General features: G+C 41.0%; 1 protein-coding gene, 2 long non-coding RNA genes and 1 other non-coding gene across 7 annotated transcripts; 2 read left to right on the top strand and 2 right to left on the bottom strand.

Annotated features, from left to right (window-relative positions):
• Window positions 1-54,465: 54,465 nt before the first annotated feature.
• LOC110597734 (uncharacterized) lies at window positions 54,466-93,956 on the bottom strand. The gene is made up of 6 exons (XR_013429918.1): window positions 93,652-93,956; window positions 84,610-84,696; window positions 70,566-70,842; window positions 68,306-68,409; window positions 57,486-61,298; window positions 54,466-55,460 (listed from the first exon to the last, which is right to left on the bottom strand). It is a non-coding gene; the product is annotated as an uncharacterized LOC110597734 (long non-coding RNA).
• Window positions 93,957-93,998: 42 nt separating this feature from the next.
• Znf658 (zinc finger protein 658) lies at window positions 93,999-108,643 on the top strand. 4 transcript variants are annotated; one of them, XM_021723443.3, is made up of 5 exons: window positions 93,999-94,089; window positions 96,124-96,180; window positions 100,165-100,291; window positions 100,574-100,669; window positions 104,275-108,643. In XM_021723443.3, exons 1-5 carry the CDS (start codon window positions 94,039-94,041, stop codon window positions 107,154-107,156), a joined length of 3,213 nt encoding a protein of 1,070 aa, XP_021579118.2. In that variant the 5' UTR covers window positions 93,999-94,038; the 3' UTR covers window positions 107,157-108,643. The 4 variants fall into 4 exon arrangements, with proteins under 4 accessions (XP_021579118.2, XP_077886711.1, XP_077886710.1 ...); XM_078030585.1 differs by having other exon boundaries at window positions 94,021-94,089; window positions 96,154-96,180; XM_078030584.1 differs by having other exon boundaries at window positions 94,021-94,137; window positions 96,154-96,180.
• On the bottom strand, window positions 96,414-96,475 carry LOC120886711 (U7 small nuclear RNA). Its single transcript, XR_005729793.2, has one exon. It is a non-coding gene; the product is annotated as a U7 small nuclear RNA (small nuclear RNA).
• A 6,918-nt stretch (window positions 108,644-115,561) lies between the features above and the next one.
• LOC144370013 (uncharacterized) lies at window positions 115,562-121,756 on the top strand. Its single transcript, XR_013429921.1, has 2 exons — window positions 115,562-115,683; window positions 117,172-121,756. It is a non-coding gene; the product is annotated as an uncharacterized LOC144370013 (long non-coding RNA).
• The last annotated feature ends 22,423 nt before the right edge of the window (window positions 121,757-144,179 follow it).

Here is a 144,179-nt window from a genome sequence, read left to right as displayed (position 1 = left end):
AGTGTCTGTTCAAGTCCTTGGCCCATTTGTTGATGGGATTATTTGTTATCTTATTGTCTAATTTTCTGAGTTCTTTATATACTCTGGATATTAGGGCTCTATCTGAAGTGTGAGGAGTAAAGATTTGTTCCCATGATGTAGGCTCCCTATTTACCTCTCTTATTGTTTCTTTTGCTGAGAAAAAACTTTTTAGTTTGAGTAAGTCCCATTTGTTGATTCTAGATGTTAACTCTTGTGCTATGGGTGTCCTATTGAGGAATTTGGAGCCCGACCCCACAGCATGTAGGTCGTAGCCAACTTTCTCTTCTATCAGATGCCGTGTCTCTGATTTGATATCAAGCTCCTTGATCCATTTTGAGTTAACTTTTGTGCATGGCGAGAGAAAGGGATTCAATTTCATTTTGTTGCATATGGATTTCCAATTTTCCCAGCACCATTTGTTGAAGATGCTATCCTTCCTCCATTGCATGCTTTTAGCCCCTTTATCAAATATAAGAAAGTTGTAGTTTTGTGGGTTGGTTTCTGTGTCCTCTATTCTGTACCATTGGTCCACCCGCCTGTTTTGGTACCAGTACCATGCTGTTTTTGTTACTATTGCTCTGTAGTATAGTTTGAAATCTGGAATCGTTATACCACCTGATTCACCTTTCCTGCTTAGTATTGTTTTTGCAATTCTGGGTCTTTTATTCTTCCATATGAATTTCATGATTGCTTTCTCCATTTCTATAAGAAATGCCGTTGGGATTTTGATTGGCATTGCATTAAACCTATAGAGAACTTTTGGTAATATCGCCATTTTGATGATGTTAGTTCTGCCTATCCATGAACAGGGTATATTTTTCCATCTTCTAAGGTCTTCTTCAATTTCTCTCTTTAGGGTTCTGTAGTTTTCATTGTATAAGTCTTTCACCTCTTTTGTTAGGTTGATTCCCAAGTATTTTATTCTTTTTGAGGATATTGTGAACGGGGTGGTTGTCCTCGTGTCCATTTCAGAGGATTTGTCGCTGATATACAGGAATGCCTTTGATTTATGCGTGTTGATTTTATAGCCTGCCACTTTGCTGAATTCATTTATTAGCTCTAACAGTTTCTTTGTAGACCATATTGGGTCTGCTAGGTATAGAATCATGTCATCTGCAAATAGTGATAACTTAAGTTCTTCTTTTCCTATTTTTATGCCTTTAATTTCTTTCGTCTGTCTAATTGCTCTGGCCAGTGTTTCGAGAACTATGTTGAACAGGAGTGGTGAGAGAGGGCATCCCTGTCTTGTTCCAGATTTTAGAGGGAATGCCTTCAATTTTTCTCCATTCAGAATGATGCTAGCCTGAGGCTTAGCATAAATTGCTTTTACAATGTTGAGGTATGTTCCTGTTATCCCTAGTTTTTCGAGAGTTTTGAACATAAACGGATGCTGTACTTTGTCGAATGCTTTTTCTGCATCTATCGAGATGATCATATGGTTCTTATTTTTAAGTCTATTGATGTGGTGAATAACATTTATTGATTTCCGTATATTGAACCAGCCTTGCATACCAGGGATGAATCCTACTTGATCATGGTGCACAATTTTTTTGATATGTTTTTGTATCCGATTTGCCAGAATTTTATTGAGGATTTTTGCATCTAGGTTCATTAGAGATATTGGTCTGTAGTTTTCTTTCTTTGAAGTGTCTTTGTCTGGTTTCGGAATCAGGGTGATGTTGGCCTCGTAGAATGAATTTGGAAGTTCTCCCTCTTTTTCTATTTCCTGGAATAGCTTGAAAAGTATTGGTATTAGTTCCTCTTTAAAGGATTTGTAAAACTCTGCTGTAAACCCATCAGGTCCTGGGCTTTTCTTAGATGGTAATCTTTTGATGGTTTCTTCTATTTCCTCAATTGATATTGGTCTGTTTAGGTTGTCTATATCCTCCTGACTCAATCTGGGCAGATTATATGACTTAAGAAATTCATCGATGCCTTCACTATCTTCTATTTTATTGGAGTATAAGGATTCAAAATAATTTCTGATTATCTTCTGTATTTCTGAAGTGTCTGTCGTGATCTTGCCTTTTTCATTCCTTATGCTAGTAATTTGAGTTCTCTCTCTTCTTCTCTTCACTAGCATGGCTAAGGGTCTGTCAATTTTATTTATCTTTTCGAAGAACCAACTTTTCGTTTTGTCAATTTTTTCAATTGTTTCTTTTGTTTCGATTTCATTAATTTCAGCTCTGATTTTAATTATTTCTTGCCTTCTACTTCTTTTGCTGTTGTTTTGCTCTTCTTTTTCTAGAATTTTGAGATGAAGTATGAGATCATTTATTTGTTGGTTTTTTCTTTTTTTAAGGAATGAACTCCAAGCAATGAATTTTCCTCTTAGAACTGCTTTCAATGTGTCCCATAGATTCCGATATGTTGTGTCTGTGTTTTCATTATACTCTAAGAATTTTTTAATTTCCTCCTTGATGTCTTCTAAAACCCATTGATCATTCAGTAACCTATTGTTCATTCTCCAAGTGATGCATGATTTTTCCTTGCTTCTTTTATGGTTGATTTTTAGTTTCATTCCATTATGATCAGATAAGATGCATGGTATTATCTCCGCTCCTTTATATTGTCTAAGAGTTGCCCTGTGACATAATATATGATCTATTTTTGAGAAGGATCCATGTGCTGCTGAGAAAAAAGTGTAGCTGCTTGATGTTGGGTGGTATATTCTATATATGTCAATTAAGTCTAGGTTGTTAATTGTGTTATTGAGTTCTATAGTTTCCTTATTCAACTTTTGTTTGGAAGATCTGTCCAGTGGTGAGAGAGGTGTGTTGAAGTCTCCCATGATTATTGTATGGTGGTCTATTAGACTCTTGAACTTGAGAAGAGTTTGCTTGATGAACGCAGCAGCACCGTTGTTTGGGGCATATATATTTATGATTGTTATGTCTTGTTGGTGTATGGTTCCCTTGAGCAGTATGTAGTGTCCTTCTTTATCCCTTTTGATTAACTTTGGTTTGAAATCTATTTTATTTGATATGAGTATGGACACTCCTGCTTGTTTCCGCAGTCCATATGAGTGATATGATTTTTCCCAACCTTTCACCTTCAGTCTATATATATCCTTTCCTATCAAATGCGTCTCCTGAAGGCAGCATATTGTTGGATCTTGTTTTGTGATCCATTCAACTAGCCTGTGTCTCTTAATTGGTGAGTTTAAGCCATTAACATTTAGAGTTATTATTGAGATATGGTTTGTTCTTCCAGCCATATTTGTTTATTAATGCTGTTAAACCTGTTTTGTTTTTCTCTTTGATTTTTCCCCCCCTTTACTGTCCTACCTCCCACTGTTGGTTTTCATTGTTGTTTTCCATTTCCTCTTCCTGTAGTGTTTTGCCAAGGATTTTTTGAAGAGATGGTTTTCTAGCTGCAAATTCTTTTAACTTTTGTTTATCATGGAATGTTTTAATTTCATCCTCCATCCTGAAGCTTAATTTTGCTGGATACACGATTCTTGGTTGGAACCCATTTTCTTTTAGCGTTTGAAATATGTTATTCCAGGATCTTCTAGCTTTTAGAGTCTGTGTTGAGAGATCAGCTGTTATCCTGATTGGTTTACCCCTAAATGTAATCTGCTTCCTTTCTCTTGTAGCTTTTAAAATTCTCTCCTTATTCTGTATGTTGGACATCTTCATTATAATGTGTCTAGGTGTGGATCTCTTATGATTTTGCACATTCGGCGTCCTGTAGGCTTCTAGGATTTGGGGTTCTGTCTCATTCTTCAAGTCTGGGAAGTTTTCTCGTATTATTTCACTGAATAAGTTGTCTATTCCTTTGGTTTGGAGCTCTGTGCCTTCCTGTATCCCAATGACTCTTAAGTTTGGTCTTTTGATATTATCCCATATTTCTTGGATGTTCTGCTCATGGTTTCTTAGCAGACTTGCTGAGCTGTCTATGCTCTTTTCAAGTTGAAATACTCTGTCTTCATTGTCTGATGTTCTATCTTCTAAGTGATCCACTCTGCTGGTAGTTTTCTCAATTGAGTTTTTAAGTTGGTTTATTGCTTCCTGCATTTCTAGGATTTGTATTTGTTTGTTTTTTATTTCCTCTATCTCCCTGTGAAATTGATCTTTTACTTCCTGGATTTGTTTATGAAGTTCCTTGTCAATGTGATCTTTCATTGTCTGATTTTGCTGTCTCATGTCTTCCTTGAGACTCCAGATCATCTGAAGCATGTATATCCTGACCTCTCTGTCTGACATTCCATCTGTTGCAGCTATTACCTCTTCTAGAGTTGAGTTGACCTGCATTGCCTGTGGTCCTTTCTTTCCTTGTCTTTTCATACTGCTGGCGTTTCTTTCTGCTTGGTGAAGCTGTTGTGTTTTTGAGATTTTCCCTCTATTTATTTATATTGCTCTTGTATAGTTGAAAAGTCTCCCTTGCAGGACAGATGGTGGCTGTGATCCTCCACCAATTGGTGCGATCTGTCTACCACGCTGGCGGGCCCTAGGTCTGCTCTGCTGGCCGGTCGAAGGTCCGCCTACCCAGCAGGCGCGAGGGGCACCTCTGTCTCTCCGTAGGTTGCTGGGCCTAACCTCCCGATGGGTCCCTGGTATGCCTACCTTGCAGGCACTGGGGGTGGCGCTGGCTCCGGCCGCAACAAGCCGCTGGGCCTGATCTGCCGCTGGTCGCAGTCCCGCCTATCTTGCAGGCACTGGGGGAGGGGACGGGCCTGCCCCACAGAAGGCCGCTGGTGGGTCGCAGGACCCTGTTCCCTGCAGGCGCGTGTGTCAGCTCTGTCTCTTCGCAGATTGCTGGGCCTGACCTGCCTGTGGGTCGCCGGTTCTCCTACTTTGCAGGCACTGGGGTGGGGCCGGCTCCGGTCCCCAACCAGCCGCTGGGCCTGATCTGCCGCTGGTCGCAGTCCCGCCTACCTTGCAGGCACTGGGGGAGGGGACTGTCCTGCCCCTCAGCAGGCCACTAAGGCTGATCTGCTAGAGGTGACAGTCCCGCCTACCTTGCAGGCTCTGGGGGAGGGGACGGGCCTGCCCCACAGAAGGCCGCTGGTGGGTCGCAGGACCCTGTTCCCTGCAGACGCGTGTGTCAGCTCTGTCTGTCCGCCGATTGCTGGGCCTGGCCTGCCTGTAGGTCGCCGGTTCTCCTACCTTGCAGGCACTGGGGGTGGGGCCGGCTCTGGCCCCAACCAGCCACTGGGCCTGCTCTGCTGGTGGTCACAGTCCCTCCTACCTTGCAGGCACTGGGGGAGGGGACGGGCCTGCCCCACAGAAGGCCGCTGGTGGGTCGCAGGACCCTGTTCCCTGCAGGCGCGTGTGTCAGCTCTGTCTCTTCGCAGATTGCTGGGCCTGACCTGCCTGTGGGTCGCCGGTTCTCCTACTTTGCAGGCACTGGGGGTGGGGCCGGCTCCGGCCCGCAACCAGCCGCTGGGCCTGATCTGCCGCTGGTCGCAGTCCCGCCTACCTTGCAGGCACTGGGGGAGGGGACTGTCCTGCCCCTCAGCAGGCCACTAAGCCTGATCTGCTAGAGGTGACAGTCCCGCCTACCTTGCAGGCTCTGGGGGAGGGGACGGGCCTGCCCCACAGAAGGCCGCTGGTGGGTCGCAGGACCCTGTTCCTTGCAGGCGCGTGTGTCAGCTCTGTCTGTCCGCAGATTGCTGGGTCTGGCCTGCCCGTAGGTCGCCGGTTCTCCTACCTTGCAGGCACTGGGGGTGGGGCCGGCTCCGGTCCCCAACCAGCCGCTGGGCCTGATCTGCCGCTGGTCGCAGTCCCGCCTACCTTGCAGGCACTGGGGGAGGGGACTGTCCTGCCCCTCAGCAGGCCACTAAGCCTGATCTGCTAGAGGTGACAGTCCCGCCTACCTTGCAGGCTCTGGGGGAGGGGACGGGCCTGCCCCACAGAAGGCCGCTGGTGGGTCGCAGGACCCTGTTCCTTGCAGGCGCGTGTGTCAGCTCTGTCTGTCCGCAGATTGCTGGGTCTGGCCTGCCCGTAGGTCGCCGGTTCTCCTACCTTGCAGGCACTGGGGGTGGGGCCGGCTCTGGCCCCAACCAGCCGCTGGGCCTGATCTGCCGCTGGTCGCAGTCCCGCCTACCTTGCAGGCACTGGGGGAGGGGACTGTCCTGCCCCTCAGCAGGCCACTAAGGCTGATCTGCTAGAGGTGACAGTCCCGCCTACCTTGCAGGCTCTGGGGGAGGGGACGGGCCTGCCCCACAGAAGGCCGCTGGTGGGTCGCAGGACCCTGTTCCCTGCAGACGCGTGTGTCAGCTCTGTCTGTCCGCCGATTGCTGGGCCTGGCCTGCCCGTAGGTCGCCGGTTCTCCTACCTTGCAGGCACTGGGGGTGGGGCCGGCTCTGGCCCCAACCAGCCACTGGGCCTGCTCTGCTGGTGGTCACAGTCCCTCCTACCTTGCAGGCACTGGGGGAGGGGACGGGCCTGCCCCACAGAAGGCCGCTGGTGGGTCGCAGGACCCTGTTCCCTGCAGGCGCGTGTGTCGGCTCTGTCTCTTCGCAGATTGCTGGGCCTGACCTGCCTGTGGGTCGCCGGTTCTCCTACTTTGCAGGCACTGGGGGTGGGGCCGGCTCCGGCCCGCAACCAGCCGCTGGGCCTGATCTGCCGCTGGTCGCAGTCCCGCCTACCTTGCAGGCACTGGGGGAGGGGGATGGGAGATGTATTTTAAGAGCTCTATGATGTAGGCACCTTCCAGAAGTTATCCAGACAGAAGATTCTGGAAGACCAGAGCACCATAGACATCTTGTGAGCCACGATCGAAGGCTCGCCTCTCACTGTCAAATGCCCACATTCTTTGTTCCATGGAATGCATTCTGCCCTCTTGTTACCATAGGGGGTTTGAGGAGGTCTCACCAGAGGCAGAAGAGACTTCTACTTGGATCTTCCAGGCTCTTGACATGTCACAGAAAAGAATTTAAGGACGTGTCAGATGTCATCCAAGAGGAGGAGCTTTCTCAGAAGGTGAAAGGTGGAAGTGTGCATCTAGAACAGGAGTGCTATCTTGAGGTCTGGGCTTTGGGGTCTGGGCTCTTCTTTGAAAGGAAATGTTGTAAGGAGTGGGCGTGGGAAGGTGTGCGGGGACAGCGTGAGCCTGGTGTCTAGCAAAGCTTGCAGCGAGATAAGAAGGATTCTAAAGAAAACGATAACAAAGGAAATGGTGACAGGGAGCTAGGAGTTCCTCCTAGCTCCAAGCCTTGGAAGAGGGCCTAAACTGAGTGGCCCTGGTTGCAAAGTGAAGAAATCACTCATAAAACATCTGAAGAACTCCACCTGCACGGTGGGCATGCGACCCATCCTCTACACTTCCCCTGCTTGTAGGCACCGTGTGGCTTTCTGTTGTACCCTGGCCTGCAGCCCCTCAGGAGTGAGTAAATGATACAATGCCTGACACCTCCCCATTCTGTCCTCCAAGTTGTTGCCTTGGGATTGGTAAAAAGTCTGCTTGGGTCTCTGCAACCCTGGAGTTGAACAGCTGGTGAACTCTGTTCTGGGAGGATCACAAGGCATCTGTGGTGGCCTGGTCTTCTTCCAGGACCTTCGAGTTGACACTGACTCCTCCTATCAAATAGATAATGTTTGGAATGTGCTGGCTTTACGGGATTCTTAATCTCCCTCTGTTTTATTTAATCTGAAAATACGTCGTATAGACTAATGGCACACATCAACCTTTATCAGAATGCGGCAGTTTTCACAGATGAGTGAGTTTACAGTAACTTTAAGACTTGTAGATTTTTCAGAAATTTGGGAGTGACAGGCCTGGAGGAAAAAATGGATCTGGGAATAAGTGTGATCATGGGGTTTAAATGAAAAAAAATTTTTTCTTTACAGTTAATAAAGGGAAGAAGTTTATTTTGCTACATGGTTGTAGAGGCTAGGAACTCCAAGCCTTGGTGCCAGTCTGCTCAGTTTCTGGCTTCATGGAGGAAGGGCAAGCAGATGGGTGAGGAAGAGAGAAAAGACAGCAGAGTGCTTGAGATGGTGGCCCCACTTGCCTGAGGAAAGCATTCATCTGCTCACGAGGGAGGGCTGTGCTCCCACGAGCCAGACACCTCCGGTGGACCCTCCTGCCCGCACGGCTGTGAAAGGAGCACGCTTCAACCACTGCAGACGTGTAGGTGCAATCATGGGTATTTTAGATCTATAGCTGCAATCTCTTTCTCCTTTCCTCTCGTCTCCTTTCTACTGTCTTTTTCTATTCTGCTTCGGTGGCAGAGGTAGTGTGGACACTGACATTCTGTGTTCCCACTGCAGATGGGACCAGAGTCCCCTAGGAAGCAGATGAGGGATTCATATTCAGTCTTACAGCGCATGCCTGCTGGGGCTCGGGACAACCACCCTCCAATAGGACTGTGACCGGATGCCAGGCCAAAATTCCCTTCATGGGCATGTTGATTAGTTTGAACTAGTTATTTTGAGAAACTGTGTATAGGAGTAGCAAAGTTATTCTTTTGTAAGAGAAATTTACATCTCTACAGGAAGCCTGTCTGTGAGGGTTTCTCCTTGTCTGCACCGAAAGAGAAGGATGAGGAGATGACGAGAAACTCCTGAGCCAGGAGAGTTGGCTTAAGTCTGCACAACAAACCTTTCTTTTCTTTAAGGTGCTTTTGCTGGCTTTCTCATCTTGGCCTTGACTTGACCTTTCTCCATGCTTTGATTTTTTTTTTTTAAAGAAAATACCATCTCTTATTTTTCCTACTCTCCATCCTCAACACCTTTAATCTCTTCTCTGCAAATCTGCCACCACTGAGATACGGTACTAGGACTTTGCTCTATTGTGATTTCTCATCCTGCATGCTCCGTGTCAATGGAAGGATGATTCTTCTTCGAGATAACTGGATTACATGGAATATAACTCTAATTTTATTTTCTATAAAAGATGTCATATAGAATTGGCATAAAATTAGAGAAATGCAAATCAAAACTACTCTAAGGTTTCATCCCACTCTAGTCAGAATGGCAGCTATTATGGAGACAAACAACAATAAGTGTTGGCGAGGATGTGGGGGAAAAGGCACACTCATACACTGCTGGTGGGACTGCAAATTGGTGCAGCCAATATGGAAAGCAGTGTGGAGATTCCTTGGAAAACTAAGAATGGAGCTACCATTTGACCCAGCTATTCCCTGTCCTTGATCTATACCAAAGGACTTAAAAACAGCATACTACAGGGACACAGCCACATCAATGTTCATAGCAGCACAATTCACAATAGGTAAACTGTGGAGCCAACCTAGATGCCCTTCAGTAGATGACTGGATAGGGAAACTTTGGTATATATACACAATAGAACATTACTCAGCACTAAAAGAGAATAAAATCATGGCAAAATTTGCAGGTAAATGGATGGCGTTGGAGAATATAATGCTAAGTGAAGCAAGCCAATCTCCAAAAACCAAAGGCTGAATGTTCTTTTTGATATGAGGATGATGACTCATAATGGCCATGCAGGGGGAGCATGGATTCGAGGAATGGAGGGACTTTAGATAGGGCAAAGGGGAGGGAGGGGAAGGGAGCGGGTAAGGGATGTAGGAATGAGGTGGAGTGAGTTAGACATCATTACCCTAAGTACGTGTATGAAGACACGAATGGTGTGAAAATACTTTGTGTACAATCAGTGACTTGAAAAATTGTGCTCTATATGTGTAATATGAAATAAATTGCATTCTGCCATCATGCATAACAAATTAGAATAAATAAATAATTTAACTAAAAAACATTTGAACAGTTCATCAGAGAAGATAACACACATGGCAAAGAAGTACATGAAGAGATCCTTAACATGATTAGTCATTAGGGGAATACAAATTCAAATCACAATGAGAAACTACTACACAGTTATTATAAGGCTAAGAATAAAAGACTGTGCTAATTTTGGTTGAGGATGTGGAAGAATTGGAATTCTCATACATACATACAAGGATGCTGGAAGGAATGTAAAATAATACAACCACCTTGGAAGAGTCTGGGCATTTTCTTTAAAAATTAAGTATGGTCCAGCCCTTTTGTGCCGGGTATTTGCCAAAAAGAAAAAAACTTGTACACATTTCTTCATGCAGCTTCATTTATAATAGCCAGCACTTGAAAACAGCCAAATGTCAATCAACAAGCGAATGGAGTAATGAATGGTAGTATGTCCATTCATTCAATGGAATGCTTCTCAGGAATAGAAAGGGATTAATTATTGATATGGGCAACATGGGTAAATCTCTAAAAATCTGAGTTGAGTAAGAAAAGCCAGATCCTCCAAAAAACAATGTACCTTACATAATTCCTTTTATGTAATGAAAATCTATAAAATGCAAATTGATCTATGGTATCAGAAAGAAGATCAGAGTTTGCAGGGGTGGGGGAGGGAAGGGGATAGGAGGAAAGATTACCAAAAGTCCAAGAGGAAATTTCTGGAGGTGATGGCTTCCTAAACTATCTTGATTGTGACCAGGATTTCCCAGGTTCTGTATGTGTCAAAAGAGAGGATCCATTTGAGCATGTTAAATATGTGTGGTATATTAAATGTCAGTTATACCTCAATAAAACTTTGTTTAAAGTACAAAAAAAAAGAATTGGTCTAAAAAGGTGCTATGGTTTTAGATATGAGGCGTCTCTCCAAAATGCATGTGTGAAACAATGCAAGAATTTTCAGAGGTAAAATGATTGCATTATAGGAGGTGTAATCTAATCAATGGATTAATCCACTGATATGGATTAGCTGGGTGGTAACTATAGGCAGGTGTAGTGTGACTGGAGGGAACTAAGTCACTGGGGGTGTGCCTTTGGCATTTATATTTTATCCATGGTGAACACAGTCTTTCCACCATTAATGTTCTGCCTCATCTTGGGCTCAGAGCTATGGATTCAGCCTACCATGGACTGAACCTCTGAAACCATGAACCCCAATTTTTCCTCCTTTAAGTTATTTGTCAGATCTTTTGGTCACAGTGATGCAAAAGCTGACTATAAGTGGAAGTCAAGAAAAGAGTTTTCTGGGGCTGGGGTTGTGGTTCAGTGGTAGAGAACTCACCTAGGACATGTGAGGCCCTGGTTTCGATCCTCAGCACCACATAAAACTAAATAAATAAAATAAAGATACTGTGCCCAACTACAATTAATAAATAAATATTAAAAAAATTAAAAAAAAGAGTTTTCTGAGGTTGACCTTTTTATAGGAACCTAGGAATTAATATCTGAAAAAATATTGTGTAGACTTTTAAATTAGTTTACATGAACGTCTCATTATGTTTCCTGATAAAAATGTCCATCTCCCTGCTGACACTGATTTTGAAAGAAGAATAATAACTTTCATATGTCTGGATATAAAATTCTAGAGATTTTCCTGAGATAGCATAATTCAGGTTTGGTACTTTGTGCCAGGAAAATTGTCCTGGGCTTTGCCAACTCAGACAATTGTAACTACCTGTTGACTCTGAATAAATGGCCTCAGGACACTTCTGTGCCAGGCTGGAACACACAGTTCAGATCTCCCAGGGGGCTGCTAATGACCCTTCCTGATAGCAGTGATGTAAGAGTATGTGTGGGAATAGTTTATGTAGATTAAAAATTTTACTGCCTTCTTTTGAGGGTGTTGGTAATTAGGTCAGAGGGTGGAGACCTCCTGAATGAGATTAGTACCTTAATGAGGCCAGAAGACCAGCTCACTCTCTTGACACCATGCGAGGGCACGGTGAACAGTCAGCAGCCTGCAACCCAGGAGAGGGCTTGCACAAGAATTGGACCATGCTGGTGCCTTGATCTTGGACCTCCGTCTCCAGAACTGTGAGAAGTAAATATATCTGGAGTTTTTAGATAGAGAAAATAAAGATCTGGAAACCACGAGGTTCTCATGAATTAACTATTGTCGAGAGCCATCTGTGGACTATGTGTGGCCTGAATCGGCATGGAAGACCACTGAATAGGAAAATCTGTATTTGGGAACTTCCAGGGCAATCCCGCTGATAAGATCGCCCAGAGATAGGTGAGTCCTATTCATCTCTGGCAGGGACCACACAGCACCAGAGATGGGGTGATCTGCTGTGGCCACGCAGCCTCTCTGAGATGGGTGTAGTCTGCCAAGATGCCAATCAACCTGTTGACTGCAAGATATCAGGAAGCAAGACTCCACCCCTGAAACCTTATTCCTGCCTTCGATGTACCCCCTTAAATAAACATTTTCTAATTGTTCAGCTCCAGTTCCTGTGTGGGCTGGACCCATCAGGTACTCTGCTTTTTTTTTTTTTTCTGACTTTGTCTTTTATTTCTTCAGTAATTATTTCAGAACTTTATTTCTTCAGGTGGCTTATCCCCTCTTGAACAAGAGAAATTACCCTTGCTAGGTGCTGGTAGCCTTGTGATAGAATATGGCACCCAGAAAGAATATGGCACCCACATGGACATGAGCCAGATCCTCAGGAAGTGGATGTTTTATCTTCAGATCTCCTTTGTGGTGCTCCCCCTGAGTGTGGATCTCAGAGAGCAAGTTTGAAGGAGTGATAGGGGCCACAGGTAGACTCAACTACTCATGAATCGGGCAGGAGGTGAGAAGCAGAGAACCATGATGTTTCTTATAAATGTTACTCATGGACCAAACAGAGTGCGCTGGACTCAGAATATAGCAATTTCTTCCCTGCATCTGTCAGCCTACACATCTTGTACAAGCCAGGTAAGACAAGAGTCTATGTTGAGGACTTAGAAAGCACACACACTACACATTTTAAACACGATTTTGGAATTTATAACAGATAATACTCAAGGTACTCCATATCTCTAATGTATTTTTGCATTATAGTCTCAAAGGGTAACAGCTTTTGGTTCAAAGCCAACTTGCTTTTAAATGATACTTTTCGTACCAACCTGATATTCAAACTTGACATCGCTCAATAGGATTTTAAGTAGATAATCATTTTCTGTTTATATACTTATGGGTAAATGGTATGACATATATTATATTAGAGATGGCATAATTAATTTCCCCTAAAAAATATCAAATAACTTTCTAATATCCAAGTATTTAAATATATAGTTGGTAGGTCAAAGTAATTTATCTTTGTTTCTTTGCAATCAGATTGATGTCATAGGTTGTTTAAGGCTTAATGATGATTAAGAATATTTAGTGCCTTCATGCACACCCTGGCAAATTGACTTAATATTTCAGCTGCTTATGTGCAAAGACCCATAAAGTTATCAATTTAAATAACTTATTCTAAGAGAGCTATTTTTCTTTTCACTGGTTATTGGTCAGTATACCAAATGCTTTAATAAAACACATATTTTAGGGCTGGGGATGTGGCTCAAGCAGTAGCGCGCTCTCCTGGCATGCGTGTGGCCCAGGTTCAATCCTCAGTACCACGTACAAACAAAGATGTTGTGTCCGCCAATAACTAAAAAATAAATATTAAAATTCTCTTTCTCTCTCTCAAGAAAAAACAAATATTTTATATACTTACATGTGAGATTTAGAGGATAGAGATATTTGGAGTAGATTTGTAAATTATTCTCAAAGATTTTGATATAAGCAGAAAAAATAAGATTTTTCTTAGTTATGATTGGTACTTCTAGTTACCATTCATCTTAGCTAAGGTAGCATTTATTTAATCTACATAACATTATATTTGTTAATATAGAATTAGTTAAAAAAAATAGTGACAATGTCATGAGGGATGTGTGCCAAGAACTACATGGCATCACATAACCATCCCATCAATGATAAAGCTATTTCTTAATCTTTTTAAAATTCATTTTCAAAATTTTTAATTTATTATACATGACAACAGAATGCACTACAATCCATATTACACATATAGAGCACAGTTTTTCACATCTTTGGTTGTACACAGTCACATCCTTTGTGTCTTCATACATGTACTTACATGTACCTATGTCCACTCCCTTCCTTCTCTCACCTTTTCCCCTTTGCCCTAGTTAGAGTTCATTTAATCCTCCCATCCCACCCCCATAGCATATTATGGATCAGCATCCTTAAATCAGAGAAATCATTCAGCATTTGGTTTTTTGGGATTGGCTTGCTTCATGTAGCATTATCTTCTCCAACTCCATCCATTTACCCGCAAATGCATGATTTTATTCTCTTTTAATGCTTAGAATGTTCCATTGTGTATATATACCAAAGTTTCCCTATCCAGTCATCTACTGAAGGGCATCTGGGTTGGTTCCACAATTTAGTTATTGTGAATTGTGCTGCTATAAACATTGATGTGGCTGTGTCCCTGTGGTATGCTGTTGTTAAGTCCTTTGGATATAGACCAAGGATTGGGATAGCAGGGTCAAATGGTGGTTCCATTCCCAGTTTTCCAAGGATTCTCCATACTGCTTTCCATATTGGCTGCACCAATTTGCCATCCCACCAGCGATGTAAGAGTGTGTCTTTCCCCCCACAACCTTGCCAACACTTATTGTTGCTTGTAGTCTTAATAGCTGCTATTCTGACTGGAGTGAGATGAAATCTTAGAGTAGTTTTTTTGATTTGCATTTCTCTAATTGCTAGAGATGTTGAACATTTTTTCATATATTTGTTGATTGATTGTATATCTTATTCTGAGAAGTGTCTGTTCAGTTCCTTGGCCCATTTATTGATTGGGTTATTTGGGTTATTTGGTTATTAAGATTTTTGAGTTCTTTATATATTCTAGAGATTAGTGCTCTATCAGATGTGTGTGTGTGGGGGGGTAAGAATTTGTTCCCAATTAGTAGGCTCTTTATTCACGTCACTGATTGTTTCTTTTGCTGAGGAGAAGCTTTTTAGTTTGAATCCATCCCATTTATTGATTCTTGATATTAACTCTTGTGCTATAAGAATCTTATTAAGGAAATTGGGGCCTAATCCAACATGATGGAGATTTGGGCCTAATTTTTCTTCTAATATATGCAGTGTCTCTGGTTTAATACCTAAATCCTTGATCCACTTTGAGTTGAATTTTGTGCATGGTGAGAGATAGGAGTTTAATTTCATTTTGTTGCATATGAATTTCCAATTTTTCAAGCACCATTTGTTGAAGAGGCTATCTTTTCTTCAATGTACATTTTTGCTGCCTTTGTCAAATATAAACTAACTATAATTATGTGGGTCAGTCTCTGTGTCCTCTATTCTGTACCAGAGAATTCTTTATTTCAAAAGTTGGGTGCCATGGCACACACCTGTAATTCCAGCAGCTTGGGAGGCTGAGGCAGGAGGATCATGAGTTCAAAGACAGCCTCAGCAAAAGTGAGTCACTAAGCAACTCAGCGAGACCCTGTCTCTAAAGAAAATATAAAATAGGGCTGGGGATGTGGCTCAGTGGTCGAGTGCCCCTGAGTTCAATCCCATGTACCCCTGACTCTGCAACAAAGTCAATGTGATTGTTATTGCTACGGATGTCACCATATTATCTGGCAGGTGATTTGTATTGCAATACCATAGGGGACAAGTATTATAACAACTTTCCACCATGATTAAAAAGCAAACAAACACACAGAAAATCATTTATAATACTAATCCTTGATTTAATTCTTTGCGAAGTATTTTCGGTGACTTAATTAAAGTACTATTAGATTAGAAACTATGGCTTTGCAACATTCAGAAGACTCTATTAAAGGAAACTATAAAATTGCTTTATATTGTGTTTATTATGTAGATATAATAAAATGATCGCCATAATCTACATGGCATAATAAATAATGATAGATTGTTTCTCAATGAATAACTTTCCCACAATATGGAAAACTTGCCAGTTGTTCTCTAATAAATAACTCTTGTCTTCAAAACCTCTCAAATTACTTACTAGTTTGTTGTTGTTTGTTTGTTTCTTACCGGGGATCAAACACATGAATGCTTGGCCACTGAGCCTCATCTCCCACACTTTTTATTTTTTATTTTGAGACAGGTTATTGCCTCACTGAGTTGCTGAGGCTGGTTTTGAATTTGTGATCCCACCAATTTGGGATTTAACAGGCGTGATTTAACTTGAGGTGCATTTTGGAGAGAACGTTCATGCTTATTTCATGTAACCTCGTTTAATTTTGGGTGAATTTAAAGTTCTACTATTAACCCCTTCTCCAAGCAAAGGGTAAAATGCCTTTGAGTCCTCTTATGGAGTCAGGTGCCTTGGAAATGATGTCCCTCTTGCAAACAAGATTAATTGGAGTTTTCAAAGCGATATGAGAGGATGGAGATTTATGTGACCTAGTTTCTCACTGAACAGTTGTGGGGCTTGTAATTACTCTGCTGAAGAGAACTCTAACAGTGAACAGGAGTGTCATTTGTTGCCCTGAGTCTATCTTAATATTCTGTGCAACCTTTTAAGAAACATTTAAAATTCTCCCTTGAAAAGCGATGAAATCTGCATTCCCTGAATCGATAAAATATGCTTCTTTCTGATCCTCTCGTGGTGTTATGGCTTAGATGAGGTGTCCCTCAAAAGCTCACGTGTGAGACGATGCAAGAAGGTTTGGAGGAGAAGTGATGGGGTTATAGCCTTCACCTAATCAGCGATCTAATCCCAGATGGGATTACCTGAGAGGTAACTAGAGGCAGTTGGGGTATAGCTGGAGGAGTAGCTGTTTGGGACATGGCTTTGGGGTATATAATTGTGTCTGGTGAGTGGTATCTCCCTCTGTTTCCTGATCACCCTTCGAGCTGCTTCCTTGGTCTGACACATTCTTCCGCCATGTTGTTCTGACTCACCTGGAGCCCTAAGGAATAAAGCCAGCTGTCTATGGACTACGACCTCTGAAACCATGAGACCCTGAATAAACCTTTCCTCCTTTACAGTTGTTCTGGTCAGGTCCTTTAGCAACAGCAGCGAAGAGCTGACTAAAAACACATGGTGAGGAAGGTGAGCCCCGAGTCCAGATCTAGTGGAGGAGCCCATGTTCTTTCAGGCCATGAAGAAAGAGCTGTCACTTTCCTCCTGGCCTTGGTATACCCCCTCCTCATAGATTGTATCAGAAACAGCCATTGAGACAACAAAGAAAATTGAAGTCGCTCTTCCACGGAATTTTAGTTTCAACCATTGCTTTAGGACTTTGCAAACACGGCTTGTTTTGTCTTACCTGCTGATGCAGATTTTTTTTTTCTTCCAAAAAAGATGTGAGTATGTAATTATGGTAATGACGTCACAGGGTGTGTGTGAGTCCCATTCTAAGAACTTTACAGGTATTGACTGACTTTATTCTGACAGTAACCCTGAGAGGTTGAAGTCACCCTGATTTTACAGGTGACTCCCGAGGCACAGAAAGGCCAAGTTCACAGAGAGGAAGCAGAGCTCTAATGTGGCAGAGCTGGGATTTGAACCAGCCCATCTGGTCCCACACTCCTTTACCGTGTCACTGGCCATCACCATATTTCACATCTAAATTCTAACCTCCATTTTGCATTACTGCAGAATGGGAAATGAAAAATAACACTGGGCAGTCCTACAGCCACCTTTTCATGGTGAACAGCCTTGGGTCTTGGCTGTTCTCAAGCACCTGGGAGGAAACTCTTAAGAAGTGACTTGTTATAATATGATGAAATCATCTCTGTCCTTGCTGATGAATCAGGAGTAATTAACATTGAGTCTGGTCTCACAGCTTTCTTTTTTTGAGTGACTTATTGAGTTTGTGTCCTTGTTTGCAGTTAACTTTTGGGCAAGATAATGTCATGGATAATGTCGTTCACAAATGTAGATGCAAATACTCTATGCTAGGTTAAAGCTTTTCTTAAAAACGTATTTTCATGTGTTCATCACTTTCTCTTAAGCAACATAGCACCTGAGATAATCAACTTAGAAAGAGAAAAGGTTTATTTTGGCTCAGAGTTTTAGAACTTTCAGTCCATTGTCTGTTGGCTTCGTTGCTATAGGGTCTGTGGCGAGTCAGAGTTTCCTGGCAGGAGTGTGTTCAGTCGGGTGAAAGGCAAAACTGTTCACCCCTTGCCTGGGACACAGTAGAAGTGGTGGTGGAGGAGAGGGGAACAGAGAGAGAAGGGGCTGCTGGGTGCCTAGGATCCCTTTGGGGGCACATTCCCAACAACCAGAAGATCCCTCGCTGGCTCCACCTGTTAGAGCTTCTACCACCTCCTCCTAGCACCCTTCTGGGGAATGAGCCTTTAGTGAACCTTCCACATCTAAATTATAGCATTTTAGAATCGATGTTTATTTCATTTCTGAATTTTCTGCTTTGCATTTACTTCCACTGAGATTGTTTTAGATTAAATTTAATGATTTTTATTGACTTGGGCTCCCATAAGACAAAATGATCATTAAAATATGCACACATCTAATCCACCTAATTGTAGGACTTTTGTTACCTCTGTATTAGTTTTTCCAGTATTATTAAATTCAGCTTGCATAATGCATGTATATATTTAAGTAAATATTTAAATAATATGATTATATATCAATATATATGGAAATAGAATTATATTTATAAACATAAATATATATATTTATAAATATATTTAAGTATATTTATATATTAATATATAAATATGTAACTATATTTATAATATATAAGTGTATAACATATTTATAAATATATTTATAACATATTTCAAACATTTATTTTAAAAAAATATATATATATACTTTTTTTTTTTCCAGTGCTGGGAATTAAACCCAGGGTCTTGTGCAGGCCAAGTAGATGCTCTACCACTGATCTAAACCTCCAGCCATGAATATAGTTTTAAGTAGGAAAATAGAAAAGTACTGTTCTATTTTTGTTCAGTTGTTGTTGTTGGTGTGTGTGTGTGTGTGTGTGTGTGTGTTGTTGTAGTTTTGTTTCATGGTGCTGGGAATTGAACCCAAGTCCTTGTGCATGCTAGGCAAACACTTTACCACAGAGTTTCAACCCCAGCCCAATAATATGTAATTAGTTATCTGCTTATTTAAGTAAAAAAGAAGCCAGATATAAAAAGCCAGATATAAAATTCTTTTATAAAGGAATTTGTTCTTTGGGGACTAAAAGTAAATCTCACTGTTTCCCTTAATGTCTGCTTTTTTAGCTCAGTTCAAAGAGAGGTGCTCACTGAGCACAAGGCCTAGCAGTGAATCGAGGGCCTCATACCTCATTTAGACATCACAAAGCAGTGGAAGGATTGATATCGTCTTCATTTTTATAAATAGCAACTGAGACTAAGAATGGCTGGTCAGGTTGCCCAAGTTCTCAAGACTAGGAGAATCTTGAGCCATTAATTTAAAATAGATCATCTGCAGGTGGAAGAGAGCTGGGATTGACCTCAAAGAAATGAATTCTGTCACTGTGCAGACCTGGAAGGAGCTCTAGGATGGGAACCGGCTTATTGAGCACTAAATGAAAAGCTGTTTTCTTAAAACACCTTTCACCATGGTTATCAACCTGTTTTTCAAGCAATTATCAGAGCTTTCCTGCCCTGACTGTCAATAAAGGGTGAGATGTGATTCTTTCCTTCCATAAGTTTATAGGTTGGAAGAGATGCTCTAATATTCATGACTCAATTTAAAAACTATTTAGAAATGATCTAAAATGGCAATAATTCTATGTGCAGGCAGAGAAGAAAAGATTTTTTTTTCATGGGAAAATTTAAGGTCATTCCTCACTGGGGGGAGCTTAAAGAAGCCCTCAGAGTGGAGGTGGAGAATCTGTTTCCAGTTGGTTTGTACGTGCACAGGCAAGGCCACGCTGGGCCTGATCCAACTGGGACAGTAATAATTATAAGGACAGAAATGACTGATCTTGTTTCCAAGGGACCTGGAAGGGCTATGGGAGTTTGTGACTAGAAAGATCCTTCGGAGACAATTTGGGGATGACTTGAATACAAAGAAATCCTGAATTTTCTCCAAAAGAAAATAGGGAATCTCTCAAGGATTTTTAGCGAGGCCGGGGACAGGATAGTGAAGAAAATCTTTTAGAGTGAAATGAGCGCTCGCCTCTCATTGTGCACTTGCTTTTGAGGGCCCCCCCTTCCCCACAGGCGTTCTTCCCCTGGCCTTCTCTGCCTCCTGGCAGATTCTCCTTGCAGCACTGGTCACTGTGGTCACTGGCTGACCCCCACGCCTCTTTTTCTCTTTTTTGCCAACCATTGAGTATCCCTGCTACTGAGCATCATAACTATAGATCCATTAAATTATGAAAAAGCCCAAGGACCTGAGACACCCTTTACTCTAGGATGCAAAGAACATCCTCAGATACCTGTAGCAGATGTCAGATTCATACAACAAGAAGAGATAGACTGGTGAAGAAAAGCTGGGACTAAAGAAATTAAGAAAAGGGAAAGTGTTAAAAAAAAGGATAGTTATCTTGTGCACTAGGTATGGAAATGGCAGTAAGGTTAGCCATCAGTGTTTTACACGGGCAGTGGGTGCTACATGTAACCAACAAGGACTGACCGGGTGGCTGCATCCCTGTTGGCCAAGGTTTGTACTCACCAGAAGTGATGTTCAGCTAATTAACAGAAGACAATGATCAGCTAAAAATCTACCCATACATATCTTCCCTTAAAAAATCTCTTTTATTTATTTATTTAGGCCAAATGCCTCTGACTTCAAGGATATAACCGAGGGAACTGGATATAGTTATTGCAACTACTACAATGAAACCAGTCTCCACGTTGTCCCAGGTCAGAGACTCCCAGGAGGGGCAGCTAGCTAATCAATGAGGTAGTAACTATCTATGAAACGACCTCTAAAAACTGTTTTCTTCAAGCTGCTTTGAATGGATCTCAAAGGGTAAAGGTAAACTCTATCGACATCTTAAGTTTCAGGAGGTGCCTATGTTTTCCACAACAGTTACTGAACTCTGAGAGGCAGCTGAGACTAGACTCGCTTTGGTGCTAAACTCAATGTGTTCACCTAACACTAAGAAAATAAAAATTAGGTGACCTCAGCAGTGATGGATCAAATCCAGATTTTTGATTAAAAAAACCCCAGTGTTGTCAGACAGACAGAAGGATGCAGCCATCTACTATAACTCTCGATGGTTACCTGTGGACACCTTGTGGGTCCTGTAAAACACTGTGGCTAACCCTATTTCTATTTTCATTAACTAAATCTCATTCCCCCTTTATTAATGTCTCCAGTCTCAGCTTTTCTCCGCCACGCCGTCTCATCGGCTTCTTGCATAAACCTGAAATCTACTGCAGTTACCTGAGGACACTATTGATTTTCAAGGGGGACATCCTGGAGTGTCCTAATACTTTAGCCTTAGCCCCGCAGCTGTGAAGCTGGTGATACTCAGTGACTGATCCATCAAGAGGCTCTGTGCTAAAAATGATTCGACCTACTGATGTTCCAAAAGTGTGTCATTAGAAGAAGATCTCTGATCTAGGTTCTCTGATGACTGAATATTTTTGTGTGTGACTTTTACTTATTTCATGAGATTTTTCTTTATGGACTTCTTTTCTCATTCTTTTTTGTTTCCATAATATACATGCCTAAAAAGTTTTCTTTTTAATGTTAGAATCCAGTGAAGTACAGGCTTTTGTTTATGACATAAATTTGAAGACATTCTTCCATTGTAATCTATAGATTTCATTATTGGTTCTGTTTATGGATAAGATATAAATATAATAAAAAATAAAAACAAGCTTTAGATGGAAAAATATTTTTTAAAAATTGATTCTTCTGGGCTAGAGTCGTGGTTCAGTGGTAGAGCACTTGCCTAGCATGTGTGAGTCCCTGGGTTTGATCCTCAGCACCCCATAAAAATGAATAAATAAAATAAAGATACTGTGTTCATCTACAACTAAAATATTTTAAAAATTGATTTTTTTCTCAATTTAAATATTTTACTCTTCCAAGGGGGAAAGAAAAAATGGAAGAAAATGGAAGTTATCATGGAGGAAAGAAATCAGTTGGAGATGGACTATTCCCCATAGAACTAATAATTAATTTTACTACTATGTGATCAGTTATAGCTTAACAAGGCTGCAGTTTTAAAAATTATAATGACAATTCCAAATGCATCTGTTTCTGGTATGTTGGAGTTGGAAGCTTCTGTGACGATTCCTTGTTCTAGCATTTCACAATCGTCAACTGCTCTGTTCTAAAACAGTGCACAGATTTTGGAAAGATGCACTAGTGGCTGTGGCACTTTGGGAGCAGACAGCTGTCAGCAACTACTGGACATGCAAGTAGTTGTTCTCTGATGTCCTGTGAGAATAGCACACATCGTTTCCTGTGCTCTGCGGTTCAGATGAGGAGCTCTGGTGGAGAAAGGCTGCTCTAGACCTTTGTGAAGAAGGTAAAAGACACCAGACTCTGTTCTTTTTATGGAAACTAGAAAGTGTCTCTCTGAGGAAGGGTTAATAACTGGTGTTGAAGGCCACCAGACAGTAGGCATGTGTGCCGGAGCAGTGGCTCATGCCTGAAATTCCAGCGGCTTGGGAGGCTGAAGCAGGAAGATCGCACGTTCAAAGCCAGCCTCAGCAATGGTGAGGCGCTAAGCAACTCAGTGAGACCCTGTCTCTAAATAAAATACAAAACAAGACTGAGGATGTGGCTTGGTGGTCCAGTGCTCCTGAGTTTAATCCCTGGTACCCTCGACCCCCAAAATAAACCAATCAGCCTAAAAAAGGAGGGGTAAGGTGTGCACGACGGTCCCCATCACGCCTGTCGGCTGGCCTGGGAGAAGCCAGGCCTGACACACTTCCCATCACTATGGCCACTCCAGGACCCAGCCTCAGCTACAGGTCCCCTGTGGAGGGAGAGTTCTCCTGCTGCTTTTCCAAATTTCAAGTAGGCTCAGTTTTCCCTTGGCTTTCATTGCCAGAAAAAGGAAGAGTTTGCTTTTGGACAGCTTGTACCAAAGCACCCTAGATGTTCTCTTTTCTTCAGAGGAAGCGGTATCTTAGGAGACGGGAGAGCCTGCTCCCGGCTCAGCTGTCACAGTGCCGGATCAGGACGCTTTCATCAGGTGGGCGTTTAAAACTCCTGCTTCAAAATTCTCTTTTTTATGCTTTCAATAAATAAGACACGTGTACTGATGGAATCTGGGAGGCAGACTTCAGAAAAAAATAAGAATGTCTCAAAATGAAAGTCTACTACTTTCTATAAAGAAGATATCATGGATAGCCATGCAAAGAACATTTTGAAAGAAACCTTTGTTTTTTTGGTTTGAATATGTATCATGTTCAATGAACGTATTGCAAAATCTAATCGTCATGAACACAAACATAAAACATTGTGAAGGTGACCATCTGGAGACCCGAGTTCTAGAAAGGACTCCACTTCAATTAGCTATGTGAAGCAGAGTGATCACATCACTCCTCAAGGACTCAGGACCCCTATTTCCAAAGTTAGGACTTTCTTTTTTTTTTTTTTTTGTACCAGGGATCGAACTCAGGGACGCTTAACCGCCAAGCCACATCCCCCACCCTTTTTTGTATTTAATTAGAGAAGGGTCTCGCTGAGTTGCTCAGGATCTTGCTAAGTTGCTGAGGCTGGGTTTGAACTCGCGATCCTCCTGCCTCAGCCTCCTGAGTCACTGGGATTACAGGTGTGCGACAAAGGTAGGACTTTGAACAAAATGAGCACTAAGCTTCACTAGTTATCGATGTGAATGTCACTGTGGTCCTGGGAAGGCTTCCTGCTACAGCATTGGATAAAGATTAACTCCATGATCTTTCTGTCTTGAACACTCAGGCTAAAAATGACAGTTTAATGAACACAAAATTCTTAGAAGAGATTGGAGGTTTTAGTCAACTCCAGGTGTGCAAAATCAGAATAGCATCTTGATTTTTCCATCTGATCTTTAAATGTTCATCAAAAGAAATTAAATTATAGTCACGCCTCATTATCAATGAACATACTTAACTGGGAAATTTTTCTAACACTAGCTGATTCCTCACCCATGACCGGGATGTCCCATCATGGATCCTATCATCTTTCTTCTCTTCCTTCAGCCACAGTGTCCCTTACCCAGACTAGATTCCGTAGTCATGCAATGTCATCATTTGGCTTCCTTGATCCGTGGCACCTTTGCTCCTTCTCATGTTCTGTCACTTGCTAGTCGAAACCACACCCTGGGTTAAACCAGATCTTCCCATTTTGCTCCTGCTTTGTGCAGCTAAATGTGAATGGAGATCACACAACAGCCTGTTTGGGGGTCTTACTTCGTATTCATGATGATGGATGTTACGGGTGCTCTTCATGCTGCTAAGCATCTTACAACCCTTTTTCCTCCCTTTTCTTTTCTAGATGACAATGATGGGGACCGTGAGGTGAAATAAAACTGCTTGCCTTATAGCCAGGAGCAAGGAGAGCAAGAGGAAGAAACCAGGGCTTCACAATCCCCTTTAAGGGCATGGCCCCCCTGACCTCTTAATGGGCCCCACTTCTTGCAGTTTCCACAGCTCCCAACAGCACCGTCCAAGGATCACACATTTAATACATGGGCCTTTGAAGGATGTTAAGATCCAAACTGTAGCAAGGGGTGCGGCCAGCAGCCTGCTATTTCAGTAGGGTCCAGGGGCGTGCTTCAGCCTGACCTCCTGGACACAGGCTCTGCAGCAGGACAGTTCGGGTGCTGTGGGAAAGGTGGTCCAGCAGGGGCAAGGGCATGAGAGAGACAGATAGCTGCATAGACTATGCAACGCAATGAATCCTGAAGGCCCTCTTATTCTATGGATTTTAAATATCCCTTTCAAGCATGGAAAAGACAAACTGGGGTCTTTATAACCAAGGAAGACAAGAATTATCTATTTTTAAAATGGAATTCCTGAAACTAGAACTCACATCTTAGCCATTTCCTGGCTCCACTCTATCCCCCCAACCTCAACCTGGGTGTAGAACTCAAAGTACAAGTCATCATAGATTCTATGCCTCTGTATAGGGATTCCATCTGATGATAAGTCCACTTAGTGTTATAAAAAAATCTCTCTTGGGGCTTTCCTTGACTTAGCTGTGTATCCATTGTATGGTGAATTGGAGGAATCAAGAGTTTAAAGACAATCATTCATTGTTAAAAAAACAAAAACAAAAACAAAAGTCCATTCCACTGCCTAAAATTCAAGTTGCTTACCCTGACCTGCAGAGTGCTGGATCATTTTATCCTTCCTGTCTTTCCAGACTTCTGCCAGTCTCTCTCCATGCCATCCTCATGGACAGGCTGGCCATTTGCAGCACAGGAGAGAACAGCTCATAACTGCCAGGGTCTGCCCTTGGTTGCTTTCCAAGTTCATATATTAATAAACATTTGCCCCTTTGAGTCCCAAATAAGTTGAAATAAATTGTGCCTTCTTACAAGATCACCAATAAAATTGGTGAGAATCTCTCCTCCCTGATCTAATGACTTTGGACAGAACAGTTAGTTGCCGCTGTGAGCCAGCAGGGACTTGACAAAACCCAAGGAAAATGCCCACCTTATACCTACCCAGGTGGCCAAGAAAACCATGACAGCTTTGATGACTCAGAATATGGGCGCCTTTGATGAACCTCAATGTCAGCAGGAGGTTCGAGGTAAACAAGGAATTGCAGTTGCCACTGCAATTAATTGAGAATAAAGGGAGGATAAAAGCAACTCAAATTCTTTTGAATAACCTTAGTCTCCTGGTTATTCTTGATCTCTTGAATAGTCTTTGAATGCTTTCAAAGTAAACCAAAGAAACCTCGCAAAGGGGAAAGACCTGTCATTTTAAAGACCTTAAAATACTTGATTTCTTTTAATGTGTGCATTTTACTCACTCTTTATGAGATAAAGTGCCAAGATTTCTCAGGAGTTGTGTAAAGAATGCATCCGATGTGCAGAGAAAAAGTCTGCAAGCACAGAAGATATTTTACTTTAGGGATTCAGTTTCTAGTTGTTATTTTCAATCCTTTCAACTCGATCCCCCTCTTTATCCCCATACACCAGCTCATTAAAGTAAGATGTTTGCTGCTCTTTATGGATAATATACAGCAAAAGCCAAATTGCTTGTCACAACTCGTGTATTTCTGGAATGATATGTACTCTTTTTAAGAATTGAAACATCTGCTCTTACTTTGTACCTAACCAAAGAGTAGAAAGTTCAATATTTCTGGTATGGTGGTACTTTTCATCAGTTCAAATGTGAATGAGAAAGTCTTGACATGCACTTTCTATGGAAATACAGGAAGACCAAACATAAAAACAGAGGTGATTTGGGAGTGGAAAAGCTTTAAAGCAATGAAATGGGTGGGCAAGGGAGGCCTCAAATTACGCTCTGAGTCCAGACAGTTGGCAAGGAGAGGTTGGAGCTCAGTTGACTGGAAGCAGAGCTTTCTTTTGTTGGTTCTGAACTGGGACCAGAGGCAAAATGTCATTAGCCAAATCCAGACTACTTTGGGCCCAGGATGTGGTTTGGCTTCTTGGATTGGTTTCTTCAAAGATGGTGGATCCAGAATTCTACAGTCCTATGACCTGACCATTGTTCATTTGAATTTTTATTCTCTCCATCCCACATTTTGGTTCTTCTCTCGCTTGAGATGAAAACTATATCAAGGAAAACTTTAGATCTAAATCTTCGCCATTTTTATTTTACCTAGTTGTCTCCAAGGTGAACTTTTTAGATCTTGGACATTATTCTTGTTATCTCGTTGTACCAATCATCCAATGAAATAATAGCTGAACGGGAGCATTTCAGACTCTGCATGGAACGCTGTGGGAGAGCATCGTGACAACTAGAACAAAACCAGGAATAATCACTAGTCTCTGTAAGATACTAACAAAGTAGGAATCCTAACTGTCCAACCCAAGAGAGGAAGAGACTGCAGATCTTGAGGATCAACCTTAGAAGAGCAATTATCTTTTCTCTATAAGGACATGTGACATGCAGAGCCTATTCTACCTTGCTCGTTTCATTGATTCAAATATAGCAAAAAAATATTCGCAGTGACAGAGACACTATCAAGACCAGCCAATGAGAAACCCAGAGTAATGCAACTGAATAAGATTAAAATAGATAATAAAATGGTCAGGCAATCAAGGCAGTCGGGATAATGGGCCCCAATTAAGGTCTTATTCAAAGGCAGAGACCACACCAGGAGGCTAACTGGTACAAATATTAATGGCACCATCAGGCCTTTTTCAAATATAAAAGACCATAGGAATATGCCAGCCAACTCTTTTTTTTTGAGAGCAATGGGAAAATGGAAGGTGGCGATGAATACAGATGGGAGTTTCAGGAAGGATTAAAACTCAAAGGCCAAAGAACACAGCCAATCACTTTGGTACTTTTCCAGTGCCCAGTTAACATAGATTTTGATCAGTGCTCGTATCCAAAATCCTCATATGACTGGTCACTGGAAAAACCAAAGCGTAATCCAAGGGCCAAGACTTTCAGCCCCAAGGTTGAGTTGGTCACCAACGGCCAGTGATTTATTCAGTCAAGCCTACATAATGAAGTCTTCACAAAAACTCAAAAGGTCTGGGTTCAGACATCTTCTTGAGAGTTGAACATCTGGAGGTTCCTGGAGGGTGACACATCTGAAGCTCCCTGCCCCTTCCCTCCTACCCTGGCCCATCTCTTTATCTGTTGTTCATTGGTACAGTTTGTAACATATTTGAGTTCTGGAGATTATCTGGCAAATTAATTGAATCCTCCAAGGGGGGCCGTGAGAACTGTGATTTGTAGCTGGTCAGCCAGAAGCACAGGGATTGTTATAGTAGAAGCAAATGTGACTCCATTTTGTTTTATGACTTCATCCTGTAAAACAACCATGCCAAGTAGAAGGGTCATGACTGGGGCAAGATGTTCTTTTCCTTTTGCTGTAGAAACCTTTAAGAACACAGAACTACCTAATGGGGTATTGTTTCTGTAACTAGGGTAACGGGGCTCTGTTTCTGTAACTGGGGTGACTGGGATAACTGTGATTGGTTAGGCTTCCCCCCGCTTGACTGCACTGTCCCGCTTCTGTAACCTGGCTTGCTTGCATTGGCTAGACCTCCTGAACATCCCTTTTGCGGTTTTCAGGCTTATAAGGAGTGCCCTTGCAATTGTTCGGGGCTGATCAGGGGAACAGCTTTATGTTCTGGTCACCCACCACCAGTGTGCTTCAATAAAGGCTTGATTCGATTGTACGTGAGTGGTCTGGAAGTCAGTTTATGAAATCCTGGGATGAAGCTTTAACTATAACAGTATAACAATGTGGGTCTTGTGATTGGCATGTGACATGGAGAATGGGGGTCTTAGGGTCTGAGCCCTCAATTTGTGGAATATAATGCTGTCTCCAGGCAAATTGATTTAGAATTACATTCAGTTTTGGTGTACTCAGTTGGTGTCTGCTGGAGGATCGTTTGCTTGGTGTATATGAGAGTATAGCAAGAAGAAAATGAGTTTTCTTTCTCCTATAGCCACTTGGATGGCACATGCAATTGTCAGTAAGACTGAGGGTGGTGGATGATGTTGGAGATCTTCATGGCATTAGATTGTGTTTTGACTTAAATACTATGATAAGCAGAAGAGAAAGGAGAAAGGGGACTATGTAAGTCTGGATGACAATTGGACTTCCACAGAAAATGACAAGGTTGTTTAAAGTCTGACAGAGAGAAACTAAACAGGAATCAGAGAGGGGTCTTGGCCCAATGTATTGAGTCCACCATCCCAGGTCATCTGCTTGTTCCAGGGGTCTTATCAGCTATCTACCTTGGAAGTCTAACTTCTTTCAGGGGCACTATGAGAATCTTCAGTTTGAGTTTCCTTATTAGAATAGTCTAATTGTTTAGAATTCCAAATTGCTTCTTTAATTGTAAACATGAATCCAAGGATTGTCTCCCTGGACTCTTATTGCTATGTTTGCTGTTAACAGTGCTGAATCTCCAACAAGATTCAAGAGCAGTTTTTCTCTCTTGTCTCTTCTAACTGACAAAATCTCCCAGCTAAAGACCATGAAAGGAATATTTAGCAAGATGTTGTGGTAAGTCAACCTAACCAAGTGGTGATAGGATTGGATCTATCACATGAGTCTCCTGCAATATTTTACTCTCTCTGCATGCTTTAGGGAAGGGGCCAGTATTGAAGATGAAACCCTAAATGCCTGTGCCTTCCCGTTACCACTTCTTAGAGGACGAATCAACATAAGGGAGGGAGCCACAGGGCCACAAGGGTTAGCAGGAGTACCTATGGCCCCGGGGAGCTCAAGTCTTGCTAATTTTAATTATCAACACAAAGGAGGAGCTCTAGTTTTTCATCAAGGAAATGTTTCTACCAACCTTTAAAATAGATACACAATAATTAAAATAATTAAAAACTAAGTAATTAAAAATTAAATTAATTCAAATCCCATGGAGGGTGAATGCTGAAAAAAATCCCATCTAAAAGTGATCAGAGGACCCTAAAGCCTGCTGTTATTTATTGTTAACAGGAATATAACCTGAAAATGACTTTGCATTTAATTTCTCACTTTAAAACTTCTAAAAATTATTTTTAACTAATGCATAAAACATAAGACTTATACATATGACATTGTAGAACCATGTAATGTCCAACACATGTATATATTGCATAATGTTTAAATCAAATTTAAACATATTTATTTCCTCTTCATGGCAAAACCTTTCAAAATGCTTTCCTGTTGCCTTTTTGTATAGTACATTATTATTATTATCTATATTGACTATAAAGATTATTATTATTATATTATTATTATTATCTATATTTCCCACCTATGTTGAGTGAAGATAATAACCCATTTTTCTGTCATTGAATTAGGTTCCTATGACTAGTAACAGAGTACAACAGACTGAGTAGTTTAAAAGAACAGGAATTGTAGTCTCACAGTTCTGGAGGTTACATGTCCTAAATCAAGGTGTTGGCAGACCCAGGTTTCCTCTACACCACAAGAGGAGACCCTCCTTGGCTTGCCCTACTTCCTGGTGTTTTGCTGGAAATCTGGTGTTCCTTGGCTTCTGGATGATCCTCCAATTCTCTGTCTGCATAAGGTACTCCCTGTGTCTCTGTCTTCTTGTGGCCATTTTCTTTGAGTACACGAATCATATTGGGTTGGGGGCCCATCCTAGTCACTGAATTCTTGCCTAATGTTATCTTAACTATATTAAATGACCCTTTTTCTAAAGGTCACATTATGGGTTTGGGGGATCAGTACTTCAACATATCTTTTTTGGTGTGGGGGGATATATAATACAACCAATAACAACCACAGTGACTGGTTTCAAGGGGAAATTTAGCAAATATCCTTTTTGACATCATCTGTTGCCAACAAATAGGCATCTAATGAGAACTGGAGGTTATTGCAAGTGAAGGGTTTGACCAAACTTTTTCCAGTTTTTCCTTACCAGGGTTGACACAGTTTATAACAGCCTCTTGGAATCTTTCCTAAGACTTCTACTTTAAATATTTTTATAAAGTAATAAGCTTGGTTGAGGCTACTCATTTGGAATAATGTTCTATTAGAACATTTCCGTTAGCTTCCATTCTCTCTCTCTCTCTCTCTCTCTCTCTCTCTCTCTCTCTCTTAGTATGGCCAATTCTCTGAAAATAGGAGTGCATCTAAAAGTTTCTCAATTTCTTGTCTATTTTCATGGAAGTTTCTCTAGAGACAACAAATTCCTTTTTGTGTACTCCCAAAGTGGATCTGCTGTATGTATATATGTTATGAATTGATCTTTGGCTGGTTGTCAAGCTCTAGTAAATGCAATAACTTCCTCCCTCTGATTGAATTTATGTAGAGGACTGTGTTCTACAGGAGAGCTTAAACTAGCAATAGCATATCCTAGTAGATAATCTGGAACATCAGTTTTGAGCTATGACCCAATCCATCTATAAAGAGTATTGGGCCAGGGTTCACAATGATAGTCTCTGGTAAGTCTGAGTGAGGTATAGAGAGTCCCCTAATTGAGGAATGACAATCATGAGGTTCCTTTTTCTGTTAGGGCTGAAAAAATGGTAGTATTCAAGATATTCCCCCAGTGAATAGTGAGGTGAGAGGGGAAGAGCAACAGAATCTTGTCAGAGTCAATCAGCTGGCCGACAAGTGTTGTGTGTGTTCTGTCAATAGCAATGCCTACGCCGCCTGAGGAGCCAGATGTCAAGAGGGGAGCCTTCAAATATTTCAAAAGAAGCGTCAACCACATTTGTAGTGAAAGCTATTGTTCTAAGACAAGGACTAAATGCCTTAGCAACTGGGCCAAGGGAAGGCTCTGTACAATAAGTAATGGATTCTTTTGATGTTTCCCATAAAATGGAGTTAAAAGAAAAAGGATTTGTTCATACCACTTGTACAAAATGACGTTTTGTAGCTCAGGGTACTTTTACCAGTATAATTCACAGTAGCAGAGATATGGAACCAGCCCAGGTGCCGTGCCTTTCAACAGATGAATGGATAAAGAAAATACAGTCTATAGACTCACAGGAGTTTTACTCAGTCATAAAGAAGAAGGAAATTAGGACTTTTGCTGATAAATGGATGGAATTGGAGACCATCATACTCAGTGAAATGTGCCAAATTTAGAAAGTCAAGCCTCAAACATTTTCTCACATATGCAGAAGCAAGAGCAAAATAAGGGGAAAAAAAACGGAAAGTGGGTACCCATGGAAATAAAAGGAGATTAGCAGAGTAGAGGTAGGGGCTTGAGGAGGAGGAAGGAGGAGCAGGAAAAGGAGGAATGAGGGAAAGAAACTGGCCAAGTTATGTTGTATACATATATGAATGTTCCACAGTGAATTCTACCTTCATATATATCTATAAGGTACCAATTAAAAAAATAATAAATAAATAGAAGGAAGACCAGTAGAATAGAGGAAGGGAACAGGGAGAGGCATGCGGTGAAGGAAAGAAAGAGGAAGTTCTGGGGACCGAATGGAGCAAACATATTCCATGCATGTAAAATTATGTCCAAATGAACACCACAGTGCACTGATAAAAACCATTAAACAAGAAATAGAGGCTATTCAAAAACCTTCTTTCGAGGGCTGGGGTTGTGGCTCAGTGGTAGAGCATGTGCGAGGCCCTGGGTTTGATCCTCAGCACCTCATAAAAATAAATAAATAAAATAAAATTGTGTCCAACTACAACTAAAAAATAAATATTAAAAAAAACCTTCTTGCAATTACAGAATTCATATTTGGGTTCCCAGAGAAAGAGAGGCTCTTACTGAAGATTTGGTCAATTCATAAAAACATATTGTGAGTTCAGAAAACTTTAATAACCATTGTCTACCTTTAATAACCATGGTCCAATTTAACCTAAAATCATCTCAATTGTCATTGTGAGAGGCATCTAGGCTGTTTTGCTGTGGTGTAGATGCCTGCTCTAAAACTCGGGTTAAAATTTAATTGCTATTGTAACAATGTTAAAAGATGGGGCCTTACAGAGTAATCAGGTCAGGAGAGTTCTGCCTCAAGGATGGATTGGAGCCATCATTGATGGAGTGCGTTGGTTATTGTGGGAGTGGGTTTCTGATTAAAAAAAAAAGATGAGTCTGGTCAGTTTTCCTCTGACTCCTGTATCCTCACATACCTTCCACCACGTGAAGTTGCAGGAAAAAGGTTGTCACCAACTATGGAGAGCGGAGATCAACTAGAAAAGAAGCCGGTGAAGGATTTACTAGGCAAAGGAGTGTAGCTTGCTACTGATTGTTGTTTTGTTTATTGGCCAAAGAATCCTCTATGAAAACTGTATTTGAATCAGAATTTCATTTGGAAACCTTGGTGCACCAATCAAAAACTGCTGCCTATGAGTCCAGAGAAATCTTACTCAGTTGCTTTCCTCAGGTGTCTTTCAAATGAAGGATTTTGTTCAAATCAAATGCTCTCCACAGTGAATAATGAAGACCCAAATCATCTGTGGTATGGGTGAGTACTAGGATCAAAAATAAGAAATGGTTTTCCCTGTGGGAGGGGAGGATTTAGACTTAGATAATCCTAAAAGAGGCACCAGGCAGTCAAAGTGATGTTTGTGCACTTCCTGCCTCAGGCTTCCAACTCTATAGATGGTGGCTCCAAATTCAGGTCGCCACTTATGCCCATCAGCAGGTAGAAAACCAGGAAGAAGTTTCTCTCTGGATCAAATCTGAGTTCTTGGGACAAAATATTGAGCTGGAGAAAGAATTGCATCCAATTTTATTGGTGAGATGGCAAAGATTGTCTGGATGCTGGTTGGATAAGAATTGTCAACTTACCAGTCTGCAAGGTTGGCTCAAACACCAAGCTTACTAGAATCTGTGCTTGTGTTCTGCAATGTGCTTATACTCCTGATGAAAGAGGACACGTTAGGCAATATATCATGAAATGAAAACACAAAATAGAGCAAAAAAGGGAAGAATAAGATGGTCTTATTCCAACAAGAATGCTAAACAAATGGGAATTGGTAGCAAAACCTGGGAATCAAGATGCAGTTCTTTATGGGAAAGCTCCAAGTAGTGGTTCCTACGTTATACGAGGTTAAAAAAAATACAACCCAACTCTGCTGTTCTAGCATCAACCATGACTTTAAGAATGATGGACATGACAGCTGTTTCCTTCTGTTATGGATCTTCTCAATGACCTTTCCCTTTGTGCTCTGTCCATGACTGAATGTCTTCCCTCATCTGCTCCTGTGGAAGCCACCCTCATCGCTCAGGGAATTCCAGCACCATCTGTTAGCCAGGAACACTTTCTGATGTCAGTGAAGATATTTATTGATTTGGGCCTCTTCTGGCCTTTCCACAGTGCTTTGGCCTTGAACGTCCTATTAATTATCTCAGAAGTGATTAAAGCACTCATCTTGAGAGTAGGAGCATTTTCTTTCTTTTCTTTTTAAAAAATTTATCTCAAAGCATTACACCGCTGGCTATGCTTAGGCATCAGATCAAAATTGTACACCTGATCCTACAATTCTCATACATAACCCTCCCATAAGCTAACCAAAAAGACTCACTGAAAGGACACCTCACACTTTCTCCTACCTTGGCTATTTTTTCTTGACCTGGAGGAAAGCATCCCTAAAACACTAAATGAGCTGCTATTTTTGTTAACCTGCTTAAGTTAGTTATACTATGCTTAAGTTAACTTGCTTAAGTTAGTTATACAATGTGTAAACTGTGTACAATGGAAAATAATTTTTTTAATTGTGTGGTTATACAGTGCACATTAAAACTTTTAGGATGCAACTGTAGCAATATTTAGAAAGGAAAATTATTTCTTCAAAACCTATTATTAGAAAAGATAAAGAACTGAAAATTAATAGACTGTCCAATTTAAGAAGCTAGAGAGAGAACAAAAATTAATGCAGAGAAGAAAAATAAAACAGATAATAAAGGTAAAACAAAAATGGAATAGAAACAAAATTGCTATACAAAGTGTTATCAAAATGAAGCATTGGTTCTTTTGAAACACTGAAAACAAGATTCCCGAATGTTTAATGAGCATGTGTAACTACATAGGCAACAGATAGAAGGAAATACAACTTTAAAAACACTTTGCACAGTACATTTGATAGTAAATTTAAAATTTGTAACAGTAAATTTGAAAGCTATATGAAATAGGTAAATTTAAAAAAATAAATTACTGATTATCAGTACCAAGAAGGGAAAATAGGACTATCTCATAGCCATTACAGAAATTGAAGCAGGATTTAAATATCTTACAACCGAACGTCACAACCTTATTTCTTTGGGGGCGGGGGAGAAGACTTTTAATGCCTCAAAATATTCCACTATATGGATATACCACCATTTAGCTCTTGATTTAGTATATTTGTGTTCCTTCTCAAGTGTGAATTCCACGTTTTGAATGTATTAGTCACATCTTCTCAACTAGACTATCAAGGCTATGCTGCCTCATGACTGTCCTGACAGTTGAAATATATTCTTGCTGACCTTAGGTGTTGCCTGCACACTTGACAGATTGAGATTAAGTGGGTATGCTTGTTAGTCTGCATCTTAGTGACTGGGGACAGCTGGGCTCAGAGCTTATATGACTCACCCAACATCAAGTGATCCTACGATTCTCATACATAACTGAGGGAAATTGAAGCTCATACCTTGGCCTCCGTGAGGCCCTGGGTTCCATTTCCAGCACAAGGGGAAAAAATTCTTCTATTTCATATACTGAGAAATCTTTATGACTAGTCTATAAAAGAGAAGGTGAATATTTTCTGTCGAGGGATAGAGGGTAAATACATTCAGCTATGACATCTGCGGGGTTCTTTGTCACAATTGCCCTGTCCTGCCTTTGTCTCATGAACACAGCTTGGGAGTTATGTAACTGAACAGAGATGGCAGGTTCCCATACAACTTGTTCACCTAATCAGGCAGGCCATGTTTTTGTGGTCTGTAACCCATACGATCATTTCCAAACTTCTCATTCTCACAGTGATAGAAATGTAAATTCATCCTGCACTGGACTCGGGTTTTCCTGTTAACGGAAATGTCCACTGATTTCTTCCCTGCCCTTCTCCAGGCTGTGCTGTCTTGGAGAACTGGTCTACCTCTAAAGCTTCAGCACTTCCCAACATTCCCTTTCATGCCTGCACATTCTTAGACATTTATGCCCCCATCTCAGTACCCTCTCCTGAGGCACCCACCCCTCCTGGCTTTCAGTCCATCTCCCCAGCCAAAGCTTTGATTCATTCCATAGGTATTTCCTTGCAATATGACTTTGGCTTCTATTTTATCCTTTATTCTGGTTCAGCTCTTTTTAGAATTTTTGGCAGTGTTGGGGATTGAACCCAGGGCCTCACACATGCTGGGCAAGTGCTTACCACTGAGCTACCCCTGCAGTCTTCAAAAGGTGAAATGACAGCTGTTCAGTACATCATTTGAAACAGTGTGATGCTGGCTGCAATATCTAGGTAATCCTGACTCGAAATCAGGTTCTTGCAATAACCTGGAATGCTGTTCCAACTTACTTGTGCCTCAGTAGCATGTCTCTGATCTGTGAGCCTGGAGAGTCCTCAGGCATTTCACGGGGAATAAGCCATCAATGTAGCCTCACAGGTGGACTTTGTTAAAGATCCAAGAGTTATGTGCACACTCCTTCTGGATGACTTCCTATAAATCCAATATTCTGCAGCCAGATGTACAGCAAAAATGATTGATGGATAAATACATTTTCATGGTTGAAAAAACAACGCTTGGGCAAAACATTAACATTTATCATAGACACTAGGCAGTTGTCAAACAATATTAATGTCATTAAATCAATAGAAGAGCACAGAACTACTGAAGCAAGGTCATGGATTAGCAGATGGCAATGTGACGGCGCCAATCTTTTATTGACTTTACCACTTTCCTCCTTTCCTAATGCTGCTTCCATCAGGATGAGCTCACTTTGGGGTGATGGAGATATAATTGAATCTCCTCCTTAACAGCTGCTGAGGAATGAGTGTTGGCAGTAATTATGCATATGATTTAAAATAAGACACTTCTCACAGATTCAGGTAGAATAACTCTATGGGAAATTGATAACACATAGCCAAACTCATGTAAATTTTAGCAAAAAATAGCTTTTAATCAGTAGTACAAACATTATGTCCAAAGGCTAAAAGCTGGATGGTCATAATTATAGAATGCCTAAATAAACAAGAGAAATTCAAGAGAAAATTAAATTGGAAGTAAGAATTGGCCACCATATAATTACCAACATGGGTTATTAATTAGTAAGGTAAAAGACTTCATGTTTATTTCAATCCAATTTTTTTATTTTGTATTCACAATGTTGAGTGAAAGGTTAAAACCATTTTTTCATTGTTTTAGTCCTCTTCATTCAAATGTGAATAATCAACTTTGACTCCCCTTGGTATTGCAAACACCTTTTATATACTTGAAGATAAAAGTATCACGTTATACTTACTAATGCTAAATTCATGTTTTCTTAGCTTTCATCAATGACTTGTTCTTAGAAAACATCATTGTTGGTATAACAAATGCTTCTAAAATTTCTTTAGAAGTTACTAACTTTTTGTAGAAATGTCACAAAATTAACGCATAATACATAAAGGGGAGGTAGAAAGGGAAGGTACCAGGAGTTTTTATTAGATGACCTGTTTTCTTGGAGCTACCCCCACCCCTTACTGAGTGTGTCTATGAATAAGTAGGCCAACTTTTAATGTTCAAAGGTTCATCATACAGTGTATTTATTTCTCATCTTTGTAAATTTTGTATGGAAGAGTGCTAATTATTTCCAATGAATTAAGCCCTATTTACTCTCAGTGAAGACAGAATGTAATTATTCCCTTTATTAAATTTAAAGGACCCAACTGAATGACTTAAGCAATATGCATGCTTAGGTGTGTCAATCAACTCTATTCTCACCAAAAGGACACTTTTCTCTAGATAATATACCCTGTGCATATTTCCCTGTGTGAATAATAAAAGCCAACTAAAATGAAATCTGAAATCTGTTTTTTTCTGTCCGTAGCTTATTGAAAATGAATTAAGAATTGCAAACAAATTACTATTCATTTTTATTTTGACAAAATTTGTGACAGGAAAATAAAGCAACTAACATAATGGACCAAATATTTTTACTCAACATTTAATGTAATCAATATTACAGTGTTTTTAGAAGGAAATTTTGTATCCTAAATTTTTAACAAAGGATATAAAGTACAAGTAATTTGGTACTCCATAGCCAAATTAATTGTGGACATACATAAATTGACCTTGAAGTTTTTAAAAATAAATGTATGATAAAAAAATTTGGCAGTGTACTTCTGAAAAGTTATTGGGTTCAGATGACCATCTCTTATACCTTTAAATGTAGAAATTATTTCATCATGGATCGCACACAAAACAAAAGAGTTCCAAATTTTAAAAAATACACTGTATGGCTCAATGATTTTAGAGATGTATAGGCTAGTTGGTGAGTATTAGGGCTGGGTGAAAACTTTTTTGAGTTACTGATACTTATTAATAAATTCATACAGAGACTGAAATGGTATTGTTAAGAAACAACATATTTTCCAACCTAAAAAATCTACAGGTTACTTTCAAAATCCTCTAAGTATTTCAACCAAAGGAGATCATTGCTCTATTCTAAAGAAAATTATAGCCCTTTAAAATCTGTGACATTCTGTAGACTACCCTCTGAAAGCTGGTGTTTACATTGGATCTGTGTAACATAATATTGCAATAAATACTTCTGTTATCAAATGACTTCAGAAAATGTAGGTTGGGGCAAGTAAATAGGCCTTTGCTCTCTGAATTCTTTGTGTTGATGTGTGTGTCAGTGTGTGTAGGGGGGGGTGTCTCCAGAATAAGGATATAGTATGCAACGTTAGATTTTTAAGCCTATATAATTGTTATACAACATTAGTTTTTAAGCCTTATATACTTGTTACTGAACCAGGCCCATTTTCCCCACTGTGTAGTATGCCAGTTACTGAAATCACAAGTTTTGCAAAAGATAGTTTATTCATGAGGTGGTCATGTATGGAGATGAGAGGTCAAGTCTGAAATCTGCCTCCCCGAGGATAGAGTTTAGGGATACTTATGGGATAAATAAGCAGGTGATCTAAGTGGGACACGGAGGAAAGTGGAGATAAGGAAGAAGGAAATTGTCTGTGGTCTGTACATGCATAACCAAACTTTACGGCTCTTCATGGCTCTTCAGAGAATGGTGGCCCAATATGTGCTAAGAGTGGAGTTTTAGCTCCCTAATGTCAAAATGTCAATCATCAGACTCTTGTAAGGGCCCAAGCAAAGGGCTGGTGGTTGTAAGCAGTTTGATCTACTTCCAAGCTTCTGAAAAACAACCTACCTGCTAGCATCACAACCCACATGTTAGAGCTGTTATCTTCAGCAAAGCTAGTGCTTAGCTATGTGTCTAAGATCAGTGTCAAAAGCAAGGAGGGTTCCTTCAGGGTTTCCCTCAGTGCCATAACCATGGGAACTTGGTAAAGCAGATAAACTTTTAAAATCACTACATTAGGTAATGGGATTAATAGATTGGTAATTGAACTTTAAAGAGGTTCCATTTGACTTTAGTGAGTGGGAGCTCTATCAGCATCTCCATTTCATCCTATTAGAAAAACCAAAAATGCATGCCTGCCATGACAGAGAAAGAGCAAACTGACCTGAATGTTTAGGTTCCAGATGAATTGTGTTACATTTCCTCAAAGCTTGCATTAGTGTAATTCATTTCTTTCATTGCACTAACATGTTCAATATCTGCCTATCAATCCACATGTTAGGTAATAAAAAAGTTTCAAACCCTGTATCTCACACAGACTAATCATAAGCAAATCACCACTTACTCCTGTCAGCATCGTGGTCGCAGTAATATGGAGGGTCGAGCCAATTCCTTCTAATCCATAAATACATTCCTGAACAGGAGGCCAATAACCTCCTTACTGACTGTATGCTTCATTGGTTCTTCTTGCCCACCCACTCTGTGCGGCTGCCCTGAAAGAGGAGCAAGAGAAAGGTGAGGCTAATTTGTCCCCCAATTTTTCACTCCCCCCAAACTTGGCTCCTTTTCTGCCCAGGTCATGGGGGCAAAGAAAGAAAGAGATAGCTTGAAGGTCACAGTCCAAACTCTGCAACAGGATGATGTTTCTTTCAGAATACTAACCTGATCTTCTCCTTCTCCTTCTCCTCCTTCTTTCTTTTAATGTATTTTTTTGTAGTTGTAGAGGGACAAAATACCTTTATTTTATTTATTTATAAACATGGTGCTAAGGATCTAACCCAGTACGTGCTAAGCAAGGTGTACTGAGTCACACCCCCCAACCCCTAACCAGGTCTTGTTTAATTAAAAAAGATTTATGTTAAAACGATTCACTATGTTCCTTTCATTAAAATATGAATCAAGAGTCCTTAACATGCTAATTAATTATATTAAATTAATTATCTTGAGCAGATCAGCTATGGGATTCCTTTTACACACTATTCAAAGATGTTTTCATAAAAATGAATAATGTATACACTGAAACTAAAATCTGAGATCACCAAGTGCTTATCTAAAAACCTAATGTCGTGTAGGGATATGATTTCTGATTTCTCTTGTTAAATTTATGAGATAAAATCTCTGGCTGCATATTACCAGAATGTGGTTCTCCTTCATTATATCTCAGGGCCCAGAACATCATACCCCAAAGTATGGCATGCTGAGTATTTTTGAGGTGAAGGGATTCAGAAGCACCTTGACCATCTCCTGCCCTCTTTTCTCCCAGCCCTGTTTCTCCCCCCAAGACAAGCAATAAAACCCAGAAAAGTCACTCCCTGACCTACATCCCCCGAGAAGAGGTCACAAGACCCCTATACTAGGTATCCTGCCCAGATGCAAGAGCGAAAAAGACAGGCAGAGAGGCCTAGGCGAATCTAAGCAAAGACCTTGCTGGGTTCCCCACTCCACTCAGAACTGTTAGATGGTACTCTTTTGGCCCAATTGTGTCTTTCCACAAGGGTCTGCTTTCTTCATCAGTCTCAGCACAAACACATTTCCTTGGATCTTTGGATCTTCATTTTGGAAGGTCCCCTTGTCAAACCTTTACTAGAGTCAATTTGTTATGCTTTTCTCTCATTAACTTGTCTTTTGTTTTAAGGGTGCCAGCTGTCAATCTTGCAATGTGCATGAAAAAGAATGAGTTTCCTTAAAAGTAGAGTGAAGGATGTGCTTGCTCCAGAGTTGCCCTTAGGCATAGCTTGACTTTAGCCAAAGGAGATGATGTTAATGCATCTCTCACCTGAATTTCTGAATTGCACCCTCAGCAATATAGTTTTTGACCCTGGTGCGCATCCAGCACAAGCAGACCGTCCCTGCTACCTCCTCAGTGCTGCCCACCATGAATGCCTCTTGAACTCCATGCAGTCATCCAACTGAAAAAGGAGGAGAAGGTGAATACAGGACAGAAAATCAAAACAAGAAGCAAATAAATAGAAGAGGCCTTAGGTCCATTGGCTCCTCTCAGATGCTTTCACTCTTTCTTCCCAATCTAACTCTCCTTCCTAGGTCCTTGCTGAATCTGGAACAAATCTCAGCTCCTCCCCACTTACAGCTGCTCCCGCTCATAGGCTCCCTGTTAGAGGAGACCTCTGATGACAGCCTCTGGGCTGATCAACACTGCATTCACCCCTACCTCACTGGCCCAGCAGGGAAAATAATAAAACAGTTCTGAGAACCCTGACACATGCACAAAGGCATCAGTGTTAAACCTTTTTTTGGGGGGAGGGGGAGGATACTTGGGATTAAACCTGGGGGTGCTCTACCACTGAGCTACATCCCCAGTACATTTTTAATTTTGACACAGGGTCTTGCTAAGTTGCCCAGGTTGACCTTGAACTTGCATCCTCCTGCCTCTGCTTCCTGAGTTGCTGGGATTCCAGGTGAAACATTATTTTTAAAATTATGATGAAATTTAGAACTAGGTGGTGGAAGATACTTAAAACAATTAATAGATTTTTTAAAAAATACCACTTTTCAATGTAATTATTTTGTCATATTTTTCAGAGATTGAAGAGCCATGTCTTCATTGTACCTCAATGCAAAATTGTCTGCTCACATCTAACTCTCTCATCTTCCCTGTAAAATAGGAAATCCATTTTTCAAGGTACCCAATGTTTTTGGATCCATTAAAAAGTTTTTAAATGTTCTAAAAAAGCCCTGGGGGGCCACAAGAAAAAGTTAAGAAAATTATGTGAAAAAAAATTAGACTCTGAAAAAGAGAAACAAGAAAGAAGAAAAATATCAGTGACTTGCTACATTCCTTTAGCTGCTAGCTCACAGATTCCCCCTTCCTCTCAAATCCAATTCTTACTGACTTTTGCAGGCACAAGGTCATCTTTCCCACATGCTGACGGCTCCACTTCTCAGCTTGTGAATATCTATTTTTGAACTTGCACTTTATATTGTACATTACTTTATTAACTACCCACAACCACGGCTTCATTTTAGAATGTCAGTTGTGCCAAGAGCACATTACTTCTTACCATGGAGACAATATTGCTTGATAGGTTCAGTGGCATATATTACTTTATTATATTTTTAAAAGGACAGATCTTTGGAGGTCAATATGAAAAAAAAAACCTGTCCTATTTGGGAAGTCTGAATATAAACTCATCACAGCTCTATGTAATGGAGCCAAATGTTACTCAATTCTACCCCGGTGCTGTAAAACATAACATTATTACTCTACCCTGTTTCCTCCTTGAGGTAGTAAGTCTATCTTAGATATTTATATACATTAACTTTGTTTAAAATAGTCTGCTTTGTTGTAGCAGCAAAGATTTGAGGAAGTAAGATAAGCAATGACCTGTTTTCTTAGAATGAGATTTTTCCCACTCATTAGTCTTTTCATTTCTTTCATCTCCCACAAATAAAATAAAAAAAAATATTGTCTATATTTTTTATCTTCATAGTCATGGCTTTTCTTATCTCTATATGCATCCATTTCTTTCATTGTCAACTTATTTTTAGAATATGCATTTTTAGATCACATGGTTCACATGGCATTGTAACTCTTCTTTCCACCCTGGTTTATTAATGTATATTAATTGTATATGTATATTAATGTATATTAATGGGGTTTGATGTGACATTTCCATACATGCACACCATGTAACTCTTACTGATGAAAAACACATTATCCAGTATCAGCAGCTCCAACAAAGGCTTTTGGGTCCATAATGGCTACTAGGATGTCAACCAACCAAACATTCCAATGTATTTCTATCATACTGATTGCCTTTAACTTGGAAAATAAATAAATAAAACAAAACTTGCTCAATTGCATGCCAGAGGAAAGCCTTCTTGGATCAGTTACCTTTTAAACGTAGACCTCAGGCCTTCCTAGAGCTTTTAAACTGCATTTGTGCAGCACTAGCTAGATATGCAAGAGGTCCAAGATTCAGAGTGTAACTGGAAGTTTCCATGTTTCTATTACACATGGGGTGCCAGGTCCCATAACTTCTGTAAAGTACACTTCCTAAAGTGGTCAGTTTACAGGGTATTTTCCAAATCAGAAAGGGAAGGGAACAGTCCTGGAGATTTTTTTTTTAAAGCTATTTCATTTACATGGGTGAGAAATCAAAACACTACATCAAGTCCCGAGTAGCTCCCGTCTCCCCGATCTCCATCACGGGAGTCCTGAGAGACTTGAGGGCTACCTTGGCACTAGAATTAGCAACCATTTGTGCAGGCACACAACAAACACCAACAACCTCCGGGCAAGGAAAGGAGAAGGCTGTCAACGTCCTGGGGAATCTCAGGCTCTCAGAAAGCAACTGGTAATATCGAGTAACTATGGCAATTATGAATTCATGAGAGAAGGGCTTCTGAGATCTCCTAGCTCACTTACTGATTACAGCAGGCTGGGAGTGTTCCTACAGAAATCTGAATTCAAAAGACTTTTCTTTTAATCATGTTCTCACTTTTTGTTACAGAAAATATCTAAGACATTTTTTTTTCCGCATGTAACCTACTTTGTATTCACCCTTAGGGTTTTTCTCTCGATGAATCAAATATAAAGGGAACCTTGAGAATATTGAGTCGGGCTTTGGAATTGATCAATCAAGTGCTATTTTGCTCATTTTTATCACAGCTTGGAGCACAGTGGAAAAAAATACCCCATGATGCCTAAATAGCAGACATAGGTAGGTGGTCAGTATAATAGATTTGCAATTACGTGTGGTTAACAGTTAATAATACAAAAAAAATTCAGTAAAGAGAAAGTTTTGAGATGACATTCATAAAACTTTTTCTTCAGAGTAGAATAGTAAGCTCTGGAAAATGTGTGTGTGTGTGTGTGTGTGTGTGTGTGTGTGTGTGTGTGTGTATGCAGAATCCCACTGAAATCATTGTCCTTTATAGTGATGTTAGTATTTGAAAAGCCCAGGAAAGGACACAGATATTATGTTTTATTTTCCTAATTGTTCATAACTGTTTGTTTTCAACAATTGTAAGAATATTGAAGATGGAAGGAAGAAATAGATCAAGAAATTCTAAGTACCTTGTAAATGGAAAAGTATATACTGTAGTTGATGTTCACTACCATTTGAATCATGAACTAGACCTGGAGAGATTAATTTTAAGAATGGCTAAAAGTCCCAACAGTTTCTATGATGTGTTTGAGTCATGAACCTCAGAACATGTCCTGCTCACTAGAGCTTACCTGGTCCGCTAGAAGGGTGACACATAATTGACCCTTCACCTCCCCTCTGAAGAGTATTCAAAGCATCAAGTAGTTCAGCAAGGTAAATTGGTTTAGCTTTATTACTTGATTTTATTTTTCAGTGTAAATAATAAAAACTACTATATCATATAAATATCATAGGTATATTATTATACATTTCAGTTCATTGGCCATATGATACCTATTTTGTAATGTTATGACTTTTATTAGACTTTAAAGTATTCCTGTAAAATAGCCGGAGTCAGATATATCTATTGATATGATTTCTAATAAAACAGAACAGGTGGTTATACGTAAAAAGAAAATAAGCTTGATTTTCCATTTAGATAAAACGACAACAACAAAAAACCCAAAACTACTCACAACAAAAACAACAAAACCAAACTGCTCATTCCCAAGTCCCTTGGAGGAAAAAAATAAAGATCCTGTCCAGAAAATACTGACACCACTATAATTGGTGAGTCCATCATTTGTGACTTGAAAATTAACCTCCAAGCAAGTGGAGGGGAAAAAAAAAATCCCCTTTCTCACAGAAGGCAAAAATAATTTCCATTTATGTCAAAGCATTATCTTTTAAGAAATGGGAACACTGAATCTGATATGAAAAGGGAATAAAGGTCGTAAGGAAATGGGGGGAAAAAACCACAGAGATGATCCATCCTGTCATTTTATCTCTAAATAAAAAAACGAGGGATGTCTTGGGCTCCTGTTTTAATGAGCCCAGGGGACTGACGGGACACGGGTGTGTGTTTCTAGACACACAAGGTTAAACCCTGTTTCTCCTGATCTGAGGACGTAGTGCCAGACAGATGTGTGAACTAGAGACACTTCCTCTGTGTCGCTGTTCTCACAGAGACAAGGTCCATATTTTACCCAGACCAGCCTTGTTGTGAGACGAGGAAAATGAATCCTAGAAAAATGATCATGACGGAGCTGATGAACTTTGCCTCCCACGCCTGGTTTTGACCTTGGCTAGCTGTCTGCTTTTGCCCCAGAGAACTCTCTAGGGTCCTTCACTTTGGTTTGTTTTAAGGATTTTGGAGACAGTGTCCCTTGGCAGGACTTCGCGCTTGCTGCTGCTCAGTTGGCTGTGAATTTTCTGAACATCCCCTGCAGTTCCAACATTCTTGGGTCGTGTGAAGCCTTGGTGTCTCCCAGATTCTTTCGCTTTTCCTCCATTCCCTCTCTGTCCTGGGACTCACTTAGTATTCCATTTTAGTCTGAATGTATAAAGACTTAAAATATTTCTAAAACCTTAAATAATTTCTTGACACCCTAGGGGAGAATTGTTTATTTATTCTAAATCTCTTTATCCTAAAGACCTGTGAGGGTGAAGGGGTGACAAATTTCTGTGAAAACTTAATTATCTAAAAGGGATTCTAAGATCACTTGCAAAAATAAAGGAAGTGATTTTTTTAATATAAAAGAAATTTATGACCACCATTTATATGTACGTATATGTAATCACTACATGTTATTCAAATGTGAACAAATCAATAGCTATATTTCTACTAGAGCTTCATATATATAAAATTATATATGTGTACATAATTTTTTTAGAATGTACAAATCACTAGAATTAAAGATTTGTACTTTATCTGAAATATTTGAAGAGATCAGATGTACTGAATGGCCTGTCCAGAAGAACTTTAAATCTCACTTACCATCCACTTCAAAGGAAAAAAAATTGCCTTAACAGCAAAATTAATAATTACACATGTAATTCTTCTATTCAGCAGTTAAGCTACACATCTTAATAAAGCTGCCAGCTAGGTAAATTTCTCTATAGTTCACTATGCTTGTGTACATAAACAGCAGATGTATGAATCTGAAAGGTTAATGGCATACCTGTCACATTTCAATGCCAAGTACCAGCCTCAGAGGGCCACTTCCATCTGCGTGTCACTGTGGCAAAGCTCCCTCTGTGCCTGCTCATAGAAAGCTGTAGGAAAATCTCCAGCAGAAGGAGAGGGAATGGAATGAACCTGCAGATAGTTTTAATTAAGCATCAAAAGATTTCCACTTCTGAATTATTAGAAGGAAAACTGAAGTTTTTTAATGAAAATGCATTTTTATTATCAAAAGAAAATGAAATTATGTAGTCAAAGTGAATATAGACGCTAAATGTTGTTAAATGATTGAGTATCTATAGGGCGAAGGGGACAGCACAAGTGTGTTTAAATGTGAAGGCCTGGACAGAGTCAAAGTGAGCTGCTATAGTCCACTTACACTCATTTTGCAATGTCTTGGTGCTATATTTTTTTTCTAATTAGGGGTTCTTTCTTTTAATTAGAAGACACAAGAATTTTGAAGCATAATGTAAAGGAGAGCAAACTTGTGGACATGAATCCTGTATATTATTGCTCGCACAAAGTTCTTCTCATACATGCATACTGTTGCAAGCACATAGGTTTTCTCAAAGTCATTGCAACTAGATTTCAACCCTAAACTCTGAAACTAAAGATTTGTATCTGCCTGGTAGTAGCATATAATAACCGAGCATCCGGAAGGCATTTGTTTAACCTCCCTAAATGATCAGTTATTATTCAAAAACACCATAAAGTATTTAACATTGTTCAGTAAATATCCCCTTCATTCACCTAAAAGCAATTTGCAAATGAAAGGTAGTTATTTCAGAAGGTAAAAATGATCATCAAATGAGCAGTTCCTTGACATAAAAACCATTTAAGGCTGGTTTAAAACAGAAAATTTGTGTAGTATGCTGCCAATAAAATTTCAAGATAATTATAATCCAGAACAAAAGAGAAAATATTTGCATAAATTATATCACCGTATTGTAATTTATTCTGAATCCTAATTGAATATTTTCATTCTTGCAAGTAAACATTTTACTGTGTTCCTGTGTGATGGATATTGTTCATCTTCTGAACAAGTTCAAAGGAAAGATGCAGCACAAAATTGGAGCAGCAGGAAGGGAAGGAAGACTTCAGGGGGAAACTCCACAGCTGATGGTCTCCCAGTGTTAGTGAGCCTTGAAGACCAGTCCTCTCTACATCAGCCAATTTTGGCATCACCCAGGCAGGACTTATAAATAGCTGGGAGGACAGATACAGTGAAATAAAGAAATCATCTCATAGAACCAGACAGAGTGTATTATGTCATGATTGGAAGTATGTTTTTACCTTGACAGAAGTATCTACATAATTTTGCTTCCCAAAGACTTACTAAAAAAAGTTTTCAAAGATTTAAGGAAAACCCATGGAGGGATATGGAAATCTATTTCCCTAATTTCAAGGAATAAGAAACTTAAAGAAATGTTTCTTTGCATAAAGTAAAGTTGTAAAAATAAATAAGTTTCTTGGTAGATTGGTCTAATTGCCCAGTGAAATTTGTTGTACAGGAAATTGTGCCAAATCAATCGTATTCCTATTATAAATTTTTATATAGGTGGAAATATGCACAGTGTGGGTAGATCTTCCATACTTTAGTACCCTTTATGTATATTTCTCTGTATAAATTTATACTTACATAAAAGGGAAAGAGTCTGGAGGGAAGCATGCAAATGAATAGCAATGGTTACAGTTTGTGAAGGGGGCTGGGATCTAACTGGGAACAAGAATGGAAGAATGATTTGGGGAGAATTTTGCTTTACATGCACTGCTTATATATCGAAAGGGTAACCTATGCCTTAATTATATAATTAGGACCCCCATTTTTTTTCTTTTGATGCTGGGGATTGAACCCAGGGTCTCATGCATGTGAGGCAAGTGTTCTACCTCTGAGCTATGCCTCCAGACCCCTGGGCTTTGCTTCTTAAGAACCTACACCCACCAAACAAAAAATAAGTTTCAGCCTATGATAACTTGCTGTGTCATTTGCCCGAGGTTCCATTGCTTTTAGTTTGAAAAAATGTCATCTCCTTTTGATTTATGTATTTGAAAACTATAATAGTATAATCCACCTATTAGATTAAATTGTGAGTCACAATTGAAATGCCATTTGTATTATCTTCTGTTGTGTTTTCACCCTCAGAATTTTCTGAAATTGTATTTTGGTTACAGTTAATGATCATGCTTTGGCATGAAAAGTTTATCAATCACAACATACAAGAGATGATGCTGAGAGTGATGGAGTGATATGTCTATGGACTGAGACCTCTGAAACCCTGTACCAAATACACTTTTCTTACTCTAAAATTTTTCTTCTCAGGTCTTTTGGTTGCAGTGGAAAAAAAAAGTTGACTAGAACAGACATTAGTACTAAGAAGTTGGGATGTTGCTTAGTACTAATTAATACTAAGAGTCTGGAGGGAAGCATACAAATGGCTAGCAATGGTTACAGTTTGTGAAGGAGTCTGGGATCTAATTGGGAGCAAGAATGGAAGAAGAATGATTTGGGGAGAATTTTGCTTTACATGAACTGCTTGTATATTGAAAGGGTAACCAACCTATGCATTAGTACACCCCCCATTATATAATTAGTACACCCCCCATTTTTTCTTTTGATGCTGGGGATTGAACTCAGGGTCTCATGCATGTGAGACAAGTGTCTAATCTGACCATGTGGTTTAGAAGCATTTGTAGCTCGTTTGCAGCAGGAGGAGGAATTTTCAAAGGTTTAAAGATGCAAGCTGGAAAAGCTTTAAAATATTGTAAGCAGAGCTTAATGGATGATTCTGGTGGGATCTCAAAAGACCAGAATGCAAATAGGACTGTGGACAGTAAAGACTTGTCTCATGAGCTTTCCAAGAAGAAGGGGGACTCTTTGTGATCGGACTAGAGGCCATTCCATTCATGTTACATTCTGACTGAGAAGTTGTCTTCATTTTGCCCATGCCTGAGACTTTCTGTGAGGCTGAATTTAAAGGTGATGGACTAATTAATGTGGTGGAGGAAATTTCAATGTAGAACAACATTGAGTTCATAGTATGAACATCGCTGGCAGCTTTTAGCCAAGTTTACTGTGATAATCAGGATCAGGAGCAGAAAGCAGAGCAAAAATATTTGAAAAGCATGAAGTTTGGCCAGGAAAGTGGGAGTAAAACTGAGGCTAAGGAACTTGTGGTTATTAAAGAGATTACCGCCACTAAAGAAAAGCTACTAAGTATCTTACAAAGAAAGAGTAGGAACGATAACTTGGGGGCATCTCAGAAATTGACAATACCACATCCATCTCAGGCTCAAGGGTATAAAAGTAAAAAAAAAATCATTTGAGACTCTGGGGGCACCTGGCTTTTATAGGGGGGCCTAGGAAGTTGTTTCATCATGCTCAGATGCCCAGGCACTCAGAGGCTGCTGCAGCCAGGGTTCCAAGAGGCGTGGCTCAAGATGCTGGCAGACTTTGGCATCAACCAGGTGGTACTGGTTCTGCAGGAAAACAGGATGCTGGAGTCAGGGGTTCATGGAGGCCTCCACTGATACTTCAAAGGAAGTCCTGGGAGGCCAGGAAAAAAATGCATCAGGATTGGAGTCCCTGTGGGCTGCCCCTGAGAAGGTGATGTGTGAAGCCAGCAGAAGGAAGCTAAAACTGCAGTGAGATCCCTCAAGATAAAGAGACACCATTGCTGTGGGACGTGTGCTGAGGAAAGTTGCAAGAATGGAGCAGAAACAAGCTGAGAGGCCATGTGGGCACAAACATCAAGGCCACAGGGGTGGGACCACACAGGAGAACATTGGAGAGAACATTGTGATGTCATGTGCCCCAGATGCTGGACATGGAGCTACAGGGTTGTTTGCTTAGCTGGATTTTTTGATCTTGCTTTGGTCCTATTCCTTCTTCCTGTGACCCTGTTTCTCCCTTTTGGAGCATAAATGTTTGCTCTGTGCCATTATTTTGGATACATGTAACTTGGTTTTGAATTCTATAGGGGCTTAGGCTGAGAGTTTGCTTTGAGTCTCAGAGGAGAATTTGGATAATTTTGAATAATGCTGGAACTGTTGAAAGACTAAGGGAACTCTTGAAAATGGAGTAAATGTATTTTGCATTGCAAGGTGGTCTTGAGATTTTGGAGGGCCAAGGGCAGAAATTTACATTTTAGAAATCAGGTGTCTCCTAAAAGCTCATGTGCTAGATAATGTAAGACCTTTTAAAGGTGGAATGATAAGATAACTAGAGCCTTAACCTAATCAGTGCATTAATCACTGATAGAGTTTAACTGGGTGGCAAATAACTGTAGGTAGGAAGGGGTAGCTGGAGGAGGTGGACCACTGGGAATGTGTCCTTAGAGTTTATATTTTGTTCCTGGTGAGTGGGAGCTCTCTCTCTGCTTCCTGGTGCCGTGCCCTGAGCTGCTTTCCTCTGCCACACCCTTCTGCCATTTTGCTCTGCCTCACCTTGGGCCCAAAGCAAAGGAGTTTGTTCTCTATGGACTGAGACTTCTGAAACCATGAGCCAAATAAACTTTTCTTCCTCTAACTGTTCTTTTCAGGCCTTTTGGTCACAGTGGTGAAAAATCTGATTTATACAGGTAGCTTTCTGGATTTCACTTAAACTGTTGGTTGTAAGGAAATGGGAATAAAAGTGAACCTTACAACACCTGTGAACTGCAGACAAGCAGTTCTACCCAACTAGAGTTTTCTCTTGGTTTTCTACAGGGGATTGCTTCCAGGACCCTCTTTGGTACGCAAGCCTGCAGATACTCAACTCCCTTAAAAAAGATATAGTTTTTTCATATAATCTACACATATCCTCTCATATATTTTAAAACCTCTCTAAATTATTTCCTAATACAATGTAAATGCTACATAAATAGTTGTTATACTGTGTTGTTTAGGGAATAACAATGATATACATCTTCAATGTAGATGCGATTTTTTCCTCAATATTTTTTAAGAGAGTGAGAGAGGAGAGAGAGAGAGAGAGAGAGAGAGAGAGAGAGAGAGAGAGAGAGAGAGAGAGAGAGAGAGAATTTTAATATTTATTTTTTTTAGTTCTCGGCGGACACAACATCTTTGTTGGTATGTGGTGCTGAGGATTGAACCCCGGCCGCACGCATGCCAGGCGAGCGTGCTACCGCTTGAGCCACATCCCCAGCCCTTTCCTCAATATTTTATGCCCAAAGTCAGTTGAATCCACAAATGTAGATTCCACAGCTACGAAGGGTCAATAGTGTTTGATAAGTTGTACATTGAAAATTAGAAAAATAAGAGGCAATATTGAAGAAACCTAACAGAGTGGAGGCTATGAACTAGCAGTGGCCCCAATTTGAATAAGCTTCTGGTGAAATTGGAAGCTGCTGATCCATGGACCACACTGGGAATAGATCAAGCATGAGTTCCGGGGCCAGAATCCACATGCTAAGATCTCATTCTGCCAACCTTGTATTGTGGGTTGAATTGTGGATCTATCCAAATTTATATAATGAATTCCCAAACATTGAGAACCTCAGCATCATTTGGAAATAGATTCTTTACAAGTGGGTTAAAGTGAAGTCATTAGGGTGGACCCTGATTCAATTTGACCGATGTCTTTATCAGAAGGGGAAATCCGGAGACAGACCCATATAAAGGGAAGATGATGTGGAGAGACATAGGAAAAAGGTGGTGATCTACCATTCAAGAACTTCTAAAAGTTAAAAGGGATATGTAAATAGAAAATTTGATGTAGCATGTATGAAATGCTGCTTTTTCTAAGTGATGGCTCTTGTGATAATATAACCATCCATGAGACAGGAATGTGACTAAAATATCATAGTATGGAAAGCAGCACTGGTTTGTCCAAGTCTGCCCAGTCATACCTGTGGGCCCAGCAGAATTTGGATAGCATTTCTTTCAAGGAGAGAGTGTCCCAGTTTGGATGAAAAATGCCTGATCACCCTGCTCATGATACAAGACTAACAAGTTGGCATTTATGTAACACCTTCCAATGGAATGTGATTGGCTTATTGACAATTGGAAACGTACAGCTGACACTTGTTAAGAGAGTCTCAGGCTGAGATATTTGTTGCCTTGGAGACATGATGCCTGAAGAATTAAATTAATAAGTGACTTCTTCTTAGGTAAAATATCTTTTTTAGATCATGTTTCTGCAAGGCATGGATTGAATTTTTTAATCAAGTTCAATGTGGCTTTGTCCTGCTGAATACTAATCAGGAAGGAACTCAATGGGCAGGGAGGGGGCTGAGTAAGGCAGGATATGTAGGTGCAGAGACGGATGCTATCTTATTTACATCTTGATATATTGCCCATGACGACTTAATTGCACAATTTTAATTTTTTAAAATTTTTAATTTTTTAAAAATGTTTTTTAGTTGTTGATAGACCTTTATTTTGTTTACTTTTTATGTGTGGCGCTGAGAATCGAACCCAGTGCCTCATATGTGCTAAGCAAGCACTCTACTGCGGAGCTACAACGCCAGCCCCCACAATTTTAATTTTATAGCACATTAAAAGATTATTTAGCTTGATCTCAAGTTGTGTAGTTCCCCATTAGATGGTGCTCGTAAGGGGAATGCCTTACTCACCTTACCCTACAACAGATTCAACGCAGGTAAACGTGGAATTGGATACAAAGAACAATGAAGATAGATGTGTTAGCCAGCTTTTGGTCACTGTGAACAAAATACCAGACGAGAACAACTTAGAGGAGGAAAAGTTTATTTTGCTTACAGTTTCAGAGGGGTCAGTCTAGGGTGGGCCAACTTCATAACTCCAGGTCTAAGGTGGAAGGGCTTGATGGAGGAAAGATGCTCAGCTCATGACCACCAGAAGGGGAGGAGAGGAGAGGGGAGGGGAGGGGAAAGAGAAGAGGGGAGGGGAGGGGAAGGGAGGGGAGAGCAGGCACCAGGGGGACACAGTATAACCCCCAAGGGAATGACCCCAGCAACCTGCTTCTTGCAGCCAGGCCTCACCCACTTAGTCCACTGGAATAGGATGCATGGAGTAGGTTAGAGGGCTCATTCGCTGATCTTTTGACCTCTGAACATTTCTGCAGCCTTTCACAGGAGTTTTTTGCAGATACCTCATACCCAGCCTGTAGCATTAATCTCTGATGTGGAAGCTTTCTTTCAAACTTCCCGAAGCCAAATTTGCCCCCTTTACCAAGATCCACACTGGAGAATCTGTAAATGGACATGGTGACTGTGAGGTCCCTGGACAAAGAGGTCATATCCAAACTTTGCATTGTAATAAATCTGCTGGGAACCAGAACCAGGTGTCTGCTGGGGGTGTGTCTTAAGTGTTTCTCCCTAAGGTTTTCCTTTATCTGACTTCAGCACATTGGTGTTTTTTGCCTAATATACTACTTTAGATTTTAAAATAGTCCATCTTCTTCCCTCCTGGGAAAAGTGTTGCTCTTACGTTGACATAACATGTCTAGTTTCATTCAGTGACTGAAATTATACTACAGGACTAAATTAGGTCTTGCAGCTGTTGGTGTTAAATTTAGAACATTCTAAATATATGTTAGTTGTGAAGAAGAAACTGCAAATTGCAAATACTTATCTCTATTTTTGCCTCTCAGGGCTTATAGCAAATCACCAGGAAAAGAGGAAACAAACTTGTCTATAACAGGATTAATCTTCAACTCTTTAACTTGACTTGTTTCTCATAGGAAACTATATCAACATGAGAATTATGTTTGGAATCCTAAAGGCACGGCATTCAAGGAGAGGAAACTGCACCCACGGTCTTTAAGGAACTTTTGAAAAATAGTTGTGCTGGTCACAAGTATTATTGAAAAGAGGCTGTGAAACTGGCCAGACCCCAGTGAGGGAGGTGGGAAGGTACGTGTATGTCAGCTCATCTGAACCACCCTCCTGTCGGCCAAATGACAAATGACAAGCCTATTTGTTCCCTTAAAGTTCTCAATAAAACCAGTAAATTCAAACAGATTGCGAATATGTGAACAGGAAAATTTAGAAATCACTGGGAACAGGATTCATGGACTCAAGTGTTTACAGAAACAATTTTTATAAAAGCAAAAAATTTTTAAAAAAGAAAGGAAAAAAAGAGAAAAACCCTAAAAATCACAAAATGGCTCTACTGTATAAATACAATTAAAATGTGGCATATGCATTCAGTGGAAAATTGGGGATGTTAGTTACATACAGTTGGCATGCCCAAATTTCCAAGGCCTAAGTTGAACAATGGCAGTTTAAAAAAAAATCACAGAATTAACATGTATATTTCAAATATATAAAGTATTTAAAAAGAGGCAAAGTAAAACACTATTTAATTTACCATGCATAGATGATAAATTTAAAAATAGATATAAAGGAATGATCAACACAAAACTTAAGATAGCATTTTCTTGGGGACAAAGAAATGTTGGTGATATTTGACTTCTTCCGGTAAGGGATGGAAACATGTACGTTCTTTCTAAGTGTATGATGTATGAGACAATAAACAGCAAATATAGATCAGGTGTAAAATCACTCAAAGCACTTATGACAGTCCCACTACACACGTATGTGTGTGTGTATACTATACATTGTATGTATAGTATATTATATAGTATGAATATTATATAACAGTATATGATACAGCATGATATATTTAGTATATTGTATATATATTACATACACACACAAACACACACAGACACATACAAAATGTTTGGAAATCATTTATTTTCAAATACCTGGACATTATTGAATCTGAGGCATAAAATATTAAAATATGAAAGATGATGCTGTTTTTACTATGGAGACTAGCAATTCTCTCCAATCTATTTCTTTCACAACACATAATAAATTACTTGGGAAATTCCTTCCAGACCCTCTTTAATGGTTTTAGAGCTTTTAATTTAAAAATTATAGCTGTTAGAGAATTGATTTCTGCATTAAGAATTTTTTCCCTACGAATTGTTGGAAATTTATCAAAAGTGGCCATGGTTTAAAAAAACAAGATGAACCGGAAATGTGAAAAATTTATAAAATGAGTGAAGGAAATGATGACCACTCTGGACTGCTGGCCTTATTCCGAGTCCTGGCGATGCACGCTGCAGGGAGGGAGGTGAGATGAAGTGGCCTGACTCGCGGTTTGCGAGCTCACTGTCTAACGTAGGCAGGACCTGGCTTCTGCTAGGTGGCCGGGAGGCTCAACGTGGCCCTTCACCTCCTGTTGGCCACAGCCCGTCACTTGACAGCCCATCCCCACCCTGTTAGGGATGTATCATCCTCCTACTTGGAAAACCCAGGCAATTGGGAACAGTAATAAAATTTGCCACACAAATCTTCAGAGATTGTCAGAGTCAAGAAGAGGGACTGTTCAGGAATATAGATTGACAAGAAGGCAAAAACGATATCACTTGATATTTTTAAAACGGTTATACTAATTATTTCTTAACAAGCCTTCTTGACCCTAAGATGGTGGTATTTATAGAACAGATAAAAAGTCAGACTGTTCACAGCCCGTGAGTCCAGAGGTCAACCAGTAGTCCAGTAGGGTACTTAAGACACTTGTGATACATTTTATATTTCAAGGGACTACCAAGTAGACCCCCCAAAGGATCACCAAAATAGACCACAAAATGAGAGCTATGATGAGAAACAGGACAGTCTGTCAGTGTTTCTTTCGGACTGTCACTCAGAACTTCTCTTGAAAGTCTATGGAAGGAAAAGATGGCCGAGTTAGCTCCATAACCCATGGACAGAGTCAATCTATTTCTAACATTTGCTGGCATTTTTACGGAATAACCTTCAAAAGTCATTCTGGAACTGTCTGACAGAAATATACATTCCCGAACCTAATTTTTAGCAGAAGCTATTTGCCCACATAGTGAATGACCTTGTATTTCAATAGAATTTGTCATTCAATTTTAAAAGCAAAGGGTCTGTCTTTGCATTTACCTTCTATAGCTCTAGGTCTTCAAGATGATAATTTTAATCCTTCAAATATGTGCAGCCTCCTCCTACTCTAGGTCTGAGGAGGGCAGTGTGTTCCTACTGCTGCTGAGAGGGGCAGTTGGAGTATGAATGGAAGGTTCCAGGTATTTTGACTTATGACGCTGTGAGACTACAGCTAACCCCCATCACTCTTCTTCCCAGCCTCTGAGACTGATGGTGAGGTGGCTTGGGCATGGATTTAGAATAAAAAAATCACCAAATATTATTGTGTTCAGTTCTTCACCACAATCCATTTTTTCCCCTTTTGAGATGGAATCTCACCACATTGCTCAGTGGTCTCAAACTCCTGGGCTCAAGTGAGCCTCCTGCCACAGCCTCCTGAGTAGCTGGGACTATGGATGCACAGCACCATGCCTGGATACCACAGCAAGATTTAGAATCTCACTTTACAGATGGAGATACCAAGGCTTAGAGTGGCCTTCCATCACTCAGGCAGAGAAGTGCAGGCCAGGTTAGGGTGGTCACACGTCCTTGGTCTCACCCTAAGCCATCCTCTGTGTTTCCTTGGGGGTGGGGTGATTCCTGTCCCCTCATTTCCTTCTTATGTGAACCCTGTAACCCAGCAGTGAAGGAGAGTGTTCATAACAGCCATGAGATGGGATGGAAGAAACAAGGACAGTTAGAGTGGAGACGAACAGGGAAGGGCCTCTCACTCTCCAGGACCCACATTAGGCTCCTTTTGAGTGCTATCCTGCTCTATTTGTTTTCCTGAATAAACCTCTGCTTATGCCTCTTTTGATGCATCCTGAAATTCCCTTCGGTGGTGTTAATCAAGAACCTGCCAGAGCTGAGTTGAGCTTCCTTTTTCTCTCCTCCAACCTCTTCCAATGACAGCCTTTGGCATCCACAATGGGGAGAGTGTGGGAAAATTGGGGGAGAAACTTCTCTTTCTTTTAGGGATTCTTTTTTTTCTAATTTATTTTTATTTACATATGGCAGCAGAATGCATTACAACTCTTATTACACATATAGAACACAATTTTCATATCTCTGGTTGTATACAAAGTACAGTCACACCAACTTGTGTCTTCAAACATGTACTTTGGATAATAATAACCATCACATTCCACCATCTCTTTTAGGGATTCTGACCATGGAAATGTACAGGGAACTGTTCCCCTGGTGCGCAAACTCCCGGGGGGTAACAGGCGCTCTGTTTCTTACCCTTAGAATGCCCTGCAATCTCCCCTAGCATTTAGTGAAATCACTGTATGTGCAATGTCTAGCTGGTATGGCAATGCCCTGCCTTGAGAAGCCTCTGTGTTCGAGCCTCATCAGCCTCGACCTTGATTGCAGGCACATGGCTCCTGGGAGTAAGGAACTTGCTTGCAGTGTTTCACCAAGCTCCCAGATCTGCTCTCCTGATAGTAACTTCAGACAATGGACTTTCTTGAGAGCTGCACAAAGCTCCTACCATTGCATATTGTAACTGTAGTATGTAACTGAGGAATAAGCTGCATAATGTTGCTAAGTCTGTAACCTGCCTAATGATACAAACACAATAAACAATATGTACTAATGATGCCAATGACCTAAAGTAACCTGTAGATATAAATAAAGCTGGCAGTGTGGCCATTCCGCAAATCTGCCACTTCTTTTCTTGCCTCTGCACCTCGTCTCTGTGTCTCCCTTTTTATTTTCCTTACATACTCTCTCTCTCTGTGTACCTTCTTTATCCATCAGCCACAATGATACCCAAAACACAGCAAAAAGATCATAACTCACCTCTTAGAAGTCTTGTCCCACAAACCACAGTTTAGTCCATTTTTAGAATTCATATCTTACTTGCCTTGCTGAATCTAGCCAAAGTAAATATTTCAAGAGAATCCAAAAAGATAGTTTGATAAGGTAGTTAAGATTATATTTGTTTACTAAAGATCCAGATGTTTACTATTTTACCTATGCCACCTCTTATACACTTAAATTCACCTTGATTTTCATTGTTATTACATTAGTTCTTTAAAAAGATTTAGTTTTAGTTGTATCTGGACACAATATCTTATTTTATTTATTTATTTTTATGTGGTGCAGAGGATCGAACCTAGGGCCTTGTGTGTGCTAGGCAAGTGCTCTACGCCTGAGCCACAACCCTAGTTCTATGACACTGATTTTTATTATTACTAATCATGCTAAAAATGTGATAGTGAAATAAATTATATTTGATATAATTTAATCTTGATGTTAAATATTATTTTAAAGATTTAAAAGTCACCAAAAAATGTTTGGTATTATCTTATACCTACAGGGTTATATCTTCAAGATTTTTGCCTACAGGTAATTATAAAAACAGCATTACTTTGATATTTAAAATTAAGCCATGATTGAAACTGCTTTGGGAGACATCACGATGACCTGCAGAGTAATGACATGCTTACTATAAAATTTATATTTTCAGCTGGTGATCACAGAAAGTCTGACAATCACTAAAATGGTGAGTCAGAGTGTCAGATTCATTTCCTTTTTCGGACAGGCATTGATATGAATTTGTCTCTCTGTTGGCATGTTATTAGTAGTCAGCACAGGGTTTCCTTAAAATTGAAAATTATTCATTAATTTTCTCCTCCCTATTAACTTTCAGCGGCATACACAGAATATTTAATTTTCTTTCGTATTTAGCTTCCAAATGCTTTTCTCTCAACCCCCTTCTCCTTCCCTCTCCTCTTTCCCTTTTCTTTGCCTATCCAGGACATACTTATATTACCTTCATGCTTTTGGTCTTAGATTACACAGAGAAAGCAATATAGTAACATGAATTAATTTTTCCATAGTGCACACCTGTAATCCAAGAGACTCAGAAGGCTGAGGCAGGAGGATCTGAAGTTTGAGGCCAGCCTGGGTAACTTAGTGAGGCCCTGTCTCAAAACAGAAATAAGAAGAACTGGGGGTGTAGTTCGGTGGTTAAGTGCCTCTGGGTCCAATCCCTAGTCCAATCCTCTTCCAAAAATTCAGCTATTTATTCAAGAACTAGGAGAACCAAAGCACCTCAGCCTGAACTCTGGGAACCAAAGCCATACCCCGGTGTCCGCATCAGCCTGATGCTGCTATCCCACTGTTCCTTTAGCCTCGCTTTTCCTTTCTGGGGCTGTGCTGTTTGTGGGAGACCACAAGACTGACTTTTCTTACCCATATGTTTCCCTGCAGATCTCATTTCTTGCATTCTTGCTGCGCCTTGGTTGGGAGAGATTCCGTTTGAGTTTTCCATCAAATAAGAACAAGGATGAAACTTGATGAAACATGTTGAAGTTTACTGGACAGAAGACATCCTCCTCTGCTGGAAGCCCACCACTGAGAATCATGGAAATGGGCAGGGAGCTGCTGGGGCTTGGAAAAGTCAGAGGGACTTTGAAGTGAGAGCAAGAAAACAGTGTTTTCCAACTATTTACACATGAGGGTGTGAGAAGGTGTTACTTCCATTTTACTAAGATCTCAAAGATTTTACAAAGAATTTTTTTATGGACCTATCAACTGGCATTTTTTCCAATTATATTTGTCTTCCAGTGGGTTTCTAAAAGACAAACCTTTCTCTGAGTCATTCATTTTCCTGTGCATAAAATTCTTTGTTCTCTGTCTTCTCTACTTTTCAGCATTAGCAAAGCAAGGTCATAATAATTGGATTTGACAGTGATTTGTTTATAGCATCCTCCTCTCTGATTGCCCGGACTACCTTCTCCTCTGAAGTGGACATGTCATAGGGTTCACTAACAGCAAGAACAGGAAGGCATGTTCTTTCCTGTTCTTCCCTTGGAGGACAATTAAAATGACTTCCTGGATGTCTTGATGGATGGAAAGCCTGGTGGTGTGCTTGACTGCAGCCCAGGAGGCAGACGGGATGGGCCTCTCAGGAGGACCTGACAGGTTGCAGTGCCATAGAGCAACTAATGACATAGAATCTACCATATTTGAGAGGTAATTTTCACACGACAATCAAGATCCAAATACCTGCTCTCGCCTGCAAATGATGAGTGCTGGTGCAAGGTGAAGTTGCTGTGGACAGTGAGGAGCCCCATGAGGACAGAGGCCTTGGTTCTGGCCATCCAGTGGGCTGCCCAGGATGAGGGCATCAGGGAAAGACCATGCAACATTGTCAAAAAATAAGGAAAAACAAACCTTCAGTTATTACAGGTGTAGAAATTGTGTTTTCATTTTGAGGCTTAGTGTTTCTTATAATAATGTCAAACTTTATACTTACCTACTACATACTTCCATCTCAATTATTAGGCATGATGGAGGCCTTGAGTAGCATGTCATTTTAACCTGGTTGCAATGCCTTCTAAACCGTTTATATTATCATCACTCATTTTGTTCAATCTCCACTGAAATGCTACCTTTGCTCATTATTAGTACCTACCTGTGCATTTTACAAGGAACTTTCCTTTGTCTTATGAAAATAGTAGCTATATAGTTAAATTAGTACTATGTAAAGAACACCAAATATATACAAATCGTCAAAACAAAAAACACGGTTACTTTTAAGTATAATGGAGACTCTTAAAATTGTTAAAAGACAACCCATCAAAAATATTTCCAAACTCTCCATTACCTGAGTTTTTAAAAGAGTTTTCCTTTGATTAATTCCAATGTGATGTGTGATTTCCATTTTTCTTCTCTGTGGAGTAAAATTCCATCTCTCTGGGGTTCGTTTTTAATGATTTGCATTGTTTTTTTTGCACATATAAAATTAAATCATTTAAGAAAATTTATAGAGGGCACCGTGGCGCTCCCCTGTAATCCCAGTGGCTCAGGAGGCTGAGCGGGAGGATCACAAGTTCAAGGCCAGCCTCATTAACTTCTGGAGGCCCTAAGCAACTTAGCAAGACCCTGTCTCAAAATAAAAAATGAAAAGGGCTAGGAATGTGGTTCAGTGGTTAAGCACCCCTGGGTTTAAAAAAAAACGAAAAGAAAGATATGTTCAAATGCACAACAGGTATTTGTGAAGATATTCAGCTGTTTAGCACCACTAATCATTGGAGAAGTGCAAATCAAACCCACAGGGAGCTATCACCTCCCACATGTCATGAAGGGTCTGTGTGTTGGAAAGTGTGTGGAAAAACTGAAGCCCTCTACTCTGTTGGTGGAAATATGAAATTGTCATTGTAAGGGTGTTGGAGGAGATCTCCGCAGAGGCAGGGGAGACCTCTCCTTGAGCTTCCAGGCTCTTGACATGTCACAGAAAAGAATTTAAGATGTGTCAGTTTTTAACAAAGAGAGGGAGAGCTTTATTAGAAACTACAAGGAGAAAGTGCACATTGAATGTGGGCTCTTTCTGGAATAAACCATGCCTGTCGAGTTTCAAGGTCTGAGCTCTTATTAGGGTACAACTAGGTGGAAGACGCGTGATCCACAGGGACCGGGCCTTTCTCGGATTGCACAGTGGTGAGCCAGGTGATGCCTCTCTGTGAGGGGGTTTGGTCAGCACACGGGTTTCCACTCACATTGATGCCTCTGGCAGTTGGGTGGTTCATGGCGACAGGCCAGAGGGTCATGGTCCAATCAAATGTTGGCCCCTGGCTTCATGAGGTCAAGGGTCTCTTTCCATGTCTGTATTCCAGAAAACGTGCAGGGGAATGCAGAGTTACAAGATAACACACCGACTGTTCAAGCACTCACACATCTTCCTTCCCTCTGTCCCCCAGGTTCTTTAGCTCGTGAGCTGTTCATGAGCCATCAGATCTACATTCCTCATTTCTCCTTCAGAAACTCAGTATTCCGTCTGTATTTATAAATTTCTATCTCTGAATGGTACCATAATCTACCATAGCCAAGATGTAGAGATGGGCTAAATATCCTTTGGTGTATGAATGGATAAAGAAATGTGGTCTATAGGTACAGTGCAATAGTGTCATATGGAAGGAAATCCTACCCTATATGACAAGATTTCCTGAGAACATTATGTAAAGTGAAATAAGCCAGGCATAGGAAGGCAAAGGAGAAAGGATTCCTCTTAAAAGTGGGACCTAAAATAGTCAGATTTGGGGGAAACAGAGAGTAGAATGGTGTCCATGAGGGACCAAGGAAGGGAGAATGGAGAGTGCTATTCAGCAGGCAGAGTTTCAGTTGTGTAAGATGGACAAGTGGACAGCATTATGCCTGTAGTTAAGAACACTGCATTGCGCACTTAAAATGTGCAAAGACTGTAGACCTCATGTTGTTTTCTTATCACAATTTTTAAAAGTTAGATCAAATGAAAAACAGAAGTCGTTTGCATATAGGCTTTCCCACCTACTCAAATTTCAAATCGCAACCAAATTGTTCTGGGATATGTTAATGTCTCTCCTGAACTACAATCTCCCTTCTCCCTCAGGAGGATCCTCTATGATCTGTATAACCTAGTTTTTCTGCTTCTCCCCTCATAAATTGCCCTGAAAAGTTTTGTTGATTTATATGTGTTTAAAATTCTCCACATGGTTTTAACATTTAAAGGAAATGGCAAGTGGGATTGGGATAGTTGGCTGCTGATTAAATATGTAGAATTTCTATCATCAAAACTCATCCCTTCAGTCAGGTCCTACAAAGTGAAAACCACCTAAAGTATAAGTATGATGCTCGCTAATATGTGAAAAACACGTGGAACTTTACTAATGCACATTTCAAGTATGAGGATAACCCTGGTTTTTTTATTATAAAGTAACACACACATGTACACACAAACACACAAACACCCACACTCAATACCACGCCAGTGAGAATTTCTTTTTGGTACCAGAGGTCAATATGTTAAGTTCCATTGTTATATTTTCCTAAAATTTTTATATAATGTGTCTGTCAATCACATGTCCTCTGAGTCACTCCTGGCTGCTTCTATCCTGCACATATCATTCTGAAACAAACAAATGCCCATTTCGTTAAACATAAATAATGACCAAAACACTTTGGTCAACATCCACTGTATATTTCAGTATAATTTTATGTAAATAGTAGTATTGAAATTTAAATGATATTCTTTAGCTAGTTGCAAAAAACAAATAAAACATGCAGCCCAGGATAAGAGATTTGCAACCTCTGACCAGAGTCAGAACCTCTACCTCTGTCTTTCTTTCTCTTCTCCCACATGTGTATGGGCACACAGACACACACACACAGACACACACACACTTTAGATTCTTGATTCTTAGATACTTTTGGTATCCAAACAGTTCATTTACTAAAAACACAATGAATACTCATCAAGTTAAATCTAAACAATACACTGGTTGAACAGTTTTTCCTGATACACAATTTAACCATTGGGCAAGATATAATTCTATGTCATATACAAATGATTTAAAAACTATTATTATTTGTAATGACCTAAGAAAACCTGGTGTAAGACTTTAAATGTTGTCACATTTGTAGCAATACAGTTGTCTCTGTGTTTATATGAGAATCCTAAAGTTTTAATTTAGATAAGGACTAAACTTTGCATAATTGAGCTAACAATAAAATGTTTGCTTTGAGAAATATTTACTCTTGGTTATTTTGATGTATTCTTTCTCCTTTTTCATCTTAACTAGCATTATTGTTGGACTATACTAGTGATATTTAACTTCCATGGCATGTAACTTTTTTGCCATTCAAATCTTCCAGATGAGGCACTGTGGCACAGACCTGTAATCTCAGCAACTCGGGAGGCTGAGGCCAAAGGATCATAAGTTCAAGGCCAGCCTCAGCAATTTAGTGAGGGCATGAGCAACTTAGTGAGATCCCATCTCAAAATAAAAAATAAAAGGGATGGGGATGTGGCTCCGTGGTTAAGTGCCTCTGGATTCAAACCCTAGTACCAGAAGCAAAAAACAAACAAATTTTCCAAAATGTTCTAAAGGGAAAATCTTAAGTAATTGAGACAAAACAGTCACCTTTAGACCATGCTTTGACTTCATCTCCTTTGTGACTTCAATCAATCATACATAGATTGAACCAGATGATGAGGTACTTAACACTAGCCCATCCTTCCATTCCTAGATTAAAAGCAGTTGATTATGAAGTTTTATTTGCAAACTTCAGATTCTGCTAATAAACTTTTTATATTTTTTTAGAATTTTGTGGCCACAGTTAATAGACATCGATATGCAATTTTACATATTTGTGTTTGATCTTTGAAAAAACAATTTGCCTTCAATGTTAAACTCAATTTCTGGAAAAAAATTAGGAAGTTTTCAATTCTCAGGAGCAGTTTAAAATGCACTGGGATTATTTGCTCTTTAAACAAGTGATATGATTGACACTAATGACCACCTAATATTTAGAGGAGCTGACATAGTTGTTTTTTGCACAGAAGTCAGGCAATTAAGGTGTTCTAGTTTTTCTGGGACTAGTTTTGCTATATTTTCCTTGAAAAGTTATATATTTTATTAAGATCATGAAACTAATTTGCATAAGTTGAGCTTAACTAGATTCTTATGATTCTTTCATTTCCTCCATTTCTGTAGCTATTTCCTCGTGAACTACTTGTTTGGTGTAGGTGCTCTTTCCAGGTGTATTTTATTCTCTACTTAAACTATTAACTTATCAATGTTGAAACATTTTCTAAATTCTTATCTCTCTTCCTTGAGCCTTTATTTCCTTCTTATGGGTTTTGGGTTGAAGTATCCCCCTGACCCCTCCAACAAATGATATGTTGGATCCCTAAGCTCCAGTGCTTGTGAATGTGACTTCATTTAAGAATGGACCTTATATTCAAGAACCCTTACAGTGGATTCTAGTCCAATACAATGGTATCCTTACAAGATGAGGAAAGTGCCACATGAGGTAGACAATGAGGGGAAAACATCACAAGGTGACAGAGGTAGCCATTGAGCTCAGCAGCTATAAGCCAAGGAAAGCCAAAGATCACCAGCAGACCAAGGAATCTGGAAAGAGGCAAGAATGGATCCACCTTGGTGACTTTCAGAGGGAGCATGGCTGTGCTCGCAGCTGGGGTTTAGATTTCCAGCTTACAGAACCGAGAGACAGGAAGTTGCATAGGTTCAAGCCATCTATTTGTGGCACTGTGTCCCACCAGCCCTAGGAAATTAATTCAACATGGCGGTCATTTATGGATGATCTATGTCCACAATGTCTTTCTTCTTCATCTCCTAATGACTGCTCTTTTTTTTTCCTTTTAGTACTTTTGTATTGATGCTGTCCCAGATCCTTAATTTTACTCCTTGTGGGAAAAAGTTGGATTTTTCTGACTAGTTTAAAAACAAACAAACAACAACAAAAACCAGGAGTTTTCTTCAGAGTCCATTTTCCTGGGTATTTTCAGAGACCATCATCTCTGAGCTTTATCATTATTTTTTCCTCACCTTTGTTGCACTTTTCCCCAGCAAAGCTTCTATTTGATCAAAATATGCCTTGACTTCCAGATGCCTCTGTGTTCCTTAGAAGTGGTATGGAATCTTACGGTAAGACTCTCAATCTATAGGAACTTTGTGTTGCTGTCTTCACTGGTCACTATTCTCTTTTTTTCCCCCCACACTTGCCAGAGCTACTTTGGAAAACTCACTTCTGTTGTTCTGTTTTATCTGAGGGCTTTCTGTCCATGCATTTTGTGAATCCCCGTAACCCCACCACCACCCTCCCTTTGTGTGGTATTAGGAGAGGAGGCAAATTCCTGTCTGGATCACCACATCCTCACCTGACATTGAATCCTTCCACTCTGCCCGCCTTTTCCTCTTCTTTTTCTCCTTCTTTCATTTATTGATGGCTTTTAGATTGGTAGATTTTTTAAAAAAATTCTTAGACCTTTCCTCTTCCATGGCTTATTTAGAAAGTCATTCTTTTATTTCCATTTTTACAGTGTTTTTTCCCTTCAACAGTTACAAACCTATCCAACTCTAAAAGATACCTGAAACACATCTTTACCTCCTCTGAGAACTGTAAAATCAATCCAGTGCATTAAATCTGATCAACCACCTGCATGTCCTCATTATCTTTTTTCTCAGCTTTCCTTTCTGACCCTTAAGCTCCTTGATTTGCTTGGGATCTGTGTATACCTCCCCCAATTTATGAGCCTCCTGTTTCTTTGACCCCTCCATCCATCCTCAGCAGTGCTCTGGATTTCTAGTATAGTCATTGCTCTTAGGAAACCCTAACTCCCTGTTTCCTGCTGCCCTGGTTTCAGTCTAACACTCTCTTGAGCAATGGCAGACGGAGCTTATAATTTCTAGATTGTGTACTCATGGATATATTTAATAGTTCCTTTGTTACAGTTTTCCCAGCATCTCAATACTTTGTGGCATGAGCTACTTCATGAAGCATTAGGCTCACTTATTATAAACACTCATTTTCCATTCCTGCTTAATAAATTGCTATAAACATGGACTGCTTAGAACAATATGTATTTATTATCTTACAGTATCTATAAGTCAGTTATCTGGCCACAATTTAGACTTTCTGAGGCGACGCAAGATTTCTGAATCATGCTCCTCATTTTGCATCTTCCCAGTGTCCAATTCCAATGCTACTTCCACTCTTGATACCAATGTTGGCATTGACTTTCTATTGCCACATAACAAATTCGCACAAAACCAGCAGCTTAAAGAGCTATTTATTGCATCATGATTTTGTAGGACAGAAGTGTGGAGTGGCCTGGTTGGGTTCTCTGTGCAGGATTTTGCAAGGCTGAAATCAAGGGATGGGGTGTGTTCTCATCTGGAGGACCAACTAAGGAAGAACCTCCCTCCTGCTCATTCAGCTGGTGGGGAGAGTGCAGATCCTTGTGGCTGTAGGACTGAGGTTCCTGTGTGCCTGCTTGCTGTCCGCTGCAGCTGCTCTCACACCCTAGAGGCCACCCATATTCCTTGTTATATGGCCATCTTCAAAATACCACTAGCACATCAAATCCCCCTGTTTATTTCCAATCTCTGACTTCCTCTTCTGCCATCAGTTGGAGATAACTTTCTGCTGTTAAGGGGCTCATATGCCTAGAAAAATCTCCTTATGGTTCATCCAGATAATCTCCCTGATTTATGGTCAATTGAATTGGAACTTTAATTATGTTTGCTAAATCTGCCTTTAGAGCTCTTTCCATGTTAATGTTGGATTGAAAAACTGGGGTACAGTATCTGTACACAGGGGAAGGGAATCTTGATTGTGGGCAGGAGAAAGTATATTACAATTCTGCCAAATATGTTGTTTCTAAAATTTTCTCTTGAGTTCATGCAATAATACCACATTATTTTATTTTGGGGGCCAAAAATGTGTTTAAAATAATACAGATATTTATTTACTCAATATAAATTTGGAGTGCCATTAATTGTTTCTCATGATACTAAAAGCTTAAAGCCCTGATACTAATTCCATCATATTCTATGATTTTGTAATAGCCTCAAGTGTTCTGTCAATTTCTATTCTAATTCATATATTTTAAAAAATTAATCCCTTAACATAAGGAGAATAACAGCCTTTATTAACAAGAGAATGGTATGAGACTTCAATAAGAGCTGTGTGTGTGTGTGTGTACACATGATCACAGAACCTTGATACATGTTAACAGGAACTACTTCAGAGAGGCTGAGGCCATAGCTCAGTGGTGGAGTACTACCCTAGCATAATCAAGGCCCTGAGTTGGATTCCTAGCACTGCATTAAAAAAGAGTTATGGAATATATTTTGGAGGAAAGTATAGAAATGAGAAGAAGATGTAAACAGAAACAAAAAGATGTAAATTCCTCACAAGTTTTGGAAATAGACTATGTTCCAAACAGAAGATAAAATCAAGCCAGAAATTAGAGAAAGAGAAAATAAATAAAACCATTTCCTGTCATGGTTTTAGTCTCTATTTCCCATATGCTTTAGGTGGGAGATTGTTTTCTTTACTGGGCAATGCAGAAGGGCTTGAGAAGGTTGCCATGGCAAACAGTCAGAGACTGGTAACACACAGAAACTGAAGTTTATTTGAAACTATATGCAAAGTTAGAAGGATGAAAAGTTAGAAGATAAAAATGTGCAAATTGTCTAACCCCACAGTAATGAGAATTTGACTTAACTCTGAGAGTTCCTCTTGGATAGGTGTTCTCCTGTTAAACACCTGAGCCTGATTCCCAGCATTAAAAAGGAAAAAGGTCCCTGATAATAAAGCACAGGAAGGACTGTGAACCAAATTTTCTTGGCTATGATTGATGTCAACTTTGACCATTCACTCTATTTTAGTTATTCATGAATTCTTGATCATGTTACCCAAAGGAATGAAGCTTGAACCTGACTTACAAGCAAAATAATCAGAAAGAACCAACACGGTGGGATAATTTAGTAAAAAGTAATCAAGCACAATGTGGTTGAGTACTTAAAATCTACATTATTGGGCTGGGTTTTAAGGAGTTGGAGAAGAGACAACAGTTTAGAAATCAACAGGAATAAGATTTCTATTTTTATGCAGTAACAAAAGGAAGCAGAGTGACTTAAAGAACACTGGAGTTAAAAGCAATTAAACAGTAGAATAGAACAGAGAAAGGGAGATAATTGCACATTTTAGCACCACAGTTTTAGGGAGCTTGAACAGGTGACTAGGAAGATTATGGTAACAAATGTGATGATTGCTGGTATCAATGCAATTTTCCGTTCAGCAGCATTTGAGGTGGGACTTACCATTTAATGTATAAAAGACACCATTCCATGGGCGGAGGTTGTAACTCAGTGGTAGAGCACTTGCCTCACATGCATGAAGCTCTGGGTTTGATCCCCAGCACCACCTAAGAATAAATAAATAAATATATTGTGTCCGTCTACAACTAAAAACATTTTTAAAAAGATGCCATTCCTGACTTATTTCTACTTGCAGCTATTGCAATGTGATGTAAAGCACTTCAACATTCTCACTTTCCTTGTGGGACCATTCGGATAATAAAGCTTTCATTTTCTGCAATATACCACACAAAGTGGAAGTTCAATCTGTAAGTTATTATATATGTTAGTGTTTTCAGGAACATATGAATTGTAATCAAATCACTTAACCTCGGAGATGCACTGCTCATGCATGAGTATAATACACTTCAAGTTGTTCGCCATTTGCTTGGTTTCCACAATTTGATCACAGATGAGATGTTTTCCTTTGTGATTTATTCTTCCATTTGACAAATGGTTTTTGCTCCGAGCTCTCTGCTAGGTACCGGTGTGACAGAAGCGAAGAAAATTCAACCCTTGGGGACCCTGATGTCTGACAGGGAAAAATGCATCAGGGATCACAAGGGAGTGCGGGGTTCTTAGAATCAAGAGACCCAATTTAGGCTCTCAGCAAAGTCATTTTTCAAGAAGTGACATTTAAGCTGGGGGTCTAAATGATGCCTGGCAGTTTGCCAAAGAAAGAAATTCAGAGAGAAAGAGGGGAAACCTTGAGTCAGGAGAGAACGTTTTACAAGAGCAAGGTCCAGGGACGACCTGGGCAGTGAAGGTGGACAGGCAGGGGACTAAGTCCCTGTGGGCTGGACACTGGGCAGAAGGTGAATGTTGTCTTTGGAGAAATGAAAAACCGTTCAAAAATTTTAAGCAGGGATGAGATAGAGTCAGATTTGCATTCTTTTAAAGTTCACGTTAGCATCTTTTAAAAGGTCATTTATAGAAATCCACTTAGGACTGCCCTGCACAGGCCACATTGATGGGTGGCAAGCGCCACTTGGGCCCCATTTGGCCACACATAAGATCACAGCTCAGGACTGTGTGCTAGGAAGGGCATCATGCAAGATGGCACAAGTGTGGGTGTGTGTAGAAGGACACTCGTCTTGAGGATGAGATCTCCCAGGAACTTCAGAAAGGAAGTGGTACCTTTACTGAGATCTGGAAATGAAGAAGAGCTAGGTGTCTGTTCTTCACAGACAGGCGGTGAAGAAAGGACAGGTGGGTTGAGAGAGGACACGACAGGGGTCTGGGGTGAGGTGTGCGGAGCAGCCCCTGGTACTAGAAAAAGGATGCATGGTCACAGAGCCGAAATGGACTCAGTGTGTCTGAGTAGCTGAATGTTCAACTCCTTGATCTGCTGCACAGGTGAAATACAGGCTGAGGATGAAGGAGGAAATGTAAGATGAGAATACAGCACAAAGAATTTGGAATTCAGTCCAAAGGCAATGAGTTCTTGCAATATCTTAAGGGTACCTTCAAGTAAAAAAGAGATCATTGTCTAGAGCCTCTGATGCTCATTTTAGGAAGATACCCCTGACTGCAGTGCGATGAGGGATTAGGACTTGAGGCAGGTGGCTAGGGTAGGATGCAGGAACGCATGCCAAGGTCTGTGGTACCCTAAGAAAGATGGCAGCCTTAGGATAAAGAAACCTAGAGGGTGCATTCAAAATATACTTTATTTAATTTATTTACTGGTACCAGGGATTGAATCCAGGGGTGCTTAACCACTGACTCACTTCTAAGTCCTTTTTAAAACTGAACACATGACCAGTGAAACTCCACATCACATACCATCACAAGAATGGGACGTTATATTCCATGTAGGTATGAGATGTCAAAATACATCCTACTGTCATGTATGACTAAAAAGAACAATATAAAAAATAAAATAAATGTGCACTGTTGGAACCCTTGAGTTATTTTATTGCTTGGAGAATGAGAAAGTACAGGGTGTCAGAGCAGAGATGCAGAGCCTTGGGAAGCCCTGCTACTCACTACACCAGGTGAGCTGTCAGTAAAGTCCCTTAACCTACATTTGCCTCAGTTTCCACATCTGTAAAATTACAGAAGCACCCAGACAGGATGTGAGGAGTGGCACCCTGCACGTAGTAAGTGTGGGTGTTTTACTATCATTATCATTATTATTATTTGTAGATACATGAATGCATCGCTGTAACAATTTCAAAAAATATCTAAGTACAGGTAGTAACGATGTAATTTCTTTCTTACCTACCTGCCCTCTCTTCTCTCCAGGATTAATTAGCTCATTGGATGTGCCTGGGATCCTTGAATTTCATATTTGTACATATTTTATATGGATCCCAACATCTCTGTGTTGTCTGACTGCACTTTAGCTTAAATGGAATCCTGATTGACGCATCCTGATTGACGCCCACTTCTCGCTTCCACCATTGATGTCTTGAGGATCCCTCCACGTTGGTGCACATGAAGGTCTCTCTCTTCTAACAGCTGCACCCGTATATACAAGGATTCGGAATGATTTACCTAGGCTTTATTGGTAAAGTTGAAGAGAGTTGTTACTATTCGCATCATCATTTTAAAGAATATTGCAGTCAACATTATACTATATATTGGGGGACAGTTTGTCCTTATATGAGTATTTCTGTAAGGAAAGTCCTGGCGACAGAGTTCTTAACCCTCAGGGTTGCCCTGTGCCTCTCTCCTGCCTGTGGGGCGTGGTGAGCGTCTGCTGAGGCAGTAATGGATCAGCAAGCACAGAGAGACTCTGGGCCGCAGAAGACCCTCAGGTTTAGGTAATGATGAGTTTCGCTTTTGGAATCCAATGATTTTTACAATAATTAAAAATATTTCCATCAGTTTTGGTATAACCCTAGTCAGGGGATATATTTTCAAATTTCTGTGAAGTGGTGTGAATCACGATCATCGCTGCAGTTGCTGCTAATGTTTGTTGGGCACCTTCCAAGTATTTGTTCTGCACTCTGCTTGGATGATGTCGTGTCATTGCCATGATGATGGCCACTGTCACTTAAATCTGGGTTAAGTCAATGTGGTTGGGTGAAATGCCAGGTATTTGGTGGATGTTCCCCAATTTAAAAACCAAACCGGCTCTCTTTACTCCTCTACTGGATTATTTCACAGCCTTAGATCTACAGTCTAGAGTCGATTCTTGTTTTCACTACTGTCATGTATAAGGAATTAGAACAAATTCTAAAATTAAAAGAAAAAATTAAAAAGAAAAAAGCGTCAATTCTTGTTTTCCTATGGAAGGGTTGGTCTTCTCATTGTACAATAAAACTTGGTGATAGAAATTTCAGCAATGAAGATTGCATTTAATTATACTCTTTACAAATAAACCCCACATTAAAACGTAAATGCCTTTTGCAGGGATTCTTATTGTTGGCTGCTGTTCCTCCATTGCTTCATTTCAACGTGTTCTTAGCCCTTAACACTGTGTCAGGCTGGTACTGGGCTCTGGAAGTGAGAGGGGAGGGTGGCTGACAGTAGCCCTGTCTCTGGGGCACTTACATTTTAGCTTTTTTAAATATCTGATTGAGAACAGCTGTCATGGAGTTAGTTTTTAAAATAAAGATCAGTAAGAAAGTGAGAAGGAAATGATAAAAATCTGATTTTGCCCACTTTGCTTTTTTTTTTTTTTTTTTTTTGGAATCTGGAACAGAATAATTATGCTGGAGAGAGGGGCCCATGGACTGAAGTACGGCTGTGTTTTCATGATTTACTTACTTTTTTTGTTAAAAAGGACATTCCAGGGGGAAACTTTGATCAAACACTTAAGGAAAGCAGTAAAAATTACCAGTGTGATAATATGGGTGCTTTGTCCATTTTTAATTACCCTCTTCACATCTCAGCTGTCACGCCTGATGTGCTGGGTTTGTCAGGAGTCAGCGACATGCAGGAATGTGTGTGATCTCTACTCTATTCCTGACTGGGACTATGTTTCTTAAAAATCGATGGCTCAACACTCATTTCTCAAAGATCCAGTTAAACAGCCAACATGCCCAGCTGCTTTGGCCCAGGGGTCCCCTTTCCTACCACCCACCTGCCTCCTGTCCTTGGGGTACACAGACCCTGGACAGCATGTTGTCTGTGGGTTCTGGCTTCAAAGTCGGACCAACAAGGAGAGCCCAGGTGGCCGAATGACCTGCTCCACATGGGTCTTCTTGTCATCGCCCACGTGTCCTGGAACTGTCCAGGGCAGTGGGATTCTCTGCTCTTCTCTGTTCCACAGCCACTGCCTCTTGCTTCCTCCCCAGTGGCAGGGTGCCCTGGGACTCCCTCCACTCACATGCCCAGCCCACACCGGGCTGCCACTTTGGAGGCAGAGAAGCGCGGCTCAGAGTCTCTCTGCCTACACTTGACCAATCTTAGCCGAGAGAGACAGTGTGGCATTCCACAGAGGAAAGAAAAAAAATCAAGGTTTTGCAGATTCCAATCAATGTGGGTTTTAGGTTTCATTTCACTAAGCTGATGAGCCACGGCAGGTCGCAGCGCCAGCTATTCAGCCGTGATGCACGCAGCTTAAATGCCAGTCTGCTCAAAGAGGATTATACGCATCCCTAAGCCCTTGGCAACTCTAAAGATTTGCCTGTTTACAGATTTCATCACAGGGAAAGCTCACGCTTAACTCTGCAGCCCCATAATGAATGTTTTGTGGTGAGTAAAAATTAGTTTGCAAGAAGTAAGGAGCAGCGTGTGACTGTAGGTGTCGCCCTTTGAGGTTAGGTTCAGGCGATCATTCCTAGTTTAGAGCCAGGGACACCCTTCATCGCAGCTGCCACGTGCTCTGCTCACACTGATCTGCTCCTTGGAAGATTTCACCTGATAGGCAAATCCTTGTCCCCAGAGGCAATCAGAGGGGTGCTGTGGGTGGGGTGGGTGGAGACTAGGAGGGGCAGCAGCTGATTTCTGTAGGTCAGAAATCAGGCCCAGGTCTATTATTATTATTATTATTATTGATTCTTTTAGTCATACAGTAGAACCCATTTTTGATGTAATTAAAAAGCATAAAATATATCTTATTCTAATTAGGACCCCAAATGCATCTCCTTCTCCTTCCCTTTCCTACCCTTGTTCCCTTCCCTCTATTGATCTTTCTGCCATTTGTCCATAGTTATTTTTTTCTTTAATTTTTTGGTGGTTGTACACGGACAGCATGACTTTATTTCATTTGTCTATTTTTATGTGGTGCTGAGTATCAAACCCAGTGCCCCACACATACAAGGCAAGTGCTCTGCCACTGAGCTGTGGCCCCAGCCCAGTTATTTTTATTTTTAAAATTAATTTCTTGTGGGTGTACATGATGGTGGGAGTCACTGTGGTGCATTCATACACGTCCATGGGAAAGCTAGGGCAGAGTCGTTCACTGTCTTTTCTTTTGCTATCCCTCCTCCCTTTCCTTCACTCCCCATTTGTTTAATTCACTGAATTTCTGCCCCCCATTCCCTTATTGTGATTTAGCTTCCACGTATCAGAGGAAACATTTGACCTTTGGTTTTTTGGGACTGACTTATTTCACCCGGCATGGTAGCCTCCAGATCCATCCATTTACCAGCACCTGTCATAAAGTAGTTCTTCTTTATGGCTGAGTAGTACTCCATTGTGCACACATACCACATTTTCTTCAGACCTGGGTTTTATTGGGCTCAAGTCAATGTGTCAGCCAGATCATGTTCCCTTTGGAGACTTTATGGGAGAACCCCTATCCTTGCCTTTTCTGGATTCTAAAAACTACCCACTCATGGCTGAAGGATATGGACATTAGACCCCAGGGAACTTCCCTTACCTACAGCTCTTTCCCTGCCTGCCCTCCTGCCCTGCCCTAAATGAGCCCACCACCAATATTCCTCCTCTGTCCTGGCTCTGCTGACCCTATAAGAACCAGACCTTTGTTGTAGCCCATCATCATTTTCCCTCTTGAAACTGTGCCCCTCCACACTGATCCATGGATCTGTCTCCCTCCCTCCCCCTTCCTTCCTTCCTTCCCTCCCTCCTTCTCTCTCTTCCTTCCTTCCTTCCTTCCTTCCTTCCTTCCTTCCTTCCTTCCTTCCTTCCTTCCTTCCTTCCTTCCTTCCTTCCTTTCTTTCTTTCATTTGCTTTCAATGGCCAATCTCCATTTTCAAAGCAATCATATCACTTTGACCTCTGCTTCTAACCTCACGTATCTATCTTTCTTCTCTCCTCCTCCTCCTCCTCCTCCTCCTCCTCCTCCTCCTCCTCCTCCCCTTTTTCCTCCTCCTCTCCTCCTTCCCTTGTCCCCTCCTCCTCCCCTCCTCCTCTCCTCCCTTCCTCCACCTCTTCCTCCTCCTTTAGACAGGGTCTCATTGTTACCCGGCTTGCTTCAAACTCTCAGACTCAAGTGATCTTCCTGCCCCAGCCTTCTAAAAGCCTGAATTTCACATGCCATCATGCGTGGCTTCTCTTCTACTTTTAAGAGCTCTTGTAATTACCGTGGGCCCACCAGAATAATTCTGGATAATCAGCCTCATGTAAAGTCACTTGATTAACCACATAAATTCTATCTGTACCCTTCATTTCCTTTTGCCATTTGGGGTGACATATTCACAGTTTCTGGGGATTAGGACATGGACATCTTTGTGACAGGGGTGAGGGGCACTGTTCTGTCTACCACACCAGGCTCTGTGGCTTTGACAGAGCATGCTGAGATTTGCTTTCTGTGAAGATGATCTGGATAGAGTATGGAAGGTGTTCTAGAATAGGCAAGGGTGCTAGCAGGAGGACAAGACAGGTTTTACTTTAAAAAAAAAACAGCAAAGGAACAAGTGTCCACAGGATCACTCTGTTTTGTATCTTGTATATGAGATGAAGATAGTTAATAAATAAAAACTGAATGGCCAAGAGAGTCCAATGCATTGAGAATCAGAGACTAATAATTCTCTCAAGATACTGAAGCTGCAAATTATTTTATCTCCTGGTACAAAACAAAGAGTCCTCAAACCCCAAACACACACACACACACACACACACACACACACACACACACACACCCCTTTTCTAAATAGCTATAATTAAATAAAAGCTGTGATGAATCTGTAGTAATAGTTTTCACATGTGTGAAGGGTTTAGATAACACACGTTGACAGACCAGACTCACCCAGGACTCACTGCAAACCAAACAAGAGAGTCCCAGAGAGCTAGACTCCGTCTCTGAGCCCTCTCAGAACAGATTCCTCAAGACCTGCTGCTTGCAGAGGTCCTCCTTCCATTGCCCTGAGGTCAGAGTGTGTTGGGCTGTCCCTGGTTCCTCTGGAGCAAACTGTCCACTTGAGCAAGTCTCCTGCAGAGGATCTGGGCACAGGGGCCTGAGAGGCTGCCCTCACAACTCACTTCCAGTGGATGCTACAGAGAGCTTCTAAGGACCGTTGTGTTTATTTTACTTTGTTTTGTGGTGCTGGAGATTGAACCCAGTGCCTTGTGCATGGTAGGCAAACGCTCTGCCACTGAGCTACGCCCCCACCCCTGATGGCTGGGTTTGGAATACCAAACCAAGCAGGGGTGATTCCCTTTAGGAAGGACATGAAGTGGCGTCCAAAGCTCAGCATGAAGTATGTACTTGGGATCACTGGCAGTGTGTAGATGATCCTAAGGAAAGTCTTACAGGATGTACTTTGGATGACTGATGAGGAAACAGAAGAAAGGAAGACTCTGGGGCTGGGAAGCTGCAGAGCCAAGTGACAGAGCTGCAGAGCAGAAATTATTCTATGATGAACCCTAATAAGGGCATGAGCTTTCTAAGCTTCAATTCTTTTTTTTTTTTTTGTGTGTGTGTGTGTGGCATGGGAGAAGTCTGCTTGGCGGTATTTACCAATATTGTGCAATGTTGCACATGGTCTTTCTCTAAGCACCACCCAGAGTAACACACACCATTTACTGGTAGGAGAAAGCTGAGCTTTTATAGAACCATTGCCGATTATAAAAACGCTAGTTAATGGACCACACTCCATCTCAAGGGCACCTCATGGTCATTTTGATAATTCTGCCTACTCCAGTTTCCACTAAGGCTCAGATTCATCCCATAAGATAAAAATTCCTGGAGGTTTCTTAGTCACGACGCAGAAGGTAGCCTTTCTGAATACTCATAAGGTATCCACTGTCTCTTCCAAACTAACACCCCATTTTCCTATCAAGTGATAGAAAACCAACTGGTTACCCATCTTATCCAGAAACGTGTCAGGAGGATTTTTAATTCTAATTCGTTTTCCTTGACTTTTGAGAGCACAGTAGTTAGAGAAGTTTATTCATTGTCAAATCCCCACAGTGTGAGCCTCAAAAAGCCCATCATTACCCACAGCTCGCCCATAAATTTCTTTTAACTACACTTAAGCTACCAGACTCTTCTTCATAGCATTAATCCAAATGGAGAATGGGAATCTAGAAAATTATGCATCTACCTAGTGGAAGCAGTCGATGAAGCTGAATCTAACAAGAGAAAGTTTCTTAGGCTGACTACTGGGCTGAAGGAAAAAAAAATAGTGGTTACGTCTCAAGTCGCTTCTAATTAGACATTCCTGCAGCAGGGGTAGGAAATTTGTCTTCAATTGTACAAAGAAGCTGCAAATGAAAATGTTGATAATAAGGAAAGTAAAAATGGAAAGAAAATTTTAATTTGCTTTGAATCTGGCTGAAAACAAGGTAATCAGAAGCAGAAAACCAAACAAGTCCAAACCCTGAAGAAAAATTAAATGGGAACATAAATTTAAAAATTAATTGGCTCAGCAAATTAGTTCAACTCCAGACATAGAATGAAAATAAGACACAAGTATTCGTGTTAATTTCAAGCCATTTTTGAAGGGTAAACTGCTTTCTTCTCTTTCCTCTTTGAATCTTTAGATCTTGGGTGTTTGTTAGGTTTGCAGCTTGGGTTGAGACTTCTTTCCACAGAATGAATGGATTTACCTTTAAGGTGGCCACTTGGCTTTCTCATGAAAGCCGTCCCCCCATTGTGAGGTGGCATCTGTCCCTCCACCCCAATTAATATGGATTTGCCTGCAGAATATGGTGGTGGTCCTTTGTGATTTCCAAGTCGGGGACATTAGGAGCCTTGAAGCTTTTTCTCATGAAATACAGGAATATCTTAGGAAATTTGGCTCCACACAAAAACCTTTGTCTAGCCTGAGACTGTCATGCTATGAAAAGTCCCAAACTAGCCACGTGAGGAGGTTGTGTAGGGGGTAAGAAAAACACCGACCATCCCCTGGCCGTCCAATCCGTCCCATGCCAGGTGCCAGGCACAGACCTACAGGAGGGTTCCCACCTCTCCATCACCAGCTGCCAAAGGAGGGTCTGCTAGTGAGAACCACTCCGTGGAGCAGACCCCCACACCTCCCGCCACGCCACTGCGGCTTGTTAAGTCACTGAGTTATGAGGTCGTTTTTGCATACAGAGATAGATAACTGGAACAGAGATGCGTATGGATTGGGGGATCTCACAGGTCACAAAACTGGGTTTCTGATGCTCAAAGACGCTGCAAACTGCCCAAGATCACCCAGCACATTAGGAGCACGAAAGCAGAACCCACGTTTTCAACACAGAGGGTCCTTTCACTACATAAAAATGCCTCAGTTTCCTTAATTTAAGAAACATCAACATCCGTCCACGAATCTGGGATACTAACTTTATAGGGAAACTGAATGCCTTGTCTGGCTTTCAAACTGGGGGAACAAAGGCTGTGCCACATCTACACTCCCACTCAGTAGACAGGCTCCCAGAAGCATAAAAATTCTGGGATTCATGTTTTCTGGAGGTAGCCAGAGTGAAGCTGTTGATAAGCATCCAGGAAGCAAGGGCATGGTCAGGGGCTGAGACTGTAACCACGTTTCTGCTGTGGTCCACTCAGAACCTCAGGGCCTGCAACTCCACCACTTCCCCACACCCCACGCTTCTCATCTCTGCCATCGTTGGCACTTCCTTTAGTCCAAGAACATACCTAGCTCCCCAGGCAACTGTGTCTTTCCTTCTGGCATGTATTTGCAGACAAACTTTCCCTGTGTTTATACCGATGCTCAGTGGGTGTATAATAGTCCTGCAGAATTTCAACTAGATCGTCTTCTTTGACCAAGAAGAAAGTCATTGAGGAATGCTTTGCTTGAGCTGTGGTGGTATTCATGACTAGGTAGACACCAGGAACCTTCCATTTATTTATTTATTTATTTATTAATATTTATTTATTTTTAGTTGTATTTGAACGCAATACCTTTATTTTATTTTTTTAATTTTTATATGGTGCTGAGGATTGAACCCAGCACCTTGCACATGCTAGGTGAGCGCTCTACCACTGAGCCACACCCACTAGCCCAGGTACCTTCCATTTAAACAATGCCGGCATCTCAGTACATCCTGGGCCATGCACAAGAACATCCCGATCAACGACCATGCTAACCTTCCAGGACTTGAGTTCTTCTCACTACAGCTCCAGGATCTCCCAGAGATAATAAAAAAAGGAGTAAAACAAACTTGCTAGATTGTTCTCTCATGGAGAATAATATACACACTACTCTGTACTTTGCCTTTTTATTACAAATTTGTATTAATAAAAGCTTGGCACAGTGGTTCCTGTAATCCTGGTGGCTTGGGAGGCTGAGGCAGGAGGATCGCAAGTTCAAAGCCAGTCTCAGCAATTTAGTAAGGCCCTAAGCAACTCAATGAGACCCTGTCTGTAAATAAAATATAAAAAAGGGCTGGGGATGTGGCTCAGTGGTTAAGCACCCAGGTTCAATCCCTGATACTAAAAAAGAAATATCAGTAAATACTTCATTTTTATGTCTGGATATTATTATTTGTTTTTGCATAGAGGCACTACTATTTGTTAAATCAGTCACCTATTGATAGAAGACTCTTAAGATATCAGTAGTTAATGTCCTCATCTAGGGTTGGATGTGAGTCTGGATACTCCTAGGAATCACCACTTAGAGAAAAGTGAATACAAAGCAGGACTTAGAGCCTCCCTCCAGCCTAACACTTGAAAGTCATTTGTATGAGCATTGCCAATCATCCCTGCTATCATGTGGCTCTTGAACTCCCCCTAAGGCTCGTGTTTGGAGACTGTGGCATTTTTGGAAGGTGACAGACCCCTCAGTAGGTGGGACCTAGCAGGAGGTGGTTAGGTTATTGGTGGTGTACTCTTGAAGGGGCACTGGGACCCTGTCCCCTGCCTTCTCTCTTCTCACTCCCTGGCCTCCATAAGGCGAATGGTTTCTTCTACTACAGGTCTCACTGCAGGGTAGTGCCTGGCCCCAGGCCCAAAAGCAATGAGGCCAAGGGACCACGGATGGAAACCTCTGAAATAGTGAGACAAACTAAACCTTTCCTCTTTGCAAGCTGATGATCTCAGGTTGGTGATAGTAGCAGAGAGCTGACTAACACAATCTGTCTCTTGTTATTTTTTTAAATTCTCACCAGCAGTGTAAGTGACTGTCGCCTCCTCCCTAGACCCTAAGGCAGCTATACCTGGTTTGGAACTGTCAGAATTCTACCTTCACAATGTCATCTGCAAACATGTAATGACACCTGTCTCCACACTGATGTAATTGTAAATGCGGCCTGGGTTTCAATCCCTGCTGCATCTTAATAGCAATGGTTTGTTGTGCATCTGTCAGCCTCTCAGTGACTCAGTTTCCTGATCGTAAACCAGGCACAATAACATGATCATATCATGTTAGAATCTCCAGAGGATTTTTCTGTAAACTAAATGAATATTTATGTGCAACATAGGAAAACAAAATATGTATCAACAAAATGAAACACTGTTTAATTACATCTGTCAAACTTGCTTTAAGTAGTTTCTTCTTATTTTACTTCTAAAACATATTCCCACGATGTTTAGGAATCTGTTTCAGCAAAAATAAAATTCTTCCCCTAAAGAAACTGCATGATAGAAAAGAAAAAAATATCCTAAATTTTAACTTGTCAGTGAATTTGGCCAATTTCTAACTTGAAATCCTAAGGCCACTAACCTTTGAATTTGATTTTGGATGAGTTTTCAAGTAACACATTCCCAACTATTATTACAGAGAGCAAAGATGGGGGAAATTATGGTCCTCAGAAACATAATTACATTTGGGGCTACATTGGGACTGGGGTTATGGCTCAGTGGTAGAGCACACACCTAGTACGTGTGAGGCCCTGGGTTCCATCCTCAGCACCACATAAAAATAAAAAAGTAAAATAAAGATATCGTGTCCAACAACAACTAAAAAAATATTTAAAAAACCATAACTACTTCTAAACCTTAAGTGCCTGGAAACGATTGATTGGTAAAAGGAATCAAGTGAGAAACCTGGTGCTTTTTCCCACTGGGATGATGGCTACCCAGGAGCAGCTGCCTCCTAGAGGAAAAGACCTCAGGAAGCAGCTGCCTGGACCAGCCCTTCAGGCCCATCCAACTGTGGAGAGGATGTGGCTCAGGAGAGCACATGCACGTGGTGCAGCCGTTCTCAGCCAGGCTGGATGAGCATGCACAACCCCGGGAAGCTGAACAGTGAATTAAAGGCCCAATGAAAACACTCTATTCCATGGGAGCGACTTTCTTCTTGGCATCTGAAGGGTGTCCAAGAGGTACAAGGTTGAGAGAGAGTCACCATTTCCACTTTGCTTCTCCCCACGTACCTAAGGTGCAGAGTTGTGATCATCTGCTTTTCTTTGGTAGAAGGCAGGTGAGAGACTGAAGGAGAAGCCCCTGGCGGAGGGTGATAGCGAGGCAAGCGAAGGGTCTGTTATTAGGGGTGGGAGAGAAGGCAGGAGACTGCAGGCAGGCCTCTGGGGCCTTCTTAGATGGCCACTCTGCCCCATCCTGGACCACAGTGGGAGTTGCCCCCGGTTTACCAGACTCCAGGCACTGGTCACAGTCGCTTGGGTCAGGAGTGTCCTGAACTGAGCTGAGCATCCCCTGTACTGAGTCCTGAAGGGGCTGCTTGTCCCAAATTAGGCAAATCAGATGTTTTTCTTTTTTTTTTTTCCACCAGAAAAGAAAACAAGCAAACAAAAAGACTTTGGTAGTAGAATTATAATGTAAATAAACCTCAGGGGATGACAGCTTCACGCTGGACAAAGTTCCTCCCCTCTCATCCTCCTGGATGCTCCAAAGCAGGTCTCTGCCTATACTTCCCCTAGCCTCCCTCAGCAGCTCCCTCACATCAGCACCCGTGGCCAGAAGGGCTCTGGGGACGAAGCCTCAGCTGATTGGACACCTCAGAGGACAAGGGAGTTTATGGGCCTGGCTCTCCCGGACCCAACGCTAACCCTGGCCATGTTCCTGAACAAGCAGATGTGGACAGCTAAACATTGATGGAGTGGTGGGCAGCTGAGGAGGCTAGGTAGGGCCCACAGTGAGCGCTCCGTTTGCTCTGGAGTGTAACGAGGCGCAGGTGCACACCACCACATGGGTGTTGGAACTCACTTCACAGCTTGTCTTGCAAAGATGGGGACCTGGGCTAGGAAACCATCTTCCCAGCCTGGAGCAGAGGGCTCTGAAACAGGAGGTGCTGGGCCCAGCTCTCACACTCCATTTTGAGTGTTAGAGTCGTAGGGACTTGGAGCTGAAGTTTAGATTCTAGTAGGGCAGCCTCAAGAAAATCTTGCAACTATTCAGAAGTATAATATTTGCTTCTAAATTGTCAATTCTTTATTTTCATTGAAACAAGGAAAAAATAGATATCAGAAAGACTTTTTGTCAATTTCTTTCTCTCTCTCTCTTTCTTTTTAAGGTACTGGGGATTGAACCCAGAGGTGCTTAACCACTAAACAACATCCCCAGCCCTTTTTTATTTTTTATTTTGAGACAGGGCCTCACTAAGTTGTTGAGGCTGGCCTTGAACTTCCTGCCTCAGCTCCACTGAGCCACTGGGATTATAGGCATGAGCCACTTTGTCATTTTTTAACAAGTGCAACCAGTATTCTTTCTCCTCTTTAGGCAAACAGAATGTCACTGCATAAACAACAGGACTCTGAGCTGCTGATACCACCCTACTCACCTCTAACTCATCTCTCACCATGTGGACCTAATGCACAGGGTGGTTCAGAAAAATCACTGTTGCACAGAACTTATACTATCACCATGAATCCGCCTTGTTCTTTGCATTTTGAACAATGCTATCTTTTTCTAGCTGTTTCCAGTAAAGATAATTGCTATGTATATCAAATAAAACTTGAATCCTGAAATATTGTTTCACTTGAAATACAGTATAAAAGAGCAAAATCTTTTCTGTCCTTCAGAAAACCATTCTATCACGAGGTCAAACTACTATGTCTTTTTTTGAGCAAAAATTTTATAACTTGTTTCTTATCTAATTTTTTGTTTCTGAGCAAATCAAGGATAGCTCTCAAAAAAGTCACTCATTTAGAAAAAAAATCAATGAAACATATGGCTAAAACATGGATTTAATAATAATCAATTTAGATAGACCAGTTTTGTTGAGTGATGTGAGTACTAAATACAGTTATCATGGATTTTTAGTAACCCAATTTCAAGCAATATAAAAGTAATTTATAAAGTAGGGCAGGAGAAGGGCAGAGTACATGTATAAGAATAGAGAATGAATTTTTACAGTCACCCTTTTTTGATAGTAAAAGAAGGAGGCCTTCCATAAAGAAAGAATATTTCTCCTGAGGGAGAGGTGGCTAAGGCTGTGGGATGAAAACTGGTGAAACTGTCAGTTTCAGTTTTCTTGTGAACGTAGGAGGCAGAATGAACCCACTTCTGTCATTGAAATGTGAACTATAATGTCAACTATATATATACTAGTGAGCATCAACTACAGAGATGAGCTTCTGTCAAAGTTAAGTGATTTCTGTTGAGAAAATGTTGAACTACTCGGTTGGAGAGAAGTAAGCTGTTTTTCTGAGGTGTGTGTGTGTGTGTGTGTGTGTGTGTGTGTGTGTGCACTTCCTGCCATTTTATCATATGATTCTGAGATTTAAAAAAACCAACAGGGCTTCAGTCATGCTTCTGGTCATCTGTGCACACACCTACACACCTTGCTGTTGCATATCATATTCATTTATAAAATATATTCCATGGGAGGTTGTGAGTGTAGCTCAGTTGGTAGAGTGCTTGCCTACCATGCACAAGGCCCAGGGTTCAATCTGGAAAAAATTCCATATTTAAGGTGCATTGGAAATGCATCTAAACCCTTCAATACTTTGATAATTGGTAATTTGAAAATAAGTGGGTTATAAATTTACATCAGTATTTTTGTATTGACATTAAATTGAAATAATATTGAAGATAAGAAAACAGGTTTTTTAAAAAAAATCATATCTGATCTCTCTTTAAACTGTGTTCAAATGTCCCCAGGGACACCACATAATATTGTATGACAACTTTTCATTATACCCATGGCAGTTGTTTCTTTACAGAGAAAAATGGAAGAATTCATTAAATTTGTATGTATTACTCCTTTTTCCCTCATGAGCCCCTATAATAGAAAGGGATGATGTATATTGTAATCGGACCTGCATTGCTCATGTCTGTTCAATTCCAATTTTGCAAACGTAATTTTTGAAGTCTTACAACAGCCAAACTCAGTTTAATAACTCGTATTAGATATAAATCATGAATTACCCTATAGGCCTCTGTATGATCAGTTATGCTTTAGGCCTGTGTACAATCTGGACATGAAGTAAATATCTCATTGAAATTGAATGAGGAGGGCTGGGGTGTAGCTCAGTGGTAGAGCACCCGACTGGCAAGCACAAGGCCCTGGGCTCAATCTCACAGTAACACAAAATAAATAAATAAATAAATAAGAAGCAGAATAGGACATATGACTATATTGACTTGTATATCGTATAAGGAGTAGAGTCGTTCAGCATTGTGGGCCTGTCTACATTCATGTGGGCATTGCTATGTAGCTCTTATAGCCTTAAAGACAAATATATCCAATCACATAAAAATCTAATGAAAGAACTTTCTATGAAGCAGTGGGAGAGGCATTACTATCAACTGAGGGGGCAAGAAAAGAGGTCAAAAGCTATGTAATATCACCCCTAAGGTGATCAGATGAGAATAAGTGCTTGTAACCAAGTACTAGAGACTGGGTAGCTTATAAACAACAGAAATTTATTTCTCACGGTTCTGGAGGCTAGGAGTCCGAGATGAGGGTACCATCCTAGTTTGGTTTTGGTGAGAGCCCTCTTCTGGTTGCAGACTACCTGCTTCCTGCCGTACCTTCGTGCAGTGGGAAGAGAGCATGGGAGGTCGCTGGGTTCCTTTGATCAGGGCACTGGTCCCATTCAAGAGGGCTCTACATTCACAACCTACTTACCTCCAACATCTTCTAATGACATCCCCCTGGGAGTTAGGATTTCAACATCGGAGTTTTAAGAGACACGAATGTTTCACTGAAGGTATTCTGTGAAAGAGACTTGAATAAGTGTTATGGAATCCACTGGAGAAAAGAAACATGTCTTAATTTTTCATTGCATTAAACAGTATGTATTGTAACAGAGGCGATGATCATATGTCATATAGGCACTGGAAAAATCTTACCACATTGTTAAACATTTTTCTCATGTTTTTTTTTAATTGGTGCATTATAGTTGTACACAATATAACAATACAATTTGGCCAATATCATTCCCTTTCTCTCTCCTCCTCCCTCCCCCTGGTCCCTTTCCTCTGCTGTACTGACCTCAATGCCTTTCTTTTCCATTTTCTGTTCTGGCTTCCACATATGGGAGAAGGTGTATGACCCTTCACCTTCTGAATTTGGCTTATTTTGCTTTTGATTTACTGTTTTCAAGTTCCATCCATTTTCCTACAAATGACATCATTTAATTCTTTTTTATGACTGAATAAACTCAATTGTGTACATATACACATTTTGTTTATCTATTGATCCATTAATAAATACTTAGGCTTCTTGATCCATTTATCCATTAATGAATACCTAAGCTGTTTCCATAGTTTGGGTATTATGAATTGTGCTACAGATATGGGTATAGTATGATAACTTTAATCTTTTAGGATAAATACCAAAAAGTGGTATAGATGGGTCATATGGTGGTTCCATGCCTAGTCTTTTGAGGAAACTCCATGCTGATTTCCCTAGTGGTTGTACTAATTTCCAACCCACTAACAGTGTAAAAGTGTTCCTTTTTCTCAACATCCTCTCCAGTATTTGTTATTGTTTATATTCTTGATGTCTGCCATTATGACTGGGGTGAGATGAAATCTCAACATAGTTTTGATTGTTTTTCCCTAATTGCTAATGATGTTGAACATTTTTTTGTATTTTTCCCCATTCAATTTCTCCTTTTGAGAAATGCCCATTTAGTTAATTTGCCCATTTATTAAGTGGGGGGGTTGATATTAATTTTTTTTAGTTCTTTATATATTTCAGGTATTCATCTTCTGTCAGATGAGTAGTTAGCAAAGATATTTTCCCATTTTGTAGGCTCTTTCTTCACATTCTTGTTTCCTTTGCTATGCAGAGTTTTTTTTTTTTTAATTTGATGCCATCTGATTTATTAACGCTTGGCATTATTTTCTGAGCTTTGGGGTTAAATTGAGAAAGTCATTTCCTGTACCTATATTTTGGAGTGTTGACCATACATGTTCTTCTAGGAATTGCATAGTTTCTGGACTAATTTTGAGGTCTTTGATGCATTTTGAGTTGATTTTGGGGCAGGGTGAGAGAGAAAGGTCTAGTCTCATTCTTCTACCTACAGATGACTATTTTCCAGAACCATTTGTTAAAGAGGCTGTCTTTTCTTCCATGTATGTTTGTGGCACTTTTGTCAAGGATCACATGACTATAGATGTGTGGGTTTGCCTTCTATTCTGTACCATTGGTCTATGTGTCTGTTATTATGCCAGTACCATGCAGTTTTTGGTACTATAACCTGCACTATAATTTAGAGAAAGATATTGTGATGCCTCCAGCATTTCTTTTTTGGTTTTTAGAATTGCTTTGGCTATTCTGGGTCTTTTCTCCTTCCAAATTAATTCTAGGACTGTTTTTTTTCCCCCAGATCTGTGAAGAGTACCATTGGTATTTTGACAGGGATTGGAGTGGATCTGCACATTGCTTTTGATAGGGTGACATTTTGGCAATGTTAATTCTGCCTGTCCATAAATGTGGTAGTTCTTTACATCTTCTGAGGTCTTCTTCAATTTCTTTTTTCAAGGTTCTGAAGTTTTCATCACAGGGGTCTTTCACCTCCTTTGTTAGATTTATTCCTAGGTATTTTTTGAGGTTATTATGAATGCTATTATTTTCATGCTTTCTTTCTCAGCAGATCAACGATTGGTACATAGAAAAGTTATTGATTTTTGTGTGTTGTTTTTTGTAACTTCCTATTTAGCTGGATTTGTTTACTAACGCTAACAGTCTTTTAGAAGAGTTTTTTTTTTTGATCTTCCAGTATAGGATCATATCATTTGCAAATGGTAATAATTAGAGTTCTTCCTTTCCTACTTTTTACACTTTTGTTTCCTTCTTTTGCCTAACTGCTCTGGCTAGAATTTCTAGTACTATACTGAATAGGAGTTATGAGAGGGGACAACCTTGTCTTGTTCCACATTTTAAAGAAAATGCTTTCAATTTTTCCCCGTTCACTATGACGTTGGCTTTGGTTTTATTTTTTTATGTAAGGCCTCCTTTATGATATTGATGTTGGTTCACTCTATTCCTAGTTCTGCCAAATAAACATTTTTAATGATGCACATATATGATGAACGAAGAGTGGCATTAGACTTTCATAGTTAAGGCTGTTCCATTGTTTCTGCTACTTGTATTTTTAGGAAGAATTTCAGATGTTTTGAGTACAGTTGTAAAGATCAGTGTGAAAAGATCTCAGGAAACTCCCCCAAAAGTTCATCTTCAAGTTAAATCATCAGATAGAAGCAGGTTTTCAATCAGAAACTCTCTTCATTAACACTGACTTGAAGACCAAAGAGGAACCAACAGTTTACTGGACCCTTATGCTTTGACAAAGATAATCTTCAATGTGAAGAAATAATTAAAAGCCACTGAGGAAACAGGTCATGGTGTATGTCCCAAAGACTCATCGTGTACTGTTGAGTTAATAACTTTTATGGTCTATTCGTCTATTATTTATGACATATATTTCTTTAAAAAATCATAGACATCTAAATACAAACATTTTAGAACTTGGATTATATCTTGGAAAGGTGTTCATATACAAATTAGAAAGGCTCAAGGACAGAAGCAGCTCACAACTCATTTCACAGGGGGTCATGGGGGAGCTTCCCCTAGAGAGTGAGAAAGAACCATCAAATGAGTGAAGTCATGTTGTTAAATTAGTAATGCCTGTGACTCAGTTGTGACAAATGTCTCACACACTCAATGTTGTACAGATTATGGACTCAGATTTGATGGGATAACACTTTGCAAATATTACATAAGTTTTTTTAAATCCCTCTCCTTAGTAAATCATGTTCCCTAGCAATAACTTTACATCTATTGTCTTAAAGAAGCAGGGCATCACCAGGTTTGGCGGCACATGCCTGTAATCCCAGCAATTTAGGAGGCTGGGTCAGGAGGATCACGATTTCATAGTCCCAGCAACTTAGCAGGGCCCTAAGCAACTTAGCAAGACCCTTATAAAACATAAAAATGGATGTGGCTGAGTGGCTAAGTATCCCCTGGTTAAAATAAAATTAGAAGAATAAAAGAAGAAGGAAAGAAGAAGCAAGGCATTGCTAACACCAACTTCAAATTAAAAAGAACAAGAGGCCTGGTAATTCCCCATCAGACTGGAAGAGGAAACTCTTCTTGGTCATGGCAGATTATAAGAAAGAGCATATGGAAGTGGAAAGGGTGGCTTCTCCATGAGAGCTGGAATCCCAAAAATCAAGGCACGTTAGATACACTACACAGAGGACAGGCCAAGAAGAGATGAGGACATCCATTAGCCCCTACTTCAGTTTGTGCGGGAGATCCACACAATCGTTGTGTTTCTCCCTTCTCATCAGGTATGTGGTATGAATGTAATTCTTGTCCTCTGGGGACAGAGTTATGTGATTTATTTTGCCTAATGTTTTGGGAGTAGAAGTGAGATTTAGTTACCAGTGGGAGCCCACCTGGAACTCACTCTCCTGTCTGGCACAGAATTTTCCATATGCCTTACAAGAGAATTAGGGAAAGAATCAGTGAAAATATGTCAATAGAATCTTCAAAACATTAAATACAAAGAAATAAAATAATTTTTAAAGAGGGAACAGGACACTCAAGAACTGTGGGGCAATTACAAACAATATAACATTCACATAATGGGAATACAAAAAAGAGAAGGAAAAAATTATATGAATTTTTCAAAATTAACAACAGACACAAGCCTTTAGATCCACAAGACTAAAAAAAACACCTATCAGGATAAATGACAGAGAATTTACACCTAAGCCTGTGAGAGAGAGAGAGAGAGAGAGAGAGAGAGAGAGAGAGAGAGAGAGAGAGAGAGAGAGAGAGGGAGGATGCATATGAATTTTGGAAAAAGCCAGTGGCACAGGGGTTACATACAGGAAACAGAATAAGAATTAGATCAAAATTGTTATTCAGAAATTGTGCAAAGAAGAAAAGAGTGGACTGTAAGATTTAAAATACTGAAAGAATAAAACACTATCCTAGAATTCTGCATTCAATGAACAAGTCTCTGCCCACAAATTTGATAACCTAGATGAAATAGCCCAATATATTGGAAGACACAATTTCTCAAAACTCACACTTATAATAGACTACCAGAGCAGTTAAAGAAATTGATTCAATAACTAATAACTTCCCTTTGAAAAGCTCTAAGTCCATAAAGTTTTGGTGGGAATTCTATCAAGCATTTAAAATAGAAATATAGCACTTCACTATGATCTGTCCTATTAAACAGAGTGGAGAGGACAATTGATTTCTAAGTCATTCACAAGCCAGAAATTCACCAAGTCTAAAACTAGACACAGATATTACAGGGCAGAAAAACCATAGACCAATTGTTTTCATGACTGTGTGTTCAGAAACCTTCAACACACTATTAGCAAGTAGAACCCAACAATATATGCATGGACTGAATTATACACTATCGCCCAGTGGGGTTTGCAAATTGAGCATCCAAGACTATTTAAACATTGAAAATCAAATCGGTATAATGTATTACATCTACTGGTCAAAGGAGAAAAATCAATGATCATATCAATAGATGCAGAAAATGAATTTGAAAAAATCCAAACTTCATTTAAAAACTTCTCAGCAAAAGGAATAAAGGGGGCTTCTTCAACTTGAGAAAGAGCATCTATAGAAAAGTAATAACTAACATTATACTTGAATGCCGAAAAACAATATTTTTGTTTTAAGATAGAAAAACATCAAAGAGTATCCCCTCCCAACACTACTATTCAATATCATACTGAAAACCATAGCTAAGGGAATAAATTAAGAAAATAAAATTAAAAAGTACAGATTAGGAAGGAAGAAATAAAACTACCTTTGTTTGCAGATGACATGATTGTGTGTGTGGAAAACTCCAAAGAATCTGCAACAGAGCTGGGCCTTCCTGGAAACTGAGGCAACCTGAAGACCCCCTCTTCAAACCCTAATTCTTACAATCAAATCAGAAAAATTTGTCACAGCAACAGGAATGAGTTTATTGAAAGGATAGAAAAAGGGAAGGGGGACACTCTCAAGGGAGAGAGAGTCCTCTCAGAGAGGAGAGGGACAATGTGACTCTCCTGCACTCCAGTTTCTTTGGGGATCACAGAGAAATATCCAGATAGTCCCACCCAGGTTCACTTCCTGATTTTTGACTGTCAACAAGATGACATCATACTTTTTAAGGACCTATCGCCATAGCAACTCTAGGTCTGCTTGGCCCATACTGACTGGTTCTAATTAACTTCTTTTTTTAAAATATTTTTTTAGATGTTGATGGACTTTTATTTTATTCATTTATTTATATGTGGTGCTGAGAATTGAACTCAGGGCCTCACATATGCTAGGCAAGTGCTCCACCACTGAGCCACAACTCCAGCCCTCTAATTAACTTCTTCACCACAAGTTCTTATAGATTTTTATGGTTAGGAAAATTATTCTTATCTCTCTTGAGTTTTGGAATCAGGTCACAAAAGTTTCCTTGGTTCCCCAGGAGAACATTGTCTTGGGCTTGTATTTCTCCTGCAGTTAACACACAGTTTATTGAGGGATGTGACATATCCTGTCCACCTAGGCCAGGCAGGGCTGCAAGTAAATTTCTTCTTGGAAAGAAAGCATGTGAGGATCAGCAAAGAGGACCCATTTCATAGAATTATTCTGATAACCTCATGTTACCACCATTCACATCTGTCTGTTCCCTAACAAATTGACAAAAACAAATAAAAAACACCCATAACTAATACTTGACTGTAAGCCAAGTTGCAGGATGCAAAGTTATCATGAAAAAGTCAATCACATTTCTACAAATCATCAATAAGTAATTGGAGGCTGAAATGAAACACACATACCATTTACAGTAGCACCCAAACCATGAAATACGTAGGTATGGATCTAACAAAATACATACAAGATGTACTTGAGGAAAACTGAAAAACTCAGAAGGAATAATATTATCTAAACAAAGGAGACATATTTCATGTTAATGGATGGAAAGATTCAACATTGTGAAGATGTTAACTCCTACCAACTCCATTAATTGCGAACAAAATCTCATGAAGTTATTTTGCACGTACTGGCAACCTAATTCTAAAGTTTATGTGGAAATGCGTGTGTCCCAGAATAGCCATCTCAATATCAATGAAGAACAAGTCAGAAGATTGACACTACCTGGTTTTAAGAACTGTTGTAAAGCTACAGCGATGAAGACAACTGGTGTTAGTGAATGACCACTGGGGGAGAGCAGAGAGCCCCCAAAAGACCCATAGACCCATATAAATATCATTGACTGATTTTTGGCAAAGGAGCAATGTGAACATAAAGCTATAAAACATCTAGGTGATAAATGGGAGAAAATCTAGATGCCCCTAAGTCTAGTAATTAGTTTTTAGATAATACTACAAGCATGATCCAGAAAATAACAAGTTGATCAGTTGACTCCACTGCTGTGACAGCTGAACCTGAGGTACCAGTGAAGAGTGATGGGGGATTAAGAAAAACATACACACAGATATGAAGATTAAAGGCTGGGATCAGGTGGGACACTGCTCTCTGATGGAGAAATAATGAAGAGTTGGCCCAGCAAGTTTATTTATATAGGGTTTCAGAATCAAGAAGTAAAGGACTACAGGGGCATTCTTCTTAGTGCACTAGAAAGTTACAGAGCTAGAAACATTTTTCTAGCTATTTTACTGTTGTAATGCTTGGAGCTTCCTGCAGCACTCAGGAAACCCACTGTCTAAAGTTACTGTTAAGTGGGCAGGCTCAGAAGTAGCAGCACTGGTGAAACATTGTAGTTGTCTTGTTATGCTCAGAATTTCTCTCTCCCAGGGAGCTATGTGCCTGAGATCAAGGTGGAGATTGATAAGATTCTTGCCACAGAACCTCTTTTGGCAGGGTGCACCAGAGCAACCGGTCATTCTGTGCCCTTGCACAGAAACATTCTATGGCAGCAGGTGCGCCACAGCCATGAAGCAATCAAGGAACTGCAGTCTCAGTCATTGCACTCCAAACCCCATGAAAATTTTAAAAATCTCTATGAAAGACTGTCAAGAGAATGAAAAGAGAAGCTGCAGATCAAAAACACTTGCAAACCATACATATGACAAAATGATTTTATTTCTAATACAAAAATAATTCTTAAAATTCAATCCTAGGACTATAAAAAGTGAGTGAAAAAGTTGAACCGACACCTTGCCCAAGAAGACATGCTTATGGCAAATAAGCATATTAGAAGAAGTCTGGAATCATGCTATGAGAGAATTGCAAACTATGAGTCTTACAGGAACACATCACTACATACCTATTAAAATGTCCAAAATCTGAAACCCTGACAACATTAAATGCTGGTAAGGATGTGGAGCAATTGCTGGAGAGAAATATAAAATGAAAGATACTTTTGAAGACAGCCTGGCAGGTTTTTAAAAAATAAACTTAAATGTAGTTTCACTACACAGTCTAGTAATTGTGTTCCTTAATAATTACCTAGCAGGTTTGAAAAACTAGGACCACACAAAAGCCTGCGTACAAAAGTTTATAGCAGTTTTATTCATAACTGCAAACACTTGGAAGCATCAAAGATATCTTTATATAGATAAGTGGATAAACTGTGGTATATCCATACTCTGGAATGTATTATTCAGAGATTTTTTTTAAATGAGATATCAAGCTGTGGAAAGATATGGAAAATGATTATTCACATGTCTGTTTTAAGGAAGCCAGTATGAAAAGGCAACATACTGAGTGATTCCAACTGTCCAACTAAATAACATTCAGCCAAGGAAAATATATGGGAGGGTGAATTGGTAGAGCATAGAGGATTTTTAGGGATGTGAAATAATTTTGGATGATTACTATAATGGCCCAAAGGCCCCATTGATTCTGAGACCCTATATAAATAACATTAATGAATGTTACATTATTGTATTGGTGGAAGTCATGCTCCACCCCATTTTGCATTTGAAAAAAACCCAAAGAACTATACAAAACGAAGAGTGAAAGGTAACATAAGCTATGAACTTCACTAATCATACAAAACATCCTATTCTATACAAGATGTTAATAGTAGGGGAACCCGAGTGTAGGCTGATGAGAGTGAGTATGTGGGGACTTTGTGCTTTCTGCTTGATTTTTCTGTATATGGAAAGCTGCTCTAAAAAAAGCTTATTAATTAAAAAAAACTATTATTGTATCACATGTCCCTAAGGTGTTTTTTTTTTTTTTTTTTAATGTCATAATGCACACGTTAAGTTTCAAGGAAGATTTCCTCTTGGAAATGCAAGGTTGAGAAAATGATCATTTTCTTATTTTGGGTTGCATGTGCTTTCATGCAGGACTGGGTAAGTTTGATCAGCTAGCTTCCCTCCGCCCACCTCCCAGATAAACACTGCTAGTAGGTGTACTGTCTCATAGTTCTCTTTACAAGATATATTTGTATGTACCTTTATTTCTCTTGGCAGTTTTGAGTTTAAAGGCATACTTCCATACGGATAGGGCGGTCTTCTCACTTCCCTACCCCCAATTTCCCCCTCTCCAGGTCTTTTCCTATGCACATAATAAAGAGTCAAATACGAGAACAGTAGAAAATGGTAAAAGGGCATTGCACATACAGATTCAACAATTCTGAATCTTGAACAAGTTAACAATTAACATACAGCATTTAACGATTCTGCCGTAATTGCTTTCTGTTTCGCTGCAACATTTTAAAGTAAGTACCTTAATCTTCAGACACAGCTGTACACTTTCTCAGTATCATCACACCAAGTAACGGTGATTTTTCTTAGTACTTTTAATGTCCAGCCATATTCATGCCCCCGGCTGTTAACATCTGTTTGCAGCTGTTTTCCCCTCCCAAAGAGCATCCAGTCGGGAACCACGCATCGCAGCTGGTTAGGCCCATGTTCTCTGGGGCGTCGGGAAACACCCGGGCTGCACACCTCAGGCCAAACTCTCCCTCTGTTCTAAGGAGGCAGAGCGAAACGCGCCCGGGGCGCAGAGGCTCACGGGAAGTGTAGTTTCGGACGCCACGGGCTTCCCGCGCTGCACTCTGGGAACGGCGGTCGGAGCCCCGTCTGCGCACGCGCAGGCCCCGCCCTGCACGGGATGCGCCTCCGCCGCTGGGCTCCTGTGCGAGAGCAGACGCCGTGCCCCCGGGTGAGAGAGCCGGCCACGGCTCCGCGCGGCGTGGGGCCCTCGGGACAGGTGGGCGTGTGCGGGGGACCGAGCGCGCAGGTCCCCGCGCGGCCCGGGGTCTGCGGTGCGGAGAGGGGGATGCGCGGTGGTAGCCTCGGTGACCAGCGGGAGGCTGTGACCGCCAGCTCCGCCCCCCTTAGCTGCCTGTAGGACGTTTTGTCCAATGCGGGTCGCAAGCACCGAGCAAGTGTGGTCCTGAGCAGGAGACGCTTGTTTTCTTGGTTTGGCATTTATTGCACCTTCGGGACGTGTTTATTAAACAAGCCATTTTAAAACATGGACGGTATTCATGGGGGTGGGTGCCCCAGGACACATTAAGTAGGTGAGAGAGGACCCACCCCTCCAACACAGGTTTACCCCCGGTCACTGGCTCTTCTTTACATCCTACCTGCCTGAAACCTTCAGAGGACTTAGGTGGAGCGGCTGTTCCCAAGTCTCCAAGGATGATGACTGTGACAGATGGTGGACAGAATCTCACCATGTGCGAAACAGATCCTGGGATTTGTGGGATCTCCACAGAGCGCTTAGGTCAGAAGGATCTCAGCTCCTGAACCTCTCTGCACGTTTCAGGCTATCTCTGCCCTCAAAGGCACAGATCCATGTTGCCGTGCAGCTGTCCAGTAAAAAGATAATGCAAAACATGCACCAAATTTGGAAGTTTTCAGTGACTACAGGAAAAAAAAAAAGAAGTCATCAGACAAAGCCAATTTCACTGATGTATTTCATTTAACTCAGTACATCCAATATATTATTTTGGCTTGGGACATGAGCCAAATTTAAGGTGTTCAGTAATTGCATGTGGTTAAGGCTACAGTAAAGGATAGCATGCTTCTAGTGAATTCCAGAAGAATCAGGTTTAGGGTGTTAGGTGAGGGTTCAAATTTGCTCCTCAGGGTCTGGTCCTGGAACCATGGAGCAAAGCAGCTTTTATAAGCAGGGAAGAGGGAGTCCTAGTGACTACTGCCACTAACAAGAAGAGCTAGTTTGATCGAGATTCCTCCCAGAGCTTCAGAGCAAACACAGAAGATTCTAGAAGGAAGAAGGTACTGCTTTGCTCTGTTAGAGGCGGTTCTTGATTCCCTACACAGCATGAGTCAGACTTGGTGAAGCCACCACTTCCAGTGGCATCACAGGCTTTGGGATCATGGATGCTGTGAACTAATTTTCAACTTGGTGTTGAAAGGAATGGATGGCCACCAGGCTGCAAAGCAAAAGGCACTTCCTGGAGGGCTGGTGAGGGCTTGATATTTGGGGAAGACGACCAACTGTCAAAATCTTCAACATCCCATTTCCTTCATTCTCCCCTCAGCCTTTCCAGATCCTGAGCTGTCTCATACCATGCCTGTCATCTCATGTGGCATGTAGAGTTATGTGATGCTCCCTTTTTCCTGAACATAGAGAACAACAAAATGATAGGAGAGGAAGTTTTCTATATTGGAAGCTCAAAAATATTGAGTCTTAAAGTTACCCAGGGCAGAACCAGGAGCCAAGCAGAGTGCTGTTCACTTATACAGAGGAGTGCCATAGCAACTTATCAAAAGGTCTTTCTTTTAAAAATCAACAACCAATTTAGAATCGAAAGTTTAAAAATATATTACATAAAACATCTGGTCTTTATTTCGGAGTTTTCTGTGTATATCCTAACTTTGGAAAGATGGTAAGAATTTAATAAGCCATTCTATATAGTTTTTGTGACACTAGTTTTAATGAAGGTAGAATTTCATTTCTTATGTGGTTGAGCTTTGTTAGCCAATCCTGTTCTTTTATTTTAACTTTTTGATACATCAACAAAAAACGATTTTTACCTTGGTGACATGTAATCATATCAAGATGCACATGTTCAGTTCTTGCTGCCTCTATGTAGTCTTTCTTGTCCCTTTTAAGAGTCAAAGGGCCATTCTTCATCAGGAACCTTTTTATACTGCTGATATGATGATATTTTTATAGTTTTAAGGCAAACTAGGTCTCTGATGACCCCATTTCTCTTATCCCCAGCTGAATCTTCAGTTTCCTCTACTCTTCCAGGAACTGCAGAAAATGAACACATATCCGGTGAGTTTGGTTTGTAATAGCCAGTTTGTTTTACAGTTGATTGTATAAAGGTTTCTGTGTCTGTACATTAACGTGGAAAAAGTAGAAAGACTTTCATAGAAGGTATGGAAATATTGATCAACAGTAGAGTCAAAAGTAGATACAGGTCCTTAAATATCGTAAATTTACTAAGCCAAGTTACAGTTTATTTCTGAGGTGTTTTTTTGTTTGTTTTTGTTTTTTGTTTTTTGGTGGGGGGCCTTCCGGCAATAGCCAGAAAACCTGCTAGACAAATTCTAAAAGAGCTCCAATACTTCTCTGAGGTTTCTGATAGTCATGGCAGAGTGTCAGACAGATAATACTTAAAGATTTACATTGATGAGAAATCTAAAGCAGACTGCTTCCTCGTGGAAGGTTCAAGTTGGTGATTTAGTTAACAACTGGCTAAAAACATAGAAGATTGCCTGTGATCTCAGGGCCCTGTGGGTTGTAATCACATCCAGTGGCCGTCCTCCTTTCCTTACTTAACTTTTGTGCAGCACTTGCCTCTGCTTCTCACTCTGTCCTGGAAAGTTTCTCTCCACTGTCCTGTCCTTTCCCTGCCGGTGCTTCAGGGAGTCATCGTCTCTTGTCCTTTCTCGTGGCTCATCTCTGTACTCCATCCCTGACCCTTTGGTCTTCTTTGTGGTCTCTGATGACTTCATCCTCTCTTATTTTTCAGCTTTGTTGAGATTTAGTTCATGTATTATACTGCTCACCCAATTAAATGCAGAATTCAGGAATTTTTCACTGTGTTCTCAGGTTCAGTTTTAGAACATTTTTATTGCCTTCAAACCCCTAACTCTCACTGTGTTCTTTCCAAGTCCCAAGCAACCTTAATCTACTTTCTGTCTGGACCACACCCTTTTTATTTCTCATAGGGCAGTTTTGCCTATGATGAATTCTCTTAGTTTTTGTTTCTCTGGGGAGGTTTTGGTTGCCTGTCAATGATTCTTGGTTGACAGTTTTTTTCTTTGAGTACTTTGAATATGTCATCCCATTAACTTCTGTCTTCATGGTTTCTCGTTAGAAATCAGCTTTAATATGACTAGTCATTTCTCTCTTTCTGACTTTAGAATTATCTCTTTGTTACTGCCTATAGTGACCTAGGCAGGTAATCCCAGCTACTCAGGAGGCTGAGGCAGGTTCAGTGCCAACCTGGGCAACTTAGTGAGAATTTATTTCAAAATAAAAATAAACAGGGTTGGGGATGGGCATGCTCAGTGGTAAAATATCCCTGGTTCAGTCCCCAGTACCACACAAAAAAAAAAGATTGTCTGTCTTTGGCTTTTTAACACTTTGATTGTCAAGGGTCCAGCTGTGACCTCTTACTCCAAGTTTATCCTATTTGAAGTTTTTTTGAGCTGCTTCAGGGAATAGACTAATCATTTTCATGAATTTTGGGACTTCATTGCTATTGTTTTTTTTTATTTCTTTTCAGACCCACTCTTCTCTCTGTCTGGCAGTCTCATCCTGCCTGAGAACAAGCTTGATGCTGTCCCACAGCTCATTTTCTGGCATTATTTCTTTGTTTCCCTCATTGCATACTCTGAAGAGACATGTATGTCGTCCTTTGCTTCCCCCCACACTTGCTCACATCTACTCTTGAACAAATTTTTATGTGAATTTTTTTTTCAGTTATTGTACTTTTCAACTCTAGAGTTTTTATTTGATTCCTTTTTATAACATTTATCACTGTGTTCGTATACTTTGTTGGGTGAAATGTGATTTTCATGTTTTATTTTGGTCCTTAGACATCATTTTTCACTGGGTCTTTGACCAGATTTAAAATAGCTGATCTGAAGTCATTGTCTGGTTAATCCAGTATCTGTTTCCTCAGGAGTTATTCCTATTTATTGCACTTTTCCCCTTCCACATGGATCTTACTTTCTTTTTAATTTTTATCTTTTGTAATTTTTTTGTTGAAAACTGGATATTTTAAATAAAACACTGTGGCAACTGTAGAAATCAAGAATTTCTCCCCTCCACAGGAATTAGGGTTGAAATTTATTTATTCAATGACTTTAACAACTAGTTCTGAAGAGCCTGAGTTTTTGTTGTGAGTGGCAGGCAGCTGAAGTCTCTGCAGAAATTTCTTTAATTCCTGAAATCAGTATGTCTTCCTGGTTTTGCCAAAGGGTTCTGCTCCTTTAGGAGCATCAGGCCATTTCCACCTCTGCACCAGCCTTCATGCTCTGCTTACTGTAGACTTCCAGGTCATGCAGAGGCGGTAGCCTCAGGCCTTCTCCTGTCTGTCCTAAGCGTGCTCACAACCCGACCCGCTGCTCAGCTCTATGTTGGCAGCCTTCTAGAGTCTCAGGAATAGAAGGGAACTTTTTAAGACTTTTGTGCACATGTCATTCTTCTTTTTTTCTTTTTTAGTTTTTTGAAAACTGAAACTGACATTCCCATTGTTTCTTACCATTCCAGGGCACTGCTAAGTTAAACAATTGCTTTGAATGCTTTTGACTAAGGCCTTTGAGGATAAGGTTTTTTTACTAGCTGAGCTTTGCAAGTGTGTTCTGCTGGGAACTATCAGACAGGTCAAATGATGAGTGAGTGTCTGGGAGTGAGGCTTTGAACGTGAACCCAGATCTGCCTCCTCCTAGTTGCCAGACTGCTATTTTTCACTCTATTTCAGATCATTGGGTTCTCAGTTGAAGCTACTGCAGAATTGAGGGGAAAGAAATGGAGATGGACAAGTTAAAATGTCCCAAGATCACAGTTCTTCGTATGATGCTGCTGTTTTTCTTTTATAACAGCTCTTCAGATTGCTGTGAATCTTGGATTAGCTTACAGAGGTGTGAAAAAGTTGATTCTTCACTTTTTACTAGATTTTTATTGCTTTGTGAAGAGAGAATATTCTTGGATCTTTACTATTTCACTTTAACACTTGTTAGCTTGAATTTGAAGGTTTTTTTGTGGGAAATTTCCCTTTTCTTGGCTTCTAAGATACCCTCTCCTAATTCTGTTATTAGTTTGCAGAAACTCTTCTGGCTTTGTGACCTGTACATTTTCTACCAGCCTTTTTAATAACCCTGGTTCTTCAGCTGTTATTTTTGTATTTTTTCTTCCTTAATCCCTATGTGCTCTGGGAGCTGTCTGATGATAGCACTTAAATTGTTAATAACTCCAAAAATACCATCTTCAAGTTAGCTATCTGTTCTCTGCCCTAAAATCAAGTGCATACTTATTTAAGAGACCTTTCTGTCTTTATGTTCTATGGACCCTAAGTAGATGCATGAACAGATCCGTTTTACTACAACTTCTAATGCATTTTTTACTTTTGTTTCTCCAATACCAAGTATTTTGCACCACCGTATCAACTTTTGGCACTATTTTTTTTAAAAAAATAAAATAAAAAATTTTAAAAGCTGGTTAAGCATCTGGACTGGGTAGCTACATGAGAAGGTTGTTAACCACATGGTGATTTTTTTCTTCCTGTGTGATCTATCCCTATTATTACATTTGTTGCTGTAATTTTAGTATACGTAGTGTTCCAACTCTGGTTCCAACTCCTTTGTAAACTGTTCTTTGCTCTTCGGGTGCTTTAGATTTGTACACCTTTCTACATGCGTTCTGTCAGGTGAAAGATCTACAGAGCATATATGGATCTCTTTGTTGGCTTCCATTAGTTACATGATGCTGTCCAAGGAGAATGTGAGCATCCTAGAGAATACCTAGGGTGACCCGTTGGGATGTGAGTGAGTAATTGTAGAATGTCTATCTACATTGGCTTTTTAATTTTTTTTTTGGTCATTTTCGTATATAAATGAATTACAGTACACTAAAAGGTTATCTAACTAATTGAGCAACACCAAAGTTTAAAACAACATTAGGTCCAGGGTAGGCCTTTTGTAAAACCATTCAGTTTTGAGCTCTAGAACAGATAGAAAAAGTAGTTCTTAAAGACATTTTTTTTTCTGTTATCTAATTCTGAGCCCTTGAACAAAATGTTTGACACAGGGATCAGTGTCATTCGAGGACGTGACTGTGGAACTCTCCCCGGAGGAGTGGCGGCACATGTGCCCTGCCCAGAGGACCCTGTACAGAGAGGTGATGCTGGAGAACTACAGCCACCTCGTCTCCGTGGGTGAGCAGACTTGACCATGTGACTCCCTCTAGAATATATTTCCTTTTTGTTTTCTAATTATCAAAACACGTGGACTCTTTATCGAGATGAACATTGGTGACCAAGCTTTGGATTAAGAGGTCTAAAGTAATTGAAACCTGTAGCAAAACAGAAATAGTACACTTCAGTTGAGCACATTTACTTGAGCACCTTTACTTGCCTGTTTTTTTTTTTAACCCATTTTTGCAAACTCAAAAGACTGAGGATCTGGTACATAAGCACCCTCAATTATTCTATTTATAGGATATTGCGTTACCAAGCCCAAGGTGATATTCAAATTGGAGCAAGGAGAAGAACCGTGGTCTTTAGAGGACAGATTCCTAAACCACAAGTACCCAGGTGAGTGAGCACTATCAGAGAACTGGGGTCCTTAAGCCTGGAGTGGGATACTAATCCAGCTGTCTGTCACTGTGAAACATGTCTCAGAAAAATAACTTACAAAGAGAAGACTGTAAACAAATAAAGGTTGGCCTAATTTAGATGGAGCGTAAAAGAGTGGTTGTTAAGTCAATAAGAATAAAATAATGTAGGTTTCATCTCCTGTTGTTATTCAGATTTGGCTTTAGCAAGTTAAAGTACATTGAATTAAAAGAAGCCCCTGGGGGTTAGGTATTTAGCTCAGTGGCAGACCCTTGCCTAGCACTTGCAAGGCTGTGAGCTTGGTCATTGGCCTTGAAAAAGAAAGGAAGCCCCTCTTGCTCAAAACGTGGGTTAAAAAAAGTTTTAAGCATCTAAATGATTATACCAAATAAAATAATATCAGTATTCAAAAAATCACCAAATAGTGGAGTCCTAAGAAACTAAAACTCATTAGAATTAGGACATCATAATATATGTCATCTGATTAAACAGTAGTACTACTGTAGGAGATATAAATAGCATTGTACTCAAGTGAACCATAAATTTATGGATGCTGAATGCAAAGATTATTCCCATGAAATAATCATAAGAAAATTAAAATGTAATATTATTCTAACTAATTAGAATCACCACAAATATTCTCTGAACATAGTGTGATAAATCTAGAAATTAATAAAATGAATAAACAAAAGAAAGTGCTACACAAAAACTAAAAAAAATTATCTTTATTAATCAATGTATATAAAAGGAAATCCAAAGTTGCATACTTTTGAATAAATGTAGTTGTATATTAGGAACCTTCAAGTATAGCTAAATTAGTTAACGGGAGTAAGTTTGTAGTGTCATTAATAAATTAAGCAAAAAGAGTAACAAAAATACACTAATGAAAGTAGAAGAATTTAAAAGTAAAATCAGAAATTAATAAACTATAAAACCAAGGAATGGACAATTTCTTAGAATAAAAAACAACAGGATGGGTCAAACTTTAGGTAACCTTAATAAAGATAAAGAGAAGAAATACCTACGTGATAAACTCAAGTGGGGATTATATATGTATAAATTTAATGCCATACCAGACAAGATCCCATCCATAAAGAAGAATGACACAGGAGGGTTTGGTCTACCAGATATCGAGACTTAGGCAAAGCTCTGAGTAGTGGAGTACTTGGGTCAGGAGTTACATGGTCTAATAAATTCGAGAAACAGGGTGGAAAGCTTGTTTGTAGATTATTTTGTTTGTGTAGATTTTTTTTAATAGAACTGCTCCACATCTTTTTGTTTTTATTCTTGTCATATTTCACTAGCTGATAATTCTAGTACAGTCTTGAGTAAAAGTGGTGAGTATGGATGCCACTCTTATTTTTCCCAATTTTAGAAATCATTCAATCTCTTACTCTCATCCTGATGTTACAGACTTTTTGTTTATTTCCTTTATTTATGTATCATGCTACAAATATGTATTATGTAGTTTATTACATATGTGTATATATAGTATGATATTTAAACTGCATATTTTATATATATATATTCTGCATTTGTGTGTGTATAATTATTTAGGTTAGGTTATCTTTCTTCTTAAGTGAATTTAGAAGTTTGGTTTTTTTCTAAGGAATTTGCCTATTATTTATGTGAATTGTCTGTGGGCAGAGAGTTTGCAGTGGACTGAATATTTGTTCCCTTTCCTCCAATCATATGTTGAAACTCTGATCCTGATGTGCTCCATTTAGAGGTGCAACTTTTGGAAGATAGTTAAGTCATTCAGGGGGAGCTTCCATGAGGAGTTTAGAGTGCTCTTACAGGAAAAGTCCAGGCAACTAGTACCTCTTTGCACTGTGTGAATAAATAACAGGAAGTCAGCGGTCTGGTGCACGAGAGGACTGATAGAACACGACCAGGCTAGCACTCTTTTTGGACTTCCAGCTTCCAGAACTGTGATAAATATTTGTTGTTTAAGTCACAGAGTTTATGGTGATTCGTAATGTCAACCTGAACTAATATAAGACTTTTTGCTAACCTTCCTTTATGATCTCTTCAGTGTCTGTTGTGTCAGTAAGCACACACCCCTCTTGTTTTTCTGATGTTGATAACTTATATCTTTTGATTTTCCTATTAATTTTAATCAAAACTTTAAAATCTTTTCAAAGAACTAAATTTGGTTTGATTAACCTTCTGTGTTGTTTTCTGTTTTCAATTGCAGTATCTTCTCTAATCTTTGCTATTTTCTTCCTTCTTTGTTCTTTGGATTTAATTTTCTCTTTTTATTTAGTTTCTTAGAGGAGGTGCTTAGGTAACTGACTGTAGATCTTTCTTTTCTAATGTGAAACATTTTAAGCCATGAGTTTACTTCTGAGCACTGCTTTAGCTGCAGCCCACAAATTCCTATGTTTTGTTTGTGTTTCTATTCACTTCAGAATATATTTTCTGTAAGCTTCCACTTTCACTCCTGAGTTATTCAAAAGTGCCTAGTTTACAAATATTTTTATTTCTCTGTATACCTTTGTTTACTGATTCCTAGTATAATTTCTCTGGAGGTCGAAATCATCCTTGGTATAATTTCTGTTCTTTTATATTTGTGAAGGTTTGTCTTTTATCCTAGGATGTTTCATGTCATTTGAGAACAATGTGAATCCAGCTGTTATTGAATGTATTGTGTCATCAGGTCTTGAAGGTGTGGCAACCTCATCTTCCTACCTGTGGGGTCACGCCTACCATGTACTTCTTCCTATTGTTTCTGTGCTTTAAGTTTTCTTTGTTCTTTCTTTCCTCTATCTTTTGTGAATTGCCACTGGTGCCCTAAAACAAAATATTTGTTGTTCTTGAGATTCTTTGTTTTATAAATTAGTAAGAATATGGCTGCAGGTGGGGTTTGTCAGTGGCTGCTATCACCATCTCCCAGCATATTCCCAAAATGGAACTTTCTTTGTATCCTTCATCATCTTTCCTATGAGCTCATCATGTGGCTCATGAAGGGAAATACAAAACTGCCTGTCTTCTGTATCTCTGGCCCTGGAAGATTCGCTTCCTGCTCAGCCTCTGTGGAACGGTAGGAGTGTTTCAGTTTTGTTTGGCTTGAGTAGGTGGAGTTTGTCAAAAAAAGTTTCTATTTCATTAGACCTTTTGAGACCATTGACTAGAATGAATAGACTTTTCTTAGAGCATATTATTGTCTGTATCTTTGTTATCTTCATATCATTGGCTTCTTCAGTGTGCAATATAGTAAGTACATCTAGGAAGTAGGAAAAAAAGCCCTGGAATTCTCCATTGTGTCATTTTCTTAAGTTCTGAGGTCCACTTTCTTTACATTTTTTGAAGCATTTTCACATGTTGTTACTTTTCTTTTGCTGGATTTTCATTGTCAGAAGGAAGAACCTTGGAGGAATGGTGTGGCTCTCACTGAAAGTAATACGTGCTTTAAAAAAAACCCGACATCCATGGATGAGGGAGGAGAATGGCTGTCTCTGTGTGTGTGAATTGATCTTGGATACATGACCAGAAACAATAGAATAAAATATGTAACAAAAAATGGCTAAAGTTCCTTTACATAAGAAATGTAAGATTTATGTTTCCAATTTTTCTCATTTTAGGTTATTACAAAGTAGACATCCACATCAAGGGAAATCAAGACAAACAAGGGAAGCCTCTGTGGCAAGTAATATTCATTGGTGATAAAACACTGAGTAAAGAAGGACATAAAGTTCTAGAAAAACCATTTAATTTGGGCATAGTTTCAGGTTTTTCAGGAAAAATAACCTATAAACATGATTCAAGTCAAATGAATTTTCCAGTTATTTCTGAGTTAATTACTAGTGAAGGAGACTATTCAAGAGAAAAAGCTGATTACATGACTGTATGTGAAAAGTTGCAGCTTGCTATTAAACACAGGGACACTCATCCTGGAGAGAAATCTCATGAATATAATAAAAATGTGAAAACTATTAGTGTTAAGAAAGATCAGCATCAGAGATTTCAAACATTGGAGCAATTGTTTGAATGCAGTGAGTTTGGGAAAATTTTGTATGAAAAAACTATCTGCCTTACAGTTGAGAGTTCTCCAACAGAAGAGCAGTGCTGTCAGGATGATGAGCTTGGGGAAAACTGTGACAGGACAACTCTGTTTAGCCACACAAGAGCTGACCCAAGGGAGAAGTGCTCTGATGTTAGCGACTGTGGGGAATTCCGCTGCGAATCCACCATCGAGGAGTACAGTCAAGTTCACCTAGCTGTAACACACCAGGAATGTGATAAAAATGGTATTAATTTCTGTGGGAAGTTACCCCTAATTCAAGCTCAGACACCTGTTACAGGACAAAGTGCTCTTGAAAGCAATCCATGTGAAGAAAACTTGAGCCAGAGTCCAGCCCACATAGTACATCAGGAGAAGCCAATTGGAGATAACTTCTGTGCATGTCCTGGATGTACTAATACCTTCTTCCGGAAATTAGGCCTTGTCGCACATCAGCAAACTCAAGAGAAACCCCGCCAGTCAGGTCTGTACGGGAAACGCAGGGAATCCTTTTACCAGAAAGCACACCCCATTCAGCAACAGAGGACTCACTCAGGGGAGAACCCTTACAAAGGTGAGGAATGTGGGAAATTCTTCTGTTCACATTCACACCCTCGTCAGCATCCTGGAACTCATATGGCGTCCAGACTCTGTGAATGCAATAAATGTGGGAACCCTTTCTGTGAGAAGTCAAACCTCAGAGAACACCCGAGGCTTCACACAAAGGAGAAACCTTGTGGTAACCACCACTGCAGGAAATGTCTCACACCACCCCCCAGGGGACGGCAGAGAACAGACACAGAGATGAAGATCTGCCACAGCCGTGAGCATGCGGAAACCTCCGTGATGGGACATCTCGAGGAATATCAGAAAGTTCACCCGGGTGGGAGACCCTATGAATGTGCTGACTGTGGGAAGACGTTCTCCAGAACGTCCCATCTGACAGCACATCAGAGAGCTCACCGGGGCGAGAGACCCTATGAATGCGTGGAATGTGGGAAGAGTTTCTCTCACAAGACACATCTCAGTGCACACCAGAGAACTCACACTGGGGAAAAGCCCTACGAGTGCAGCCAGTGTGGGAAAGCTTTTGCTGACACTTCGACCCTCAGGGCCCATCAGAGGATTCACACAGGCGAGAAGCCCTACGCGTGTCATGAGTGTGGGCGATCTTTTGCCCATGTTTCTGTTCTCAGAGCCCATGAGAGAATTCACACAGGGGAGAAGCCCTACGGGTGTCATGAATGTGGCAGATCCTTTACCTATAACTCAGCCTTCAGAGCCCACCGGAGGATTCACACGGGGGAGAAGCCCTACGGGTGTAATGACTGTGAGAAGACCTTTGCCCATCATTCAGCCCTCAGAGTGCATCAGAGGACTCACACGGGGGAGAAGCCCTACGAATGCAGTGACTGTGAGAAAACCTTTGCCCACAATTCAGCCCTCAGAGCTCATCAGAAAATCCACACAGGGGAGAAACTCTACGAGTGTCAGGAGTGTGGGAAAACCTTTTCCCAGAAAACACACCTCAGCACACATCAGAGAATTCACACAGGGGAGAAACCCTACGAGTGCCGCGAATGTGGAAAGACTTTCTCCCAGAAATCGTACCTCAGTGGACACGAGAGGGCCCACACGGGGGAGAAGCCCTACGGGTGTAACATATGCGGGAAGCGTTTTGTCTACAAGGCAGCCCTCGTCGTGCACCAGAGAATTCACCGAGGGGAGAAGCCCTATGGGTGCAGCGAATGTGGGAAAACCTTCTCTCAAAGGACACACCTCTGCGCCCACCAGAGAACGCACACGGGGGAGAAGCCCTACGGGTGCAGTCAGTGTGGGAAAACGTTCGCTGATAGTTCAGCCCTCCGAGCGCATCACAGGACTCACACCGGGGAGAAGCCCTACGAGTGTACTGAGTGTGGGAAGGCTTTCTCCAAGACGTCACACCTCAGGGCACACCTGAGGACGCGCCTGGGGGAGAAGCCCTACGAGTGTGGCCAGTGTGGGAAAAGCTTTTCCGAGAAGTCGTACGCTAATGCCCACCAGAGGGTGCACACGGGGGAGAAGCCCTACGAGTGCAGCGAATGTGGGAAGGCTTTTGCCCAGAACTCAACGCTCAGGGTGCACCAGAGGGTTCACACAGGCGTGAGACCCTATGAGTGTGAGGAGTGTGGGAAAGCGTTCTCCCAGAAATCGCACCTTGGTGCCCACCAGAGGATTCACACAGGGGAGAGGCCCTACGAGTGCAGTGAATGTGGGAAGGCTTTTGCCCAGAATTCAACGCTCAGGGTGCACCAGAGGATTCACACAGGGGACAAACCCTATGAATGTGATGAATGTGGAAAAACTTTTGTCCGTAAGGCAGCTCTTAGGGTCCATCACACCAGGATGCACACCAGAGCAAAAGCCCCAGTGTGGAATGAATTTGGAAAGCCCTCAGGGAACTCCTGCCTTACTGCATGACGCACAGTAAGGTATAGCTTGATGAGATTTCCCTGTGGTGCTGGTCCAGGTGGGGCTGGCCAGGGAATGTGACACCAAATATCACATTTAAGCCCAGTCCTTAAAAATCACCTGGTCCATGGTAAGTGGGGTGGAGACGACTGCCACAGCAAACCCGAGTGCCGCGTTGGGACGTGGCAGACAGGGAAAGGACACAAGAGTGCCTGGGACAACTCTCCACTTCCAGGTCTTCAGTACTTGACTTTTTTTTTTTTTTTTTAAACAAAGATAAGTGTGTTATGTTAGGCTCTTACAGGTTTGGTCTGTTGTTAAATGCACATCGTTGGGCCTACTCCCTTGTTAGTGTGGAGTGAAACCCTGTGAACATATTAAATATCAGAAGACCTATACAAATTCAGCTTACTGCCTCTCAGAGCCATCTCAGGTCAATACTGTCATCAACATTCTAATAACCAGAAGCCGTTATTAAGAGTCAGAGAAATCTCAGGGGGAAAAAAAGCCTTTACCACAAAGAGGACTGCATTAAACATCAAATAACTTGGTTAAAATTTTATATTTTGAGTAAATAGCATTTTTTCAACAAATATTGAAAGTTTGTCCTCAGATAATTTATTCTGAGGAAATACATGAGTTTCAGAACTGAGGTTAACATCCTTACCTAGAACTGAGACATCAAAACCTGCGTTTTTTGTGTAATATTAAAAATTTTATAGAAAATATATAAGATAGTATTTACGTATAGACTAAGTCACTGTAGACTGTCGAGTTTTGAAAGTGTAAGGATAACTTGAATTCTGTGGACAGTACCAATAAATGTTTGAATTGTCTCTGAGCTATGGGAACACCCGTGAGTCGACATGCAAACAGATGATTCGTCAGTGCTGGTGAGTTCTGGTAGGAGCCAGCCACACTTGCTCTGCGCGTGGCCACTTCCATTGTCAGAATGACTGACTGTTCTTCTCTTGGTTTCCTTAAACTTGGTGCTTTTGATTTTTGGCCTTCCTGCTAATCTGGCCCTGCATTGCTAAGGCCCGTGACATTCTTGGGCATTTTTCTATGTATTTGTCTATCTAACATTGTGTATGTGTAGGTGGTGGCAGTACTTGTGTTGTTGTTACTCTTTTGAGTGATTTTAAGACAAATATCCTTAGCCCTCTTGTGCACACATAACCTGAGTATCCTCTTAATTTAATTTTTAATCATAATGGCTGCTCACACTGTACACTTCTGTAAATCAGAGCTCTTTTGGACCAGCTAGGACAGCACGTTTTGGAATTGCAATGGAAAGGGCTACTTCATACCAGAAGCACAGCACTGGTACTGAGCAGCAGACTCTTTTGGGGGAAAATATGTAATATAATATAGTCTTGGCCAATAAAACATTTGGTTAATCTGTGATATTTCAGGCTTATGGTTTGTTTAGCATGAAGAAGAAAGTGGAATCATTTTGAAAACCTGGAAAAAATAAAAAAATTCTCTTAACCCTGGGCAAGTTTCTTTTTGTAAGTTTGATCAGGTAGATTGAGCATGAGGACAGTAAGTCAGTTTCTCTTGGAAAAATTTCTCTAGTCCTTATTGCTTGTTTATGTTGGGTAAAGGGATAGTGTGAGGGAAAATGATGGTATATCTTTAACCTTGATTGGAAATAGGTATTTCTTTGATACTGGCTTGTTTTCAGTTAATTTAGTGGCATCACTGCCAAAGACCAGAGGCAGGAATAAAAGCCCACCATTGGATGAGACTTGTGTCATGGTACCATCACTGATGGCGTACATCATTAACCCTGGCAGGAGGTGTCAGCAGCTGAGGGGATAGTTTTGTTCTTCCTTAGTCTCTGACACCTGGATGCAACTTGTGCTTACTGAACAGTGCCAAGAAGGAAATGAGAGCCAAAAAGCATCTCTTTCTACATGTTTGATTTTTCAGAAAAGTACAGACGAAAAGAAAATTGTCCCAGAGCCCTTTTTAAAATACATTTTGGAATAGCTTAGATATGCTCCTCATCCAGTTTCCCCTGTTAACATCACATATTACTGTGGTATGTTTGTATAATAAAGTCACACTGATACATTTATATTAAGTAAACTTTTTTCAGCTTTTCACTATTTTTCCCCTAATACCATTTCTATCCCCTGATCCCTTCCACGATGCCATCCTGTATTTAACTGTTGTGTGTCTGATCTCTATTGCTCTGGGACAATTTCTCTAACCTCTCATATTTTTGATTACCTTGGCAGTTTTTAAGGAGTGCTTGCCAGGTATTTTGTAGAATATCCCTCAATTTGGGTCTGAGATTTTCTTGTCACGGTTACACTGGTGTCAGCAGGATTTTGGTAAGAAGCCCACAGAGGTAAATGTCATTCTCAGCAAGACCATATGCTGTCAACATGAAGGGTCACGGTGCTAACCAACCTTGACCACCTGTTTGAGGTAGCGTGTGCCCAGTTTTTCTGTGTAAAGTTAACTTTTCCTTGCACTTAAAAGGTGTTGCTCACACAACAAGCTACTGTGTCTGCAAATGGGAGGTTGTATAAATAAGCAGTTGAAGCCACTTTACAACTAGGTTGTGTGATATGACACTCATTCACTATTTGGAATTCTCTGATGGCCGTGGAAGTGGTGTTTGTATACAAAGAGCCTAACCTCATAGAAGCCTATTTTGCCCATTTTGTTCCTTATTATCAGTACATAGCACTGATAAGCTGGCATCTAACCCTTCTCTTCACGGAGAAATGCAGCATTGGGTTAGGACTTCTGGAATCTGAGCATGTAACACTGGAATGTGAAGGATCCCTAGCAGGTCCATCCCTACAGGATAGTGGCCTCTTGGGCTTAGGACTCCACCAGTTGAAAACCTCTGGCAAAGCCTGTTTAGTACAATAAGGGACAGCAAGAAACCATATTAAGAGCTAGATATGATATGGGTGCCTAAAGAAGGTAAGGATCACCAGGGCTACTTCTCAGTCCCAGACAGTACCCTCATCACTTCCTTAATGCCCCCCACAGGAGCTCCCCAAAGAAGCACATCAGCTTCCCTTTCTGCTGCTGCTCTTGGCTCTGTCTTTTGACTTGAGTTTACCAACCAGAAAAGTTCCCCTGTGTTAGCTCTCAGAAAGGATTTGTTGGCAAGCACCGTACTTGCTGCTTGGTATGAATACTTATAAATTGTTAGTCTAATAAATTTTCTGTAAAATAAGACGATATCCCTCTTACAAGTGTCTGATTTCAATTTTGGCAACAATATCAATGCTGATAGCTTAAAAATTGTAGTACCCAAAATTTAGATAATTGCCTCAAGCTGACCCATTTTATTATCTATAGTTTTGCTTTTTGGTGTTTATTGGAATATGAACGAATCCTTGCCTTTGTCTTTGCTCCCTGGGATTTATTTTATCTAGATAATTTTACTTAGTATTTTTGCTTTGTGAGAGGAAGACCCTCTTCTTCTATACCTCTTAATCCTTGTGCTCTTTGAGCAATGAAAGAAAGTTTGCATTTGCTGAGCCAATCACCTGAGAGGATTACATAACTCAAATAATAAAGGAGATGTATGTAATATGATCCACTATGATAATTAAAAATCTGTGACCATGGTAGAAGTAAGACATGAATGAAAGATGGGATATCAGAAACCGAATGCCTGTATAGGGATTTTCAAAATCCAATGAGTTTTATGTACTAATAAAAGCACTTAAAAGAAATATGATAGCACTAGACAGAATGTTAAATTTAGACTATATAAGCATAAGCAAATGATAGTCATGAAATATAAGGACAGAAGAGAAAATGGCCACACACACACCCCCCAAAAAAAGTTTGATGACTATGGAAGAATTTAGAGATGTGAAAGAGATACAAGCAAGAACACATGGACGCATATACTGCACACACAGAATGCACATCATTGTTAGACAAAAATGTAGACCAAAGTTTAATATGAACCCTTAGAAAAGCAACATCTCCATGGGAGAGAACTATTCTGATGGGAGTACATGTGAGAAACTGTTGACTTAGCATATGCTCTCAAAACAGGAGGCACATAGATATTATAGAAGATAATAAATCATCAGTAAGGGTAGAATATAATTACACCTTTATTAAAACTAACTGGAACAAGACTTTACTGCTAGGCTACTCTGAAAACCAGAGGTCACTGGGGACCAAAGTGCAGGTGGACCCAAGAGAAATAGAAACCAAGAAGCACACAGAAAATAAGGGAAGGGGAAAAGACAACTGAATATGAAAAGTAACAAAATAATATGTGCCTTATGGACGGATAACTCAGGAGAGAGAAATAGGCTGCACATTGAGAAATGGCCACAGGCCCAAAGCTACAGAACGCCATGTAACAAAAGAAGGTGGTGCACTGTCTCAGCCCAGTTAATCCAGGGTCAGTTGCTAAAGAAGGCTCACAGGACCCAAGATGACATGTTCACAAATCTACAATCTATTAGGGAAGAAGGTACAGTACAGCAACACCATTAAAGTATTTGCATCACAGCCAAAAGCTGCCTCAAAGCAAGAGGTCTGAATAGAGTGTGAGCTCCAATTTTCCTTCTGTAAGACATAATTCCACTCTCAGATGAGGAATCAGTGTGCACAGAACACTTCAGAAACCCCACAGATGGATTTTCTGTTGGAGTTTCTTATGCCTTTTTGGATACAAAGGCACATTCTTGGAATATAACCAGCCTTAAACACAGAGGACTTTGAAGGTTTCAATGAGATAAAGATGTAAGTAATCAATCTCACTGTTATCAGCAAACACTAATGATAAGTTGTGAAAATCTTCCCCCAAACCTCTCGGAATCATACATACAAAGCAGCAGCCCCCCACACCCCCCCTACACACACATATTACACTTTAATCCCAGTAACCTGCACTTAATGGTGTGGTATCTTTCTCTACAGAGGTTCTATTCTGTCCTTTGGATTGCATAATTCCTGTCCATTTATCTCTTCTGATTCTTCTACCGGTTCAAATCTACTGTTGACTCTCATGAAGTGAATTTTTCATTCTGTACTTTTTCCGCTCCAGAATTTCCAGTTGTTTCATTTTTATGATTTCTCTGTGTTGATATTCTCATGCGATACTGTCGTTTTCCCCTCTATCTCTTTAAGCATGATTACCTCAAGTTTCCTAAGCATGTTTACAATAGCTGCTTTGAAGTCTTTGTCTGCTAAGCCCCCATCCTGGGTATGGGTAGCACTTCATTTTTTTTGTATGTCTTACTTTTTGTCGTTATTGTTGGAAACTGGATGTTTTTGTCAGTTTAATTTTTTTATTTGTTCTTTTTAGGTATACATGACAGTAGAGTGTATTTTGACATATTATACATACATGGAATATAACTTATTCTAATTAGTATCCCATTCTTGTGGTTATATATGATGTGGACTTGCACGGTTGTATAATCATACATGAACACAGGAATGTTATGTCCTATTCATTCTTCTGTCTTTCCTATTTCTCTCCCCACCCCCTTCCCTTCATTGGAAACTGGATATTTTAATGATATAATTTAGCAACTCTGCATACTGACTCCTCCACCCACGGGGGGCGGGGGGGCTAGTTTTTTTGTTCCCCTGATCGTAGAGATTATGTTGGTTAAATCTATTAGCCCCACATTTGTCTCTGATGTCACTCCTTGGAGAGCATAGCTTTCGGCATATGCAGAGTCACCCTGGGAAGGCAGTAATTGTAACCTCAGGCTGTGTCTCTTCCTGATCTCTGTTATGCTGTCTACCTCTGTGGGTTATACCCAGCTACTAGCTTCCCCTGATTTCCCACTGATTGCTAGACTGTGTTTGACAGCGGCTCTGAGCATTAATTGCTCCATTCTGTAATCCTATTAAGTTTGGTGCGTTTTTCTTGAGGCCAGTCTATCAAGTTTGTTCTGACTCTAGGAGAGCTCTTCCTGGTTGGCTCTGCTCTTGGTCTTCTTCAATAGACCTGATGGCCTATATTTTAGTTTTTTGCTTTCAGGAACCTACAAGGCTTTTCATAATTGCCTACCAACAAAAATCTCTTTTTCTTTTTTTGTGCCAGAAATAGAACCCAGGAATGCTTACCCACTAAGCCACATTTCCAGCCCTTTTAATATTTTACCTAGAGACAGGATCTTGCTAAGTTGCTTAGGGCCTTCCTAAGTTGCTGACGCTGGCTTTGAACTTGCAATCCTCCTGCCTCCACCTCCAAGCTGCTGGGATTATAGGTGAGTGCCACCATACCCAGCTGCATTGTTTTTAAGAGTCTCCTGGGCTTGAATTTTCCTAAACTCTATTCCAAATAATGTCAAAATTCTTGGAGAAAACACCAGAACTCTCAGTTTTTGTGGCCTCTGCCCTGGAGCTGGGGGGTGGAGGCAGTGGCCCACTTTTCTCAAACTGGCCTTTCTGCTTTATGTGGAAGGTGTTGGGTAAAGGTCATAGCCTCTGGTCTTCTCCGCTTTGTACTGCCTGTGAGCAAACTGGAGCAAGGTCCTAGGATCCTCAGCCTACCAGGTTTGGGAAGAGGCTTTGTCCTTTGAGTTGTGGATAGAGCAGAAGGAAGCCCCTGACCTCTTGGTTACACTACTTGGACCTTCACTACTTCCATACCAAGGATATGGGATCGAGTGCTCTGCTGGTGGTCTGGCCCTCCAAAGGAGATGCCATAGCTCTTAAGTGAAAGCTGAAGGTGACACTCCAAGTGTCAGAAACTTTCCCTGATCTTATTAACATTAGTAGATCGTGAAGAAATCTGTTTTCTGTATACACTTAAGACAATTTCTGGAGACTTTATAAAAAAGGTTTTATAAACTGGGTATGGCAATGCACACCTATACTTCCAGCTACTCAGGAGACTGAAGCAGGATGATCTCAAGTTCAAGGCTAACCTGGGCAACTTGGTGAGATTCTGTCTCAAAATAAAAAATAAAAAGGGCTGGGGATGTGACTCAGTGATAGAGTACCCCTGAGTTCAATCCCCAGTAACAAAAATAAATTAATAAAAAGGGTTTTTTAAAGCTATTTTAAACCAGTTACCACTGTTTCATTGACGAATACTTAAAAATATCTAGATACCAAAATTCAAAATGTCTGATATCCAATGAAAAATTACCAGGAATCCCAAGAAAGATAAAAATGTGATTCAGGAAGATAAGAGTCAATCACTATCGAAGGCTCATAAATAACACAGATGATAGTATACCAGGGCATTTAAAAATATTGTAGGACTTTTTTTTTAGCTCCAATATGTAAAGACTTTAGGAGTTGTCACTTCTGTCTTTCAATAAGAAAAGCTAGAATATTGAAAATTGAGGTTTTAAAAATTTTTTCCAAAGAACTGAGGTCACAGGCACACTGTCACTTCAAAACCTAGAGGGGTCAGGCACTTACAAAATACACTGCTGAGATCTGCTTGCCTGGAGCAGGGGCTACAAGAGCCATGAGCTGGCAGAGACACTGACTGGTGATCCTGGTAAATCACTGGAGGCTTCTTAGAGCAGGAGAAACTTCTGACTCTCAAGGGCTCCAGTTTGGGGTGACCTTCATACTTTTATATGTTTCACTTCCAGGAACTCCAACAGGTTCCTATGGTGGATATTGAGAAGGATCCCTTATGAATCTAGTAGGACAGGGAAAGAGGAACCATTATAGAAAAATCATGTCAGAACTTTAATGAAATAGATTGGGAATTCTATAGCCTGGAGGGGTGGGGACTAGGAAAACTGTGTCCTTGGAGAAGGGTCAGAAATACTTGTAATACTCATGGTATTGGAAGTAGGCTCATTACAAGACTGAATTTCACTGGAAGATTGTAGAGCACCCTCCTGTCCTAGATAATACTAGTACCCCAGCAGGTTCCCATCTAATAATGAAATGAGCTAAAAGAGTTATCAGGAACAAACTCTGTGGAGGAGTAATTAAGAGAGCCAAAGTCAAGGGGAGACATAAACATGGACACCAGAGGAATTAGCAGGCTTTGGTACTTATAAAGCAAATATTAAACACAGCTTCACTCCTAGCTGCAAATTCCCACATGACAAGCCTTTTAACCTCAGTTTCTACTACCCAAGACTTGTCTGTCTTTCAACAAAATTATAAGGCTAATACCATATGTGTTAGTCCCTTACCAACTGGGATAAATACTTAGAAAGATCAACTTAAAAGGAGGAAAGGTTTATCTTGGCTCATGGATATAGAGATTTCAGTCCATGGATAGTTAGATCCCCCTGTGGATCTGCAGTGAGGCAGAACAACCCGGTTAGGAGTGCAAGGTGCTATACAGCGGCTCACCTGGTGGCCAGGAAGCAGAGAGAAGAGGGGGCCGGAGCCCCATGTCCCCTTCAAGGACATGCCCCCACTAACCCAGCTCCCTTCCATGAGGCCCCACACCCAAAGATTCCTCTTCCCTACAGTGCTGTAGGATGGGAACCAAGCCTTTAACACACCGGCCTTTGGGGACATTCCAGATCCCAACTACACCTGCAAAAGAAGAAAAAAAAGTCCCAAGAGACTAAGGGATCATCAAACGCTGACTCAGGTAAGGCCAAGATATTGGAATGTCCAGACAGAAAATAACTGATAAGCATTCATACCAAGATTCATAAAAACTCATACAATTCAACAACAAAACAACACAAGTTTTAAAATAGGCAAAGGATGTAAATAGACATACCAATAACCCATAAGAACATTTAGAAAGATGTTCCACATCACCCATCATTAGTGAAATGCAAATCAAACTCACTGTGAGATACCACTTCAAACCCTCTAAGACAGCTATGATGAACAGGAAAGAGTGTTAAAATCGGCAGAGCAGCTGCTGTGGATGATAGCATGTGGTTTCTCAAAAATTATACATGGAATACCATAATCCAGCAATTCTACTTCTAGGTAAATAACCCAAGAATTACAACCGGAGACTCTGATGTGTGTACACCAATACTCAAAGCAGCATTATTCACAGTGTCCGATAATAGTAACAAGTACATATCCATTAGTGGATGAATGAGTAAACAAAATGTGATGCACACACACACACACACACACACACTGGAATATAATTCAACTATAAAAAATTACTTTCATGCTAGGGCTGTCATATTGACATACCAAAGATCAATTGGCCAAATAGAAATTTGTAAATAGACTGAGGCTGGAAGTTCAAACTTGTAACTATTATCAGGGTTTATCAATGTCTGTCTTCTCCCTCTATCTTACATTGTCTTTCCTCTGTGTCTGTGTCCTCATTTACTCTGATAAATACAATGCCTGTCTTTGGTATACAGCCCACTTTATAACTTTATTTTATCTTTTTACCTCTTTAAAGTCTCTTTCTCCAATATATAGTCATATTCTGAGGTGCAGAAGTCAGGACGTAAACATAAGAATTTGAGGAAACATTCGTGTCCCTAACAAGCTAACAAATGCCCCTCCCCAACTCTGAATCCTTAGTTCCTAGATGATTGGTGGCTGTCTTTTCCCAGTCCTCACTTGGTCCTTTTCTGTGTAAGTCTATGTCCTGATATCCTATTCTTATAGGAACACCTGTCCTGCTGGCTTCAGGCCAGCCCATATGACCTTATTTTACTTTGATCATCTCTTTAATAGCTTTATCTCAAAATAAAGTCGTGTTCTGAGGTGGGGGGAGGCAAGACTATAACACATGGATTTAAACAATGTCCGATTCAGCCCACATTATGAATCAACATTAAGTGTGTGAAGTGTTGCCTTATGAAATGGGTCAGACATAAGAGGACACATGGTGTAGGGTTCCACTTACATGAGCCACATCGAGCGAGACAGGAAGTTGGAAAGTGCAAAATATTTTCATATCAGAGACTGGACTTTTATAAGTTGGATTTAGTGAGATTCTGTCTCAAAATAGAAAATAAAAAGGGCTTGGGATGTAGCTCAGTGGTAGAGCACCCTGGGTTCAACTCTCAGTAGTGAAAAAACAAATTAATACCAATTCTTCATAAACACTCTCAGAAAAATAGAAGAAAACACTTCCCAATTCATTCCATAGGCTGGGATCATCTTCATATGAAAACTATACAAAAGCATCAAAAGGAAACCAGAACAAAATCCCCCTGGAATGTAGACAAAAAAATCTTCAACATCAAACCAGCAAATGGAATATAACAACGTGTGAGTAGGGTCACATGCCATGACAGATTGGGATTGTGCCACAAAACATGGTGAGACATCTCTAAACCCATTAAGTATCCGCCATGTCCATACTTCCACATTTCCTCCTGACTCTGTGGTAAGAACACTTAATGGGGATATGCTTATTACCTTCTTGTGGTGTGGTACCATGTGTCCGTGCCCAAATTTATTAAACCAAAGATATTAAACATATAGTTTTCTGCCTATCAATCATATCTCAAAAAGCAGTAAATTAGTATATCATGCCATATGGAAAAAGTCAAGATATGATAATTACATCAATACAGACAATAGTATTTGATGAAATCCATACTATGATAAAAACTCTTAAGTGAACTAAGAATTGAGGAGGATTCCCACAACTTGAGAGAGGACATCTACAGAAACCCTACTATAAACATCATGGTGGGGTAAGAATGTTTTCCCCTAAAGTTTAGGATCCACACACAATATTCACTTTTACCACTTCAATTCCACATTGTACCAAAGTATTTTGCCAACAAAACCATGCAGAGAAAAATGAAGAAAAGACTTCAGATTGCAGAGGAAGGGAACAGCAAAATTGCCTTGTAATGCCCAACACGTAATCCTGTGTAATAAGGAAAATCTTGAGGAATCCACTAAATACCTACTCAAAGTAATAAAAGACCTCGTTAAATCACAGGATACAAGATTAAGATAAAAATATGAATATTATTTCTGTATGTTAGCATTCTAAAAACATACTTAAGAAAACAATACCATTCTAAAAAGCATCAAAGAGAAAAAAGAAATTTAGAAAATAAGCTATTCTAAATTTACACTGAAAATTACATAAAAAAAGACAACACAGCTTAAAATGTGGTAATGATTTTAACTGACATTTTGTCATTGCCAAAACACGTACAAATTGCCAATTTGTAAAAATGTGTTTAATCTTAGTCCCAAGAAAAATTCGAGTCAAAACATTGAGATACCACTTCACAATGAGGAGAGTGACTCTACTTCAACAGATAAGAACAAATAATTGCTGGTGGGACAAATGTGGAAATGTGATACACAGCTAGTACATGGGAGGATAAAATAGTGTGGCCACTCTGAAGGGCAATTTGGCTGTTTCTCAAAATGCTTTAAAAAGAATTACCATGTGAGCCCAGCAATTCCACTCCCAGTGATGTTCTCAAAAGTTATGAAAACCTGTGTCCACAGGTGGGGTCACTGCTGCACTAATCATGACCAACAAATGTGAAAACAATCCATGTTAATATGAAAAAGGAGGAACAACATGTAGCATGTCATTTCTTACTGGAATATTATTCAGCAATCAGAATGAGTTAGGTGATTGGACATCATGCAACATCAGGAACGAAACTCAAAAACACTAGAGAAAGTGACCAGAAGAAAAGACCACATACTTGATTCCAAAAGCAAATGTCCAGGGACGGTGTAGATCAATGGTAGACGAGGGCTGGAAGGACTGCAAATACCATGAAGTATTTTGTGATTAAGAGAAATGTCCTTAAATTAGCCTATGATGATGATCACATAACACTGCAAATGTACTACGAAGTATGGAGTGCACACTTAGAATGTGCTTGAGGAGGCTCAGCAGCTTGGGTCCCGAGCTGGAAATGTCAGAGAGGAGCCTAAAGTCCAACAAATCCAACCCTGGCAGCCAGGGCACACCAGTAGCACACCACCACCCCAGGGTACAGCTGCCCAGCTCTACGCTCCCTCTCCCCCTGCTGGTCCCACAGGGCTGGGTCTGCTGCCTGCTCTGTCCCCTTTCTTCTCCTTTGGCTTGGGCAGAGGGCAGGCATGGCCTGGATCTCCCGAGCTGTGGAATCACTGAGCAGCAGTGGGTAAGGGCCTGGCTAACTTCTGCCAGCTTCTATCTAGGACAGGATCTGGCACAGAGTCTGGGCCTTGGGGTTCAGCAGGACACACTGTGTGGCTTGATGCCCTGGGGGCTGCCAGGTGCACTCTCTCCACCGAAAACCTACATGCCCCAAATTGGAATTAAACCCTTATTTGACACTTTACATAAACAAACAAACAAAAAACTCAAAATGGGTTAAAAACATGTACATAAGAACTGCAACCACAAAACTCCTAAAAAATACATAAGGGAGAATCCCATGGCATGGGTTTCAACAATGATTTTTTTGGATGTGGCCCCAAAAGCACAGGAAACAAAAACAAACTCATACCACAATAAACTAACGCGTTTCTGCACAGCAAAGGGGGAAAAAAATCAATGAAATGAAAAGGCAAAGCTTGGAATGAGAAAAGTTTTTGCAAACTGTTAGCTGATAAGGGAGTATTATCCAAAATATTTAAGGAGCACATACTGTTCAATAGAAAAAAAGCAAATTACCTGATTTAAAAATGCGCAAAAGGGCTGGAGACATAGTTTAGTGGTGGAGCAGTTACCTAGCAGCTTATGGCTCTGGGTTCCATCCCTAGAACATTAAAAACAAAAAAGAGGCAAGGACCCATGCAGATATTATTACCAGTGGCCAAGCTGTAGAGGAAAAGATGCTGAATATTCTTAATTATTAAGGAAGTGCAGATCAAGGCCATGATGATCTGTCACCTCATACATGTGGGGATGTCTGTTATCACAGGTTCTTAGTGAAGTCTGGTGGGAAATGTGGTTCGGAGCCTGGAAGTGTGCTCACAGGTTGAAGGGCACCTAAAGCCTATTGAAATTCGTAAGCCCGGCCCATCCCTGCAAGCAGCCAATAAAACTAGTTCCTCTCTTTGTTCCAGCGAGCCAGATGGACACTTTCTTGTGGGAACTGAGTCTCCCTTCCTGAGTGGAGAGTCCAGTAAAGGCTTTGACTGTATGTTTGTGCTCATGTGCCTCAGTTTTGTTTCAGTCTTCATCCAGAGATTCCAATGCCTGGCATCAACCCCACGCACAGAAGCAGGACACCCTCCTGCTCCTTCACTCATGGGCCATGGCTCCTGACCAGGTGGACTCATCATCACCTGATTCTTTGAAAACACAAAGTGGCTCCCTATGTCCAGAGGGGATACATCTGGTACCCTAGGGACAGTTAATGGCTAGTGGAGCCATGCTTTCTCCCCGCCAGGCCCGAGACTCTTGTCTCCACCTATAGAGGCCCAGGTGGCCAGGAAGTTACTATAAGAGGACACCTGAAAAACGAGCTCCCCTTTCCTGGAAAGCATATGTCATCCTGACTCTTGTCTTCTAGCAGGGGAGAGTGCAGACCCATAGTCACCGACTCCCAGTGATACACATACTCACAGAGGTTGAGGACAAGACTCAGCAGGGATGGGATGTTGAAGGATGATGGGGAAGCAGGGAACAGGGAAAGGAAAACCAGGAAAGGAACAGGATGAGGAAAACCAGCTTCAGCCCCTCAGACACAGGCTGAGCCGCCCTTCTTGCCCTGTTACCCTGTGCTCCTTTTTACTTCTTTGTTCTGGGATTCCGGTGGGGGCTCTGGATGCTGCTATTTGGGAGAGCAGAACCCAGTCTGCAAGAAGAAAGGAACAGGGCCTGGGAAGACAAAATGGCAGGCAGGCGTGGGCCTGAGCAGCCCATTCACAGGCTCTATTCAAATTAGGTCTTCTGGAAAGCTTGTTCTGATTGGATGAGAAGGAAACTTGTAGGCTGGCCCTGATTGTAAAGTTTCCTAGGCACCAACCAACCAGAAACAAAAGGCAAAGCGCACTTCTACCAAAAGTGCCTTTAATAGATTTCCACTGGAAGCACATACATCCTTATAAGTAAATTCTGGTGGATTTTCAATTTTTTTTCCTAAACCATGATTCAGCACAATGCATATAAATGCAAGAAGGCTGAAAAATACCCAACATGGAAGCCAAATCAGGCTTAGGAGATGCTATGAACTCAAAAGATTACTCTAAGTCATTTTGTTTTATGGTGGCCTATTTTCTCGTATCCATCAGTATCTCCCCCCGCCACCCCTTTCCATTCTTCCTGTCTCTCCACTCCCTCTCCTCTCTCTCCCTTCTTTCTTTGGTACACTAAGACATGCTTCACGGCCACAGATTGAACAGAACATGGGGTGCTGGTGGGATTAATCAGCACCTCCCCCTGTCTAAGGGCTCTGTGGGTAGAGAAAACACCCCTCCCCCAGGACAGCATTGGTCAGAGCAGCAAACATACTGCAAATACTTAAACTTGGTTTTATTCAGGTTCTGTAACCAAAGATATAGTCACCTATTGACATTCTGGGGCTCCAGATTAAATATTAGACTTAAAATATGGGGGTATTTCAAGAAAAGTTTTTGAAAGTTGTTGGATCCTAAAGTTTTTGCACGTAGAAAAATGCGGAAACGGGCTAGGATTGCGGCTCAGTGGTAGAGTGCCTGCCTTGCATGTGTGAGGCCCTGGGATGGATTATCAGCACCACATAAAAATAAAAAAATAAATAAAATAAAGGTATTGTGTCCATCTAAAACTAAAATCTGGAAAGTTTTTCTACAATGTGCAAAATTTATGTGTACTTTATTATTTTATTTATTTTAAACATGGTATTTTTATTATTTTTCTCCTCCTCAGTTAGAGGCACTACAATTCCTATAAACTTAAGGGTGTGCTATCTTATGTTTACTTTGAAGTTCCACCAGAATAACTGGAGTTCACATTTGAGAATGAGCTGCAAAATAATGGGAATTGCAGGCGGCTTGTGGTGATAGCATGTGATGGAATTTATCTAATTATTCCTGCATCATTAATATTTTATATTTTCATAACATTTAAATTAAGAATTTAAAGAGTTTTATGGAAACCTTTATCCCTGATATCAGTCACGTTGTGCAATGAACTAAAGGCAAACCTCACACGTGATAGTAGTGAATTCACAGGTCCAGGATCATGGGGCGTGGCGCCTGCTTGGGAATGAGTGAGGACAAGGCAGCTGTGGAGTTGGTGACAGACCAGCACCTGTGAGAATTTAAACTGATGATAGAGAAGCATCTGCCAGCACAGACATCGATGCCCTCAGCAACAGAGGCAATTCTGTTTCATCCTGAGTGGTGTCTGTCAGGGACATCGTAACCCCAGGAGGGCACCACTGCCTGCTCCCCGCAGCCTGTGGGTTAGAGTTTCATAAGGTCACTTGGTCACTTACTTTACTCTGTGGCCTGGGGACCAGACAGGAGATTCCTGTCCACAAATGCCCTGCACAAACTTCTGTTTTGTTTTGCAAATGGGACCAGACTTTCAAGATGCATCTGTGTCCTGGCCTCTTTCCCCGCCTTTATCATTCACTGAAAGGGACAAGTGATAGGTTTTGTTTTGCAGAGTCTGTGACTTGGGTTTCTGAAAGCCAGAAATAATGCTACTCCTCATTTGCCACGTTTATTTTTGGTCTTTATTTTTTATAATTTACAAAACATAATTATACCATGTTGTAATTCCAAGATTTTTTTCGAGTATTTGCAGAGCTATGTAATCATGATCACAGTCTATCTTTAAGATATTTCCATCCCTCAACCCATTGGAATTCTTCCCCTATCCCAGCTCTAGACATTCATTAATCATAATTTTCTGCCTTTACAGACAGTTTCTAAAAATTTCTTAGGAGCAGAATCATAAGTTCCATGTTCTCAGGGCTCCGGTTTTTTTAGTGTTTAGCTCATACATTGTATATTAAGTTGACCTTATATTTTCAATGGGTCACTGTTTTTCAAATAATAGCTTTCCCAGTTTAAATGGGGAAAGGGCAAGGGTGATGAGGGGTGACATAGTGTGATGAGGGGGATGAAGGAGGGTTCTGGAGTGACCTGATGGGGGGAGGTGACCTTGTGGGGTCAGGCTGGCCATCACCAGGAGGCCATGCAGGGAGGTGAGCCCATGGGAGTCAGGCCAGCTGGGGGCTGTGGCAGCAGGGGCCTCTGTGTGCCCACAGAGAGCACCCCTCTGCCCTGCTCAGACCAGCTCCCTGGAGTTCTTGGCAGGACCAGCTTGGACCAACCAGCTTGGAACATACAAAACTAATGCCACAAATACCCTCACAAGACTGTCAGCACTCCGGAAGGAAACAGAGTGCCTCTTGAGAACACTCCTCCCAGTGAATCCATGGAGGGCCACCAGATCCTAGCTCACCTGTGGTCCCATGTCACCACCTGTGCCCAGCAGTCCTGGCAAGAGGCCTGTTGGGGACTAGCTTTTCTGATGGACAGACCTGAGACCCCTCCAGGCCCCCACCCCATTAAATAGACCAAGCCACGCCCACTCAGACCTCCTGCCCTCCTCTCCTGGGGCTGGGTCCCCACCTGCAGCAACCACACCCCCAACTGTCCCTTTTCACCTCTGCTTGTGCAAGGGGCCTGTCCTCATGGATGACAACGGATGTTCCCATGGGGCTGAGCTTGCTCCCCTAGGAATGTTCCTCCCATGACCTGTTCCCAGGGGCAGCTCAGCCCATCTCCAGGCCCTAGGGGAGCCAGAGAGGATGACTCACTCCTGGGTTCTGTGCCTGATGTCAGCCAGCCAGGGTGACAGCAAGGACCTGATGCCAGCCCCCACGGTGGCTCCCATACTGAGCTCCCTTGTTCTCAGGGGTACTCAGAGCTGGGTCTTTAGAGGGGGGAGGGAAGCTCTGGCCTCCAGAAGGTTGCAGGGAGCAGTGACAAGGACCCCTGGACTCTCCTGTTACCTTCTCACTGCTCCTGTGTGTATTCAAGTTCTCAAGCAGTTCACCCACTTGTCTGTGCAGCTGAGCGCCTGACATTTTTTGCTGGAAAATGAGAAACGATGGAGTTAGTCAAGCTGCCCACTTGATAACGGTTCTTCCAGGTCAGGATGAGACTAACAGGATCCTCTGGGTGAGTGCTGGTGGCCTGTTTTTTGATCACAGGAGACACTGTCCTCAGGCCACAGAACCAATCTGGCTTCAGCATCAAGGTAGGGTCCTGGCATGAAGAGCCCAGTGACCCCCCAGACACGTGAGCAGTTGTAGGAAGGGTAAGTTGGCAAAACAACTCCTGGGACAAAGTTCTGGCTTAGGTCCCACAGAAACCATAGCTCCTCCTGGTGACCACTTGTGGCTCCCACTGACCACTGACTGATCCCATAGCTGGGCCCTGTCTGCCTCACAGACCACACCCCCTGCTGCCCCTCCACACCCTGGCCTCCCGGGTAGCGGAGTCAGGCTGTTTCCTTTCCTCCAGAGCCTCCCCAGGAAGGCAGTGGGGACAGAGCTTGTGCAAGGCTGGGAGCTCTCGCCCTCTCCAAGCAGCCTGGCCAATCCGCATCTGCTTTCGTCAGCTTTTGCATCACTGTGACCAAAACACCCGACAAGAGCCACTTAGAGGAAAAGTTTACTTGGGATCAGGGTTTCCGAGGTCTCAGTCTGCAGCCAGCTGGCTCCACGGCTCTGGGCCTCAGGTGAGGCAGAACATCATGGTGGAGGGGCCGGTGGACCGAGGCTGCTCAGCCTGGGAGACCACCAGGGCTCTCATCAGAAACGCCGAGCAGGCAAACACCTGCCTTGTCCCTGTTACACTGGGCAGCTGAGCCCTGCTGGAGAGACGCCATCAGGCAGCTCCTCCTGTCCCCAGGACACACCTGTGGCTATAGTTCTAGCATGTGGAGATGAACACTTCCCACTACAGTGGCCATAACACGTGGCAGTTGGCTCTCCACCTCAGTGTCCAGCCTCTGACTCGGCCTCTCTCATCTGCTCTCTGCCCAAGTGTCGATCCCAGGAGGGATCAGAACCTCTGCAGGACTCTGAAAGGCTCATGAGGACTGGCGGAGGACCCTCAGTGTTCAAAGTGAATTATTGCCCCACCCCACCTGGGTCTTCATTCCCTGGTCTATTTCATCCATATGCACCTCAGGGTCACCTGTATAGCCCCCTCTCCCAGTCTGCCTCCCCCCATCCTGTGACACCTGTGGGGACAGACTCCAGATGGGATTCTCCCTGCCTGGCCCCAAATCCGCCCCAGAACAGGTGAGGGTCCAGCCCACCTTCAGCTTCAAACTCTGCTGCTCCAGGGCATATCCTTGAGGTTCCCAGGCTGGGTCCCTACCAGTCTTTTCACCCTGTCACCACAGCCCTCCAGGCCCTTCCAACATGTCCCCTCTTGTCCTGTTTTTATTCAATAAACTGAGTAGAATTAGTGCTATTTCTTTAGATTTTTCAGTACAATTTGCCATTGAAAACATCTGGGACCAGAGATTCCTTTTTTGGTTGGATGTAACCACAGATCCCATTTCTGTAAAGGTTATAGATTCCTATTCCAATTTTCTGTTTCATCTTGAGTTTTTCAAGTTTGCAGGTCTAGGGTCCCTCTGTCCCCCTTCCCTTTCCTTTGTCCTGGTTGGAAAACACCCAGTGTCTAGACCACACTGTGACCCAGCCAGCTGCAAGTTTCCTGTGCAAGCCAGGACCCAAGCAGGAGCCTTGAACATGCAGACACCGATGAAGTTGGTTAGAGGTTGCCCCAAACACTGCCAGGTCAACAGAGGGGACTAGCCCCCAGCCAAGGGCAACCCTCATAGAGCTCCTCCTCATTCAGGTTGTACCCTGCAGAACGGCTCCCTTCTTGATGTCTTCCCTCCACATGCTGCAATACTCTGAGTATAGATCCCCTAATAATCCAAGAAACATCCCGTTGGCCCTTTGGGGAGACTTTCACTGAAGGTTCAGTTGAACACAACAGTGGATTTTAAGGAATCGGTCCATTTCACCTAAGCTGTCAAATTTCTGTGTGTGGATTTATTTGTAATGTTCTCTCCCGATCCTTTTAGGTTCCTCACTGCTTCTTTCCTGATATTCATGAATCACATCTCTTTTTATTATTCTTGTGTTGCTAGAGATTTTTCAATTCATTGATACTTTCAAAGGATTGAATATTTCATTGATTTTTTTCTGATGTTTTCAATTTATTTACATCTGTACTTATACCTATTGATTCCTTTTTTCTGTTTCCCATCCCCAGATTTGTTCTTTGATCTTCACGATCTGTTTTCTAGTTGATTGATTTGGAAGCTATATTTTGTTGGAATCTTGGCACTTAATGCTGTAAATTTCCCTCTAAATACAGTATTTTCTAAATACTGCTTTGTGTCCCATAAATTTTCAATTTTGTTTCATGCAACATATTTTTCATTTCTTGTTAGAATTCCCTCTTTGAACTATTTTAAGAAAAACTGCTAAATTAAGTTCTAAGCATTTAGGGAAATTCATGTTGTCTTTCCATTATTGATTTTTAACTTAATACCATTGTGTCATATAACATATTTGATATGATTTATATTCTCTTAACATTTTTTTTAGTTGTAGGCTGATACAATACCTTTATTTTATTTTTATGTTGTGCTGAGAATCGAACCCAGTGCCTCATGCATGTTAGGCAAGTGCTCTACCTCTGAGCCCGAACCCCAGCCCTGATTTTATACCCTTTTAAATCTGCTGAGGTTTGATTTATGACGTAAGATGTGGCCTGTCCTGGTGAATGTTTCATGTACACATCAAAAGCCTGTGTGTCTTACTGCATTGGGTGGGGATCTATAAATGCCAGTTGGATGCAGCTGGCTGATGGTATTCTGTTCTTTATCCTTGATGACTTTCTCACCACTAATTCTAGGCCTACTCCACCCTCTATCCTCCACCGAAATGCAGGAAACTGAAACCCCATTTTAAACCATTATTAATAGAGCAGGGTTGAAATCTCCAACTATCATGGTGTATTTTTCAAATTTTCTTTTAAATTCTGCCAGTTTTTTCCCCCAGAATTTTCTAGATCACAGGTTAGGCAGGACCACTTTTAGGATTGTTGTGTCTAATTCAAAGGTTAATCCTTTTATCCTCGTGTCTTGTTTCTCTTTATCCTTGATCGTTTTCTTTGTACTAAAGTCTAATTTGTCTGAAATTAATATACAAATTTCAGCTTTCTTTTCATTCCTGTTTGCATGGTATATGCTCCTCTGTCCTTTAACATTGAGACTTCTTGTATCATTGCATTTGAAGAGTTTCTTGTAGATTGTATAAAACTTTAAAAAGTAATTCTGACATTGTCTACATAGAGAAATTATCTATTTTTAGATAAGTAATTACTGTAACTATTTTAAAACAACACTGTATATAGTTCTTAAAAGCATTTCGACATTCTGTCTTGACCTTTGTGCTTAGAGCATTTGGATGTTAAGTAATTATTGACATATTTGTATTTTAGTACATATTTTGATATTTGTTTTTTTATTCATGCCATTTTTTTCTAGTTTCTCTCTCTCTCTCTCTCTCTCTCTCTCTCTCTCTCTCTCTCTCTCTCTCTCATTTATTTGGGTTATAGGAACTATTTTTGGTGTTCTGTTTTAATTGAGTTTTTGGATAACAGCTCTTTTTGCAAGTAATTTTGTGGTGACTCCAGGGATTACAGCCATATTTCTCAGTTCCAGCTATCCCTACAAATCTCAAATCTAGTGGGTTAAAATGTTAACTGCCAGGCTGGGGACATAGCCCAGAGTAGAATGCTTGCCTAACCTGTGTGAGGCCCTGGGTTATAATCCCCAGCATCAAAAACAAACAAAATCTTAACCATTCAGATAATATCTTGAAAAACTTCAGAAGAAAATACCATGACCCTCATTAGGGAAGAATTTCCTGAGCAAAACTACAGAAAAATATGAAAAGTGTAGGATCAAACAACTCAAAGGAAAGATGAAGTGAATAACTATATGGAAATACACTCAACCTTACTAGTCATTGGGGAAAAGCCATCTAGAACCACAAAGAAATGCTGTTTCACAGTCTTATGACCTAGAAGAGACTGTCAATCCAATGATGGACAAAGATCTGGATCAAAGGGAAAACATTTGTCCTTCTGTTGAATTCTTATATCACTCAGGCAGAGTTATTGAATGAAATTGCTTATACTATGACTCTACCCTGGAGCCCACGTACACAGAAAGATCTTAGAGTATATCTGCAGTAGCAATATTTGTGACAGCAAACAAAACAAAACAAAAACAAAAACCAAAAAACAGTAACAGGAGAATAAGTAAACATTGGTGCCTGTAGCCCAATAGAGCAGTTGAAATGAATAAATGAAATTATATCAACTTTGACAAATCACACCCCACATTTTATTGAACAAGATAAGCAACCTACAGAAAAAAATATGATTATACCAATTATATGTTGCTCAAAATATGAAAAACAAGTCTGTATTGTTTAAGAATGAGTACCTATGTAATAGAGGCTAAACAGAAATGTAGAAATAGTGTACACTAAATTCAGTTAGTGGTTAATGTCAGGGAATGATTATAGGATGGATAGGTGAGGGTTTAGAGCTTCTGATCATGTTTTTAAGTAGAAGTTCAGTGATGGTATTTTTTTTAAAAAAAATTGTTATAAAACTCCTGTTTATCTGCCCATTCACATATATGAAGGAACACATATAATCTGAGGAGTGTTTAATGCTGAGTGATGAGATTATGGGTGATTTCCCCTTTTCTTATTTATTCCAGTATTACTTTCTGAAAATTTATTCTATGATGTTTGTTATTCTTATTTTCCGAGACAAATTTATAAAACTAAGGTGTTTTTTTTGAGACAGTTTTTCTAAGTGGCAAGGCTGGTCTTGAGGTCACCGTCCTCCTGCCTCCACCTCTCAAGTCACTGGGGTTACAGGCGTGCACCACCACACCTGGCACAAAGACAGTTTTTGGCTGAAGAAACGTTTTGTTTCAAGCAAACACACAGGGCTCACCTCCACAGCATCGAGGGCAGGTCGTATCTGGACTCTGAAATAAACCCTTTCCATTTTCCCAACAGTCCTTGCTCTGACTGTCGGATGCTGGATTCAAATCAGCACCCAGGTCCGGGGAACAGCTGAGCCAGTTCCTAGATGCTGCACTCTGCCCCCCACATCAGCCTGTAGGCTGTGGAGAATATTGTCTTGCTGGTGGTGTGTGAGGTTTTTAAGATCAGATGGACGCGGTGGAAATACTTCTTTGCATTTTTCATTTTTCTAGTGTTCCCATTTCCCTAAGTAGCTGTCAGCTAGCCTGCCCGGGTCCCCTGCGTCTCCACGGAGTCTGTCCAGGTCGGTCACTTGTCATGTGCAGCAGTCTGTATCAGGATAGCTGCCCAACTGTGGGGGCACCCAGCTCTGCTGGTGCACACGGAGGCCCCACAGGAGGCCAGCTTTCCCAGATCGCCCATGGCACCCAGCTGCTGGGACCACATCGGACCTAGGAAGTGGATTTCAGTGGAGGCTGGGAGGAAACAGTGATTTCCATCCATCGCAAACATGTTCCTTTTCCAACTTTACCAAATCGCATGAGTATTAGGGTACTTCAACTCCCAGCCCAGGTGGAGAAATGGGGACTGGATTTCCCTCCCCACTAGAAACATCAAACAAAACAGAACACAAACAAACAAACAAACAAACGATCCTGAGAAAATAAATGAAACAATAGCTCTAGAGATATTGGCCTCCAGTCACCAAAGCCACCCCCAAGAGACAGGAAACAAACCAGGTGAGATCCATGGTCCTCACTGCTCACCCCAGAGAATGGCTGCCACCCACAGGGACTGAGGCCCTGGGCAGCCACACGGTTTTCAGGCTGGGAAGGACAAGTCGCCTGCAGCTTGCAGAGCCCTGGACAGGGAAGGATGCAGAGAGAGAGAGAGGAGTCCAGGTCTGCGGGGGCCTTGAGTGTTTAGCCGAGGACTGCTCAGCAGTGAGCGGGGGAAACTCCCTGGGCCTGGGGAAAAGATACCCCCCCCCAAAGAATCAGAGGAAGCAATTCTCAGAGCTCACAAAAAGATGGGAATTGTTCCCCTTTGGCCCCAGTGAACCCTTCATAATTCATGAGGCATCAAAAGGAGTAGGAAGAAGAGTTCTGCTTTGAAAAGGGGAAAAAATTAACCCAAGACTAACTGCTGCTCCAGTTCCATCTAACACAGTACAAGAGAAAGACTTGAAAGGATCAAACTGTGTTCAAGTAGCTTAGCTAAACCTCAGAACCTAGCTGAAGACAGAAAAATAGCCACTGCCTGGAACAGCAGGACCTCCTCAGATGAAAAGCCAACATGGACACACACCTTTCTCACACTGACCCAAGTTTTATTCCAAAATGAATCATACACCTAAAAAGCAGAAGGAAAAGGCTGTAAGAGTTCCATAGAATGCGTGGATGATGCTGGGCTTGCAAATGAATTTTAGATGCCCAAATCATCCCCGACAGGAGAAAAAATTAGTTATACTCTGGGGAGGCATCCAGCGCCTCATGAGGGGGCTCTTCTTCCTGATCAGGAGGGTGTCAGCTGCCTAAGAAATTGAAGTGTAGAATAATTAGTGAAGAACAAAAGACAAAGAGTCAGAAAAGATAGTTTTAAGGGGAACCTGGAGCGCCTGATTGATACAGCCACACAGAGGCTGGAGCTGGACAATTAGAAAATGGCTCCTGTGGTTTATTTAAGGGGGCACATCAAAGGAGGGATAAGATTTCAGGGGTGGAGTCTGGTAGTCAGCAGGTTGATTGACATCTTGACAGGTCACACCCCTAGCAGAGGGGCTATGCACTACAGCAGGTCACCCCATCTCTGGTGCTGAGCGGGCACCTGGTGAGCTGAACAGGGCTCCCAATGTGTCTGGGCAGTCAGCCAAAGGAAGTGTGCACTGGAAGTTCCCAGACACCACATTCTCCTATCCATTAGGCTGCGATGTGCCATGTAGTCCCCCCACAGCCCATGAATGGCCCTCGGCATTAGACTCTATTAGAAAGGATAACTTTTTATTGTAAAAGGCATATTAAAGAAAAAATGGAGAGAATCTTGTCCAGGAAAAGTGTGGGGACATCCCCTGTCAGATGAAGGACTTGTATCTACAATATACAAAGAACTGTTGAAACACAACTACAAAAAAATCAACATCCCAAATAAAAATGGGCAAATGACATTGGGACAGAGATTGCCAGCCCCCCACCATGAAAAACAGGCTCCCTTGATTAGATGAACTCTAGCTAGGGCAAAGGGGTGGAAGGGGAAGGGAGGGGGCATGGGAGGCAGGAAAGATGGTGGAATGAGATGGATATTATTACCCAAAGTACATGTATGAAGACACGAATGGTGTGAATTTACTTTATATACAACCAGAGACATGAGAAATTGTGCTCTATATGTGTAATATGAACTGTCATGCATTCTGCTGTCATATATAACAAATTAGAATAAAAAAACCAGACTCCCTTAAAGTTAAAGGAATAAAATCTCTCTGGGGGTAACAAAACAGGCAAGCTAGTCCTCAGTCTTATGTGGTTAACCGGGGTACCAGAAAATTTGGAGTTAGGAAGGAGGCGAGCCTTGAGGCTATAAAATGCAGCTAATGCACCAGGGGCCTGAGGAGTCACTCAGCCTTCTAGACTCTGTGATCAACAGAGATACCCAAAGCCAGAGCCAGACAAGACAAGGTCATTAAAATCAGACCTGCTGAGGCAGGACAATGTGTGCTCTGTTCTGAAATAATATCAGGGACTTTCATGTTGAAACAGAGCAGATTTCAGGCAGCTAGGGGCAAATGCAGACACAGAATCGTCACCCACAGTTACTGAAGAGCAACTCTAAGGTGGGGACCTAAGGTGGCTCTGAGACATGGGTTATAAGGAGGCTTGAAGAAAAGGAGGGTTGGCACAGCTAAAACCCCACCTCCAGGTGTGATGTGGAGACTGGCCTACCTCCTGCGACATGCCCCACAAGCTGCAAGCCTTTGTCTGAGCCAGCCTGAGGCCCCCGCTCAGTGCTGAGTCTTCCTTCTTGCTTGGGTAGAAGCCCTCAGTAAAGTCTTACTGCTGTCCAGTGGTGCCTTTATCTGATTCTTCTGATGAAGAGCACAAGAACCCACTGAACTGGTGGAGTATGATCAGGCATTTCATCATCGATGACACCCAGAGGCACATGAGCCTTTGAAAAGAAGCTCAACCCCACATCCCACAGGGAATTAGACATGAAAGCAAGGAGATGGCATTGCACCCTATGGAATGGCTACACACCTAAATGCAGAATAGTATGGCCACTTTGAAAGCTACTTGGGCAGCTTCTTAAGAAGCCAAACAAATATTAACATGATCCAACCATCACACTCCTAAGTAGTTTTCAAACTGATAGGAAGATGTCCAAGTCCACCCAAACATCTATGTGAATGTTGATAGCAACTTTGTTTATAGTGAACAAGTAGTAAAGTTAATTTCCAATAGATAAATTGATAAACTGTGGGGCATCTGTCTAGCGATAAAGAATGAGCTGTCAAACCACATAGAAATGGAAGAATCTAAATGCGTGTTCTAAATAAATATGCAAAGCCATACAAGTGCCAGACAGGTGGTTGTTAGAGGTTTAGGGAAGAAAGAAAGTTGAATAGAGGAAGGGAGGATTTGAGGGTGGTGAACTATTCTTTACAACACTATGCATTTTTCCAAACCCAAAGAACTTTAATGGATGCAAATTAAAGATCATTCAGGATGTCTGGGAACTCTGGGATGGAATGTAGCATGGGACAAAAGAATCTTCCCAGGGTTACAAACACAGGAAACAACTTCACTGAAGCGGGCAGTGGGAGAGTGCTGGCCTTGCCACTTTGGAAGAGGGTCAGGTCTGCAGAGTGGAGGCAAAGGAGCTGGACACAGTGCTGCTCTCCATCTGAGGAAGCTGTTTCCTCAGGAAATTCATGGGGCATTATGTCTGTCACTGATATGCAAATAAACGCTTTCAAAGTAAACGTGGCAAAAAGTTAGCAAGGTTATGTCTCACTTTCAGAAACCCATGTCACAAGCTCTGAAAACCACACCTATTGTGTGTCCATTTTGATGGACATTAAAGGCAGAGAAGGAGGCAAGGTCACAGATACTTCAGGAAAATGTTTGCGGTGGTATTCAAGGACAGGAATCACGGGGCTGGTTTCCCAGCCACAGAATGAAGTCACCTGATGATTTATGAAGGAGGCTTTGGCCCCCAGGCTGTCGGGTCTGTGCAGTGGTGCCATCGGGTGTGGGGGGTGACAAATGTCCTTGAATAAACAAGACTCAGACGATGACACTGACACAGTGTATCGATGGCTTCGCTGTCCACCCTGGCAGGTGCTTTCCCACCTCCAGTTCTCAATTCTCAGGCACCGCCCATTGCCCGCTCCCCAGCTGCGCGGTCCTCAGTCACCAGCCATCGTCCCACCCACGCCCGGGACTGGACCCCTGAACGCACCAGCGGACCCGATCACGCAGCACGGCCCATGTGCAGCACGTGAAGTTTTCATAAGATTATTAAATGATTTATTTCAAAGTTATGGAAGTATGAAATATTAACGAGGCAGGGATAATTAGGTAAAACCTATCACAAGGTATCCCCACAAGCCTTCAGCGACTGGCTTGTTGTGCTGTTCATTTTCCACTGTGAACTCCAATTATTCCAGTGGTACTTCAAAGTAAGTGTAAGATAGCGCATCGTTAATTTTGTAGGAATTGTAGTATCACTAACATATGAAGAGAAAAATAATGAAGGTGCCATATTTAAAGTTAATAACATAAAATCAGTTTTACAGATTGTATACGAATCTTCCAGATTTTTCTATGTTCAACAGAAACTGTAGGTGCAACAACTTCCAAAGACTTTGCGTGAAACATCTGAACATTTTAAATCTAATGGGAGCTCGGGAGTGTCAGTAGGTAAATGTTATCTTTGGTTACAGAACTTGAATAGAACTGTTTTTAGGTATCTGCAGTGCATCTGATGTTTGGACCAAAGCTGACTCCTGGGAGAGGGACATCTTCTTTATCCTCAGAGCCCGCGGACAGGGCAGGGGGAGGTGCTCTGATGGATCCCATCCAGCACCCCCATGTTTTGTTCAGTCAGTAGTCACCCCTTAGTGTTCCAAAGAAAGAAGAGAGAAGAGGACATAGAAGGAGAAGAGGGAAGGGGGGGGGAGGGAGAGGTATTGATGGAATAGAAGACAGACCACAATAAAACAAAATGATTTGGAGTAATCTTTGAGTTCATGCTACCTCCTAAGGCTAATGTAGCTTCAGTATTTTGATATTTTATACATGCTTGTATTTATACACATTGTGCTGAGTCACAACTTAGGAAAAAAGTTCTGAAAAAAATCCATCAGAATTAACTACATGGACACAGGTGCTGTAGGTGGAGGTACTTTTGGTAGAGGATGCTTCACCCTTTGTTTTCTGATTGGTGCTCATAGGAAAAAGTATCCAATCAGAGTTGGTCTACAGGTTTCCTCTTATCCAATCAGAATGATCCCTCTGGGAGATCTCCTTTGAATGCACTGCCTATAAATGGGCTGCTTACGCCCGCTCTAGCCATTGTCTCTTTGCCCAGCCCTGGTTCCTCTGCATCTGCATACTGGGCTGCGCTACTTCACAAATGGTGTCCACAGTGCCGGCTAGAAGCCCAGAACAGGGAGCAACAGCAGCTGGAAGGCATGCTTCACAGGCAAGACTGTTGCAGAAGCAAGTTTGCCTTATCTACAACTTATTTCAGTCTGAGAGCTTCTCCATCCTCCCTGATAGCTCATGACTCGTGGGTCTTATTAACAAAGTTTTTGAAAGCATCACCATGGGGAGGTGTGGGGTCATGAACACAGGCCCTTGACACCCTCCTATTAGAGCTTCGGACTCAGGATGAAACAACTGTGGAGTGTCTTGCAGGCATATCATCCTGGAAAGGTGGCTGGTTGTGTCAGGTGCCCTCTTACAGGTGCGGCCTGGCTGCCTCAGCCTCTGTAGGTGGGAGGAGAAGTCTCAGGCCTGGTGGGGAGAAAGAGTGGTTTCACTGGCTACTAACTGTCCCCAAGACTCTAGGCTACCCCCTCCCTTCAAGCTGGTCACAGGAGGTTCACCTTTTGTTGTCAGCAGAATCGGGGAGTCTGTTGGCAGGTGGGTGGAACACCAGGTGGGTCTCCTCCTCCTGTTGGGTGGAGGCACTAAGACCCCCTGATCCTATGTTTGGTTTTACTGCATTTCAGGGTCCTTTCTGGAGTCCTTCTTGTGTTATTTGGGGGTTTATGGTTGTGCTTATGGAGAGGAGCTGCAAAAATCAAACCATACTCTCTTCTCCGCTCTGGCCTTTTATGAATCCTCAGTCATAAGGATTCTTCTGACTTCCTGAACTAATTTGTCTGAGTTGGCCTTGAAGGTTCTCTGTTATTGTATAGGTATGTGTCCCCCAAAAGCTCATGTGTGAGACAATGCAAGAAGGTTTGGAGGAGAAATGATCAGGTTATGAAAGCCTTATCCCGGTCAGTGAAGTAATCCCCTGATAGGGATTAGCTTGGTGGTGACTGTAGGCAGGCAGGGTGTGGCTGGAGGAGGTGGGTCCCTGGGGCTATACATTTTATATCTGGCAGTAGAGTCACTCTGCTGTCTGATCATCATGTGAGCCACTTCCTTTTGCCACACTCTTCCTCCATGAGGTTCAGCCTCACCTCAAGCCTGGAGGAATGGAGCCAGCTGTCTATGGACTGAAACCTCTGAAACTTTGAGTCCCCAAATAAACTTTTCCTCCTCTAATTGTGCTTGTCAGGTCTTTTGGTTACAGCAGCGAAAAGGATGACTAAAACATTCTCTCATGCAGCAGCAATAAAGTTTCCTGGTACCCCAAGAGCACTGTTGGTTAGACACCATTTTCCCACTGAACTCCACTGCTGCTTTTCCTACAGGCTGTGTTCCCATGCTTGAGTAGTTTCAGAGGAACGTCTTCCATTCTTCCTTCTGTTTTTAGCTAAGATTCATAACTGTGGCTTTTATAATGACATAACTCTAATTAAAAAAAAATCTTTGGTCCTTGCTTGGTGTTCACTTCCAACCCACTGGAATACCAGGACCGTGGTGCTGATGATCCATTACGGGTCAGCTGGGTTGTTCCTGATGGTGGTAGAGCTAATCCAACAGTCTGTGCATTACTGATGTTGCTCTCTGTGGTTTGATTGCAGATGTTTCTAATATGTGGAGTTTGGATGCCTCAACACCTTTTTTTGCTACTCCTAAAATATATGCTTGAAACCTTGAATATGTGTTCGGTGTGTGTCAGGTGCATGTAAATGCAACAGAGAGTGGGGACTGTGTTTTCAGAGCTGTGTCTACCATGTGGTTGAAAAGACATCCTACTTTGGAATTTGGGTTAAAAAGCAAATCAGCATCAGATCCATCCAGGGAGGTGGGGGAGGTGAAACTGTGCATGCTCCAGCTCCGGGCGTCTTGGCACACGCTACATTTCCCCATCAGACTTCACTTACAAGACACAAATCCACGTTTAATTTAGTCAGGATTTCGAGACAGGAACTACAGGTAATTAAACTCAAAGCCTAGGACCCTCTCCTGAGCAGGGGACCCAGTGCAACTGCGCTGTTCACACCTGTGAAGCTGGCCTGCGTCCTCATATCATTAGATTCATTTTAAGTATCATGGTTCTTTTCAAATAAACATCCATTGATAAAGTCACTGGATATTTTTTTATTTTATTTTCAATTCTTGGAGGAAGTTTTGAACTTGGTGTTTGGATATTATAAACAGCCCTGGCACATTCTAACAACAGGCTGCTGCCTACCTTTTAACTTTTAAAAAACAAGAGGTTTTGCAAAGGCCGAATGTCTTCTCTGATATAAGGGGGGGGGGTGACTCAAAATGGGATAGGGAGGAAGAGCATGAGAAGAAGACTACCACTAAATAGGGAAGAGAGGTGGGAGGGACAAGGAGGGAGAAGGGGAGTTGCACGGAAGATGGAAGGAGACCCTCATCGTTATACAGAATACATGTATGATGTTGTGAGGAGAAAAAAAAAGTGTGTCATATTAGATTGGGTAGAGAGAAGTGATGGGCGGGGAGGGGAGGGGAAGGGGGATAGGAAGGGCAGCGGAATAAAATAGACATTATGATTGCTGTATGTATATAGGTGACTATGACCAATGTGATTCTGCAACCTGTACAATCAGAAAAATGAGAAATTATACCCCATTTGATTCAAATGTATGAATTGTCAAGATCATTGTAAAATAAATAAATGAATAAATATTTTTTAAAAAAATAAATAAAATACAAGAGGTTTTGGAACTTAAGCTGTCAGACTGATATTTAAAAATATGTACCATGAACGTTTCCCTTTCCCCAAGATATAAACCTAGTTTCCCAAATGTATCTTTAACATCTTTTTAATGTAATCACTGGTTTTTATTGGTGCATTACAGTTGAACAAGATGGATTTGTTGTGATGTAATTGTACATGCACAAAATGTAACCGTGTAATTTGGCCAAGACCACTCCCCAGCACCTTCTCCCTCTCTCCTCTCCTCCCACTCCCCTGGTCCTTTTCCTCTATTCTTCTACTCATCTTCCTTTGATTTTCATGAGATTCCCCCCACCTTTCTTTTCCTTTTCTACCTGGCACATGAGCGAGAAAACCTCTGACTCTTGACGTGGTTTGGCTTACTTCTCATTTCACAATGGTCTCTAGTTCCATTCACTTTCTTGCAAATGACATAATCTTATTCTTCTTTATGGCTGAATAAATCTCCATATAGCACACTTTTAACAAATCCATTCATCTGTTGATGGATCCCCAGGCTGGTTCCATGGTTTGGTTATTGTGAATTGAGTTGCTGTGATCATGGGTATGCATGTATCACTGCTGTACATTGACTTTAATTCTTTAGGGTACACACTGAGGCATGGTATAGCTGCGTCATACGGTGATTCCATGCCTAGACTTTTGAGGAACCTCCATCTTTAACAACTTTTAACATAAGATCTGGCTTTATTTTTTCAACTCTACTGTGCATATTCAAGGTGTACAACATGGTGATTTATATATACATATTTTTTTTCTGAAATGAATATTACAATCAAGTTAATTAACGGTCATTGCCTCATGGTTACCTTTTTTCTTTAGTGAGATACTTAAGATCTATGCTTTTCTAATAATAATTACTTTCTAAATGCAGCCACCAACTCTACCTTAGGTCTTCAGAACTTACTCATGTTTCAAGTATGTGCCTTTGACGAGTATCTCCCTATTTTCCCCACACTCTGCTCCTGATAAACACCATTGAGCTCTCCACATCTCTAAGTTTGACTTTTTTAGGTTCTGTATCATTACAGTTTGGATTTGGAATGTGTCCCCCCCACAAAGCTTCTGTGTTGAAGGCTTGCAGAGAACATGCTTTTGGAAAGTGATTGGATCACTTGGGGCTCTAACCTCATCAGTGGGTTAATCCACTGGTAGCTGAAGGGGCTGCTGGGAGGTGGTGGAAACTGTAGAGAGGTGGGACATGGATAGAGGTCGGAGGTCACTAAGGGGTGTGTCCATGGGGGCTACATCTTGTCCTCGAATTCTCTCTCTCTCTCTGCTTTCTGGCTGCCATGAGCAGAGCAGCTTTCTTCCGCCATGCCCTACCGCCATGCCCTTCCGCCATGATGTTCTGCTTCACCTCAGGCCCAGAGCCATGGGCTTTCTGTGGCTCTGAAACTGTGAGCCAAAGTTATCTTTTCTACTTCTAGTGGTTCTTGTCAGGTATTTTGATCACAGTGAAGAAAAGCCGACGGACACACATATCTAAGTGAGATCACAGAGCATTTATCTTTCTTTGGCTTATTTAGTTTATCAGAATGATCTCCAGATCCATCATTTTGGATTCAGGTATTTCAGAGTGTGTGTGTGTGTGTGTGTGTGTGTGTGTGTGTGTGTGATTTTTCTTTATTCATCTCTGGAAGACACTCAGGTTGTTTCTGTGTCTTTCTACTGTGAAAGATGCTGTAGTGAACATATGGAGTACGTGTGTCTCTTTCAGAGAGTGATCTCGATTTCTTTGAAGGTACTCTTAGAAGCATTGCTCGCTCATCATAGCAGTTGTTTTAAATTTCCTTTGAGGAACCCCCACATGGTTCTCCATAATGGCTGTACCAACTTACATTCCCTCCAACAAATTACCAGTGTTTCTTGTTCTCCTCACACTGTCCAACACTTATTTTTTTTAAAACATTTTGGTCATGGCCATTCTAACAGGTAGGAGCTATCTATCCCACTATATTCTTGATGTAGAATTCATTTATGATTATTGATGTTGATAGACCTTATGACCATTTGTGTGTCTCTTTTGGAGAAAATAAATTGCTGTTGAATTTGCCATATTCTTATAATGTTTTTTGGATTGGTTTTGCTATTCTGCATATTGTTTTTGTATTTTGGATATTACTCCTTTATTGGACATATGGTTTATGAATATCTTCTTCCATTTCTCCTATTTCTTGGTTTTCTTTCTCCTCCTTCCTTTTTGTCACCCCCCACCCCTGCTTTTTTTATCCTGTACTGAAAACTTTTAGCATGCTATAGTCCTATTTGTTCATTTTGCTGTCTTTTTAGTGTCTTATCCCCAGAATCATTGCCTCTACGAGTGTCATGGAATTCCCCCTATACTGTCTTCAAGGAGTGTTTTAGTTGCGGGTCTTTTATGTAGGTCTTTAATCCACTTTGAGTATGCTATATCATAAGGGTCCACTTTGAATTTTTCTATTATACATTTTCAATTTGCTACTGCTTCACTTCATAGACTCCAGGTGGAGACAGAGAGGGTGCTTGGTAGCCCCCATGGTCCAGGTGCCCGAGTGTCACCTGTTGGGCCCAGGAGCTCTAGGTGCTGCACCTGACTGGGTGCTGGGGAGAAGCCAGCAAAGGCTAGCCGGTTCTGCACCCAGTGCTGATGCTCAGACCCTGCGTCCCTGGCACCCCTTGGCTCAGTCCACCTCCCTCTGCTGCTCCAAACCAGCCCTGGACAAAGAGGAGACAGCGGGCACTGTGGGCAGTGAGCCAGGGCTGGGTGGGCCGAGCAGGGGGAGAAGATGGCAGGGTACACTCTGGGGTTGGGGGTGCACCCAGCTGGAGGAGGCTGCTTTACCCTGGACATCAGGGAGGTATTTCTTTGACATCAGGGGCCCCCACTGAGGCTGCCAACTGAGGACAACCCCTGGACTGTAGTGACCACAAGCTTTTGGACATTCTGTGCTTGCAGCATGTTGGTGCGATTATGTGATTATGATCACAGGCTCGTTGAAGCACATTTCCATTAACCCCATAAACATTTCACGCTCCTTGAGGTCACTCCCACTCCCCTGTAACCCAAGGTGGACATTAACCTAAACCCTGTCTCACTGATTTGTCTTTTGATTGGAATCATGCTGTTGTGTTTCTCTTTGCATGGTTTATTTCTATTTGTGTTTTTTTTTTTTAATTTGGTTTTGCTCCTGTTGCAGCATCATGTTATTAGGTTAATTCATTTTGGTTGCCAAATGGTATTCCATCACAAAGATACAGCCAATGTTGATTTCTTTATACTCAGTCCTGGATGTGGTCATCCTCCTGGCGGTCACAAACACTATGGCAGCGGGTCTCTGTGCACGTGGGGTTTCCTTATCATTTAGGCACCTAGTGGCTTGTGGAGCTGCTGGGTCAGGACAGCATGGCCCTGGGAAGCATTTTGAGAAGCTGGGAATGGTTTCTCAAGAGGGGATGTTTTCAGAGCCACAGCCCTGTGTGTGAGGGCCCACCTTCTCCATGACCCTGTAAAACTCACCTTTAATGGATTAAAGCCCACCTACTGGGAACTGGCACATCCTGGGGGTTTTAATTTGCATTTTCCTAATCACTAATGTTAAGCATATTTTACATACTTATTGGCAATTTACATTTCTTTTTAACAAATTCTTACTAAAATCATTATTTCATTTTAAAACTTGTTTTTGTCTTGTCATACTTTGTGGTTTTCAGCGTAATCTCAGAGTACCATTTTCTTACATTCTTCCCAGAGTTTTAATTCTTTTTGATGCGATCTTGCATGCCTTGTTTTCTTAATTGCATTTCAGGCTGCCGCTTGCTGGCATATGCAAGTGATTGATGGCTGCCTCTGGAGCTCACACCCGGCGGCACTGCTCAACTCATTTAATACTTTGAGTGGTTTTTATGAATTCCTCAAGGTTTATTTTATATCCAGGATTACATCTGTGCATTAGAAGGTGATTTTTCTCTTTCCTTGCAGTCTGGAGCCCTTTCCCTCATTTTTCTGCCTTATTTCTTTAGCAAAACTTCCAGGACAGTGTTGCGTAGCATAAAAGGGAATAGTCTGCCCTGTTTCCAGGCTTATGTGGAGAGCATTCTCCTTTCATCAGGACGTGCTATTCCACACATGAAGGTTAAAGGGTGGGAGAAACTCTTTTTAACTTTTTATTTAGGGCGTTAAGCATTTTTTTTTATTTAGGTTTTATGGATAGTGGATTTAATCAGATACTTTTCTGTGTAAATTGAGTGTATGATATCTTGACTTCCTTTTATTTTGCTAATAGATATATTTTATTATTTTTTTAAAAATAAATTCTATCGAGTAATTGACATACCAAAAAGTCTGTGTATATTCAATATATGCAATATGAGTTTGGTCATACACACACACCTATGATACCTTCACCACAATCAGGTAATAAGTACATCTATGTTAATTGTTTTTATCATGCACACATGCTTGCATGCATGGGTATACACACACACACACACACACACACACACGCACACACATGAGGATATAGAGAAATGGATCCCCCTTGTACATATTAGTAGGAATTAAAGATTGTGCAACCACTATGGAAGGCAGTGTTGAGGTTCCTCAAAAAATGAGAAATGGAGGGGGCTGGGGTTGTGGCTCAGTGGTAGAGAGCTCGCCTAGCATGCACGAGGCACTAGGTTCAATCCTCAGCACCGCATAAATGTAAAATAAAGATATTGTGTCCACCTAAAACTCAAAAATAAATATTTTTTAAAAATGAGAAATGGAGCTACTATATGACCCAGCATTGAGATATGGATCATTAGATGGTGTGGATTCTCCTGGGCAGAAAGGACTCCACAAAGAGACGCCAGCCCTCATTCCCCTGTAAAGGTAAAATTTCTAAGCTGATTCTAAGCTGCAAGAGTCTGAGCTAAAGTGTAAAAGACTGGGCATTGTAAAGTTTCTAAATTGAAAGGCTTGGGCTAAAAAAAAATAATAGACCAGGTATTGTTAAAATTCCTCTGCTACCCCTGGAACCTGTAATCTCTGTAGTTGTTAGGACAATACCTGAACTGCCCCGTAAATATTTCCATTGATTCCCTGGTTGTTTATTAGCTAAGGGCTCCAAGTAGCTCAGCACATAAGCATCCAGGCTCCAAAACCAATCAGTTTAAATGTGTACCCCGCTTAGGAGTGACCAATCACCCCTGCCCAGACTGTTCCCGCCAATGAATGTACTAATCCTGTCTCAGAGTTATTGTTCAATTTTCCGGCGCCTCATGATGATTTGTTCTGATGTATGCAAAGCCCCCCGCCCTCCCCAAAAAGTGTACTTAAGCTCTGCTTGACCTCTGCTCTGGGCTCTGGGCTGCTCTATCTTCCTGAGTGAGCCTGGAACCTCAGCATGCTGAATTAATAAATCCCCTTTTGCCAATTGCATGAAACCAGTCTCTTGTGTGGTCTCTCCCTCCGACGCTCCACCGGACCCTTACACCCCCTGAAAGTTATTGTTAACTAATAAGCTGATAATGCTCCTGTACTGGTAAGTTAAGCAATGTTGAGGTCCAAAATATGAATATTCCAAGTTTCTTCCTATACACTGGTCTTTATTTTTACTCTTCTCTCTAGTTTCTACATATGAGAGAAAACATATGGCCCTGGACTTCTTGAGACTGGCTTATTTCACTTAACACAATATTCCCCAGTTCCATCCATTTACCTACAAGTGACATAATCTCATTTTTCATGGCTGCATGAAACTTCACTGTGTATATAGACCACATTTTCTTTATTCACTCATCCATTGTTGGCCAGCTTGGCTGGTTCCACAACTTGGCTATTGTGAACTAAGCTGCTATGGACACGGGTATGCTCTAGTATGATGACTTTGCTCTAATATGGTGACTTTGATTCTTTACTATATATACCAAGAAGTGGTATAGCTGGGTAATATAGTGGGTCCATTCCTAGTCTTTTTAGGAAACTCCATACTGAGTTACAGAGTGGTTGTACTAATTTACAATCCCACTAACAGTATATAAGTGCTCCTTCCACCCCACCCCCCATCCTCACCAGCATTCATTTTTAGTTTTTTTTTTTTTTTTGTACTGGGAATTGAACCCATGAACACTTAACCACTGAGCACATTCTCAGACATTTTTTATTTTTAATTTTTGAGACAGGGTCTCATTAAGTTGCTTGGGGCCTTGCTAAATTGCTGAGGCTGGCCTTGAATTTGCAGTCCTCCTATCTCAGTCTCCTGAGTCCCTGGGATCACAGGCATGTGCCACCATACCAGGCTCATTTTTGTATTCTTAATGCGTGCCATTTAAACTGAGGCGAGATGAAATGCCAGTGTAGTTTTGATTTTCATTTTCCTGATTGCTAAAGATGTGGAACACTTTTTCATATATTTATTGGTCATTTGTATTTCTTTTGAAAAAATATTTGTTTAGTTTATTTGCCCATCTATTGATTGAGTTATTTGGGATTTTTTAGTGTTAAGTTTTTTTTTTTGAGTTCTTTATATATTCTGGATATTAATCCTGTGTCCCAGAGTAGCTTTCAAAGATATTCTCCCATTCTGTAGGCTCTCTCTTCACACTCTTAATTGTTATTTTTTCCCGTGCAGAAGCTTTTAATTTGATACCATCCATTTATTAATTCTTGGTTTATTTCCTGAGCTTTAGGAATCTTATTGAGGAAGTCTATATCTGCAACTGTGTGCTGGAGTTTTGACCCTGTATTTTCTTCTAGCATCGCATAATTTCTGTGTGGGTTTATCTCTGTCTTCTGTTCCATTCCATTGCTCTCCATGTTTGTTTTTAATGCCAGTAC

This window comes from Ictidomys tridecemlineatus, chromosome 13 (genome assembly GCF_052094955.1).
Source record: "Ictidomys tridecemlineatus isolate mIctTri1 chromosome 13, mIctTri1.hap1, whole genome shotgun sequence".
NCBI classification, from domain to species: Eukaryota; Metazoa; Chordata; class Mammalia; order Rodentia; family Sciuridae; genus Ictidomys; species Ictidomys tridecemlineatus.
The sequence above is the reverse complement of the archived record's forward strand: the minus strand, read 5'-3'. Positions and strand labels throughout refer to the sequence as shown.

Bases quoted from the DNA above. Each gene is read 5' to 3' on its own strand.
- Znf658 (XM_005321128.5), top strand. From the start codon at position 94,039: ATGCGCCTCCGCCGCTGGGCTCCTGTGCGAGAGCAGACGCCGTGCCCC. The intron at 94,138-96,123 runs GTGGGCGTGTGC...TCTTATCCCCAG, and splicing joins GCGTGGGGCCCTCGGGACAG to CTGAATCTTCAGTTTCCTCT. The intron at 100,292-100,573 runs GTGAGCAGACTT...TTCTATTTATAG, and splicing joins CAGCCACCTCGTCTCCGTGG to GATATTGCGTTACCAAGCCC.